Raw genomic sequence first — 131,375 nt, forward strand, 5'->3', positions numbered from 1 at the left:
TCTGAATTTCTACTGCTCTCTTTCTCACTTCACACCCTCCATATGCCACATTATGGGCTCCTCCACAATTACAACATTTTGCTTCCACATCTCTTCCACATTTACTCATGTTCTTCCCCACAATGTGCACATCTCTTTTTGGCTCTGCATACACTTGCAATATGACCATATCTCTGGCAGTTATAGCATCTCATCGGAGCACGCACATATTCTCTCACCCGAAAGCAAACATATCCAATCATCACTTTACTTGGTAGCACTCCACCACTTTCAAAACGCAACATTACAGAAAGACTTTCTTCCTTATTCCCTTCTCTATTCCTTTGCAGTCGTTTTGCTTCAATTACATTTCCTCCTTTAATATTTCTCTTCAACTCTATCATAGTGACCTCCAATGCTACCCCTGTAATTACTCCACATAACCATGATTTTCCACCTGTTTGATTACAACTTGAAATCACTTGTTTACACACAACCTTCATTTTCATCACCTTATCCCTCTGCTCCTCATTATCACAAATCACCAACAATGCTCCATCCTGAAGTATTCTTGCACCTCTAATCTCTCCTAACTGTTTCCTCAACTCATTTGTTAACTCAATTGGGTTTACCCCTTTTACTCCTTGTCCCTCTTTAAATCTTACAATCATTTTTATTTCCTCTCTCCTTTCACTTGTCACTTCCCTTTCGCTATCCTCATCTGTACCTATTGAATCCCCTTCATTATCTTTCTTCCTCTTATTATTTGCTTTTTCAACACTTTTTATTCTCCCTCCTTCCACTTGTGTCCAACCCATCTCATCATTTTCGTCTTCAATCTCTGATTCATCAATTCTAGATCTTGTTTCTGATCCAACCTCCTCTTTTTTCTTTTTCCTCGATTTCCCCATCGTACTCTTCTTATATCAACAACTTTTATACTTAATAAAATACAGTATACGTTATTTCAAAAAACTCACGACGGTTTCCAGCACGCCACCTTTCAAACACTTCCGGTTTCTATCCAAAACAACCTAGCTTGCAGACGCAACACCTCAAAATTCAACTACGCGCGCGCATTTTAATTTGGCGCCAAATAAACGTTCTCGAACAGAATTCGAAATCACCCGAAGAGGCAACCATAGCAGCTGAATAAGTTAAAATGATACTAAAAAGTTTTAATACTACATATATAGTGATTTCACACGGTACGTGCTATTCCGTAATAATTCGTAAATACTGTTATTTCATAATTTCTCATTATATTGTAGATTTAGGCTATCAGAAGTAGCTAAAGCCTTTATAAAAGTTTAATTGTTGCTGTTTGACACCCCAAGCACAATTTGCTTTCTTAAGGGCTTAAGAACTTGACGCTTAAGCATTCTGTAACATACTATTGTAAGTCTATAATCAAGAGATAGATCTTTCAATCCTGTTCCAGTTAATATATATTTTTAATATGGCACCATGTAAACTGTCACAAACTGAAATCAGATTTGCCTTAGTCTATATCAGCTGCATAAAGTATATATACAGTAGGCCTATGCTAACCATTTTAATTCTATATGTTTATACACTGATTCCATAACATACTGTTGGCTATGTTACTGTAAGTTGACTACTACTGTTATTTATTTCATATTTTGTACATTTATTCTAGATTTACATATCAGAAGTCGTCTAGTAAGTACAAACAAATATTTAATATCTTATTTGTCTGATAAACCGATTTTTTATTACATCTGAATTTTTTTGGAATATAGCTACTTTTACTACAATTTTTATTTTTTGATCCAACCATCAAGTAAGCTTTTTCTATTTGCATGAAAACCAGGCCCTGGACCTTCAGCAAAACATTCATGTTTGTGTTTCCCAAAAGAAGAACATGGAACCATGATGGTGATTAAACAATGACAGAATTTTCATGAGTGTAAGTTTGTCTGAGTGGTGCGTTCATGAAGAACTGCAATAATCTATTAAAGCATTATACCATTTGTTTATTATTTGTACGTATGTTTTAAATCCATTTAGGGACAGTTTGAAATGCACAAGTGCAGTCCGATCCCCAGAATAGAGTAAAAAAACACAAAGTAAATCTCACAAACTGTAACACAGAACCATTTTGATAAGGATGGAATACTCTCTGTATTCAGCGATAATGTCAACATTTTAATTCTCATGTACAAAAAAAAAAAAAAAAAAAAAAATCACAAAATGAACAACATACAGTATACTCTCAACATTTTGTTCAACATTTTTTTTTATTATTCCACATATTTATTCATTTACATACAAACATCTACTATCTTTACAGCACAGTACAATGATAAGGTGATAAACTCTCTGTAACATTGAAATTATGGCAAAACACTGAAACTGACAAAAGCATCAGAAGACCTATGGTATATTTGTAGAGTACACGGATGTTGGCCTGTTGTTTTCTTTCAGCTGCTGTTTCATCGAATATGGCCAGCAGATATTTTAGTGTGCTTTCATGCCCAATAGTTTTGGGGGCAAAGCGAACATGTTTACCACTTATTGCTTTAATTTCTCTTTGCACACAAGATTGATTGTTGCTAAGTGAACACGTTTAGAAATACAAAAGACCCTGTAACAAAACCCAAAAGTCTTACAGCCAGTAATACACAATCTTAAATGAGGACCAAATGAAGGACTGCATGTACACAGATAAGTCATAGCTTCACTGAGATTAGTTACTGTAATTCACAGCATACAACAGCAATTGTGACATACTCATCGTGATTCAATGAAGGGAACAACAGCTACACGTTAGAGATGTAAAGGGTTACAAACTGCAGAAATGTTTTCAAAAGTGACATCAAAGAAGTTCAAGATGATTGGTTGTGCGTCCAAACAATTATCTAGTTGCCTGCCCAACCAAATCTTTAATATTTATCGTTTTCAAGCCTTCCCTAAACTGTAACCAGCTTTCAGCTCGATTTAAATGTTTGTAAGACAAAGTGCATCCCATCTCAGTAAAACACCTGATTGAGAGATACTGTATGTCTATAGCTTCAAAACATTGTTATTCATATTGTTTTACCACATCCTTCTAGAACATCGATGTATTACAAATAACGTTTTTGTCTGTGCCCTGTGTGAGATCTGCCAGTACAAACCGAGGAAGTAGAAAATATTTGGCAATTAAAGATGCGCGCACATAAACATCTGTGACACTACCGGTGACCAAGGGTCACGGCAGGCATGGCAGTTTCTAGAATTGTATAACTATGTGGCAATGCGCAATGCCGCTTTCTCCAATTGAAATAGGCTGTAACATTTGAAGGGCTTGAAAATTACATCTGTCTAAAATGAATAGTTTGTGTTCGGTAACCACTTTGGTTGAAGTATTTTTAAGTCTAAAACTGGTTGGTTGTATTGTGTGTCTACTCTGAGCACATAATATGGCTGCTATCCTACAAAATGGCAGTAAAGAACATTGAGAATGACACCAAAAATGGACTTTGTGTAAGCAATGGCTGTGTTTACGAGCAACAGGGCTGAAATATAGCTTCCAGCCAGAGAGAGTTTTGTCTTCGCTGAATAACTTTTTTTCTTTGTCATTATCTGATTATTTAACCAGTTTTCCATTATTCTCTATGGAATTAGAATTAATTGTGCTTGGTAATATGTAGCAGAATTGGACACGTTGTTTGTCCTAATGGGATATCCTAGGTTTTTGCTTCCTATCAAATGTTGCTTTATTTTTAAAATCCTTTTTTTATGCTAGATCCAGTTACTGCTACCATGTCACCAAAGAATTGCACATCAGGTCAACAATGATACAGCAAAAACTTCCCCCTGCATGTGGCACTACATCTGTTTCTACAGATATTCAAAGTAAAAAATACTATAAAATCAAACTCTCATAAACAGTTATATAAATAAATACAAATATTCAGAGAACACTCAACATTTCACATGCAAGCACACACTGTACTTCCATACTTACACACACCCACACACAGACGGATACCTCTGTTTCTTTACAAGAACACAAGAGAAAACATGAAGGAGGGTTACTGTGTGTGCTGCAAATCAGTGTATTGACTTGTTCAGTCATTTTTTTTATATATTTTCTTTGATAAAAAATGAAATCCCTTAATGAACATAAAAACTGTATATACATACATCAAATGGAATCTATCTAAGACATATGTTGATTCTAGTTTAACATTTGAACATGTAAATATCTTTTCTTATATATATATGTTTATATATTTAATAATAGTTTAAGTGTTCAAACAGACAGACTTGAATTACAGCAAATTTGTATATATTTATATTCAATACATAATTTACATAATCATTAAAATAAAGATATTGTTTTGGACAGTTTAATCAAATCGCATTGTGCTTCATTTGTTCATTTTTTCCTTTCGTTTTTTTCTAATGTGTTCAATGGATTTTTTTATATGAAAACGGGGCGAATGTAACATTTGTCACATTCAAAAGCGACGCAATTGGATCTCAATAGGAACACAAACTCTAGGACAAAGAATGATAGTAGCATACATAATGATATACAACCCATCATGTCACTTTTCTCATATTTTACATAATGTCCAAATTATCAAAGGCAGAGAAGCGTAATACAGATCACTTTCATCAGTTATGTTCAATATCTTCAAGCATATTCTTATGAATCGACACGCTTCATTGCATGCACAACACCGTCAATAATCAGACATTTTGAAAGATCAACCAAATTTGAATTCCAAAAACCAGAAATGAGTGAACTACTGTCCATAATATAGTAATTTGACGTCAGTGTTAATGCATTAAAACATTTTAAAAGTGAGGAGTGCTTGAGCCGATATTGCAGGCAATTGCGGCATCCCACACTTTTTACATTTTTGGGACACAACAGACTAGAGTAAAGCAACAACATTAACCATCACCAGCACCACTAGACCAACACTGTCCATTCAAATATATCTACCTACTGATTTCACGGGTCCTCAGTGATGCTTTTCAAATTATCACGTGATGGCTCGGATGAAGGTTAAAGGGAAAGTCAAAATGAACATGTTAAATTTCACATTCAGTCCATAACGCAAAGCTGGAATGTGTTTAACATGGCAGTTTTTCTACACACACAAACACATTCGCACAGGTTTTCCAATATTTCTGTAAGACAGTGAGACATCAGCAGGGAACATATCTATACATGTAGATCAGAATGAAGTCAAATAAAATTGAATGAAATAATAATACGATTGCACATATTGAAGGAATGAAGAGATCTGTAAATGGTAGATTTGTGTCGGCTGCTTCCAGCTTTGCTCACTCACGGATAGGGTTCCTGTATGCTGGAACGCTGCACTATTGAAGCACCTGACCACGAGTCTCAGGGAGCTTGAGAGCCAAGAAGCTTCCCACTGCCAGAGCCCCTGATGCGAAGAGGATGGGCACCGCTTTAGTGATGCCCACGAACGACTGGAAGATGCTGATGCCCAGAACTGCAGCTAACTTACAGAGGGCGTTCAGAAAGCCAAAGGCTGTAGTTCTGTGGAAAAAAAGAAAAATATGTAAAATTTCATAAATTGGATCTGTCTGAAAAGAAATTCATCCTTCTTTTTCAAAGATATCTCTTATGCTCACCAAGGCTCCTTTAATTTGCTCTGAAAAACTGTAATATTGTGAAACATCATTACAATTTAAAATAACTGTTTTTACTGTTTTGAATATATTTTCAAATGTAATTTATTCCTGTGATGCAAAGATAACTTTTCCCCATCATTACTCCAGTCTTCAGTGTCACATGATCCTCATTCTACACTTTTAAAAAATTAAAGGTTCTTTATTGGTCACTGAAGGTTCCACAAAGAAGCTTTAACAACCATGGAAACTTTTCATTGCAGAAAAGCTTGTTTATAGCAGAAAAAAGGTTCTTTAGTCTAAGAAACACATGATTCTTATAAGAACTGTTCACTAGAAAGATCTTTGTGGAACTCAAAATGGTTCGAATGTTCTATGGCATCACTGACTGCACACAACAAAAAAAGGGTAATATGCTGAAGAAACATTTGGTATAATTATGAATGTTGAAAACAGTTGTCCTGCTTCATATTTTTGTGGAACCATTTTTTCAGGACTCTACTAAATAGAAAGTTATTTGGGATCTTTTATAATATTGTAAATGTCTCCGAATCGTTTCTGAAATCAGTTCTTCAGTGCTTGAACTCTTAGGGGTGCTAAAGAGCCCATTTTGTTAAGCAGGCACTGTCAACATATTTTCTTAGAAATAATGCATAGCATTTTATGTCAGAACTACTGAGACATCATTCATTTTGACTGAGAATTTTTAGATATGCCCTAAATTATGATCTATTTGATCTGCACTGCAGAGGCAATGCAGCACAGAATTACTGACATACATTTGATCTATTAATCTTTCTAAGCAATTCACACTGAAAAAATGTTCACACTGTGTGAAATGGAGAAGAGAAGTAGAAGAGAATCTTGCTTTACAAATATATGTTTTAAAATGTAGAGTAAGTGCCCAAAATTGTATTGAGATCACTGTTAAATACACATGCAGAGAGAAAAGAGAACAATTGTGATAGAATTGTGAGCTTGGCCCACCTCTTGTCTGAGGGGTACAGCTCCACTGTAAGCACATCCAGGGCATTCCACGACGCAATGCTGATGCCCCCAAATAGACAGAGCAAGGCGATCATAGCAGATTCACTGTTTCCAAATGACAGGAAGAAGCAGCTGACGCAGGAAATCACACTGGAGCCCGCTGCACCAGATGATAAGAGCGAGAACGAATGTTTATTATATTATCATATTATTCTGAGCTCCAAAAACTATTTAGCACTGATGCAACTCTTTTTTCTTACCCAGCATTCTTAGACGTCCGATCTTGTCCATGAGCAGAGCAGACACGATGTTCCCAGGAAGGACAGCAAGTGTGCCGAGGAAGCTGACGAAATAGATCATGTATGCGTTGTTCTCATCACTGAAATCCAGCATACAGCCCTCTTTGTTATGCAGAAAAGTGCTGTTGATGAGTTTGCTGTTGATCAGCCGGTACTTGAACAAGTCTAGAAGCAGATGAGGGCTCTTGTTAACCACTGCAGCAGCGATTCTTCCATTACACCAATTTAAATATGCAGGCATTTTAAGGTCAAACTGCTGAAAGAATCAATAGGGTGACCACACATTCTTTTTATTCTGGACATGTCCTTCCCGGGATTTCTAAATTGCCAAGCTTTGGCTTTGTTCTCCTATTGACAAGCTCTGTAGATCCCACCTTATTGCATCCTACGATTGGTTGATTATGTACAATGCCCGCATTCCATTGGTCAAACTACTTACTTACCTTCAGCAAGTATGAAAACAATAGCAAAGTAAAGGCAAAACCTGGATACTTTAGACAACTAAGAAATCCTAGCCAAGACTTGTCTGGGAAAAAGAGGACCTATGGTCACCCTAGAATTAATAGACAACTTTATGCAATGTGTTCTAATGCATTGAGCGACTTCAAGACGCAACTGAATTTTGGACATTTGCCTCAATACTAAAAGCTTATAAGCTGTCTACTGTCTTCAAATGGGCATTCACACAGGATATGGATATTAGAGTCATTGCCAACTTGGATTAATTTATTCACTAAACCTTTTGAAAAAAAGCATTTTGCATGCCTATAGTGCATGTCAGGGGATGCATGCATGCAGCCATACACCCAAAAAAAATTCAGGAACACAGAAGAAGATATATTGAAGAATGTTGGTAACCGAGTGGTTTTGGGTCCGGTTGACTTCTATAGTGTGGACAAAACAAAAAAAACAAGATGGAAATCAATGCGATGTGAAAAGGATTGGTTACTAATATCTTATTTTGTGTTTTACAGATGAAAGAAATGCATGCAGGTTTTGATGACTTGAGGATGAGTAAATTATGACAATCTAATGCTTTTGATAAAAGCATCTGCAAATGCATTCATGTAAACATTACAATGTTGTCTAGGTAGGCAGTGTACTAGGTTTTGGAACAGAGCCTAGTCTTTCTTAGCCTCATCATTTATTTGCCCAGGGAACTGCTCAGGGAAACGATTAAAAACGCCCAGCACGACTGAATCAGGAAAAGCAGATTGTCATTCCTTCACAGACAGGCGGAGGAAGAATCTGAGCTGGTGTTGCTAGGATACCTGAATCATTTTCAATGCATTCAGTAGCTCTAAAAACAGAAGCCATTTTAACCGAAGGAAAACATGTCATATGAGTGTCTTCTTATAAGGGATCAAATCTTCAAAATGACTATGGCTGGAATTCAAGTGTTTTTTTTTGTCTGAATGCTGTTGAATGCCAATACTATATATGTTTTATACCCAGAAGGGTGAAACCTGTGGTTCTCTCACCTGTGTTGTAAAAGAGGGTGGCGATGAAGGTGCAGTTTCTGAAGAAGGTGTTGCTTGACGTGATATCCTCAAAGTAGCATTCCTCAAACAGGGAGTCTTCAAATACCATAGACTTCATCTTCAGATTCAAGAACCTTTAATGACAAAAATAAAAGTTTCATTAAGAAAATTAGTATTGCTGCCTGAGAGGCATTCAGAATTCCTTTAGCTTCTACAAAGTGGCCCAAATACTAATGGATAACCTGGAAAGTCTCCATCTGGTCTCTGTGATTTTTTTATCATTCCTATTGGATTTGGTGTGCATGTTGAGACAAATCTGTATTTAGACTTTATTGAAGGTCATGAAATTAAATCTGCATTGTAACTATAAACTAAAATCGTTAGATGATAAGAGATTAGTTTATATATTTAACCACATTCCTGATTAGCTGAACATAAACTAGATTTGTGGGAAAGATTTTATCTATTTGAAGTGGAACAGCTGCTCATAATTGGGACACATTATTTGAATAAAACTGGAGGACACTGACTGATTAATGGTTTCAAAGAGCGGCTGGAGGGTGATCAGAGTATCACAGGCTTCACAGGAAAGCTTCTGAGGGACAGTTGCTCTGTTACAAACTCTACAGAGCTGCCTTACAGTCTACAGGCAGCCACCTATGTGACATGCATTTCTCTCAACTCGTCTGTATTCGCATGATTTTTAGCAACACACACTGGGATTGAAAATCTTGTCTTTCTAAAAAAAATATATACAAACTGTATGATCAAGGTTGTTAATGTAACAAAATCTAAAACTAATAAAAATCATTTTTGTTAAGTGAAATAAAGCTGAAATATAAATATTAGATGAAAAACCTCAATGTAAAGTTTAAGTTTGAAGTACTAAAATTACTCAAACTAAAATAAATAAATAAACCCTAAGCCACAGTACTGTATATTCAAATATTTAATAGTATTTGAAATAAAAATCACAAAAACATACAATTACTATAACTTCAAAGTAAATATATATATATATATATATATATATATATATATATATATATATGTGTGTGTGTGTGTGTGTGTATGTGTGTAGAGAGAGAGAGAGAATTTAAAGCTCATTTAAAATATTAATAAATACTGCATATGATGTTGCCTTAGATTTTGGCTCAAACTATTTGTATGCCATAAATGAAAAAAAAACAAAGGTGTGCTCAAAGGATAAGGTTGTTGTGCCATTCTCCCACACTTAAATTGCATTTAATCTGGAATATACCTTTAAAAAAAAAAACAAGCAAATGTCCCAACACAATTCACCTTTCATAGAAAGGTCAGGCCTATTTACAGAAATATGTCTGGCATACTGCCTGTGAGCAGCGCTTACTTGTTGTTGAAGTACTCTCCATTCCGGTGGATCTGGTTCTCCAGGGTGAAGTTAAAGGTCACATGCTCTACCTTTTCTTTGATGAAGACCTTTGTGCGAGAGGAGTACTCTTGTTTCTGCAGGTATTTGATCATGTCAGGGAACCAAACAGTCAGCCCATAGTAGCTGGAAACAGAGAGCAACAAGACATGAAACGATGCAGAGATGCATTCATAGGATGAGTTGGAAAATGCATGTGCTTCAGGGTAGTATACCTGAAGGACATGGAAAACCACACGGCCATCATCATGTAAGTGATCCTCCGGTACTCTGGGTTAAACACTGTCAGGAAGTTGCTCCACACCTGGAAAATAAAGCAGGATTTTATTTGAGTCCAATGTACTATACAGACTTTGGTCTTTGTAATTTATGGAAACTAAGCTGCAAATATGTGTCAATCAGAATCGCCACTAAAAACGTAAGAATGTTAAGATATGACCACCCACTCACTCGGTACTCAGCAAATTGTTGAGGGCATTATGATTTACTTCATGCAAAGAGGTTAGCCAATTATAATAACAACCATTTACACACTGTATATAAAATAACAAGATTTAACAAGATTTTTTTTTAATGTTTTTGAAGGAAGTCAAAAATACAGTAATCCTGTCACATGTGTCACTTGATCATACTAATATGCTGATTTGTATCTTAAGGTATATTTCAGTAACACTTTATTTTAATGTGTCCTTGTTACATGTTGCATGTATTTACTATTATAATAACAATACATTGTGCATAATGACATGCAAGTAACCCCAAACCAATAATCCTAACCATATAGTAAGTACACGTAGTTATAAAAAAAAGCATAATTATGCTGTAACAAAGACGCCTTAAAATAAAGTGTAACCAATATTTTGTATTATTATAAATGTTGAAAACAGTTGTGCTGCTTTGTGTTATTTCATTTTTATTATTATAAATTTACATTTTTATATTTTCAGTTTTTTATTTTAATTTGAGTTAGTTTTGATCTTTTGTAATATTTATTACTTTTTGTTCTTTTTAAATAGTATTTCAGTTTTAGTTCAGTTTTAACTTTTATTTATTTCCAGTTAGTAATTTTAGAGCTTCAACATAAAATATTTTTAGTTAGTTACCAAGAAGAGCTACCACTTAGATCTTCATCTAATATTTTATTATCAATTATTCTTTATTTTGGTTTTAGGTCAACAAAATAGTTTTTAATAGTTTTAGGCCAGGTTCTGCTTAATATTTAAAATGTGTTTGTTTTTTGTTTTTGTTTTTTCAGGATTCTTTGGTGCATAGAATTTTCAAACCGTATTTAAATATAAATATTTTGTAACATTATAAATTCTTTTCTGTCACTTTTTATAAATGTAATGCATGCTTGCTGAATAAAAGTGGAAAAACTACTTACTGACCCCAAACTTTTGAGCAGTAGTGTTCAATGAAATGACGACTTTTTGATGCAAGAAACTTTGACTGATATAAAACTAAATGTGTAGAAGAATACAATATGTCTTCTGTAGATCATGTGAAATTCAAATGTCATTTTTTTGAGTGATTTTTGCGGTGTTATCATACTCTACCTGATGGAAGAGGTTGGTCAGCTTGATCCTCCAGCGCTGATGCCAGGCTGTGGCCTCTCCACCCATGTCAACCAGCTCATCCATCTGTTTCACCGTCTTAATAGTGGTGACCTGAGGATTTCACAGCGTGCTTCAAAACGTGCCTCCATACTTCACTGATATTCTCAGTTTTGTGGTAGGAATATTAACTACAGTACTTGGCAAAGAGAGGTGAGCCGTGTCTAATTAACAAGATTAAGATTTACAATGCTAACCATTGCAGACTTTAAAAGGGTCCATAATACTTACAGAATGTTGTCTAAGTTCCCAAAATAAAAAAAATAACTTTAATTAAATGTGCATGAAGACCAATTCAACTACATTTCAGCCAGATAAATGTAAACTCATTAGCCTGGCTGCATAATTCATTTCTAATTCATACTGAGGAATGAATATTTCCACAATTCACTTGTTATTGTCTTTCTGATGGTGAATCTAGCAGTACTCACAGAGAAAACCCTCTCTGGATAGCCCTTGGCCCTCATGTTGGTGTCATGGACCTGCTTCAGAATCATCCAAGCTTCATCATGTTTTCCGTTCTGTTAAAACACACAGATAGGAGCAAAATCATCTTTCATTTAGGAGTGTATTCTGCACTTCTACCTCCAGCATGAACCAAAAAACAGATCCAAGCCGGGATGTGGGACGTCAATAACCTCCAGGTAGAAGCGTGGGCTCTCTGGCATGGTGGTCAGCGCAGCGATAGCGGCGACGGATGGGAAGGCACACACCAGCACAAACACTCTCCAGCTGTGAAACTGGTAGGCTGAGCCCATCTGGAAACTCCAGCCTGGTTAAAGGGAAGGGGCATATATTACAAGTTCCGAAGAATCAGGCTCAGAAACAAGCTTTTCCATTAATGGGCAACATTCCCGACTGGATAGACCGAATGCTTCAAGTCAAACGAAGGAACAAACACGTGAAAGCGATTTGAAAGCATAAGGAGCCGACTGCTCCGCTCTTTATAGCTCTCATGAATGTTACACAACGATCAACCTGCACAGTGCAAATAGCCAAAACCTGGATATTTTAGGAAATATTAAAATCCTGGCTAGGACGTGTTCCATATGAACGGCGCATATGGTCACCCTACAACTGGAACTGATGTCGAGTGGCATTTTTTTACCTTTGTTTTGGGTTCTTGTATTTATTCAATTAATCAGAATACCATAGATTTTAACCAACAAAATCGTATTAAAATCTAAAAAAGTCAAAGGTGGCACAGAAGCTGCATCTGACATGGCATTAAGAGCATGTTTAATAATGGTTTATTTTGTCTGTAAAAATGCTATGAGATTAATGTAATTTTAAATTGTAAAATGTAACATTTTAAATAGCCTCAAAAGTACATACAAATAAAAAACAGGAACTAAATTTAATTTCCTTTTATGCAATTTCAGATTTCAGATTTTGTTTCAGACTTTTTTTTTTGCCCCAGCATCTTGCATTTGGGTGATATTTTTATGAGTTTGGTTGCATTTTTGCCCTAATCCCTTAGATCTTCATTTATATTTTATTATCAATTATTCTTTATTTAGTTTTTTGTTTTTAGGTCAACAAAATTGTTTTTAATAGTTTTAGCCCTGGCTCTGTTTAATATTTTTGTGGAAAATGTATTTGTTTTTTGTTTTTGTTTTTTCAGGATTCTTTGGTGAATAGAATTTTCAAACCGTATTTAATTATAAATATTTATATATATATATATATATATATATATATATATATATATATATATATATATATATATATATATATATATATATAAATAATCCCTTTTTCAATTTCTGAGCCTTCCCTTAATGCGCATTTAAAAAGTCACAAAATATCGAAAATAATTAATGATGTCAAAATGTTTCCCTTTTTTCACCATAGACTTTTTAAAGTGTGAATGCTAAAAATACCACTTAATTAACAACTAATAAATTACATAGACTTCAGTGTTTCAGAGACAGAGAAACCACACTGAAAAAAAAGGTTATCTTAAAATGATTTTCATGTGGTAAAATTAATTTTGTTAAATTAATTGATTTGATAAAAAACTAAAACAAATTAAGGGTAAGATTGAGTATTACTAGAAATACAGTAGCTCTTTAATATAACAATTACAGGTTACCACTTTTAGTATTGGATTATAATTAACAGTCATCTCCCAAGCCATACCTAGAACAGTCTGTGTGTAAGCTTGTTTGGACAATGTTTTAGGATTAATTATGGCAAAACAACTCAAGTGACTGACATTGCTGGTATGTATGGCAAGTAGGCTTCTAAAATCATGTCATACTTTTGAAGCTAAGCTGATGAGATTTAGAACCACTTTTAACATTGTCCATGAATCATTTATTGATTATCACATGACACGATAACTGGTGGAATTACTTTCAGTGACATCTGGATCTTAAGTTACCGGTTCAGTCCCCTCTGGAGTGACCTGAGGTTAAGTGTCCTGCTCAAGGGCACAGTCAGTGGTGATAGTTAATGGAGCTACAACCTTTCAGCTACCAGCTGAGATCAATTAACCATTAAGCTACAGAACACCACCCAAACAATGTGAGCGTGATGGTTACCATAGTGGGGAATGATGGCCCAGGCCATGGCCGCAGCGTAGATGCCTCCAATCATCCAGAACATGCAGAGCCAGCTCAAGTGCTCCCCACGCTTCTCTTGAGCCAGAAACTCAGAGTAATAAGAGAACACGATGGGAATAGAGCCACCGATCCTACAGCACAAAACAGAGAGGGACTCTTATGTTAAAATTAAACATAACAGTGCATTTGTGCACCATTATAATTTTTTTGAATTTGAATTGAGCTGGTAAAAATACCAAGAAGTAGGTAAGTGCTGTTTTCATTACATTCATCACAAAAACACAAAAAACTATAACAATGACAAAAGCACATAAAATCACTAACTAAAATGAAAATGACAACTGATAAAAATAAAAGCTAATTCAAAATGGACAAAAAGTTAACTCTCTCTCTCTCGCTCTCTCTCTATATATACACATATTGTATATACATTTATACATATTTGCTTGCTCTCATTTATGTAAAATATTTTGTATTTTGATTCAAATTCTGTAGTCGTATTAATTTTATCTGAAAGGGAGCCAAATTCTCCCCTACCTTCATATCTATTTTTTTTATATATATATTTATAATAAATGTAAAAGAGACTGTAGGTGTTGTGAACTGTGCATTTACCCCACACCAGAGAGCAGACGACAGAACAGGAAAGAGCTGTATCCTTGGACAAAGGAGGAGAAGAAAGCAAAGACACTGTTGATGGAGAGAGAGATAAGAAGGGTCTGTCGACGGCCGATTCTGTCAGCCAGACCTCCCCACACAAAGGCACCCACCATCATACCCAGATACACAATTAGACCTGCGAGAGAAAGACACAGAGAGACAGGCCGATCAATACCTATACCAGCGTCCTGTCCCAATCAGGATACTCCAAACAGACAGTAAATCAAAGTGACATTTCTGGAACTGGAGCCAAAATACGATTAAAATGTCAAAGTTGTGCTTCTTTTATAGAAGGGAACATTTTCATTGTTTTGTTCCTGACAGCTCAAATTCATTTTGCATTGTGTGTGTGTGCGAGTGTATTGGTGTATTCACACTGACGGCTCTTTCACAGCTCCAGCACCAGCTGGTCATGTGACTGCCGGTGTGAACACAGACAGGCGTCACCCGGCAGACTGCTGGCACCGCTGGCATAGATGTGCTGCCACGGCAATCAGAAAGCAGGGACTCATCCATGGATACAATATAAATGACCCAAGGAAAATGATATTCCTCAGATGTTGCTCTTTCGCTTCTGATTAATGTCGTTTTAATCACATTAGGTCTTGTTAGCTAAGCTAGCTAAGCACACCAGCATCTGAAAACACAATGGCTCTGTTCCAAAACCTAATGAGCTGTCGTACTGTCTGCAGCCTGTATAGGCAACATCCTAACTCAAATGGAAATCACTACATTGACAATAACATAAATGTTCTACTCCTTATGTCATTTGCATGGGAGTTTCAAATCACCTAATATTTCCAGAAACACATATACATACATACATACACACACACACAAACACACACACACACACACACACACACACACATATTAGTGATACATTATGTATCCATTTAATCCTATATATATAGCCAAAAATATATTGTAAAATATACATTTTGCATTCAACCAAAAGCCAGAAAAGTATACTCTTGGCATTTTTTGGCATATGAAGGAATAGTCAGAATGTATTTTAAATTATTTAAAATATATTTTCTTGTGTATTTTGGCCAGAAATATCATGGCACTAATCATGTTTTGGCAATAACTATGGCATTAAAATAAATCACTTTAAATGTTATGATTACTAAATATATTTACTGCACGCACATGTTGGGTAAGACAGATTTGTAACTATATTGGAATACATTTAGTAATACCTTTCAGTATTTAATGAATTGCATTTATAAACACTTTTCTTCATTTCACCATCAGAACCAACAGTTAGACTCCGATGAGCATCTGTGCTGGTGTCTGGTGTTTCTGCAGGTGTTTGAGATGATGCTGCAAATGTTGAAGTAGCATTAAAGTTGACTTTGTGAGGCAGCTGTCAGCATTACTTTTCTCTCACCTTGGCCTCATAATGGGCCGCTATGGCTGACAGCCGTGATGATGAGCCTTGATAGGCATCACTGCAATGCAGCACAGGGGTCTGTTATCTCAAGCCCTCCTCTCCAGGGCCCTTCGGCTTCCACTGCACAAACCCTGCACAGCACATGCCCGCGGCTCTCAGCACCTCCTGACTGAAGCGCTGTGTCCACTGGGCAATGCATTAGCAGAGAGGAGCAGCGCTAAAATGGGATGGTGGGATTTAAATATGACAAGACTGCTCTCTTATTAGCAGTAGAAAGATGTGTCTGCAGTCTGAGTTGAATTCGATGGGATAACAAATTGGGTGATGAAAACAACACTAAGGTAATGGTGAATCGGTCAAAGCATTTGCTGAAAAAAAAGTGTCAAATTAAAAATATATGATCACACTGCAAGAAAAAAAACTAAAAAAATTTACTTTACTTGTGAATACATTTATAATTCATTACACAGTTTAAAATAGTTTTTTTTTATTAAAATATCTGAACATCCAAAAATAGAATAAATCTAAATAAAAATAATAATCATTTTAGTAATATTTTAAAAGATAATATATCTTTATATATATATATATATATATATATATATATATATATATATATATCTTTATATATATATCTTTATATATATATATCTTTATATATATATATCTTTATATATATCTTTATATATATATATCTTTATATATATATATCTTTATATATATATATATCTTTATATATATATATATCTTATATATATATATATATATATATATATATATATATATATATATATATATATATATATATATACAGTATTGTTCAAAATAATAGCAGTACAATGTGACTAACCAGAATAATCAAGGTTTTTAGTATATTTTTTATTGGTACGTGGCAAACAAGTTACCAGTAGGTTCAGTAGATTGTCAGAAAACAAACAAGACCCAGCATTCATGATATGCACGCTCTTAAGGCTGTGCAATTGGGCAATTAGTTGAAAGGGGTGTGTTCAAAAAAATAGCAGTGTCTACCTTTGACTGTACAAACTCAAAACTATTTTGTACAAACATTTTTTTTTTCTGGGATTTAGCAATCCTGTGAATCACTAAACTAATATTTAGTTGTATGACCACAGTTTTTTAAAACTGCTTGACATCTGTGTGGCATGGAGTCAACCAACTTGTGGCACCTCTCAGCTGTTATTCCACTCCATGATTCTTTAACAACATTCCACAATTCATTCACATTTCTTGGTTTTGCTTCAGAAAGAGCATTTTTGATATCACCCCACAAGTTCTCAATTGGATTAAGGTCTGGAGATTGGGCTGGCCACTCCATAACATTAATTTTGTTGGTTTGGAACCAAGACTTTGCCCGTTTACTAGTGTGTTTTGGGTCATTGTCTTGTTGAAACAACCATTTCAAGGGCATGTCCTCTTCAGCATAGGGCAACATGACCTCTTCAAGTATTTTAACATATGCAAACTGATCCATGATCCCTGGTATGCGATAAATAGGCCCAACACCACAGTAGGAGAAACATGCCCATATCATGATGCTTGCACCTCCATGCTTCACTGTCTTCACTGTGTACTGTGGCTTGAATTCAGTGTTTGGGGGTCGTCTCACAAACTGCCTGTGGCCCTTGGACCCAAAAAGAACAATTTTACTCTCATCAGTCCACAAAATGTTCCTCCATTTCTCTTTAGGCCAGTTGATGTGTTCTTTGGCAAATTGTAACCTCTTCTGCACATGCCTTTTTTTAACAGAGGGACTTTGCGGGGGATTCTTGAAAATAGATTAGCTTCACACAGACGTCTTCTAACTGTCACAGTACTTACAGGTAACTCCAGACTGTCTTTGATCATCCTGGAGGTGATCATTGGCTGAGCCTTTGCCATTCTGGTTATTCTTCTATCCATTTTGATGGTTGTCTTCCGTTTTCTTCCACGTCTCTCTGGTTTTGCTCTCCATTTTAAGGCATTGGAGATCATTTTAGCTGAACAGCCTATCATTTTTTGCACCTCTTTATAGGTTTTCCCCTCTCTAATCAACTTTTTAATCAAAGTACGCTGTTCTTCTGAACAATGTCTTGAACGACCCATTTTCCTCAGCTTTCAAATGCATGTTCAACAAGTGTTGGCTTCATCCTTAAATAGGGGCCAACTGATTCACACCTGTTTCTTCACAAAATTGATGACCTCAGTGATTGAATGCCACACTGCTATTTTTTTGAACACACCCCTTTCAACTAATTCAACTAATTGCCCAATTGCACAGCCTTAAGAGCGTGCATATCATGAATGCTGGGTCTTGTTTGTTTTCTGACAATCTACTGAACCTACTGGTAACTTGTTTGCCACGTAGCAATAAAAAAATATACGAAAAACCTTGATTATTCTGGTTAGTCACATTGTACTGCTATTATTTTGAACAATACTGTATATATATATATATATATATATATATATATATATATATATATAATAATATAATTATAATATATATTTATGTGTGTGTGTGAAATATTTCATATAACATTCACGTAAAATGTATATATATATATTGTGTGTATATATATATATATATATATATACACACACACATACACCTACACACACACATACATACATACATACATAAATACAGTATATACACACACTGAAATTATCTATACATATATAAATTAAAACTATAAATGTATATATCTTCAAATAAACAATAAAACCATATTTTTACTAGAAAATAAGACAAAATAATATTTGTGCATATTTTTCTTGTGTTAAAGAACAACTTCACATTATTCAAAAAAAAAAATTTTTGTTTAGTGTATACTATAGACTGGGTGAAAGCATGATCATAATCTCAATAATATTCCATAAACAATGTGTTGAGCATTTGCATTCTGTGAAACTCTGCGGTGCTTTCCGCTGAATTCAGCACTCATGCAGGCCTGTTTATGACCTTCAAAGGCAATGATGCAGTGCACATTTGCTAATGAGACCTGAACAATAGAGATGACAACACTGAACATGTGCTGTGTGATTTTACACAACTCGCTCACCTGACAGCATTAATAAACACGGCTGTGCTCGAAGTTTACCACGTGTCTTGAATTTAAAGGTTTTACACTGCCACTGCTACACTGATGCAACACGACCAAGCCAATAAAGGCTCTGGGATGGCTAAGTGGGCATGACATCACAGGGGTCTTAGAGATGAAGGAGAGACGAGGGGCGGGGCAAGAGCCTGGAGACAGTTGACCTCTGCCTCTTCTTCCTTCTCAGAGAGAGAGAGAGCAGAGGGGGAAGGGCGAGAGAGGATTCTCCAGCACAGTGACAGGAAAGTACACAGGCTCCAGGGCAGCGAAAGTGAGAGAAAAAGAGAGAGAAAGTGGGGGAGGGGACGAGAGACTATTTATAGAGCCTTTTTTTTTTTTCTGCGAGTGTGTCTATGCGTCACAGATGAGGGGAGCGCGATGGACTGTGGCGGGTTTGTGTATTGGGTTCTTCAGTTTCACCCGGACTAATGTGCCGTTTGGCACCCGGTGTTCAGGTGAGGAACAGGCTAAACGTGCGTAAATCTATCTATCTATCTATCTATCTATCTATCTATCTACCTGTCTTTTATTTTCTATCTCTGAGCCATGTAACATCCATCCATACATCCATCCATCCAAACAAACGTCCAATACAAATCCGTTAAGCCATAAAATCTCCCTGACAGGTGATTTGACATAACATTTAAAGTCCCCATGAAATCAAAAGTTAGTATCAATATGTTAGTCCTAAGGTTACTATATATAAGGCAGTGTGTTACAAAACAGTGACAAAATTCATAATTAGAAAATACAAGCATTCAAAGCTTACAGTTCGTAACTTGCACCAAAATAGTTCAACAAATTATTTTTTTGACGTCACATCAAACTTCATCTTCTCATCAAATCTTCTGATCAATCAAATGCCCTCTACAATCCGAAGTGCCCACCCCCCGCAGTATAGCCTCAGCCTCAGACGTCACGTCCACGGACCACTGGCTAAAAGTCTGATGCATATGGGACACAAAAGTGGAGACATTTCAGAAGTGTCAAAGTCATCATCAGATTGGATGAATTATACAGGATTTCAGGGAGACATGTGTCGTGTTCTTAAACGTTCCACCTGGAAATAAAATTGCTGTGGTACCAAACCCCCTCACGAAAAGAAGAAAGCCGCCGAGTTTACAACTGTGACGATTAGCGCTTATCAGGATCAACTAAACACTGGATATTCAAAAGTATGGATATTCACGGCATATAATCTTTAAAATATGTCCGAGAGTTTTACAGAGAGTCTGTTATTTTAGCGACATTTCCATGCCCCGAAATGTGATGCTGAACGAAACAAACTGTGATTGGTTGTTTGACATGTCAGTCGAACGGCCTCATGGGCGGGCCTTGGCCAATGAAAGCTGCCATGAGTTCCAGACCTTCAGCCATCAGTCTCCTTGCACTATAAATTGACACTGAAGCTGCGGCTGAGATTGGTCATTTGTTCACAGTGTATTATTTCCTGTACAGTGAATGGCTCGTACTGCACGAACCACGGCAACTTCACACGAACCACGGCAACGCGAACAGTCTGGTCCGGACTTTGGCTCTGGTCCTGGGATGCCATCGCACGGGGTGGATCATATGCACAAGACGGCACATATTAAAAACTTTTACAACTACTCAGCATGATTATGACAACTTTTTTTTTCTACTAAGTGTTTCATATTGAATCTAGGGGTAATCTATTAGACTGTGGCTGTCAAATGTGGCCTTACCGAGCTCAACTGCTATTTTAAAAAAGGGGGCAGGGCTGCTAGATATGTCCCGCCCTCTCTTCCTGTTTCTGTTGAAATTACGTCACCACATTAAATAATGCTGCATGTTTCAAGGCACTTCAGGGGACCTTTAATGAGACGATTTACTTTCAGTGTCTTGATAATAATAATCATAATAAAAGTGTCCATCTTATTTTCATATTACACACGAAAGAAATGCAGTTTCTTCTCATTAAGGCCTCATTCGTTGCATGTAAGCTCATTAGTAGAGAAACATGCAGGTTGACTGCTGGGTGCAGTGAGCAGAAACAAACCCACCGCGGGCCATTTCTTCCCACACATCCACGCGGTTGGATTTTATTGGAGAGTGTCATGTGACAGAGGCTGAAGCATTTCTGCTGCAGAGCTGCAGCTGCGTGTGCATTAAAACGTTTCAGCACTAGGACCCAGCAGAGATACAGATGGCACTCCTGCATGAGTCAGGGCTGTTTTGTAACAGGGGAGAGACCAAGGGCCCTGTTCCCCAATGGTACTCTCACACACACGCTCAGCTGAGATCCACGCCAAGTGAATATATCAATGAACAAGCACTGACATGAGCACACAAGCTCACATTATAAACCAGGGATGTGAACCTTACGACCAGGAAAACACATCAGTAATGTCCCAATAATCCCTTAAAAGATCATTTAGCAAACAGTTAACATAAGGAAATAATGAATATGGTTTAAGAGCAGCAACACCTGCGTGCATGCATGAGCAGAGCAGAGCAGTTAAGACTACCAAAATGTCTGTGTATATTATATAATGTAACATGATATTCAGGGACTCCATCCATGCAAACGGGCTAGTATAATATTCTATCACAGACCACAAGGAGACAAAACAAGCCATGAAAGCACACTGTGCTGTTCAGCATGTCTATTGTCAGTTAATTATAGCTCAAACTGCGTCAATGCTGCGTCGGGTTTGACCAGGATGGAGAATGGTGTGCTTGCTGTATGGACTGACAGATGGTGAAATGGGCACAAGATGACAGTGGGAACTGCCCTTAAGATTTTGTTTATGTTACAGAAAGTTTTTTTTCTGTGACCACTGACAGAGATTTGAAACATCTCTACTGAAAAAATAAACAACTTACATTAGCGTAATCTGGCTTGCTGGTCTTAGTTGGTTTTACAAGAGTTTTGGGCATTTTTTAGACCAGATTAGACTAGCAAACCAGCATAGTGAATATGTGAAACATGAATATCAGTGGTATCTTCTGTGCAACACAAAAGAAGATCTCAGGCAGAATATTTGAGGTTCTGTTTTCCATAATGCATTTCCAAAAATGCAGATACTGCCAAGCTTTAAAAAGGGCCATGAAATATCATCAACAAGTAAAATATCTTCAGCAAATTTCTTTGTAAGGAAGAGTGTAACTTGGACACTGTGCCTAACACTTCATTTTGTATTTCATAGAAAAAGATAATCATACATGGTTGAAAAATGTAGTATTTTTGAGTAAACTAATCCTGTATCATCCAGTTTCATTAAATGTATTTATCCAATTTTTCAATCCTACACATATTCCAAAAATAATCAGCTCTCTCTCTCTCTCTCTCTCTCTCTCTCTATATATATATATATATATATATATTGTTACGCCTGAGACTGTATTTTTTTTGTTGTTTCTTTTTCCCTTTCTCTCCTCTCTTGTCTTTTCGTGTGTGGAGGTAGGTTTACGAGGAGCACCGGCATCTTTCAAAAAGACGAGGGTAGAGCAACATCCTCAGAAAGAGAGGCGTGAGAGAGTGGAATGTTTGCTGTTCATCTTGTTGGACATTGTTGAGGCTGTTATCATATTTATTGCAAGAATTTGTTCAATTTTTGAGTGAACAATTGAAACGTTTATTGGTCTTTCCCTCACATTTTTCTCTTTCATTATTCTGAGTGTGAGAGACCATAAATCTGTCTAGCAAGTTGTTTGTGTCTTGTAAACGCTGTAGGGGCGTATATATACAATAAATGATAATCTCTTGTTCTTTGAAATCACAATAATGGGGAAGACTGGTGACTTGGCAGTGGTCCAGAAGACAATCACTGACACCCTCCACAAAGAGGGTAGATCACAGAAGGTCATTACTGAAAGGGCTGGCTGTTCACAGAGTGCTGTATCAAAGCATATTAAATGCAAAGTTGACTGGAAGGAAGAAAATGGTTAGGGAAAAGTGCACAAGCAACAGGGATGATTGCAAGCCTTAGAATACTGTTAAGAAAAGCTGATTCAAACACTAGGGAGATCTTCAAAAGGAGTTGAATGAAGCTGGAGTCAGTGCATCAAGAGTCACCACGCTCAGACGTCTACAGGAAAAGGACTACCAAGCCACTTCTTCAACAGAGCCATCAGAAGCATCTTACAAGAGCTAAGGAGAAAAAGAACTGGACTATTGCTCAGTGGTCCAAAGTCCTCTTTTCAGATAAAAGTAAATGTTGCATTTCATTTGGAAATCAAGGTCTGGAGTCTGGAGCAAGACTGGAGAGACACAGAATCCAAGCTGCTTGAAATCCAGTGTGAAGTCTGTGTCCGTTAGTGAATCGTTAGTGAAGTCAGTGATGATTTGGGGTGCCGTGACATCTGCTGGTGTTGGGCCATTGTGTTTTATCAAGTCCAAAGTCAATGCAGCTGTCTACCATAAGATTTTGGAGCACTTTATGCTTTTATCTGTTGACAAGCTTTACAGAGATGCTGATTTCCATTTCCAGGAGGATTTTAGCACCTGCCCTCAGAGCCAAAACCACTTCCAAGTGGTTTGCTGACCATGATATTACAGTGCTTGATTGACCACCAACATGCTTGAACTGAACCCCATATGAAATCTATGGAGTATTTTCAAGAGAAGACGAGAAACAGTTGATCCGAGCTGAAGGCTCAGTAGTGCCTCAGCAGTGCCACAGGCTGATCACTCCCATGCAACACCTCAGGAGCCCCGACTAATTATTGAGTGCATAAATGAACATACTTTAAAGAACTTGAGCTTTTTGACTTGAATTTTTTTTTGTATTAATCTTAGGAAATATTCTAATATTTTGAAATTGTGGATTTTTGTCTTTCATGAGCTGTAAGCTCTAATCATTCAAATTAAACCAAAAAACTTTTATAATGTTTTACTTTACATGTATTTAATCTAGAATATATTAGTAGTTTAAAATAAGTTACAAAAAAAAGAATTCTGCAGAAAAAAATAGTTTTTCATGATATTATAATATTTTGAGATGCACCTGTACACGCACGCACGCACGCACACAAACACACACACACACACACAAACACACACATAAATGAATTATATATATATATATATATATATATATATATATATATATATATATATATATATATATATATATATATATACTGCATATTTAAGCCTATAATTTTATATTTCTCCATTGTTTTTATTTTAGTTATGTCATTCACAAGTCTTTCTTGGATTGCAGTACTTTACCTTTATGAATTTAGCAAACATACAAAAGAGGACAAATACAAATAATTTGTCAAAGATCCAACAATAATCATAGTATTGTGATCTTTCCCTGATTAAATGTGTTAAGAACACAGCTTTGTCTTTTTTGTCTAATTAAAAAACATGTTTTACTTCAAATTAGTTCTTGCTAATAAACAACATTTTTTGCTCATAATTGCAAAAATAAATAAATAAAAGCTTATAAGCTGTTCTCGACTTACCCAGCATCCCTTTGTTGGGCTCAGACAAACACATGTCTTTCTCAGCACTAGGGAGTACGAATCCCACCACGAAGATCTCCACGCCATCAGCCATGAGGGCCAGACCCAGCACAAAGTACAGGGTCCACTGGAAACGGCCGTGGCCACACTCCTGGAGGATGGTCTCATACTGCTGGGCAAGCTCCTCCTGGTCCTTCCTCCTTTCGCCCTCATACTGCGACTTGTCCCGGAACTGAGATTGTCCCACTCCATCCACCTGTCTGTCGGCCTTCTCAACTGAGTCATTTCTGGGGATGCCCTGGTACTCGCCCTCGTAGATCTCATCATCCTCATCGTGGCCCTCTGTGGAGTCGCTGTGAGCCCCTTCGTCGTCGTTGGCCCGGCTGTTGCTGCGGTAGTAGCTGCCATCCTGGGCCTGCACGGGGTAATCGTCATCATCGTCTTCCTCTTCAAAGCGAGTGTAAGAGCGTTTGCTGTATTCGTCGCTCACCCTGTCCACATGTCGGCCCACCTTTTTACCTGCTTGCCTTTTGACTTCTTTGGCAATGTCCTTAGCCCCCTTAATGAAGGCCGAACGGTCTCTGTAACCCTCCTCCATGGTTCAAATTTGTGCGCTGATGTAAAGAGAATTAGAACTGGGTGTCAGGAGCTGCCTGTTTGCATGTAGTAGAGTGAAGCTGGGCTGAAGAAGTTCAGGACCCTGGACAGCAGCTTCTAGAGCAAAGAGCCCTGAAAATATACAAGAACACAAGCTGTTATTCAAGATGAAAGACTGAGGCATTAAAGCGAATTCTTTACAACATTAACACAATTTCCAATTAATTTCCAATTAAATCATACATCACATAAGGCACGCTATTATAAATTATATGTTATAAATGATGGTATATAAAATAAATTTAAATATTTTAAATATATCAAAAATACTTAAAAATGTACAAAGTATAAATAAAAAGTTAACGATTTTTAAGTATTTTTGCATAATGATTGTAATAGTTTATCTGCACAGCATGCAAGCACATATCAATAAAATAAATCACTGCATTTCAGTAACTATTTTTTGTGCTTAAGTTTTATTAAATAAATGTCATAATGCAAAAACTCTAAAAAATGTATATCTCACTGTTTAGTGAATACAGGTGGTCTGTAATCTGTATATTCTCAAAAACAGGTCCATCAGATGCTATTCTAGCTAATCAACCATAATTTCTAATATGGACTTGCAAAGCACATGATTTTAATTTCTTAAACAATGGCTTTTTGTTTTGTGCACAGTTTAACTGTTCATATCTATGCATTTTCCCCACAATATTTAATATATTAAATATCAGTTAGAAAGATAGTCTGCCAGGTCAAAATCCAGGCATCTGGCTTCTACTATTTTAGCTAATAGCAACCATCTATTCCATCTTAGTTCTGCTAAAGGGCATGCTTAGACCATATAGAAATCATATAAAACCAGCTATTACACTGAGCTTGGTTTCAGCAGGATTTTCAAGCATTGATATTACCTGAATAAACTTGATTATGTTTAATCAGCTTTGTGATAACAGCAAGAAATACACATGGAATTAAAATTATTGTAAGCTAAAAGCACAATTACAAATGACTACATGAATAACCCTGACAGCATGTAAATAGGTACAGCAGCTCAGTGACCTTGTTTCATCCAGTTTACATTCTGGAGGAAAACACTTTAAGAACCAATTGAGTCTCCCTGAAAAAAAGCGATCAAATTGTTCCCAAAGGAAATTCATAAAAACATCAGTCTGTGTTGCCTTCTACAATCTGTTGAAATTGGTCTGGATCCTGTTATTGCATTAATAATCTAATATACATAATTGAGCCACATTAATAATATCAGGGGTACTTAGGAGCTCTACAGCACAGATAAAAATCTTGCACAGATATAGATCAGATAAAGTTCAGAAATCTGAACAAACCTGAAAGGGATGAGATTTAGGGTTATGAAATAAAAACCAGAGATGGTGATGAACAACTACAGAACAACTGATGTAACATGATTTTTAAATGAATAACACCTATGAAATGGTTCTTGTTATCTAATGAGAATGAGTGAGTCAAAATAAAACTCACTACTAAATCCTTCACTGAGGATCCTGACATACATTTTATCATGTTCATTTCAATAATATAATATAACAATGATGCCTTTTGCCACAATGACTTTGAAGATCAAGGTAAACTTAATTTGTGTTTCCCGGGAAACATGCAAGTGTCTTCTGTTGCTTCCGAAGGGCAATATTAAATGGAAAAAAATATTCTATTTCAACAAAATAAGAAAGATTTGGGCATCTTCATCCTGTTCTTTTCTCTCTCTCTGATTGTGTATTCCTCTCTGAATAGAGCTCATCAGTGCTCAGCTCACTTCACCCCGAGTCTGTGAAGATAATGAGTGAATCTGGGATATCTGTCAGCACTGCTCTTCTCGAGTCCTATTACATTATCACGGCACTAATAAGTGAATACACAGAAACAGACCAGTCATGTGGACTGTAGAGCCAATAAAACAAATTGGCGTGCTTCTCGCAGTACTCCAAGTAAACACTCCGATGGTTGTAAAGCTATAAATGTCTGTAAAGGTGAATCTGGGGCGCTATGAGCTCACCAACAGATGCGATTGGTCCAAGGGAGAAATGGCCCAGTTGGCGGCAGCAGGCATGGATCTGCCTTATGCTGTCCTCTGTGGTGGTTTCATTCTCACTTGTACAATCCCTGCATGCTCTCTCAGCATGTGCACGCGTCTGCCAATAGAGGCCTGCGCTGCCATTGTGAAAATCATTTTAAGATTGATTGGTTTCAGCGCTGATTATTATACAAGAATTCATGCAAGTTTTTAATCGATACAGCACTGACACATGATGAAAATTCATCATCAGCACTGCGGCCACGCTCAGGGAACTAATTTTTCTTTCAAAACACATAAATAAGAATGATGGTTTGACTTATTTATCATTTACTCAACCTCATGTCATTCCAAACCTTTCTTCTGTGGTACACAAAGCATATTTTTGTCTTGTGTTTTTTTGTGTTTGTTTGTTTTTATTTATTTATTTTTTTTATATATTTTATTCATGAAAATTGGTGGGGTCCACACAAACATTGGACCCAACTATCACTTTAAAAGTTTGGAAAATCTTTTGGTTACTGCATTAAATGATACAGTTTACTCCAAATTTTTATTTTGAGATTATTTACCAGGGTTATAATCATTAACTTTATAACTGCTAAAAAAAATTGTTTTAAATAAAAAATAAAATAAAATGTAGCTTTGGAAACTAACTGAAATATGTTTAAGTTGAAGCACTAAATGTATTAAATATAATTAAATAAAACTAAAACCTAAGTAGTAAACCTAATAGTATAAATAATAATAAAAAAAAACTAATAAAAAGTACAAAAACACATTACATAAAAACCTATGATTTAAAAAGTAAATGATGAAAGAATTGTTCATTTATGCTTTAAGAGCTCTCAATGATATTCAGTGTCAAACCATTAAACATGTAAATAAGCCAGCGCAGGCAGAGCACATTATCATGCCATGGTAACCGTCTCCCCCACATTTCCCAAATCTGTCTCATCTCTATTGCGGTCTGCAGATGGGACAGCAATAGTGGTGTGCAGGAGCAGCGGTGTGTGTGAGATAGCTCTGCTGGGAACAACAGTCTTTCTCTTGGTGGAACGTGTGCGTTTCAATTAGACTGGTACAGGAACACATGTCAGCGCTACAGAACAGGGCCTAAAAGCTCTGTGAAGCAAAGCCTAGCCCAGAGCTGTCAAATCTACTCGCTAATGCAATATGAGATTACAGGCCTTTTAGATGTGATTTAGGACTGCGGTAGATCAAAACAGACAAGGAAGAGAGTGCCTTTCTTAAATGCAGTAATAAATGAGATTTCCTCTAGATCTGTTACAAATCAAGAGGGATGGTACACTGCAAAACTACTTGCCTTTTATGTTTCTTTTATTTATTTATACAGTATATGCACCATATATTACCGATTACAGATTGTTTCTGCAATGGAATAAAAAAAAAGATAAAAGATTGTAAAAGATTTAGAATTTTTATTACTATTTTCACAGAAATGTGAGATATAAATTTATTTATATTACAATTACAAGTTCTAAAGACCAGCTGAGTAAAAAAATCTGCTTTAAAAAAAAAAAAATCTGATTTGTGAGATGTAAACTTGCGATTGAGTTTTGTTATTTGGTTGCAGAAACAATTTTTTTATTATTTTTATTGAATTATTTAGGATACACAATTATGAAGCAGCGTGACTGTTTTAAAGTTGATTATAATAATAAATCTTTCTTGAGCATCAAATCAGTATATTGATGATTGATTTCTGTATATTAGAACGATGCTGAGAATTTAGCTTTGCATCCCTGGAAAGAAAATACATTTTAAAATATATTAAAAATACAATACACTTATTTTAAAAGACAATATTATTTCAGAATATTCATGTTTTTCCTGCATTTTAATCAAATAAATGCATCCTTGGTGAGCAAAATAAATATGAGAATAGATGTTGTTCTAACATGACAAACTGATCAAATAAATATAAATATTCTAACGTGTTTCTTCATTGTATTAATTTCTGTAAATTTCATCTGTGATTTTTATATTTTCCTCTTTGCCCTTAATTTAACTTTTGATAGTCTTTTTGTAAAATCATTTTACTTAACCTAAATCACATAATCCAATTAAGTTTAATTTAACAAATTCTGGTTTAGATTACAAAGAAAATGAGCATTAATAAAAACAGATTATATTCTGCACTACTTGTATAGTGATTTATGGATCTTTAAGAGAGCTCAAGCTGTGATCACTGTACAGTCCTGGTTAATCTGTTTGTCTGATAAACACACAGGGATCATAAAGTCATCTTGTTTGGGTGTGTTTTCTGGTGATCTGATATCGTGTTACAATAACTCCATCTAGTAGCTAATGTCAATGAAAATCCCTCATGCAGATGTTTAGGATCACATCAAATGGCTTTGACAAAATTATGATATTCAGAGATAAACAGGGTTGTCAACTGATTGTGAATGCAGAAATGTCTCTTTCTTTACCAAAACATGCAAATAAATAGTCACATTAAGGATCATCTGCATCCATGACTACATTCCCATAATTCATCAACCCACGGCATGTTCATCTCTGCAAAAAACATAAGCAGATGCCTCTTTAGCATTTAGAGGAAATTATAATGCTGCCTTGTAAAATACCTTATTTTGACCAAATTCTAAAACAGCATCTCATGCATCTTTCACAGAGACTTCAATCCCACAATGCTTTAGGAAGAGCTTAGTAAAACATCCAATATAGCAAAGTGTTGATTCTAAATATGATTCGATAGCTAAAATGATCATTTATTGAAAAGACACAAACTGATCCAATAGTTCTGTGTGCTGTGTATTTTTACACTCTTAAAAATAAAGGTTCTTCATTGGCATTCATGGTTCCATGAAGAACCTTAAACATCAATGGAACCTATCCAAGGTTCTTTATAACAGAAAATTTTTCTTTAGACTGTTAAAATAATAATAAAAAAGGGACTTTGTGGAACCCAGAATTGTTCACTGTGAAAACCCTCTTTTGGAACTTTTATTTTTAAGAGTGTAGCCTAGCAACAGAATCATGCCAAAGTCTATACTGAAGTCTGAACATTACTCAGGAATAGTACGTTTTATGTCTCTACTGCACAGTCCTTGTTCTAGAGAAGGACATTAAGCCGCCATGTGTTGCATTGAAGGGTCACTTTGGCCGAGCCAGTTAAATGCCAGCGGTCGAAGGTTGGCGATGAGCGAAGAGACCTGCTCAGCAACAGTGTCCTACAGAGCTGCAAAGCATGTGGAGAGAGAGAGAGAGAGAGAGGAGGAGCCTGTGCTCGCTGCCAGAGCAATGCAAACACACACAAGGCCAAAAACACTTAGACTTGGGACTGCTTAACTGAGCTGTTTCTTCATGGGAAATATCATTACATCACTTGCTCATTTTTCTGTCATTCAGTGGATCCCCTGAAGTGAATGGGTGCCATCAGAATGAAAGTCCAAACAGCTGCTAAGATGATCCACACCACTCAAGTGCATCAGTTAACATCCTGTGAAGTGAAAACCTGCATGTTTGTGAGAAAGATATCCATCATTTTTACATTTTTTATGTTAAACTGTTGCTTCCAAGTAAAAATGTAAGTCCTATTCATAATATTGCTTTCACTGGTGAAAGATGAGGTTAGTCATTTTGTCTAAATCAATAGAGAAATATGCAAAGATCAAACAGTACAAAACCGTTCTAATATGTTGGTAAATTTTGATGGGAGAAGACAACAGTTGATAGACATTTCACTAGAAGAAACGTTATTATTGATATGGACTCGTATTTGGCCAAAAGAAACGGTTTAAAGTTTAAAAACCTAAAAGATGGATTTGTTTCTTACAAACATGCAGCTTTTTGGTTCAAAATGAATTTATTGTGATTATTGTGATGTTTTCATCAGCTGTTTGGACTCTCATTCTGACGGCACCCATTCACTGCAAAGGATCCATTGGTGAACAAGTGATGTAATGCTAAATTTATCCAAATCTGTTCTGATGTCAACAGTCACAACATTGGGGTGTACATAATATTAGACAAGAAACAACTTTCACAGAAAAATAAAAGTCACACATGTTTGGATCCAAGGAAAATGATTTGTGTCCTTATTTGATAAAAACGAGGCAAACAATTACATACATAAAGATTTGAGAAGACAAGAAGCACTCAAAACTAATTTCAAACTTTCAAATTAATGCATACATTCCTATTCCTATTTCCTACAGTACCACTGCTGTAAACCAATACTTGTTATTATTCATTTTAAGTCTGTAATTTACATACAAGGCATTATAAATCCTATGTCATCCCATATAATAACCCTATTAATACACTTAATGTGATAATTAATTATTAATTTAAATAATCTGAAAAGCAATTTCAGCCTTAACAGTGTGCCCTTCAGGAACAATACACGTCTTACCGAGCAATTTTCCACATTGTGACCGATTATCTGAACAAAATTTGAAATAAAGCTATCCATTGTTCACCAGACATATGGAATATGTGTATGATGAAACAGCCCAGGGGCTTTCCACAGGACAAACATGAGTATACTAACATCCACGGCATAACAGCAACTAGAATGTAATGAAGCAGTAAGCCTGATACAAACAAGTGAATGTATCTATAGGTGAATCTCAACCAAACCTGTTGTTCAGAACATGTTCAGGGCATAAATTAGCCAATGGTGAAAGTTTGAGAAGGGACTATCTGTTTGTTAGAGGGAGTGTTTGGAATCAAGCAATATTGTTGCAAAATTTAATTAGCTTGTAATGGCTAAGAAATGACACATTTCAGCTGTAATTTAGGACCACTTTTAAGGATCACATTTTAATTTCCACTACCATTCAAAAACTTGGGGTCAGTAAGACTTTTGTTCGATTTAGGATGCATTACATTTTTACTCTTACAAAGGATTTCTATTAGAAATAACTCTTGCTCTTTTAAACTTTCTATTCAATAGAAAAATGATTGGGCAGCCAATCAGTATATCAGGATGACTTCTGAAAGATAATATGACTAGAATAATGGCTGCTGAAAATATAGCTTTGCCATCACCGAAATAAATTACATTTTACAATATTTTCAAGAAAACAGTTAATATAAATTTCTCTCAATATTATTTTACTGTAATTTTGATTTAATAAAAGGCGCAGGTGAGCATAAGAGACTTAACATAAAAACAACATAAAACATAAAAAATTTACTAAAAAATATTTTTATAATGTCTAAATAACTGTATTAATAATTCTATTATTAAAATATATTATTAAAATCGTATTCGTACCTTCAATTTCTGGTGATTGTAACTGAAAAATGATTGTATTATAACACTGTAACATTACATTATTTAATATATTATTTAATATTTAGCTTAATAATTTAAGGAAAGAATGCCCTAGCCACTTTAACCATTTTTTCTTCATCTTTTGCACATCATCTCTTTATTTGTTTTAAGTCTAAGCTCACCGAAAAGTAATCAGTTAAACACTATCTTTACGCTTAAGGACGAAAAAGTATTGCTAACAAGACCAAAGCTCAACGTATCTGGTGTATATCAACGAGCGAGAGTGACAGCAGAAGCCTGGAGTTAATGGATCTGGGAATGTGTGCGGAGGAATAGAGGGAGGAGACGAGGATGGTCAGAAGAGTCTCGACAGCGGTCTCAGGACAGAGCCGCTGTGAGTCACGTTAGCCCTGGAACAAATCTCTCAGTGTGCGCTGCTGTCACCATGGCCACAGTCACTCCTGCCCTCTGCTACATCAGCACCACCAGCATCCTCTGCCCTGCCTCCATTTTAGCCCAAAATATTCCAGCGCAAACACTGAGCCGCATTTAGACGGGTGTTGTCAATGCAATGTTTCACTAAAACCAGGAAACACTTCTATTCTATCATATTGCTGCTATAGTGCAAATGTGAATTAACACTGAAATGTGAAATATATATTCTGCAAAGATGATAACCATGAAATTTAAACTGACCTTATTGCATTCTTTATATGTTCCTGATCTGACGGTGCATGATTCATTAGCACACATTAGTCTACAGAAATGAAACATTTTATTATTCATTATTTCATTTTCATATTATAAAATATAGTATCTGAAAAAAAAAACACCAGAGTTTGTTTTTGTGTGTGTGTGTGTGTGTGTGTGTGTAAAAACACTGAATGTCATCCAAACATAAGAATGTCTTCTTTCTCTGTAACAAATTTCCTTTTTCCGCTGAGGTCACAATGATAACAGAGAGCCAAACCATCTTTCGATCTAGATCTATCCACTTTACACAATTCTCTCCATTCTAGTCTGATAAAACCAAGCTTCACTCCATTACTTCTTGATAAGTATCCAGTTTCACTCAGAAATGGGTTGCAAATGGCTTTAAATTCTGACTTAAATAATTGTGGGATGCGCAACTCAACCAGTTTAAATGACAAAAGAACAGTCATGGCACACACTATGTGTGGTGTATATCAGGGGCGTGCACAAACCTTTTGAGGGGCATGTGCTGAAACTGAAAAAGGGCACCCCCCTCCCTTTTTTATATCAAGATTATTTAGTAACCCTGCATAAAAGGAAGAAATGGTCACATCTTCATGACAAATTCAATAACACAAAATAATAGTCTCAAAAGCTTTAGATTTATTCACGATTAATAACAACCATAATAATAATATTAGATAATATAGATAAACAGGGTTTTAAGGGCTTCTTTAACCCTAATTACAACATCAACCTTCTGTGAGCCATGTACCTGGCAAAATTTGACACTGTGGTGGACCAGGGATGTTGGTCTCTTGAAGGTCTCTTATTCACTAAACTTTCCCTAAAATAAGCCAGCAATAAAAAAATAAATAAAAATAGTGTGAAAACTACAGTTGCAGTGAAGGATCACGTTACACTGAAGAGTACTGAACTGGAGTAAAGATGCTGAAAATTCAGCTTTGATCACAAAAATAAAATCACATTTTAAAATATTCAAATAGAAAACAGTTATTTAAAATTGTAAAAATATTACACAATATTACTGATTTTGCTGTATTTTGGATCAAATAAATGAACCCTTGGAATGAATCATGAATTACATTCTGTATGATAAAATATAACGATTTCACAGTGATCTTCTGTAAAAAAAATTTAGTTACTAACTTACTACATTACTGTAGTAAAACCATGTTTTACAACATTTTATACATGTGAGGACGAGCGGAGAGTATACCATCACGTGATTAGCCTAAATGTTAATAAATTAAGTGGATCAGCAATCATAAATCATAGAAGAAATTTCTTAGAAATATAGTTATGTAGGTGACGAGGATCACTCGTCGCTGTGTAAGTTCCAGTACGAAACAGCGCGGTGGCGCACCTGTTATGATTTTCCGATGGTACAAACAAATTATATGTTGTTGTATTACTTATCAATATATTGTTTTTGGCCAGCAAATGTGATTTTTATTTTTTTGTCCGTCATTAAAACGGCGACGGCGCCTGCCCCTGCCGGCATCACATTACATTTTCATCTACAGGTTACAAACTAGTTTTTGTAGCTATATAGACGGAGCGCTCAGTTTTTCCTGTGGTAAAATGCATTTGGCCAAAATAGCATTTTATAAAATAAGAAATGCAACTGTATGCACAGGCTATTTAAGTGTTGGCTATGACTAGATGGCAAATGCTAGCCCTCTCTCTCAGGCGACGTCCCACATCTCAGTCAGCGAGTCAGTCAGACATCAAATAAATAAATATGAGCCTTTATAGACAGTGTTTAGTAGTACTTATTCAAACAACAAGATATTTATTTACCCTTCGCAAAACTTTGTTCAGCTCAGCTGTTGTCTACTGTGCGGCTGCTGTGGAACTTCAGTTGATTTAATGAATATAGAGGGGGCGGAGTTATCAGCTTACTGACAGCTTGAGGATCGAATAAGATTTACACAAGCTCGTTTTAAGAACTTTCATTTGCTAAATATTTGTAAAACAGACAGACAGACGTAAAGGGTGACCAGTAGCATTGATAAAAAAAAAAAAAAAAAAAAAAAAAACACCACCAAACAAAAAGGGCACTTCGGGGTGTAAGGGCAAAAAGGGCATGTGCTCTGCAAAGGTTGAGCCCTACCTGTGCACGTGCCTGGTGTATATAAGTCCAGAGGAAAGGATAGGTCCCTCTATAAATGCTCATATTTTACCGCAGGGATTAATGGGTGAGAGATTAGCGTATGGTTCAGTTATATGCGGACTCATGCAGTATAAACCTAAGCATAATGCAGTTAAACTTCTCACTCTTCATGTGCATCACTTGTGAAACTGAGGACATTTGGATGTAGCCTTGAAAAAAAAATCTAAGTAAATCACACATCTATAGAGGAATGTGATGTCACTGTTATTTGTTACACTTCACAGAGGTTTTTGGCTTTTAACACATGCTGGGAGAGTAATGTACAGGTTTTTGTTCAAACACAAGCAAATAGGAAACATTTTTATATATAGCTCTACCTTGGTGTGTAAAGACACCTCTTCTGAGATTCTGCTTCAATTTGGCTGCCTTCAACAAAATCTGCATGCCTTTGATTTCACTCTGAACATTTACTCAGGCTTTGACCTGAATCATTGCTGTTATGCAAGTTTCTTTTGAACTTTTGTTCAAGTGATTTTGCAAAAGACTAACAGATGGAGAGTGGGTATTCAAATACACAGGAAAAACGTAGAACTAATCACCAATTACAGCAAGGAATAATCCCAAGAAAACATTTTATTTTAAATATTTTAATTAAAGAAATGGAAAGGGGGGGAGGGGCACCTGGAATATGATTTGACAGAGACATTTGGAGAAATTGACCATACATACACATTTTTTCAAAGCGTTGCTTCCAGACTAAAACTTAAGTCCATTATTCATAATATTGCATAGTGAAAAAGTTGTCTTGTCTGAATCAGGAGATAAATATGCACAGATCGAGCACTGTTTACAAGCCAAAACAGTTATAATCAAGTATGCCGGTGGATTTTGAAGTGAAAGGACAACAGTGGATGGAGTGTTATTATGAATTATGGACTTTTGGCCACAAGTGAAAGTTTAAAAATGAACACCCCTTAATGGTGGATTTGTTTCCTAAACATGATGTTAATTGGTGGACTGGAGTGTGGATTATTGTGATGTTTTTATCACATGTTTGGACTGGCGACACATATTCACTCCGATAAAGAAACAAACTCATCTACATCTTGGATGGTCTGAGGGTGAAGACATTTCCGGTAAATTCTAATTTGGGGGGAAACTACTCCTTGAATTGCTAAATTGCAATATTGTACTAAAAAATTTAGTTTATATATAAAAAAAAAATTCCAAATGTGGCATGGAAATGTACTGCACCAAACTCAAGTGGTAATCATATATTCCAGATCCCTGAATGAGTGAGTTACGAACTGCGGCCCAGTCAGAGAAGACATCAGCACCTGCACAGATCAATGATAAACACTCCTGCTGTTAAACCCTGTTCTCTCTCTTCCTCCTTTGCCACATCACTCCTTTGAGGATTCCTCACGAGGTTACTCTGAAAAGAGCACTGCAGCGCACAGAGCACACAATGATTGAGGAACAACTGCAATCCTGAGCAGCACCACCACTGACAGAGACACCAGAAGCTGTGTACCACAAACAGCCTGCAAATCAATTCACATTAGGAGAAACGGTCCTAGACAGGGTCCAGAAGTATGCAAACATAGTCACTCGTCCTACCAATGTCCTGATCAAAACTCAAAGACATTTGCATATCACATTATTTATTTTCTCTCTTTCAACTCTACCAACACTACTATAAGATATACAGCTTTACATACTTTCATTACTCTCTACATACTAACAATACAATCAGATACAAAACTCTAACATCAATCAAGATATGAATAGATATAGCAATCCTACCAACATTAAGGTCTACATACAGGCTATTATCATCAATGTTATACCATCGGAAATCTCTTCATATTAACAGTAGGCTATACTAACACCATACAGCTTTGCATATTTCATCAAAACTGCCAAATATCTAGCTCTACATAATCTACTCTTATATAAGAACTGATAAAGAGCACAGTTATCACCATTTGCATGCACTCAAGAGTAATGGTTGGTAATTTCCAGCTCAAAAATGCTATTTCACTTTCAAAGCAGCAGTGATATACAGACACATGTAGATGCACATAGAGCATCGCTGTGAATTCAGTCAAACCAAGTGACACTGCTGTCGTGACGAGACTGAATGCAGTCAGCAATGGAATAAAACATCGAGGAGATACACACGCGCACACATGGAGCAGGTTTCCATTCTTCATGTCTGCTGCAAGGTCATTTTGATGCTTCAAGATATAACGCGGTACAAATATCATTTTAATTTATATTTCTCTTGGTGGATCAATTATCGCAAATATGAAACTCGATACCAGTCCAAAATCATCCAGTGAAGAAAATGGAAAGCCCAATCAAGTCTTATTCTGATGGATATTTAGGTGAAGGGGCGAGGCTTAAGGTGCCGTATGTCTCTATGGGAATATGGCTTTTATCAATTACTCTTTTAATCTATGCTTTAACCCAATGGTAAATAAAGATTAATATACATACAAGCAATAAGTCACAATAGGCTACAACGTTCTGGGTGCAAAATACAGCGCGTTTCAACCAAAAAATTTAATAAAAAAATAAATAAAAAATAAAAAATTTTAATGTCTTGAGATGATGCATGTGCCGTGTAAAATGACAAAAGGTTGCCTTAAAAACAGATTTGATTTCATTTACGTAGGGTGCTATAATTATAAAGATTGTTGATGAAGACCACGTTTGCATCTATCATTGATGAGCACATATATAGCTCTACCTTGGTGTGTAAAGACACCTCTTCTGAGATTCTGCTTCAATTTGGCTGCCTTCAACAAAATCTGCATGCCTTTGATTTCACTCTGAACATTTACTCAGGCTTTGACCTGAATCATTGCTGTTATGCAAGTTTCTTTTGAACTTTTGTTCAAGTGATTTTGCAAAAGACTAACAGATGGAGAGTGGGTATTCAAATACACAGGAAAAACGTAGAACTAATCACCAATTACAGCAAGGAATAATCCCAAGAAAACATTTTATTTTAAATATTTTAATTAAAGAAATGGAAAGGGGGGGAGGGGCACCTGGAATATGATTTGACAGAGACATTTGGAGAAATTGACCATACATACACATTTTTTCAAAGCGTTGCTTCCAGACTAAAACTTAAGTCCATTATTCATAATATTGCATAGTGAAAAAGTTGTCTTGTCTGAATCAGGAGATAAATATGCACAGATCGAGCACTGTTTACAAGCCAAAACAGTTATAATCAAGTATGCCGGTGGATTTTGAAGTGAAAGGACAACAGTGGATGGAGTGTTATTATGAATTATGGACTTTTGGCCACAAGTGAAAGTTTAAAAATGAACACCCCTTAATGGTGGATTTGTTTCCTAAACATGATGTTAATTGGTGGACTGGAGTGTGGATTATTGTGATGTTTTTATCACATGTTTGGACTGGCGACACATATTCACTCCGATAAAGAAACAAACTCATCTACATCTTGGATGGTCTGAGGGTGAAGACATTTCCGGTAAATTCTAATTTGGGGGGAAACTACTCCTTGAATTGCTAAATTGCAATATTGTACTAAAAAATTTAGTTTATATATAAAAAAAAAATTCCAAATGTGGCATGGAAATGTACTGCACCAAACTCAAGTGGTAATCATATATTCCAGATCCCTGAATGAGTGAGTTACGAACTGCGGCCCAGTCAGAGAAGACATCAGCACCTGCACAGATCAATGATAAACACTCCTGCTGTTAAACCCTGTTCTCTCTCTTCCTCCTTTGCCACATCACTCCTTTGAGGATTCCTCACGAGGTTACTCTGAAAAGAGCACTGCAGCGCACAGAGCACACAATGATTGAGGAACAACTGCAATCCTGAGCAGCACCACCACTGACAGAGACACCAGAAGCTGTGTACCACAAACAGCCTGCAAATCAATTCACATTAGGAGAAACGGTCCTAGACAGGGTCCAGAAGTATGCAAACATAGTCACTCGTCCTACCAATGTCCTGATCAAAACTCATCAAAGACATTTGCATATCACATTATTTATTTTCTCTCTTTCAACTCTACCAACACTACTATAAGATATACAGCTTTACATACTTTCATTACTCTCTACATACTAACAATACAATCAGATACAAAACTCTAACATCAATCAAGATATGAATAGATATAGCAATCCTACCAACATTAAGGTCTACATACAGGCTATTATCATCAATGTTATACCATCGGAAATCTCTTCATATTAACAGTAGGCTATACTAACACCATACAGCTTTGCATATTTCATCAAAACTGCCAAATATCTAGCTCTACATAATCTACTCTTATATAAGAACTGATAAAGAGCACAGTTATCACCATTTGCATGCACTCAAGAGTAATGGTTGGTAATTTCCAGCTCAAAAATGCTATTTCACTTTCAAAGCAGCAGTGATATACAGACACATGTAGATGCACATAGAGCATCGCTGTGAATTCAGTCAAACCAAGTGACACTGCTGTCGTGACGAGACTGAATGCAGTCAGCAATGGAATAAAACATCGAGGAGATACACACGCGCACACATGGAGCAGGTTTCCATTCTTCATGTCTGCTGCAAGGTCATTTTGATGCTTCAAGATATAACGCGGTACAAATATCATTTTAATTTATATTTCTCTTGGTGGATCAATTATCGCAAATATGAAACTCGATACCAGTCCAAAATCATCCAGTGAAGAAAATGGAAAGCCCAATCAAGTCTTATTCTGATGGATATTTAGGTGAAGGGGCGAGGCTTAAGGTGCCGTATGTCTCTATGGGAATATGGCTTTTATCAATTACTCTTTTAATCTATGCTTTAACCCAATGGTAAATAAAGATTAATATACATACAAGCAATAAGTCACAATAGGCTACAACGTTCTGGGTGCAAAATACAGCGCGTTTCAACCAAAAAATTTAATAAAAAAAATAAATAAAAAATAAAAAATTTTAATGTCTTGAGATGATGCATGTGCCGTGTAAAATGACAAAAGGTTGCCTTAAAAACAGATTTGATTTCATTTACGTAGGGTGCTATAATTATAAAGATTGTTGATGAAGACCACGTTTGCATCTATCATTGATGAGCACATATTATTTTCCAATTGAATGAATCTGATACCTCAAATATAAAATTTAGCATTTAACTTTAAAACACACATTCAAACATAAATGTGGTATATTTAAAAAATTTACGAGCGCATTTAATCTATGTGCATGCTCATTATAAATTAGCTCCAAAAACACTCATTAATTAGCAAGGTCACTTACCAGAGCGATACGGTTATTATTTTCCCCAAAAGCTTTGTATGTATGATACAGTGAATTTTTAGTCGTGATGATGAGGAGGGCTGTGTGACATTGCCTGTATCTTCAACCCTGTAGCCGAAAGCGCGTGTGACGTGTAACGGGGCGCAACCCTACCACAAAGGCACAATGAACTATTCCTACTATGGCGAACGCTTGACTTATTAATATTAATCGGCACGCTGACGTTGCATGGTAACCTTCCTAGAGCGTCCAGTTACGTAATCTAGCTAGTATTCCTAGCCAAGCCTTCTCCGTACTAGAATTCGCTGATAGGACAACAGAATCACAAACTTCTGCTCTTCAGCCAAACAGTGGGGCGAACGTCACGCTGCGTCATTAATATTCATGAGACACGTAGAATTCCTTCGTTCGTCAGCTGACCTGCACTCTTTACGAACGTCTGCCTTTCAGCCAATCGTTTAGGTTTACTGACCTAACGTGTTGTTACGCAATTAATATTCATAAACCAAGCCGTGGCCATAGTACGATTCGCTAACTCGCATCCCTCATCTCGAGCGCACCGTTCTCCAATGTGCAAGACAGTGACCCTAAATGAATAGGCTATCAGCATCACCAAAGCTTTAAGAGAAACGCGTTTCATTATGATCAAAAGTATTAAATATGTCTAATCTAAACTGCCTACAAAAGGTTTCACGGAAACATGCGTGTTTTCCTCGAATAATCGATTGCGGCAATAGTCGCGTTTCTTTATAATTTAATTTCATATTGTGTGGTTAACATATAATCCTTTTAAAACATGTAGTGAGTCTGAAATCAATGGTCTGTGCATGAATGCACACGTGCTGTGTCTCGTGCACAAAAGCACGGAATGATGCGCTTTCCTGTCTTTCTCCATCGACTGTTATTAATGTAAAATTGACGCAGCCTGCTGCCTTTATCAAAGGTTAAAACACTGCCAATTAATAACTGTCTGCTAGAGGAAAGAAAGGACAAGGTTTTCAAACATTTAGATTCCACAGACCCCCAAATATGATTGTCATGATCCCTGTGCATCCAGGTGCTATGTGTGTTTCATGTAGCCTAAAGACGCAATTTATACTGAGAAAAATTAACAAATATTGGCCTACGTGAAACAAAAAAAAAAATTCTATAACGTAACATTACATTTTTTTCTCTTCTTGATGCACTGTAGCTTACATGTTTTACTGATTGATTGACTGATTTAAATCAAATTAATATATTTATATAGCTATGTTTAATTATGTTTTTTATACTGTTTTCCTGTGAACTTTTCCCCTGACACCAGTCTGAAAACTCCTGTGATAGTGAACTATCAAAACAGAATAATTTTCTCTTGAATAAAAATAAGCCAATATTTATGCTAATAACCTCTTAAATAAAGGCTGTAATTTGTCTACGCTGACACTTTTTTGCAATAACGAATCAGTCAGATATAAATTTTTGTTTTTAGGCTTAGCACGTCCAATGGAATAGCAGTATGATATAAGACACAAAGTAACAGTAACAATATGATTCAAATGCTAACAAATAATGTTCTGCCATATTTAATTTCCAGCAGTTTCCTAATTGCCATGGTTATGATGCTGATTCTGACATCATTTATAAAAGCTGTTGTTTTCAAAGATGGAACATTAGCATCACAAATCTGGAAAAATCTGCTTCCACATCATTTTGGGATATTTCTTATTTTGTCTCTTGTGGAATTGCAATGAAACCTGCACTGCAAAACCTGTGCCTGTCAGACAGGGATCCAGAAGTGCCAGTATTATTGGACATAATGGACTAATGCAGTGCTTAGCAACAGGCAGTATGATGATGTGACTGGTTTTCAAATAAGGCTGCAAGTCACCATTCTCCTGCTTACAACAGAAGCATCTGCTGATGGACAGGTCTCTGAAGAAGCTAATACACAACAGTACCTCAACACCAAAATGATGGGCAACTACTTAATCATGTAAACTTGAAATCTCTGTATAACCTGGATAAGCAATCATAACCACTAAAGCCTGACATATTAAGTTTAATAATTTGGAATAGACCCCTGAACCTTTAGAAAAAATAGTGTGTTTCTTGAGTATAATAATCAATAGAAATTTTATGGCTTACTGTACATTGTACGATATAATGAGAATACTTAGCTCACTTGAAGAGGGAAAACAGCTCCGTTTTATTCCAAACTGAGCAAAAACATGAAGTTTGGTGCAGTTGCTGATATTTATAGTATATGACCAAAAAGTAAGCTGAAATTCTGATAGCTTAAATGTAAGTCATTAAGATTTGTAACATACTACTTACATAAAAGGCTTATAAATATCAGTTGTCACTCTATATCTCGCAACAATATGTCTTTAGTATGATGATATGCAAATGCTTACTTTTATGATCAAAGCTGTATATTTGCAAAATACAAAACAATTATTGACCTTTCTGAAAATTATGTAAGGATGTTCAAGTAAAGTTGCTTCTTGAATCTTGAAATATTACTAACAAAATAAAAGTTATTTTTATGTTAACATCACAGAAATCGGTTAAGATTTTACAACAAAAAGACACATTAATGATGACCTGAAGTGGGTATAAAAACTCTTGTTCAATAGAATTGCTCAACAGATTTTTCAGCCATGTTTTGTTTATGTTTATAATTCGGAGGGCTTAGAAATTTGCATGTCGAATATAATACAGTAGTATCAATTGTAGTGCTTTTCAACCATCTGTGTTTCCTGTTAATTGCTAAAATCTACTAAAATCTTTAACATACTTATTTTTTTTTAGCAAAAACAAGCCAGACTTAATGGTGCACATTATTTCAAATAAAAAAATGGGTTAGAAACTGCATTTCATGATGACTTTTACAGTATGCAAAGCACTTGGTTATGTTGCAGTTCTTTAGAAGTCCCTAAAAGTTTGTGAGCAAGTAAACAATTTAATCAAGAACATTGTGTTTTATATGATGCCGTCTTATGGAAATGTTAGGAAAACTGCTACCTCCTTACAGGGTAATCATCATCAAGCTGTAATACGGCCATTAGAAGAGAACAACAAAATTATTAGCTCTATTTAATTCCCCAAAACCATGTCACAACAATGGATTACTTCATTAATGCTAAATTACACCTCTCTGCCTCATGAGGAGACGGCACCTAATAAAACAGAAAACCTCCAACTCCAGCAGATGCTTCTGAGTCATCTTAATTTGTGCTCAGGGCTTCATTAGTGGGAAGTGGGAAGTCGTGGCCTAATGGTTAGAGGGTTGGACTCCCAATCGAAGGGTTGTGAGTTCTAGTCTCGGGCCGGACGGAATTGTGGGTGGGGGTAATGCATGTACAGTTCTCTCTCCACCCTCAATACCATGACTTAGGTGCCCTTGAGCAAGGCATCGAACCCCCAACTGCTCCCCGGGCGCCGCAGCATGAATGGCTGCCCACTGCTCCGGGTGTGTGCTCACAGTGTGTGTGTGTGTTCACTGCTCTGTGTGTGTGCATTTCGGATGGGTTAAATGCAGAGTGCAAATTCTGAGTATGGGTCACCATACTTGGCTGAATGTCACTTCACTTCACTTCACTTCACTTCACTTCACTTCACTTCATTAGTGCTGCCGTTTCTAAAGAAATAAGATGTACTAAGTATTGTTAAGTGCCCTAAAAAGTGCCATGCTGCACTTGACATTAAAGCAAGCTAGATTTCTACTGTTCCAAATACATCCTCTGCTAATATATACATTATTATTAAGCAAAATGCATGGACTAAAATGTAGTAAAATCTCTTTGAAATCTCCAGTTTCTTTGATGACAGCTGTTGTGAGGCATGTTGGTACGAAACATCCTTAATATGATTATCCCAGTTTATATCAGTCTACTGATCAACAAAATACAGCATGTCTAAGTGAACACCTGTTAGGAAACAGACAGGCCATTTCAGAGCTGTTTGACTGTATACAGAAAGACAATTAATTGTTAATTGTTTATGTTAATTGTTAATAAATATTGCAGTGCCCAGCAAAAACTCAAGGCAGGTAAAAAAAAAAAAAAAAAAAAAAAGAAGAAGAAGAAAAAAAAAAAGATATATATGATATATACAGTATAAGTACACACACACACACACACACACACACACACACACATATATATATATATATATATATTTATATATATATATATGTGTGTGTGTGTGTGATATATGTGTGTGTGTGTGTGTGTGTACTTAAATATACTGTATACACACACATATATAATTATAAATTAGTTATATTTACTTATATAAGCTTTACAAAGTAAAATATACATAAAAAGACACACACAATGAGTCTAAATAGTGTGTGAATGTGAACATCCTATTTTAAATAATAATAATCTGGTCTCTAATTTACAGTTAGAAATTGAATGCCATATTTTCAGTGTGATCTGTTTTTGATGAGAAATAGTAGATTTTTCATTGAAACCTCTGAATTTTTTTTTTAAAGTACAAGCAACTGCTCTGACATTTACATTATAGAAATATATCAACTTCAAAAGCTATGCTATACAATTTATAAACACACAATTATAAATTATTTATATTGACTTATAAGTTATATATAGCTAGTCTAGAGAGAGAAAGAGAGAGAGAGACTGATAGATAGATAGATAGATAGATAGATAGATAGATAGATAGATAGATAGATAGATAGATAGATGTTATTACAATTAGAATGCACACTATAATAAATATTGAATCACTAGATCAATATGTAGTACTAAGTACAAGAATAGTTTATAGTAACTGGACAAAAAGTACTCGTTTCTTAAGGTCTAAGTAGAATAGGTATAAAACTGGAATAGACAACAACTTCTGGATACTTTGCTAGAACTAAATAATACAGAATAATAAATACATTTTAACGGTGAAATAAACAGGCTACATTGGAAAAATGCTTTCAATTTGAATACATATTTTAAAACCGTTTCCATAAAACATCTAAGTAAACTTAGGTCGAGTTATGCTTTAATTTGCGTCTTTTTTGACTGAAACTTTGTGAGGACGGCAAGGATCCTGTAGAGACGCTCGCGCACCGCTCGCTTCGCGCGTGATGAGCAGATTTCCATTTCTTTCTCTCGCTCTATCGTTTCTATCTGCATCTCATTGGCGCTGACCATCGAGAGCAATCTCCTCCTATTGATTTATCGACCTGCTCCCACCTCGAGAACGATAAACCGCCCATCGCGTCGTGAACTGCGTTTTAATGACCCATTTACTGTCCGCGCGCGTAAACATGCTTCGAAACTATGAGTCGCTCGCACAGATGTCACATCTCTCCAGTCGTGCACCATGAGAGAGCTGAACATGTGCTGGAAGATTATTGCGACATTGAGCTTGGACTGTTTTAAAGGCTCTCCGTCCTCTTCGCACAGGTACGTCATATTTTAATAACCGTGTCAGTGTCGCGCGTTATCTTTATGAAGATGTTTGCATGCACATGCAGGATTCGTGTTGGCGGACTGAACAATGGCAGATTATATATGGGTTGCTATGGCAATGCCTGCTCCGAACATCATCTTTTACAGAGATTGCGCGATGTCTCTAGAATCCATGGTGCATAATAATCTGATATACAGCACAAAATATAACAATAACGATGTGCTTCAATCATAGATAATATGGCTTGCTGATCTAGTCTAGTCTGGCTATTTTAAGGCTGTTTTCTTTTAGTCTGATCTTAGAGTTTAAACTGAGGCTGTTAGCCTATTGCATGCTGACTTTAACAGTAAAATGATGTAGTAGGCTAATTGGCAAACGTAAAATTCATCCTGGGGTAACACACTACCTTTCTTTGTAAGCATGTCATATTTCTACTAAATTGAGGGGAAGGAGTCTCAGATGTGTCTCCTAAAAGAATAGAAATATACAGTAAAAAATGGGTTGTGTTGTAGGTGAGCATCATAGTTTAGATAATAATTTGGTCTTTAAAGTATATTGAGGTTCTTGTGAAATTAAAACTTAAGATTTAAGAATTTATTTATTTATTTACATTTATTTTATTGAAATAAATACATGTATTCCAGATTTGAATTGGAATTTGATTGCCATTTTGTCACTGTGGTCTTAAACGTCTTATTATGTATTGAAAACACTGACGTAAAAAAAAAGCATTAGATTTGACTTGAAAATGTAAAAATTAAACAACTTTTCTTATTCTACAAAAAAAAAAAAAAATACTTATTCCAGATTTACATTGCAGTTTGAATTTAATAAATATATAGACAATATTTTAATTGAAAATGAAAACTGTTAGATATTTTACCTTTTTTTTAAAGATAGATTTAAATTTTTTTATTGAAATGAATTTAAAATTAGAAATTAAACGCCATATTTTCAGTGTGGTCTGTTGAATCATCTGACGTCTTTAAAAAATCCTTAAAAAATGCAAGCAATTGCTCTGGCACTTACATTTGAAAAATATATCAACTTATTAAACTAAGCTATACCAATGTGCATTTTTCTGGCATTTATCAGAGAAAACAAAATCTAAAGAGAATACTATTCCATTCAATACGAAAGAGATCTCATCTGTCTTTCCCATGCTCCTGCAGGTCATCCACAAAGTTGGGCTCGAGTCAGGCCGCCAGCATGGAGAGCAGTTCTCTGACCGGTAGTCTGTCTCTGAACTCTGATGTTCCTCACTGCCAGTGCTGCATCTCTTACGAGGCCCGGCTGAAGCGACTCTCCTGTGGCCATCTCTACTGCGACCCCTGCTCCGATCAGATCGTCAACCTGGCTTTTGAGGACATAGAAGGTCTGGCCGAATATCCCTGCCCAGTGTGCAAAACCCTCCGTCACCTTGGAGGCTTCGCTTCAGCCCACAGCTACCAAGTCATGACCCACTGTTCGCCCTTCGGAAGTCAAAAGCAGCAGCTGGTTGAAGAGAAAGGAGGCCTGTGGGAATGATTGTAGCAATTCATTTAAAGGAATTGCTCGCCCTAAAATGACAAAGAGCTGAAAATGTACTAACCCTCAGGCCATCCAAGATGAGTTTGTTTCTTCATCACAACAGATTTTGAGAAATTTAGTATTAAATCACTTGCTCACGAATCGATCCTCTACAGTGAATGGGTGCCGTCAGAATGAGAGTCCAAACAGTTGATAAAAACATCACAATAATCCACACCACTCCGGTTCATCAATTAATGTATTATGAAGTGAGTTGTAAGAAACAAGTCTATCATTAAGTGTTTTTTTTTTGTTACTTTAACCCTTTGTAAACCATTGTAAGGGAATCATTTGATAGGTTTCTTATGCTCTCCAGTGCCATAACTGAGGAAAAGTAAGATGATGTTAAAGAGTATTTTACTTCATTACTGGTGGAAGTGATGTAAACAAACTACTGACTTTCACAGAAAGTAGATTCAATTGGTATTTTGCTGTATTTGATGTTTTTAATGCCACATGATATCGAGTAGTAAAGCCTACCTGAGTGTGTATTTATTTTTGTAATGAGCGCTGTTGATGTGAACATTATTTTATTTGGTAACTTCTTGTAATGCTTCTTGTAAAAGTGCTCATGTTCTAAATATCTATATTTTGATAAGACTCAAGTATGTCAGAACTATTTGGCTCATTTGTCATATATTATTAATAAGCCGGAATAACAAATGTTAAGAAAACCATCAAACAGTTGTATTTACGAGCTATAATATGTATTTATTTATCTAAAATGTGCCAATCAAGGTTGTTACAAAAGAATAAGGGATGAAAAACATGAGAATAGGAAATGATTCGTCCCTGTGGCAGATGCAAGGATGAAAAATACAAAACAACTGGAATCAGTTTTAAGGCACAAGCATTGGGTCATTTCAAGACATGCAAGCAATTCTTGTGCCATCAAATAAACTTTTGCTTCAATTCAGTCTTGTGAAATATGTTGATGCAAGATATTTCAAGTCCATTTCTCCTGCTGATGTGAGAGCGAGACAATAGAATGAAATCTCAACACCGTACCGTATGTTAACGTTTTCAGCACCTTTTCCCCGTAGGGGAAATATAAGTAGGACAGAAACCTCTGGAGCTACTCTCTCAATTTTAGAACGTCACTGTTGTCAGACATTAGTGGCGCAATGCTTTTTTGAGGAAGAACGTCTCACAAGGACAGATCTGAAGCCGTCTTGTCTTGTAAGCCACATCACTAAGGAGCTTCAGAGCTTTCTATCAAACCTAAAAGGAATAGTTCACCTAAAAATTGAGAACGTCACATTTATGTTCTCCCAAATGCTGTTTTTTTTCTTGCTCAGAACATTAAAATAAATTTTTAAGAGGAAAAACAACAGCATTGGGATGAGTAAATAATGAGAGTTTTCCTTTTTGGGTCAACTGTTAACAGAATGAGCAGTTCTGAACACTTAATTTGTAGAAAATCGGTCAGTCTTACAAAAAACATCCACAGGAAAGAAAAAAAAAAAACATTTTGAAAGAAGTCCTGGAACTCAACTGATTGAAAACGAAGAGAGTAATGCGCAGAAGATACAAACATAACAATGACAATATAAAATGTCCTTCAACATGAGTGCTATTTTTTTTTGTCCTTCCTTATACATACATTGATTTTAAAAACACATCCCCGTTCATAAAGATGAATTAGTAAGACTTAAATATCCACTTAAACGGCAGAGGCAGCATATAAATAATTGTAATTTCACTGATGTTGCATCTAGTCTCCATTTCTCTTCTATTTTTGTATTAATACTTAATAGAATAAAAAAATGCATAACACACTTAACAGTATTGTGCCATTGCTTGTAAATATTAAGAGGCAAGACAGCATTTTGTATTATTTGCATTCAACAGGGAGGCTGAAGATTATTTTGTGTCCATCTTGTGGCCGTTCAACGAACTGCAAAACCTCGGTTGCGTGCTAGCAGCCATTTTCCCGCCTTTTTGGTTGAGGAAACACAAATCGCTATTTTACTAGCCTATGTACCATGAACTACTGCTACATGCACAAACTACATTAAGCTAAAACTGTTTCTTTATCAACACATTAAGTTATCAAATCAATATTTTGGCATGAACCTCAGACACATAACATTTCACATGCAGACAACATACATGTAGGCTACTAGCACTCTGCTTCGCTACAATTTTTATTTGAAATAATAGCAAATTCTGTTATTTAGTCACCCTCATGTTATACCAATGTCTTTTTAATTTTATTTTTTTCATGGAACACAAGATAAATAATCAGTTTTACATGCAAATTACGAGCTTTTAAACTTCAAAATTAACCATTTAGACTTAAATTTTGTTTTATTTTCACACAAAATCGTGACTTCAGAAGTAGTAGTATACATTTGGAACAACATGAGGATGAATAAATAAGATTCTTTATTTTTATTGAACTAGCTTTTGTAGTTAAATTATCTCATCAAAACACAACAGAGAAAGAATTGATGCTAGCTTTTTTGCTAGCCTATTTAATGCTAAACTTTACATAGCTACTTATACAAACAACGTCTATGTCAATCTGTGCTTTTTCAAGTGCACATAGATTTCTGTGCTATAGATTTCTAGGTTCTGCTTTGTACCGTATTTAATTGTTTTAGTAACACAAACACCAGAGGGGGGCATTTCTTTCCTTCCAAAAGATCAGTGTGAGTTTCCGGGGCGTTTGGGAAGTTTGGCACTAGGGGAGGGAATGTAATGCTGCCCTGATTGTGGCTCTTGGTGGCCAAACAGAAACGTGTGCTTGCCGTTATTCCTCTGCGCAGGCCTGGACGGATCAGATGCAGTCCGTTGGGCTCTGGGAGGGACGGAGGAGTGGGCTGCACCTCGGCTGGACGCCGGCGGCTGCTGTTGAGATGATCTAGAGGAAGAGGAGAAGAGGAAGGTCCCATTGTTGGCGTTCTGGTTGAGGTTGGACTCCAGCCGGCGGGGCTCCTGTCGTTTAGTCTGGTTCTCGGGGCGTCTGTGAGAAGCCTGAGCCAGTTTCTCTCGGAGCTGCTGCACTTCCCAGGCTAGCTGATCTAATGGATGCTGACTGCAGGAAGACGTGGGGTGGGAGAAAGCCTACAGGAAGTAGAGAGAGAGAGAGACCGATATTATACAATTGACTTGTTTATTACAAGCCATCAACAACGTGAGGATGTTAAACATCATGTATTCAATAATCAAATATCCATCCATCTTTTTTTCAGTTTACTCATTTATCTTTTTAGCCATCTATTTATCTGTTCAGCCATCCATCTATCCTTCCATCTTTTTAGCAATCAATCCATTCATCTATCTATCAGTTTAGCCATCCACCTGTCTGTCCATGCATCCATCCATCCATTTATCCTTTTAGCCATCCTTCCATACAGTACATTTAACTTTTTAGCCATCCATCTGTCTTGTCCATCCACTCATTTTTCCATCCATCCATTTAGGCATATGTCTATTCATCCATTCATCCATCCATTTTTTTAGCATCTATCTATCCTTTCATCCACCATCCATCCATCTATTTGTTTAGCTATCTATCTGTCCATCCATCCACCCATATATCAATCTGTTTAGTCATCCATCAGTCCGTCCATCTTTCCATCCATACAAAAATCCAAGTGGCTTTCACAGTACATACAATCTTAAATATGTTGCACTAATTCCCCTGAAAGTGGCGATTTCTTTACTTTTCAAGAAAACTTAGGATAAAAAACAAAGTTTAGCAATTTTTATTTACTGTATTTTGATGATTTGCATACATTAAATATGCAACCTAGTGGAAAGAACAAAACCCCAATCACAGTGTACCTGAGCGTGTAGTGCGCCCCGTAAATAGCAGCCCCTCCATACTCTGACGCAGGGTCCCAAGAGCAGGGGCAGCAGGGGCTCGTACGGGTCGTGGAGGATTGAGGGGTTCTCTGAGGGTTCAGAGAGTGAACAAGCTCGGATGAGACGCTCGAGTCCAGACAGACTCTCAGATGAAGGAGCCCTGCGGTGGCTCTTCCAGTATGAGCCAGAGTTTCCGCTCCTCCAGGGGAGCAGGTTGGAGGGATGGGAGAATGTGCTACGGGACAACAGGAACACAGAGCCTGGCAGTCCATCATTGTGCTGAGAGAGAGAATAAACAGTTTTAACACACTCAGGCTAATGAAGCGGTACAGTCAGTTGACAGCCCGATTAGAATAACGACCTAATTTTGGCAAAGGTTTATTAGTTGGCCTCATTTTTAAAGAACCTCCCTTTTAATTTCCAGCCATCTAGGGCAACCCAGAAAACATGAATCAATGATCATTAACTTGACACAAGCAATGCCTGTTAGCTGATAATTAATTTCTCTGTCCTGTACTATCAATTCCCTACTCAATATTGTTCCTCTCTGTTAGGGAAGAAGGAAATGAATAGTCATATCTGATGTTTTACTGCAGTTATTACAGGGACGATCCCTCAGGAGGAACCGGTTTCTCAGCTTCATGTCATTCTGAACCTGTTTTATGATCTATTATTGTCTTGGATGGTGACTTGTACACTACCACTCAAAAATTTGGGGTCAATAAGAAGTATTTATGTTTTTAGGCTGCATGTAATTGATAAAATATGGTAAAAACAGTAATATTTCATAATATTCTTCATAAAGTTTCCATTTAAATATGTTTTAGGATGTTATCTATTCCTTTGATGCAAAGCTGAATTTTCAGCATCGTTATTCCAGCTGCGCTGCATAATATTTCGTGGAAACATTGAGGGTTTTTGATTAATAGAAAGTTCAAAATAACAGCATTAATAGTAATATTGACTAACTTTTTGGTGCTTTTTGAAGCTTGTCTGCAACTTAAAAAAAAATGTTTCACAAAAGAAATAAAATAAAAACAGGATAAGAATGGCATGAGGGTGATTAAATTAAGTTCCATTTTTATTTTGGGGTCTCAGATTGCACTAGTAGGATTCAAACCTATAACCTTTTGATTAGCAGCCCAGATCTCCATTCCTACACAGGATGAATGTATCCTTGCTGAAGTGGGACCGTTAGTGTAGTCCTCTCAGTAGATCATTCTTACCCAGCTGCGCTCCAGGTTGGTGTTAAGGTTTCCGTTGAGGACGGGTGGAGGGCAGGCGGGTTGGGACACAGGTTGGGTGAAGCGGGCTCGTCTCTGAGCGCTGTACTGCAGGGCCCAGTCCCACACCGGAGGGAAAGGTGGGTCTACCGGCATCTCTGGGGAACCCATGGGCAACTCCCTCAGACCGTTCACTGGGGTGTAGCTCTGGGGAAGATGCTGCAGGGAAACACACTTCAGATCGGTTGTTTTGGCTGATAGATGAACACGTGAATCAGCAAAACTTCCAGACACACACACACACACACACACACACAAGCTTAAAGCTGAAGTAGGTAACTTTTGTAAAAATGTATTTGTGAAACCTGTCATTATGTCATGACATTAGAATATGAGATAGATAATCCTTTAAAAAAAAAATCAAGCTCCTCTGGCTCCTCCCAGTGGTCCTATTGCCATTTGCAGAAATTCATCGCTCCCGGTAAGAAACAACCAATCAGAGCTGCGGTCTGTAACTTTTTTTTGTGTTCAAGATTTACTAAATGTATATAAAAAGCGAGTACACCATGAATCCATTTTCCAAACCGTGTTTTTAGCCTGTCCTGAATCATTAGGGTACATTTCTGATAAGTGTTTATATTCGGTTTATATTTTAGATTGCTTCGGGGGTACCGCGGCGGAGTAACCCAGTACCTTTGTGATTCTTCATAGGAATAAACAGAGAGAAGTAGTTCCGGCTACAATGTTCTTCCGCAAGACACAAGCAGTTCTGTTTATTAACCGCTAGAGCGTCAAAAGTTACCGACTGCAGCTTTAACATTATAAGCTTGACATTCATTAAGCGTAACATTATAAATGTATTTTCTGTTATTTTTGCCCAATGTGATGCCTCCTTGCTTAATCTTACTGGTAGTTTATGTATCTAAGTAGCTATGCAAAAGGAAGATAATGTACAATTTTATGATAATATTGTCAAATTAACCCCTAAGGCAAAAACATTGCTGCATTAAATACTGTAGCTCTATTGTAGTTAGTGTTTTGTGTATACCTGTGAACGGCGACATCTCTCCCTCTGACTGTTGGCCAGGAAGCTGCTGAAGAGAGGAAGGTGCACACTGTCATGCAGAGCCAGCAGGTAGTCTTCAGTAAGCTGGAAGCGCGCGGGATACTGCGCCCACAGCTGCCATACGCAGTCGAGAAACAGCAGGAACACAGGGGCCTGCCGGAGAACAAGGTACATCACACAACTCATTTAGAACAATTCATATGGAAACTAAAGCTTCAAATTCAGCTTCAGCTAAAACAAATGCAGCTTTGCATCACAGAAATAAATTAGATCTTAAAAATAATTCAAATACAAAATGGTTATTTTAAATTGTAACAAATATTTCACAGTATTTACTGTTTTTACTGTATGTGCGATCAAATAAATGCATCCTTGAAATCATCAAAAAAAATCTTACCAACTGCAAATGTTTTGATGCATTTTATATGTGTGTGCGTTACAGAACAGAGCATTTTCTCACTCTTTTACCTCCTCTTTATCACTTTCTCTGTGATAGTTGATCCGGCTGAGGAATTTGTGTCCGGCCGTGATCCACTCTTTCTGAACCAGGCCCTGAAATCCAGCCACGGTCCTGCAGTGAGGGTCACACATCACCTGCACCAGACTGCAGACCACACAGTTCATGTCTCGATCCTCCGGCTCTGAGGAAACAGACCATAACACAACGCATGTGTAAATCAGTGGATCAGGGGATTTCATCGCCCTCTCGCGGTGCTTTCTCAGCGTCTCTGCTCAGAGCACATGTGGCAAACAGGTTTTACAGTGATAGATGGGTGCGTCAGCCTCATCTGAGAAACCCATTCCTGACGTTATTCACTGGTTGTCAAGAAACACAGAATATTGATGTATATGGCAGGGTAGCTGCGGGTTACGTGGAGGAAAACAAACGCTTTAGAGGACTGTAAAACGAAATAAGAATTTAAAGAATTGAAGGGCACTGCCAGATGTTTGTTGGTTTATGGGTTTGGAAAAACAATAAATCACAACTGTGTGGTACGTTTTAACTTCTGCTAAGAGTGTGTCATTAAAAAGAGATTAAATCCCATTGTTACAAACTGTAATCTTGTGTAGTTTGAAATGTGATCTCTAAAGATTTTTAGAAATGCACTTATGGGACAGATTTCAAGCAGTATCAAGATCGGCTTCGAAAAAGAATTTGCAATATGAAGAAAGCCTAAAACTCACAAATTTAAAATAGTAGTATATTTTCTTCCATACTGAAATAACTTGTGAGAATGGGAATACACTTAAAAGATTAGTATGAAAGTAAAAAATTCACATTTACACTACTGCTCAAAAGTTCAGCGTTGATGTTTTTTTTTAATGTTTATGAAGTCTCTTTTGTTTGTATTTGATACAGTAAAAACAGCAATATTGTGAAATAATATAATTTAAAAGAACTGTTGAATCTCCAGAAAAAATATTAAAATGTAGAAAACAGTTGCACTGCTTAATATCATTTGGTAGAAACTGTAAAACTTTTTTGTCACTATTCTTTGATGAATATTAAGTTTAAAAGAACAACATTAATATAAAATAGAAATCTTTTGGAGCATTATAAATGCCTTTACTTTAACTTTTAATCCATTTAATATATCCTTGCTAAATAAAATTATTATTATTAATAATAATAACAATAATAATAACAAAATCTTATTGACCCAGTATTGTACACGTAAAGGCCAAAGGTTATATTACCATCTGATTTTCTCACTGTATTCAGCACAGATTTGATGTGTTTAAACAGTAAAGACACACATGAATCATTGTGTGCTAGGAGGGTGCAAAGTTCAGAGTCGGGTCAGATGGCCGTTAATGATCAGTTTTGACTAACCTTGGAGAACAACAGTCATGTGACCTCCTCTGAGCAAACAAGCCACCTCTGCAGCTTTTCTCAGACAGCACCTGTGGAGACAATCACATCAAACACAGCAGGGCAAAGCACACACACACACACACACACACACACACACACACACACACAGCGGGATACAATGATGAAGGCAACATCAAATACACAATGCTAAAAATTTAGGTTAAAGTTTAGAGCATTGAATTGTGGGAGGCCGTATGCTCTTAAGTGTGGGTAAGATGCATTTCACAGTATACATACTACGGTGCAGAAAAAGTGGGAGTGGTATTTTGTCCAGAAAACAAATGTTGTCAAAAGAGAGAAAAGATTTCTACATGATGCATCCAAATATTGTTATATAGTTTAAAAGATCACTATTTGTATTCATGCACAAATATACCGTATATAGTCAAGCCAGTGGGTGCTTTCCAGAGTGGACAGCCACTTGTCATCAGGTACTGATACAGATGATGAAATATCTGTAGGGCAGAGAGACAAAAATACATTTTATTGATCAACACATTTGAAAACTTTACAACAACAATACTGGTCAATAGCTACATATAAGCATAATGCATAAACATAAATCTAAAATCATTTTACATAATACAATGTAATTACATCAAACTCCAATAAAAATAAATATTTATTTTCATAAATAATAAAATGCAACAAATGTGGCTAAAAAATAAATAGATATAAATAACTATAATAAAATTGTATTATGTGAAACAACACTAAGAAAACACACATGCAACAAATGTGGCAAATAAATAAATATTAATACATAACCTTTAATTATAGCAAACAACTCATGCATAAACTGTTGAAAAGAAACACTTGTATTAAATTTTACATATTAAAACGGTTCAAAAATTATTAATATTTTACTGCCATTTATTTTTATAATAAAGAATATTTTGATTTCATGATGGGCCCAATCTCATAATGGCTGAAATGTCATTCTGTTAATTCCTTATACTCAGAACCAGTTGCAATTTTCCAGTATTTATTAGCATCACACAACAGACAATAGAAAAATGCAGCACACTAAAGAAAAATGTGAGAGACAAAAATCTGGTCAGCCATAGTGGGACTAAGCGAGCTGCTCTTTGAACTCGCAGCACTATGAGGAATGCTTCTGGCCAGTGTGGCTTCAACCACAGGAGGAATGTGAAGCCAGACAAAACAACAAGTCTGTATCTCTGGGACTATGACTAAAATTTATCAGAAGCTCTTGACCTCTGCATACAAAATCTTTAAATCCACACCCAAGTCTCAAAACAGCTGTTGCACAAAAAAGGTCACAGCATTTAACCTCAAAAGAGAAAAGACATTGCTCCGATTCCAATCATTCCAATTGTTCAATTCAAAATGTTCAAATTTAAAGTACTAAACTCAAAAACGAAAAACATCCACACAAGTCATACAACAGGTTTGTGTGAAGAACAAACTAGTTTTATGAATATTTTATAGAGCCGTTTTGTTTTCTGTGAAAAAATGAATCCTTTAATATGCCCTGAAAAAGAGCTTTTTGGATGCTTATGTGCTGCTGTACCCATCAAGCTCGCCTGGCCACCATCTTCAGTCTGAGTTTGTTGGAACAGCAACAACATGTCTGCAAATTGAAGCTGGTTTTGGAACCAGGGTATCATCAGGCCATCAAAAATCAAGTAAAATGACCCACCGCCCAGACAAAGTGTCCGGAGTCTGGTGTGAGCCAGCTGGATGTCTGCAGGTGACGCCATTTCCTCTCCCAGATCCACAATCACACACAGCTGCTGTCCGCCGAAGAGCACCAACTCCAGATTCCTGTAGCTCACAGACGACAAGAGCTCCGTTCAGTAACGAATGCTCAACCGCTGCTAATGAACGTCTAATTTATCTAGAAAATAAGAAATGACAAACCTGATGTCGTCCTTCTCGTGGTAGATGTTATTTTGGAAGCTGGCCATTCGTAGTAAGTCACTGCCATGCGGATGCCGCCAGCACCAGCGCTGAGGAAAGTTAAATGACATATTATAAATCATAAAATATGCTTCCATATAAAAATGCTTTTTACATACAGTATTACAAGCAGTGCTGTGAAAAGGTATTTGCATCCTTCTTGACGTCTTCAGTTTTTGTGTCTAGTCCATACCAAATATGTTTAGATCTTCAAATGAAATGTAAAACACATGTTACTTATTGAAGAAAAAAACTGAAAATCGCTGAAACAATTTAGTATAAAATATACACAAAAACAGAAGAAATCAGGAATGAGCAAACACTTTTTCACAGCACTGGAATTTATCCAGAAGATGAACATTCATGCTCAAAGCTATTGAATTGCTTCAAAGTACTTAGTGCATCATATGAACTACTCTTATGGTGATTTTATGTATTTTTTTGCTGCATGAAAAAAAACAACAACATATACTTTGGGAACTATTACTAACTATTCATTTAAGGACATAAAAAGCATTCACGATATTTGACTTTGGTCAAGGGAATTTCAATGAAAATCATGTCATCCCAAACATGCATGACTTTTTCTTCTGTTGAACAAAGAAAGAGATTTCAAAGAAAGTCAAAACAGAAGTTCCACTGTAGAGAGAAAGTCTTTTAGAGGAGGTTTGGAATGATGAGTGTTGAACCGAATATTTTGTGGGAAATAATGTTGTGTAGGATCTGATTTTCTTCCTTAAGTGTTTGATTTGTGAGAAGAAGGTTTTGGGTCATTTTGGTAGCCTGGATTAAAAACTATTTACATTTAAATTATGGTAACATTATAAAATATTATGAAAACAAAATTTAGGAACATTCCATTATGGAACATTTATCTTAGTAGTAAATAATGTCATGTTTAAAAGTCTTGTTTTGTAGCGGGATGTCAGAATGAACTCACTGGGATGCGGCCCTCGTTAAAGTGGGCAAATGTTTTCTTGAGCTCGGTGTCCAGGACCCTCTGAGGAACCACATTGAATCTGGGCAGACTGGAAGAACACAGGAGGAAAAAACATGGGAATAGTTTCCACATAGAATAATATGATGTGCCTATGATTGGACACGCTTTGCAAACATGAGATCATGTGGAGAGCTCAAATAGATTCAGCCTTACATTTCTAAACTACCATTCAAAAGTTTGGGCTTATGTTTTGAAAGAAGACATTTGTGATTTATGACATTTATTATGAAATATTAATACAATTCCCAATGAGTATTGAGAATGAGAATATATTTTAAAATGTAATTTATTTAAAAAATATTCCTTAATATAATCAGTGTTTTACATTTTTGTGCTGTGCTTAATATTTTTGTGGAAGGCATGATGCTGTTTTAGGATGTGTTTTGATCATTTGAAAGTAAATTTTTTTTTTTTTATCTTGTGTAATATTATAAATGTCAATCTCAATCTCGCAATATGTAAAAATATACACTGTCCTATTACTAACTGTAACTGCAACATGAAAATCAGCAAGAGATGGCCAGTTATAATATTGAAATGTGGTTATTTTGGTACAATTTTGTTTAAAATGTCTTAAAAAAAATCACAGCTTATGTTACCTCCGTTCATTTTGTGTATTTGCATACTGCTAAAATGACATAATAGTATAGTAGTATGTTATTTTGGACACACAATATGTTATTCATCAGAATGTATGTGTGGGAAAAGCATTTAGAAAGCTGTCATGGGACAATGAATATCAGTCGTGTCTAAAAAGCAGAAAAACGTGTTCTAATGTCAAAGCTAAACTGAGCTCCGGAGGTCTGAAAGAGGAGCTCTACCTGGTGGACATCTCAAAGCGGTCATTGACAGAGCTGACCCTCCAGCCGCTGGCACCTGTCCTCTCCAGCTCCTGCTCCCATCCCATCGAACACTCGAACCAGTTCATGTTAGGGTCACGCCGCCTGTTGCTTAGGAACTGCTTCATTTCTATAGACAGCATAGGGAAGCATTGAAGGTTTGGATTGATTACAAGATCCGGTTTGTGTGCAAAACCTCCTGAGAGCTGCGAACTCAATTTGGACTGGTGCAATGAACATGCACAGACTACAAACAAACCTTGACAAGGTTGAAAAAGGGCTGGAAGGTGACTTGTTTCAGATTACTTTCCATTATTCATCTGGTTACCGGTCACTTTCCCTCTCAGAGACGTGACTTAGCTCACATTTCCTTCTATGATTCATTTGAATCTCTAATATGTGTGGACCACAAAGCTAGATGGGGGTAAAATAATAATATTCCAATATTCTTCAGCTTTTTGACAATATAAGTTAAAATATTTTGCTCTGAAATCACTTTAAAAAACAGGTTTTTTTAATATAATGTAACCATTTATTTTAGTAGATTCAATATGTTCAATGCAAAAAGTAAAGATTATTATCAAAAATAATAATGACCACAAGTAAAAAAAAAAAAAAAAAAAAAAACATTTACATTTATATTCATCCATGTAATTAAACATAAATATAATGTAACAAGTCCCAACTATTTACTAAATTTTAATTCATACATGTACTTTTAATAATACAATGTATTGCCCACCCCTACCTATAACTATATTACTGATCTAAAACTCATTCCTTCACTTACTGATGCTCAGAATCAACTGAATAAATCCCTGCTCGTTTGTGCACTTGTACTTGAAATGTATGTTCATACCAGTAGCAAACATAACATTATCACCAAGCTATCTAGTAAAAAGTGTGTCATCTGGAATATGTCACATTTTAATTACCATACGCTAATATAAGATAAACAACTTAAAAAAACAACAACAAAAAACAACAACCACATATTATTCAAAATTATAAATACTGCAAAAACATCTGCTGGCAACCCTCGAGGAATGTTGTGGAGTTACATTGCAGATGAGCAAAACTAAGATTCAAGAAAACCAAACAAACACATCAGACAGATGCCTGGGCGATGTATGTGTGCCATCTTCTCACTGTCATTATGGATTTTTGCATTGATTCTCAATTACTCACCAGTACTACCCAAAGCAGCATTTTGGAAGGAGAGGATGGTTCCAGGTTTCAGTGGTTGATAGGTCTTAGCAATGGTATATGTGATCTGAAAGCAAGTTGGAATAGAGTATGATGACCAAAAGCTTGAAACACACTCCACAATAATGTATTATAAAAGTAAATACTTCAAGCTCAAAGTCAGCAGTTTGGATGGTTAAGCATGACCTCACTGGGGACTCATGGTTAAAAAAAACATCTTTCTCCACTGATGGCCATTCATAAATAGCCATGTTTTCAGAATTATATATATATATATATATATATATATATATATATATATATATATATATATATATATATAATTAGTAGATAATTTGCCTGAATACAATTCAGTTTGGCTCTTAAAAGCATGAAATTAACTACTATTGTTCCGGTCTTATTTGCAAAAACTATACATCTGCATTTGCACACTTGCACAAGTACACTACCACACAAAAGTTTGGAGATTTTTTTCAAGGAATTAATTATTTTATTCAGCAAGGGTGCATTAAATTGAAAAGTGGAAGTAAAGATGTTTATAAAAGTTCCAAGAGATTCCTACTTCAAATAAAAGCTGTTCTTTTGAACTTTCTAGTCATCAAAAAATCCTCAAAAAAGGCATTAATCAGCACAGCTGTTTTTAACACTGAAATAGAGCAGAAATCAGAATGATCTCTGAAGGATCATGTGACACTGAAGACTTGCGTAAAGCTTTCCATTACAGGAATGGATTACATTTTAACTGTTGGAAACAGTTATTTTGAATTGCAATAATAGCTGACTGTTTTCACCATATACTGATCAAATAAATGCAGCTTTGCTGAGCATGAGAGACTTTCCTTATATTCTTATATTAAGACGAACCTCCACAGCTTGAGTATCAGGCGTGAGTCTGTCAAACAGGAAGCAGAGGACACGCATGTCTCGGCAGTACAACACCAGCTCCTCGGGGGTGAATTTAAGAGAGCAGGTAGGGGTCACTAGTTTGGTGCGAGACGGTCCCACTACAGCACACATTTATATGCATTAAAACATATAGTTAAAAAGTGACCTGGACATATTCTTTATAGGTTTCATAAAAATATGCATCTGTTTATCTGTCTGTAGAGATTGTCTCACCTGCCACAACTTTATCTATGGAGGCGAGAGCTACGTCATGATCTCCGAGCATCACAGGATCTGCGTTATCCTGAAGAAAGAGAAAAGAAGGCCATCCGGATAAATACGTCTGCAAAGAGTTACACTAGTCTGCCAGAGACTTTATGAACTTGAGCCGGCCAGAAGCGCTTCACGGTTCACAGTGAGGCTCAACTTTACCCGGAAAAAACAGTACTGGGATTCTCATTCCGGAAACATCTCAGCAATCTGTGGCACTCACGTCAGGTTTCTGGCTGTCCTGAGGCACGAAGGCAACTCTGAAATGAGTGCAGAACAGAGTCCCAGACAACCAGCCTCCTCCTTCCTTAGCAGACAGCTTCTTCCTCACCAGCACGGCTCGCTGGAGCACACACTCTCCTGCAAAAACAAATGACACATGATGAAAAACACGTGCCTTTAGTCCATGTCTGCTAGCTTGGAGGCCATCTATATGCTACTATTATGCTAAAAGTGTACTATAGCAATAGCAACATGTGTGATCTGTGGAAGGAATGACTCAAACATCTGGCTTTTAATTCAAAGGGAAACTTTAAAGTCTCTGTAGGCTATTATAGTCACATATATAAAGGATATGCGGTATTTTAAAAACAGACTGAGGGAAATTATGATTCTGTTGACACAGAACTCACACAATCATAAAAAGTGAAGGCAAATGTCAGAAGAGGCCCTTAAAGTCAGGCATGAACACTCTCTCAGTCTCACGTGGACTGAGTAAGGCTACTCTTATGGTCACTTTTCAAAGGCTGGTTTCTTCAATTTATGACTCTCAAGGGTGCACTGGATCTCAAAGCTCATTCCTGAGGCATCATGGGACGCAGATGTCAGAGAGAAGAGGACGGAAGCAGAGAGATTGGACCGTCACGGTGATTACTGTGCTATTAGAAAAACAGAGCTCACTGGACTGACTGGACACTTTCATGAACAGTGAATATACACTTCATTCCACAAGGTTTCTAGCCGTTTCAGTGTTCTTCTTTTTCATTAAAACTAAAACTATTCAAAATTGCCTTCAGTAGTCAGAATAAAGCTAAAATATAATAAAATTTAAAAATCCCCAAAAATGTGAAATGTTGCCAAGTTACTGAAATAACTACTACTTAATGAAATAAGTACTAAAATTGCTCAAATTAAAGCTACACAGAAACACACACACACACACCCACACACACACTCACACAAATGGCTAATAACAAAATAAAAAAAACAAAAACAAAAAATGATATTATATTATGATACATTATATTATAGTCAGTCAGAAAGTTAATTTTTATATATGTTAAATACTTAAATACTGAATTAATTTAGTTTGCCAAAATATTTTTTTTCTGAATTTATCTAAAAATAAAATGAAATAACCTGAATCTACTTCACCCAGCTTGTGTTGAGTTTCACTGAGTTGCTGCTTTGCTAATTTGAACCACATGTGCAGTTTGATTTGCTTTAGTCAGCATTTGGTTTCTATTAAACTTCACTTTCAGACGAGAGTAGCGTGCACTACCAGAGTTATTCCATGTTGGTCCAACCTCTCCGGGACACATCAGCCAGTTTGTTCCAGGTTTTATGCTACTGCATGACGTCATGTGAATAAGCAACCATGAAGAAGGGTCACATCGCACATTCCCAATGATAACGGAGCAAACACCAATCTTATTATTTCATAAACCTGCAGTTAAGACACTCCCAGCAAGGTTTTACTAGGTAACAGTGAACTTAAACCAGTGAGGCAAAGAAGGTCTAACAGCTTAAACCACTTCCTTTAAAATGTGCTGTCAGTGACACAGAAAATGTCTTTACTTTTTGATATTAGATAATTTGTTTTTTAGAGAAACTGGGACAGTCCTGGGTTTATAAACAGCAGATGTAATCCAATGCGATAAAAAAAAAGACTAAATCATTTTAAAATATGATTTATTATTATGCAATAAAAAATCAATAATTAAAAGTAATAAATATGTAATTAAAAGCAATACATTAATTCATTAAAATAAAACTAAAATAATAAATGAATAATAAATGAACACTAGCATACATACATGGTACGGTCATAAAAAGTATCTGCTGGTTGCTGATTTGCTGCTAGATCTCAAAATACATTATTTATATATTTTTTCTCTACACATCATTTCTCTTATTTGTCCCAGTTACAGGAATAAACTGCAAAATAAAAAATAAAAAAATCACTAACATTGCATAATACCACACTACTGTTGCAGTATGCATCATGCATAATGTCATTTTTCTATATGCATCCGACAAAAAATGAGCAGCATACAACCAAATCATGCCACAAAAATAATGCATCACACAATGCAAATGCAAACTGGTCTAAAAACTACAAAATTCCTCTGATTCTGTTTTTGAGAAGCTAACTGGATGCCATTCTGTCAATTCAACCTTGAAACATAATGAGGTCATGAGACAACAACGCAGTGTACTACACGTGTGAATAATTTATCATTGCATAATACATACATTCTTTTAAATAGCAGGCTGTCAGCAGTATATACAGTATAATCTACTCTTTCAATCTCCTCTGACCTGTTCACCTCCAGGGACCGATTCAGTTTCCGCTGCCCTGCGTCCGAGGGTTATCTGAGATTGTGCGGATGGAGGTAGAGTCATACACATGACTGTACTGACCATGAGAGCATGCGCGTCCCCACGGGTCACTGCAATGTGAGCCCTGTGACCCTGAATGGTTAAACAGAGTTTGTCGCTCCATATTCAAACCACTGTGAATGGATGAGACTGTGGCACGATACCTTAGACATCCAGGATTCAAATGAATGAAGATCCCATAACAGAAGAAGTCATGATGACATGTGCTGCCTCAGACTGCTATTCAGCCAGTAATATGTATGCTGTCTTGTCTAGACAGCCTATAAAATACTACTGTATTTATATCTATATTGTACTAGTGTGTACACTAGTGTACTACTAGTATAAAGATCTGTGAAAGAAGTCTCTTCCGCACAACAAGACTTTATTTAAAAGCAGTAAACATTAAAACATTTTAAAAACTGTTTAAACAACAACAACAACAAAAAACTTATTCTGACTTTTCAGCATCATTACTCCAGCCTTCATTCTATGCTGATTTGCTGCTCAAGAAACTCTTTTATTATCATCAATGTTGAAAACCGTAATGCTGCTCAATATTTTTCTGGAAACAATATTTTTTCAGGATTAAAAAAAAACTGCATTTATTTAAAACATTTTTTGTAGTTTTACTTCTATTCGAATTAATGCATCCTTGCAAAAAAAATTTAAAAATAAAAAAACCTTACTGACAACAAACTTTTGAACAATAGTGGATCCTGTTCAAAATGAATACAAAAGTAATTTGACACTTTCTGTCGTCAAGTTTATGTTTTTATCACAAACGGTAGCTTTGTGTGTGTGTGTGTATATATATATATATATATATATATATATATATATATATATATATAAAATCAAAAAATAGCTTTTACACAAAAAAAATAAATAAAAAAATAATCTAAGATGAAAAGATTGACATTTTACAGGATTAAAACATTTTGGGGAGCACTGTTTTAAGTGTCCTTGAGAATTTAATTGAATTCACAGATGTAAACAGTGAAAAGTGAAAATAGACAGGTGTGTGTGTTTGGTGTCCAAACAGAGACCATGCACACTGAACATCAACAAAGACCGAGCAGTGTGTGAGAAGCGTTGAGGTGAGCGGCTCTATTAAATGTTGATGCGGTGGGAAGCACTCAATGCTGTGTAAGTGCTGATATGAGGTCGGACTCATGGCCTGCCAACATTCCTGAGTAAAGCTGCTGCTTAAACACACTGCTGATGCTGAGATTGTGGCGAGGGGCTGCTGGGCTTCAACACACACACTCTGCACACTGAGCTGTTGTTTTCTGAGGACATTCACACCCACAGAGGCAGACGGACCACAAGCATCCAGACCAGACCAGGTCTTTTCCTGTCGGAGATCAACTACCTGAAAGCAGCGGTGCTATTAACGTGACTACTCATTTCAGAAGGTTTTCAAAACAGTGTAGCTTTTCCAAGAAAGAGCGGGGAGTCACATGACAAAACCCTACATCACCGTTTCTGTACGTCACACTGTACAAAACAAACACACTCTATTAGAACAGTCCCTGCTCTCAGATGGCATTAGGAAGAACGATTCATTTCAGGGAATCATTTGGTTCGGAAGCTTTGTTTGTGAATTAATTCAATTCATTAAACTGATTCAACAATACGATTAGATGATTAATGAATCATTCCATTTTCACACGTTAAAATGTCATTTTACTTATACTTTTTTTTTTTGTAGCAAAAATAAATTTTAGTCACTATGCTTTTAATGTTTTTTAGTTTAATAAAAGTATTTTAGTTCATAATTTAAATAAATTTGCATTTACTAACTATGAAACTGTAGTTTGACAAGCTCCAGACTATACATAATTAAAAGTAGTTGCATCTACACGGTTCCTGACAGAACTACTTCAACTTACACTACTGTTTTGTTTTGTCTTGTCTTTTGTAAAAATGAATACTTTTATTCATCGGGGATACATGAAATTGAGCAAAAGTGACAGAAACACACACACAAAAAAAATGCAATTTCAAATATATACGGTTCTTTTGGATTTATTATTCATCAAAGAATTCTGGATTTCCATGAAAATATTAAGCAGAACAACTGTTTTCATCATTGATAATAATCAGAAATGTTTCTTGAACAGCAAATCAGCATGTCAGAATGATTTTCTAAGGATCATGTGACACTGACGATTGGAGTAATGATGATATTTAGGAATAATTAACATTTCAAATAGAAAATGCCTTTTTGAAATTATAATAACATTTTACAATATTACTGTATTTTTGATCAAATAAATGCAGACTTGGTGAGCAGAAAAGCATTAAAAACATAATAAATGGGTGAATAAAAATTCCTCAAACTTTTGAATGGTAGCATAATTATGATAACAGGGTAAATCCTGTTATAAATGTTAATATATTATAAAAATAAGCTTGCATTGTGAGATTTACCTGGCAAACAGCAGAGGCCGAGTACATCTCTCCCGCGTGCATGAAGGCTACTGTGGCTCATCATCCTCTCCTGTAGAAACACAGAGAGATAATAAACAAATGAAGGTTGTCATATAGTATGATACAATTAATAGGGGTTATATGTGCAACAAACTTATACATTCTTTAAATCAGGTCACGTAATTTCCGGACCAGGTCTTTTCTATGTGCTTCATTAAATACAGTTGTTTTACTCAAGATGCCTTCAAAAGAGATACCAAAGCTTATCATAACTGATGCATATTGATATCTAAAAGATTATTTATTCTCCATAACATTGGGATATTAAAATTGAAAAGAATTCCAGCAGAAATAACGACCAGCCAATTTTGCAGATAAGTCCATAGATATCGCAATTAGTTCTTATTGCTGTTAATTCTTCAAAAAGCGGATGCAACGAGACTGGTTTTCCTGTTTGGTCAAGTGATGTTCAACATACGCATTATTATGCACAATTTATGCATTTCAAAAATAACTAAAAATATTTGAAAACAGGTAGTTCAGACTCATACTAACATAAATAAGAAGACACTGGTTAAAAATCTCAAAGCATTGAACAATTCATTAGTCTGGCTGATGCACGCTATGCAAACATACAGTTGTATTTTCTTTAACTTCTGATACAGTCACAGGAAACATGGCCTTCATTTATATGCAGCGATTAGAATAGTGCTTTGAAAGCAGCTCCTGGGACTATATTTAAATTGCATTAAACTCTCAATAGACTTTCAGGTTTCATTTCCCACTGAGCAACTGAACCACACAAGTAGGTTAAAATTAAACGCGCTGATATTATCAACTCACTTATAACAAAGCGTCTTTCATTAGCGAGTCACTCACTACTGGGTAGAACAGAAGTCGAACAGAGATTAGTACAGTTACATTAGTACCATTTGAGAACTTGTTAGCTGGTCACTAACATTAAACATCCGTGATATTGGATTATATTAATACAAATTATTTTTTTCAAATAAACAAACAAATAAGTAATTTGTTACGTTTCAGCCATGCTTAATAGAGAAAGGACAGGAAATGACTGGGAGAAGAAAAATTAAACAGGTTGCTTTGCCCACATAATGTTTTGGAAATACTGCATATTAACCATGTATAAAATTATTTATTGCTTGCTCATTAGTTTTAGTTGTGTGTACATTTAATCGCAAAATAGTAGACTCTAAAAGGTAGCCAGAATAAAATCCACCAGAACAATAAAAATACTGGACTGGACTGCTTAACATCTCTGAGGAAGTGAATACATGTGCAATAAGTGCAGGACAGATAAATGAAAGAAAAAGGAAAAAAAAAAACCTCAGTAGCACATTTTTGCTGAGGGTTCAGTTCTCCCAGTCACATGGTCGCCACCGCTATCGTGTAATCTCTCTTTCATTGCCTCTTTCTTCACCATTAAACACATCCCTCCCTCCTTCCCCTCAGCTTCTGAGGGTCGAGGCAGCCAAGACTCGTTTCAGTTCCCATTGCTTATGGCTTCCCCTGGTTTCTGTGGCCAGAGAATGCAGCTGAGGGAACATACAGGCCTCGTCTCCCACGAATCAGTCAGGCCAGACTCGCAGAAACAAGACGTCCAATGGGAATGTGGGAATGCACTGTGCCACCATATAAACCTCACACTGTTAAGTTTATTAGTCATTGCCTAGAGGCACAATAAGCCTTTGTGTGGAGCATCAATCTAGGGCTAAATGAGGCAACTAGAGGCCCGGTGGGACGCTTAAACCTATCGCTTTATAGAGCCGAGCTATTGTTCGGTGGCTCGTTATTTTCATGTGCTCTTCGCGTGCATCTCTCTGCCGCACAGAAATGTCAACAAACGGGAACAATGCATCTATTTGTATAAAACGTTGGAAGTATTTTCTCTGTATGTCAGTTGAGATGGTTAAATATAGCACCTTTGTTCTCAAAAAAAATCATTCTTGTCTAGCCATGACGCTGCCTTTTCTGAATTTAACAAAACATCTTGTATCATCATTCCTTAGTGCAAAAACGAGGAAATATCAATATTACAACAAGGGTCATTGTGGTTAGCTAAAACCAAAACAAATACAATTTTGGTTACTTGGAATTAAATAAGCATTTTCTGAAATAAAGTAGTAATAAACATCTAACTTATTTAAGCTAGTTTTCAAGGCAACATTTTTCATTTTCATTTAGATTAACTTGATGTACTAAAATAACTAAAAATGAAATAAATCTAAATAAATAAACTATAAAAATATACAGACATACTTAAAAATTAGAAAAACATACAAATAAGATTACAAAACAGTTAAATTAAAATGAAAATACAATTTTTTAAAAACTAATGTAAAATGTTAATGTTATTTTAATATCATTCATATACTATTATTGTTACTGTCAATATTTTGAATTCGATTTTTGTTTTCACTTTATTTATTTTTTGTATTTATAAACATATCTATTTATCACTTATTCATTTTTATTTGTTTTATTTTATTTGTTTATTTTTTAATACTTTAACGTAAACACTTTCAGTTTGTTTATTTCAAACAATTATTATTATTATTATTATTTTTTTACTTTTGGTTAAAATGCTAATCCTAATTGCAGTAATTAAAATAACACTGATTACTTCTGCTCATAAAGTTTTGGCGCGCTAAATAATACACATTGGCACATACCTCATCATGTAACACTAGTACTACAATTTTGATAAATCTCAAATAAATATTTTCACTTGAAGGTAATATCAATATCAAGTCCAAAACCAGACCTGAGCCACATCTAGAGACCTTGGGCCAGCAAGAAACCCAGAACACCCTAGCAACAGCATGTCAACACACTAAAAAGCGCACCGCCACACCACAACAGCCTAAAACTGCGACAGTGATTTAGGATTGGCAAGCATCACTCTCAACAAAGCTATTTTGCAAAACTAATCTAGTTTTACATAGAATCATAAACACACACCACCACTGTTCCAGCTGTTTTTGTCATATAAAATCTTCCTCGGTGTCGTCATTCTCTTTCTGCAGCTTATTAGGAAACCCACATCTAAAAAAAGCAGTGCAGGAAAAGCTCCAAGGTTAATTAGAGGGTGTGCCACAGCAGTGTTTATGTTATGCTTCATCTTTTAAAATAATTTAAAGTCAAAACAAACCTTCAGCAAATCTCTTATTTAAACAACCACTCATTTTGCACCGAATCCAGATGACGCCGTTCACTTCGATAACATAAACGCAAGTAATTACACACGCCACATGGCATATTCAACTCCAACCAAACAAGCAACAATGAATGGGATATCCCTGAGCTCTACAGCAGTATATCTGCATTCACAGTGTGAAGTTTGATCCATCGGGGAAGTTCTGAGTATTTCTGTATTTTTTAAACCATTGACATTCCAGAAGAGCTGATCCCAAGACGCCCAGTTGAAGAGTCTGAAGAGTCATGTCAGCTATGAAAATCTCTGTTATGACTGAGTTACTGCTTTGAACTGACTTAATGAGTTTTAAATGAAAAAGCCAATGTGGTGAAGTCTCGCCACAACTGCTACATTCACAATTCCTTCTCCATCTGTTCATTTACAGCACTGGAACAAAACATAGATTGCCCCAGTCTCAAATGCACCAACTTGGGAGGCCTCCATCCACACAATTTACACGATTAAAATTCATTTTCTAAGCAGGGAAGAGTCACGTCTGACACTTCAGCAATACCCATCCACCACCTCCACTCCTAGCGAGCTCTAGGTAGGCTGTTTCCATGGCAACAGCCAGATGTTGTGCACATTGGGGCCTCCACACTCTCCACGTTTCCCCCCGAGGCGGCTTAAAATAGCCAGGGAAGAAAAGTTATGCAGCAGAGGTGAGCAATAGCAGATAGAAAATAGATGGCTTGCTCTCCCATAAATAAAATTTGTCATCATTTACTCATGCTCTTGTCATTCAGACAAGTATGTTATATTATTTTGTGCATGAAACAGAAAGATGATGCTAGGAGGAATGTCCGATCAGCTCTTTAAAAAAATAAAAAATAATAGATTATTTGCTCTCCCATAAATACAATGTCATTATTTACTCATTCTCGTCATTCAAAAATATATATTATTTTCTTTCGTACATTAAACACGAAGATGATATTAGGAGGAATGTCCGATCAGCTCTTTTCAAAAGAAAAAAAAAAGTGAAAGGTAAATATGCTGTAAATATCCTAAACAAACAAAAAAATTATAATTTAAACATTTACATTTTTATAGCATTTTTAAAGTGTTCTTTTTTATACAACCAAAGATGATTGCAATTTATACTCAACCTTCATATTAAATTAACTAAATTAAAAGAAAAATTAAGTGTAATTTATATTAAATAATTATTTAATATCACAGTACATTAAAACATATTTATGTCTCCAAGCATGCTTTATGAATGACTAAAAAAAATCCATAAATAAAAATACATTCACCACACCCTATGAGATAAAAAATGAAACCGAATTCCCATCTGAGAGTCCAATTAAGGAGGCTCTGTTATTCCAACATATTTAGGCTTCATCATTTTAAAGTAACAAATACTAGCAGCCCGACATTCCTTGTCCACTGAAGCAGATTTATGTTTTCTTGTTCCTTTTATTATTATATATTTTTCCTAAATGGAAAAACTGACTCCTCAACCACAGATTGTGGACTATTCCATTTAAAGAGTTTCTGGTGAAATGAAATGATGTGAAGGTAGTTTCCAAATACAATATTATGGAGGATAGATTATAGAACAGAAAAGTATATTCCATCATTCTCACAGCATCTGAAAAATACTAAGCACCGATGTAGTTCAGGTCCCAAAACCAGCTAAGCTGAGCTCAGATTCTTTAGCAGGACAACATAAGTCATTCTTAGAAAAAGTTTGTAACTATTTTTTAATGGAAAACTGACTCCCACCAGATTGTGGTTACACCCATTAAACCTTTTTCTGGTAAAATGATGAATTTAATGGATTTAGTTTTTCTGGGAAAGTGACTAGCAACATTTGCATGAAAGTTGCACAAACATTTACTCATCTGTTATAAACTAACTGACAGATAAAATAAATAGAATCCACAAGGACGTGTTCGAAACCCTCCCAAAATCGTGCTTACTTTAATATGAATACAATGTTTATATTATAACGTTACTTAGACGACGCAGAAATTAGAAAACAATGACACACTTCTAAATAAATGATGGATATGTACATTAGTATTTAAGCTTACCTTCATGTCTGGAACCATCTGTCTCACTTTAAAGGTGGTTTTGGACCCTGTCAACATGATTTCAACCTAAACAGCTCCGGATTAACAGGATAAACGGTGTATTTGAAAGAGGTTTGACGGTTTGATCCTGTCCATGTTACTGAAATCGGATAGTCTGCGTCCAGTCGGCATCACTAAAGCGCGTACACACATTTCTCCATCCGTTCAATGTTAATACTCAACTAAATTCGAAATCATCCCTAACAGAAATCTGTTTTCTCAAAGAGGACGCGCTTTTTCCCACCGCGTTAGTTTACAGCCCCTACGCCATAGTGAAATGACACGGGTGTTACTGAGTAACAAAATCCAGGACCGAGTCTCTCTTAAAGGGCCAGTCCCGCCAAAAACTGAATGCGCTTCTGTGCTTATGAACTGCTTCCATCTGTCTCTCAGAACGAGCTGCAGCTCTTCTGGAAATCCGTGGTCATGTTCGATATATCATACTAGCGTACTATTTATACTTAATATAGCATGTATACTATAAACAGCATTCACATGTTCTGTTCGAATTACACACAAGATCTGACATTTTATTTACAAATAATTATAGGTCACTACAATGGGTTAAGGTTTGCCTAGTTAGCCCCTACTGGCAGATTTGCTGGTAAAGTCTCTTTTCCCATCGACGACCATTTAAAACGACAGACTCGGTTTTAAGTGCACGCTAAAAAATAAAAATAAAAAAGTAAATAATAAAATGTCACATTATTACTGTTATTTCTGTTTTTAGTTGGCCATATGAGACTTCTTTGACACATTTTATAAAGTTTATTATTTTTGCTGCTGCCGTTGTTGTTGTTAAGCTATTTTAAAACTGCTAAAATGCATTTCTACAAAACAGTCTTGAGGAATACAATGTAATTCATGTAAATGAATCGATAACATCAACAAGATAAATGTGTGTGTGTGTGTGTGTACTAATCTAATTCAATGCCGTGGACTAGTCACTGGTCCTATAGAGGGCGCAACAGGATAATAAATATTTTAAGGATTTCCATATTTACGCTCCATTTCCAAACAGTTAAAATTACAAAGAAATGTACTGTAAACAATGTACTTTGATTCCTCAATAAAATAGCTTAGAAACTGAAAAGTTCAAGCAAATATTTCTTAATAACTAAATCCCACAGCATCACTACTACTACAGAGATGCTGCAAGGTAGAATTAATTCACACATGCAATCGCTCTCACTAATGCATTCATATAAACATAATATTTACTGTGCTACTTTATCTATATGATTTAGATAGAAAATAAATCTGTGAGAAATAAACGACCCAAAGACAAAATAATGGATAAAAATGAGCTGTTATAGTAGAAATAGCCATGTGGGCAACACTGTGTCATATTGCCATAGCTGTGCACAAGGGGTTTGTCACAGCCACAGGCATATATATATATATATATAGAGAGAGAGAGAGAGAGAGAGAGAGAGAGAGAGAGAGAGATACTATATATACTAATGCAGCCTTCATTCATATAATCTCTCAATTCATCACTAATGTTAGCTAGCTTTAAACTCAGAGGTCTAATGTTAAACCAACTAACAGACCAGTTTAAATTGACATGGCACAAAGTAATTCTTGGAAAGGTTTTTCATGCTAAAAATAAATCTTCTGCCAATCCTATTAAAAGAACATGGTGTAGTTAAATCTGGTTTCTATTCAATGCTTTATCAGTGCATCTAAATGCGCAAGATACCAGTCAATATACATTGTTTACGAACAATTCAGACTGCTGCACCATAATGCTCTTCTGCTCAAACATAATGCACTTCACAGGTGAGCAAACACACTTGACATTCCCACAGATTTGGACACCCTAGTTACCTTGTCACTGCAGTATCAAAGAGCCATTTCACAGCAACATCCAAACAGGAGAGAGACTGAGACAGGCGTCTTTAGATAACGATGTGGGTCCAGCATCAGCGCTCAGGTGGATATGAACACGATGCAGTGTGCACTGTGTAAAAAAGGCTTTCATGAAATGGATACCTGCAAAGCAAAAACAAATGAAAACTGATCCTAAAGATATCAGTGTTGCTATTACTAATTCATCACTCTCACTTTGAATTTATTAGAGCAAAAGAACTTGAGTAATAGCCCGCAAAAATACCTCATAAATAATTCAAACATTCTGAGCACTAATCTGGCAATTTCTCACATAAGCAGCGAAATACGCCTGACATAAGAAAAAAAAAAAAAAAAAAAATTTACATGCTGTGGTAATTATCAGTCCAAAATTAAACGACTTTACCTTGCAGTAACTTAAGATATTTCTGAAACAATTTCAAGGATCAACTGTATTTTAGCATACGCTTGCTTACAACTATAGTTTTTGTTTTTCTTAATTTAGGTTTCCACACTTTCATACTGGAAAAATCACTGGAGATGGCAAAAGAGCAGCTTCTAACCAAAGAAGCCATTATTTTGAAGTGTTTTTTTATTTTTTTATTATTACTTATTTACTTTTTGCAAAATAATACCTTATTTAAAAGAACAGTTCAAGAAAAAAAAAAGTACTCACTGTCAGTTGTTTATTACAAACACATCTCTTTCACTTCACAAATCATTAATTTATGGATTTAAGATGTGTGGATTACTGTGATGTTTTTGTCAGCTGTTTGGACTCTCATTCTGATGGCACCCATTCACTGCACAGGATCCATTGGTGAGGAAGTGATGTAATGCTAAATTCCTCAAATCTGTTTTCATGAACAATCTACATCATGGATGGACTGAGGGTGAGCACATTTCCAACACATTTCCATATTTGGCTCAACTATTTTGACTAATTATTATTAGACTAACTATTAACTAATCACTGCTAAAATTGTAAAAAAAAAAAAAAAAAAATGTGGGAATAACGTTATATATGCAGCTGAAAGCGCTTGTGTCACTGTAAAAATACAAGATGTTTGTTATAATAAAGCCTCCACATAGTTAAATGTAGAGAATGAGGGTGCAAAATAAAATCAATACAAACAACTGTTTAAATACAATGAGAATTTTATTAAAATGGTGCAAAAAGAAAAGAAAAAAATAAAATAAAATAAAACTAACATAAAAATCAGATGTTCTTTCCACCTAGATTGCACTGTCACACAGCCTGGGGTCACCTCTCAAACAGAGAGAAAGGTAAAACGGCTGAAAACAAACACAAATTGCCCAATTAGCCAGAAGTAATGCACAAATATGATTAGATAAATTGCATCTGTCAGTTCTGTACATGCAACAGTTTCAGTCTCATGCAAATTGGAGAATGCTGATGACTGTAGCTCTGTCACATCCATGAAAACATACCATATAAAAATAGTAAACTACATCATAAAACAAAGCCCACTGTATTAAATAAGAGAATTTAGTGTGTGAAAACTGATGGTGGTGGACGCCACCACCATCGTTAAAAAATGTACTCAAAATTCGATTAAGTATCATAATTCGTTTTAAAATACAAATCAAAATTAGGAATCTTCAGGAGGCCTGTCTGTTTGACAACTAGCCACGTAAGAAAGAACATCTTAGTTTCAGAACTAAACATCCCAAACTATTTGAAAAATCTTACTACAAATATATATTTTCAAATCATACTTTGTCAGATCACTGATGGAGAAATGAGTTTGTTCACAAGAAACGCTCTGATTTAAGAGGCTTCTCTTGTCAGTCATTGCCGTACGCTCCAGAATACTGACTCCACCATCAATCAGGGTACGGTCCAACAGCATACATTCGTATCTTTAAAAAACACTGTAAAACTGCGTTTGATTTACAAAAATAACTTCAACGTATTTATACAACAGTTTTATTTCATAATACAAAAATGTTTGCACTCTTCTTGAAGTCCAACGCTCGGGGTGGCTGAAGGAGCTATCCAATCGTTAAATAACTGGATCCGTTAAACGCAAGCAATAAGTACACTGGAAGGAGAACAAATTCCTATGGAGAGTAGTTATCATTTTACTGACAATTTCCTCTTGTTTGTGCCTTGAGGCTGCAATAGGTTTGCCAAAGCACAATTCACCAAACGCGCACACACAAACTCACACGCTGAATTTCTTTTTGCAGTGTGGAAATCTGGGTAAATGGTGTATGCCTTACATAAGACTGATTTTTTTTTTTTATCAATTGCAATTTAAATCCAAAAGCAGTAGCAGCAGCAGCATACTCCTTGTCCCGTATTTACACTATGAAAACGTGAGCCATCAGTCACAGAGTCACTAGGGATGCACTGATTTAGACAAAGGTGATAGCCAAAATGTAACCTGAACAAGTGTGCCATCTATTGGTCATAAGAGGGACTAACATGTCAAATATATCATGCTGTCTTTGGGTGAAAAACTAAACTAACAAACCTTCAGGCTTTTATACTGTATGCTGTAAATCTTCACTCTGTCTGAGATAATAGACAATTTAGTGTTTTGAAATGTAAGTTAATCTATATTGAGAATTTAAAGCTTCAAATGCATGGGAGATACCAGATGAAGAGAAGTATGTTAAAATTTTGTTAGGATACTAACATAGCATATATTTAATTGTGCAAATCAGTAATGCAAATGTGGGAACATTGTGGAATTGAGCGGACACAGTTATACAATTATTTGCACACGACTGATTACATCTGCATTGAGTGTTTGAAAAGCGGAAGGGAGTTTGCTGCAACTACAACACCAACTCTACATCTACCATCAGTGCAGCACACTAACACTTACCCACATCAAACAAACATGATCACAGCAGCAACATCCTCTTACAGTACTATAGAGCCCATTTCACATGAGCAAAGACAAGGTAAAGGGTTATCCAGCCCAAAATGAAGTACCTGTCATCATCATTTCATTAACCCTCATGTCGTTCTGAACCTGTATGACTTACTTTCTGCTGTGTCCAGCAGAGCGTCCAGATTGCTCTTCTCTGTATAATGAAAATGAATGGGGACATGTGCTCCAAGTCAAAATGCAGTAACTAAATATTTTAACAGAGCAAAATTAATAGCAAGTAAATGACATGTAACAGGCTGGTTTGACTCAGATTCAGAGTGCATGTGTGCTATATTAGCAGTTTTGCCCTCCAACGTAGCTAGCAAAATTAATTTGCACATCCACATTGGCTTGTTGTGCTCCGTTAAGACACAAAAAACCAAATGGCGTTTGTCATCACTGGCGTCAGATTTGTCAGTAGGCGAGATGGAGCGGAAGACTTTCTGTGAGTAATGACTTCTGCTCCATTACTCACATTAAGTGATTGGTCCACATTTACTTCCAATGTACGGAAAAGAACAATCTACTTTTGTATTTGCCAATCGTACAGGTTTGGAACGGCATGTAAGACTGAATTAGTAACAGTATTTTATGTTTTGTCTGAATTGTACAACTGGCAGGCTTTATCGGAGGCTTTTATGTCTGTTAAACGTGTAATAGGATTTGATCTCGATGCACCATTCATAGTGTAGCTGAGATACAGAGAGATCTGCTAGCATCCCTCTGAGTCCATAAATATCGTCAACAATCAGCACTGCGAATTCAAAACCAAACAGAAGTAGATTCAGTTCAACGATCCCCCTGAACTAAGACTGAAAAGGCAACTAGGAAACAAGTGAGCTTGCACACAACAGTGGCACCTACAGCCGAACCCTGACATCCGCAGTCAACGCAAGTGGAACTGCAAGTTCTCCCTCCAGAACAAAGCGAAATTCCAGACTAGAAGCCCGGCATCATAACAGTCTATTCATTGTCACGTCTGAAACCCACGCGCACAACCTCTGGACATTAGAAAAGTGCTTGATTTGGTGCAGTGACTACTCTGGGGGCGATTGATCAATAACATTTAAGCCGGTAACATCTGAAGGGGTCAGAAATGGTTTCAACATCAGCCCCCTTTGACCCGCGAGTACCTAGAACTCATTAACATAACTCTTCTGCATGATGTACCATTTCTAAAAAATGACATCCCATTTCCTTTCTTTTTTGCACTAATTTTAAACGTCTTGCACTTTTAAATGTTGTAGAAACACTTAGTAGAACATAAACGACTGATTTTTTTATGTGGACATGTGAATACCCAAAGCGAAACCTTTGCCTATGAAAGTTTAGTTCCATAAGTTGAACATCTTAGACACGAGAAAGCACATTTTTAGCTAATTCAAGCCAGTCGGTATGGCTTCCAAAGAGGTGCAAGTTAAATTATTGTAGTGTTGGGCCAATGCAGATAACACTCATTTGAAGTTAACAGTGTGTTTTTTGCCTTGCAATCGCAATATGGCAAGTCTTACTTTGACTGCAGATGAAATCCTACATGTCTATTATTATGTATACAAACTCATATAAATACGTATACGTATTTTCTGGTTGTGCTTAACGTGTATTTTGGGGTACACAGCGTGTTCATGTGATGCAATTTAGCACATTGTGCTCCAATGTCAATTGCCTGTGCTCTACATTCTCGACACTAGGAGGAGACAAGGAGAAAGGAAAGAGGATGACCACGTCAAGCAAATGTGGGCGGAGCTTAAAGCTTCTGCCTATGAGCCACAGCAAATGTAACAACAGCAGTCCTATTCTCACAATGGCCATTCATTGTGGGCGCAGAGTCTCAGTAACCTGGTTCAGAAAGGCCGAACTTGTGTCTTAAAGCAAGTTCCACACAAACAGGATATGTTGTGGCTCACACGGTGGGTTCTAATGAATCCTATAGGAGAGAAACCTGACAGAGATTGTCCAATCAAAACCTATGGATAGCCGTCTCTGTTTCCCGTCTCTTCAGCTCCTCTCTGTAGCAGTACGAGCAGTAATTGCCCGTCTCGGGGTGGCCGTAGTAATTACACGTAGGCGTTCGGCATTTGCTGGACTGCAGGTTGGCGAGACCACCCGCACTGCCTAAAGAGTAATGCCTCATAGGCATCGGCCCATTGCGGCTGTCCAAAGTCAAATGTGAGTCCCGCAAGCCATTCGTGTAACCTCCAGCAGGTTCGGTTGGGTAATCAATTGGGTCATGATCTTGGGGAAAAGACATCAGGCAGGGGCTGATGATACGGGATGGACTTCCCAAGCTGGTGGAGGGAGGGTGGTACTGGGTATGGGGCGGGCCCTGTGCTAGGGGGCAGTGTCGGGGCAAGGTAGCATAGGATGGTAGGCCTGGGTAAGAAGACGGCGAACCTCCTGCCAGCTGCCGTCTTGTATCCAAATAACCATGCATATGGAGATGCTGTGTGAGTGGGGAAGGAGAGTGGTCAATAAAGGTGGCCCTAGGAATTGGGACCACGCCAGAGTACATCACCGGACTGAAAGACGACGACTTCAATGCGTTAAAAGTAGGAGGCGAGTTATCAGTGACTTCCTCTTTGCTTTCAAAACTTCTGTAACTTAGCTCAGGCCCGTCCTTTTTTAGTTGGGACCCAGCAGTTGTTGCGAGACCTCCAGCCGTTTTCCGCTCGGCTTCCCTTCTCTGTTCCTGTTCGGCATGGAAGCGCTCCTCGGCATCAAGCAGGTAGCGTTGTATCATTTCCTCCTGAAACGGCTGCCGGTTGCTTGTAGTGAGTAGCGCAGCGAAGATGTACTTCCTTTCACCTTGCATAGCGGATCGGAGGACGCTGAGACTCACTTTCACATCCGAGCTGTACTTAAAAGGGTCACCTTCAGAAGAGTAGCTTCCATTTTGTCGCTCGCTGGTTGAGGAGGGTGAACCTTTCCCAGAGTCCTCAGAGCCAGTTTGAATGGAGGGAGAGCTGTCCTTGCTGCCCTTACGACCTCTCAGAGAGCCTTTCTTCTTCTCTTGACCCTCCTGTTTGGATCCACTTCCACTTGCATTCTTTCCTGTCATCAGGCCTCCCACATTCTTTTTCAGCTTACTGCCCAAGCTCTTGCCAAAGCTACCCAGTTTGTTGGCAACAGAGTCTGCACGTTTCTTGTCCTTATCCTTTTCTTTGTCTTTCTTTCCCTTCTCCTTTCCAATTGTGCCAGTTGTCCCTGCTGAACTGTTACTAGATGAGCTAGAAGAGCTGGAAGATCCATTTGTCTTGCCTGTTGTGCCACTGGTTCCAGTTGTACTGCTGTCTCCATTTCCATTAGAACTGCTGCTGACGGACTCCTTATCAGACTCTCCAGAGTCTGGCGGGGTGCGAGCATCCTCTCCTGCAGATGCTGTAGGTGACTCTGGCTGAGCCAATGGGGCCTGCTGTGAATGCAAAAACAATATATAAAAAAAAATAATAATCATTTATAATTACTTTCTTAACGTCATACCCATATCCAAATTACTTTTTTGACTTTTACATTATATATATATATATATATATATAAAAATCTATATTTTAATTGTAATAATGTCTACATTTAGCATATTCATAAAAAAAATTTTTTTAAACGTAAACAATCAGGGAAAAAGATTTAACTCATCTTCAAATAAATGTGTTTGTACAATTGATCATTTATTTTCAAATAAAAAGTAATATTACATCATAGATTTTTTTCCAGACACGTTTCTATTAAGATGAATGAAAATGAGAAGTGACCAGAAAACACTCTGCCAGTTTGGCAGTGTAATTAGAATCATCACTTATTTTAAGACTTTCACATAATGAGAGTAGCTTTAAAACATTTTATATGTACTTTTTTTGTTGTTGTTGTCAGAGCAAATTTACCCAAGGTTTCTGCCTGATAGTTTACACTAAACCAGTTAAATTATTCTTAGCATGTCAAGGCAAGAAGCTCACCTGTACCTCACAGGGTAGAGGAAGCCAGGTGACAGTCATGTAGCTATGCAGCAGATGGAGCTTGGCCTCTAGAGATAAGGTTACACTGAAACCAAACAAGAGGAAGGTCAGCGTGCTAATATTCACTCATAAATAGCACTTTAAATACCTTTAAAAAAATGAAATGCAAAACAATGAGCATGTTTCATGAAAATACAAAATAACATTTGCTAAGTTGGGAAAAGTCACAAGAAATGTGTGCTGAGGTATTTCATATAGTGACACATGTGAAAGCTGTGGGAATAAAAGGAACTACAGATGCAGCCCTGAGCTATTTGAGAACTTCTCAGTGTTCCATTCATAGAAAGCATTTAGTGATAATCTGCATTAGAGAATGAGAGTTGCTAATTTTGAGTGGTGGCCAACAGTGCACAGTCCCAGCAGGCTCCACAGGGCTTATGTCGTCATTAAGGTCAGACATTACTAAACTCTGCTGTAAATAAGTCAGAGCTGAGTTATTTTGCACCACATCGCCAAAATAACCGGAATATTTTAAAAACATTTTTCAGAACAAATTTGGTATATGCACAACACATAGCAATTACAAGAATGTTCCAGGTTTAAAACAAGCGAAAATCTATGGATGGCATTTGTGACATGCTGTTGATTACCACAAGAAATAATTCTGACTCATCCCTCAGATTGTATAAACACATGTGGAGAAATTACTCATATAATTGTAACAAGAGTATGAGCCATGCATTTTAGCTTCAAAACTCTCCAGAATGTCTCGCTTCAGACATAACATGCAAGGTTATTACTGTAAACAATTTATGCTTCTTATTCTTTTTTCAATCCGAGTCTGAATTATTGTCTGTGGTAACTGACAGAATCTCAAAAATGCTGTCAATTGAGCTTATTTATATGAATGAGCCTGGGCCTTTTTTATTCATTAAACTACTGTATTTTTCGGACTATAAGTCGCATTTATTTAGAACCAAGAACTAAGAGAAAACATTACCATCTACAGCTGCGAGAGGGCGCTCTATGTTTTCAATGTAGGCTACAGGAACACTGAGCAGCATCTTTGGCAGCATAGAGCACCCTCTCGCAGCTGGAGACGGTAATGTTTTCTCTTGGTTCATTTCTCTCGGTTCATGTCAAATTAATTTTGATCAATAAGTCGCACCTGACTATAAGTCACAGGACCAGCCAAACTATTAAAAAAAAGTGTGAATTATAGTCCGGAAAATACGGTAGGTGGCACACTTGTACAGTGGATTGCACAGCTGAAACTGACAGTGGAGCAGAGAAAGTGATGAGCGCCTCAAAAAACTAGGAAATGTTGATGTTTATATAAAGATAAAATAAAATAAATCACATTGCTAAATTGAATTCAGATTGCAAATGCATACTGAAAATAGTTTCAAACCTAGAATACTCCTTAAACAGATGAATGCAAATGAAATCCTACCTTGCCAGCATCACATTATCGTTGTCATCTTTGCCCCATTCCCAGTCTTCTCCAGGATCCACAGCAAAGTGCAAAGGCAGCATCTTATGATCTGAGTCTGTCAGAGGGATCACCACTGTGGAGGTTTTTAACCAAACAAAAGGTAACAAATGGTTAGTATCATTCTGAATTTCACTACTTCCCTACTTATTTATATCAAACTTATTTACAAACACAATACAGTATTCAAATGAACTCCATGACTACAAGTCTCAAAGGACTCTGAAGAAATAAGATGGATTAAAGTGGATAAAGACTTTCTGGAAACAATAACTTATTTCAGATTTTGTTCCGTCTTGCTTTGAAAAACTGGTTTATCAGGCAAGAACAGCACACTGCATGAACCCTAAAAAAGCAAACCGATTTGCTACATATAAACCACTCCTCACCTTGTTCTTTGGAACTGTCTTTCTGCTCCATTGAGACCAGAGCAGAGAAATGGGCCTGGTCATATGCCAGGACGAGAGGGGAGCGGTGGCACTTATTGGCTGGTACTTCTAGGGGCAGGTAAATCCCTCCAAATGGGATAGGTGCAAAAGCTAAACAACAGACAAAAATGATAAGCTTTGCTTATGGAACATGAGAGGACAAATGGAAAATGCATTATTTACAGGGGACATAGTCAACATTTGTATGCCACTGCATTTTTCCGTTACAATCACAGTCATGCTAATGTGTTCTTGGTTACAATATAACTATTAAGATTTCGATTGAGCCATTTTTACAACTTGACTTCGATATACAAGGAAGGCCTTCTTTCAATTTTTGGAAGGCCTCCAAAATTGAACATTCGGTCTTTATTTACCTTCTCCCCCAGAGTCCCGCAGCATGGTGTCAGCCACAACCACTATCGGCCTGCGGAGCACGTGAGCAAGAACGAACACATGAAACTCCTCCAGGCTCTCGTACACCGGCTCCTCCTGTGACTCGGCACTGCGGGACACAGAACACACTAACAGCATGAGTAAAACACTCCAGAAACCTCTGTTTACAGCTTTCAAAGCAGAAAATAAAATCAGATGTAATAAACACACCCGTTGCTGCCATTAGTGCTGTAGTGTATCCTGGGTTCACTGGATGCCAGTTTCAATAACTCATTCCACTCTTTCTGCCACTCTTCCTCTGTGTAAACCAGTCCCGACTACACACAAATTCAAACACACAAATATAAGGCTGAAATAAAGACCAACTTGTGCATATTTTCAAATTTTCCCCTAATATATATATAAAAGAAGCTGCATTTATTCGATCAACAATTCAGTAAAAAAACGAATATTGTGAAATATTACAATCTGTAATAAATGTAATTTATTCCTGTGATCAAAGCTGAATTGTCAGCATCATTACTCCAGTCTTCAGTGTCACATGATCCTTCAGAAATCATTCTTATATGCTGATCAGTAGCTCAAGAAACATTCCTTATTAATATCAATGGAGAAATCAATTGAGCTGCTTATTTTTGTGGAAACTGATTATTTTTCAGAATTCTTTGATGAAAAGAAAGTTCAAAACGAAACAGTTTATTTAAAATAGAAATCATTTATACCACTACAAATGCCTTAGCTGTCTTTTTTTGTTTAGTTTGTAAATAAAGTATTAATTTCTTTAAGAAAATGTAAAAGAAAAGTACACACAACACTCTTTACAATGGTAATTTATACTAAATGGATCAGCATTATCTGTTGCCATCTGTTTGTAAAACACATAATTATAAAGTGCTCTAACCTCTTTGTTCTGCATGGTTTGTTGCCATCTCCACCTTCGCTTTAAAGCCTCCCTTTCCTGCCCATGATCAATCAGTGCATAGAGAGACTTCCGCAGCATTAGGTCTCGATCATGAAAGCCCCACATACCTGCATAATAATGTTTTAAACATAATTTTTGAATTAATATCTTAGGATTACACCTGGCAGTGGTTTTAATATTGCTTTGGACATAAGTTATATTTTTACACTATAAATCTAATACAGACAAAAAGCACTTATATAGAACTCTATGAAACTTCAAAAAGAATCTGTTTTTCAATAACACATTAATTCACAGGAAGAATACATTTTTAGCTTTAAATATTCAAGCTATGTGTAAGACCAACAAACTTTTACAAACATTTAAAGTGGAATGAATATGTATAAAAACTCTGTGCTGATAGCTTACATACTAAAAGTCAGTTTGAACACTTACCCAGTGACGCAGCGTGTAACAGACAGTTCCCATCACCACTAGTAGCCAGAGGTAATAAACTTTGACAGCCGGTCCCCAAATGAGTCCACCAGTTCAACCGTCCTGTTGAAGAAGAAGAAGAAGAAAAAAAAAAAACATTTATTTCTCAAATCTCAAAAATATTTATTCACATTCATAATTAATTAAATAGTTAAATCTACAAAAGAAGACTATTTTACTATTAAAATTGTGTGCTGTGTATCTTTAAGCTTATTAGACTATCACGCTAATGACAAAACTTCTGTGTGCGTCACATGAGAAGCACAATATGGTGCCTTATGTACTGCATTTCAAATCAGTCACTTATAATGTTACATTTTAGTCAGGATGCTTATGTAGACAGTAGAGATTAAAGCAGCTAACAGAAACAAGTTAGAAATATCTGACTATAAAACTCACAATATCAAAATATTTGGTTCAGCTGTCGGAGGAGAGATTCTTGAAATTAAATAACTAACCAGCTTGCTCCAAGGCCACCATCATGGACTGCTCAATGAGGTCTCTCTCGATGAAGCCGCGGAAGTCGTCCCTGTAGACGGTGAGGTCAGGCAACTGGAAGGTGCAGAGCGGAGTGTCCAGAAGTGGCTCGTTGCTGCCGCCTGTACTGGACACGTGTGAGCGGGCCAGAGAGACGATGGTGGAGCTGGCGTGAGAGATTCCCCTCGACAGTCGCTTCTCTGTGGCTGCTGCCATGATACATGTTCAGATTACTGCGTATACTAGAGAATATAAAACTAGACACTGGTAAGCTATTATCTGGTGGACCTATTCTTATCAGTCCTGTACTACCTTCAATTCGCAAAACAAGGTGAGTCAGGTGAGAGTGGGCAAGGCTTTGAAATGACATAAGCAACTAACTGTCATGATCAGGGTAAATCATTTACAAAAATGACAAACCACATTCGAGAATTAAAGTCAGGCCGTGCAGACAGACCTTCTAGTGCTTTCGTACCTTGAACAACCTCATCTTGGCGATGCAAGAGAGGCCGCCCCATCCGGGCCATCTCTTTTTCAAAGGAAGGATACTCTCTCTCTTCAGCAAAGGTGCATGAGAGGTTCCCAGCGTGCACTTGTCTCAGCTGTTCAAAGTCACTCAGCGCAGCCGAGAGGTTCCAGTTCTTTCCTGCGAAGAAAGCCACTTTCATGAAGCATGCAAAGAAAATAAGAGTTCATAGTTCCACTGCACCTCAGCTTAGGAGTTTAAATATTAACTCGATATCGCAGCAAAGTTCAATGACACATTCCGCTGCGGTTGCTTGTGCAAATACTGGTCAGTACAGACTGTCAAGCATGCATACTGCAGAATTATACATGTTTTAACTTATTCTCTTATCACCAGTGTTGCTAGGCAACATGTGATGGGTTTGTTAAGGCTTTACGGCACACATTTATACAGATGCGTTTTTGCTCTTCTGCAGACATTTAATCATAAAGACCTTAGTCAGGGAAGATACCATATTGAACGCTACATGGCTCATGTAGTTTTGTAGAGTATGTATAATCAAGAAAAGTAACATACGTACAATATCATAATGAAAATTGCATAAATATTATTTATGTCTGTATAGGTGATGAGGAAGAGGATGGTTTTGACTCACCCTCCAGCAGGTCCCTGGCCAGTCCGGGTTCAGCTCCAGTAGAACGGACAAAGTCGGACAGGACTGCGTCCATATCCAAAGTCATGTGATCATGAATTTACAATGCAGAAGGGGGCATCAGGAGAGAGAAAAGACAGGAGAGCAATTCTCCTTCACAGCAGAAGAACTGTTTTGGCCACACCTAAAGAGCAAGAGAAGAAAACAGACAGTGAGGCCATGTTTAAGCTTTGACTCTGTGCATCATATTGGTGCACATCACCAGAGATCTGTTGACTCCAGCAGTTACATGTCTTTCCTGTGACCTCTGCTGTGGAGCCTAGCAGTACGCTTCAGTTTCCATTACAGAGAATATGCAATTCATTAGAAAGATGGCTACTATGATAGCACTGTATCAGGCACATTTTAAAGTCCCAAATTATGTTATTACAACATATGGAGGGGAAAAACACCCACCCAAACACAAAACAGGGCTCATAAAAAAGGATTAATTTTTCTGCTGACCTCCAAAGTCATAATAAAACAATTGTAATGTTGTCACATACACATAAAAGTTTGGGGTGAGCAATTTTTTTTTATAAATGAACATTTGTTCAGCAAGGAAGCATTAAATTGATCAAAAGTGGTATTAAAGACATAATGTAACAAGTTTTCAATGCTGTTTGAGCTAACCTAACCAATCAGCATAGCATTAAAATTTGTTTTAGTTCTTAACTCTTGAAGTCCTCGTGAGAATATCTTACTTGTGGATTTGAAAGTCATAATTACAAACGTGCATTCAAATGATTTTAGTTCAAACTAGTCATTTAGTCTAAATAAATGGTTGAGTTAGCAGTTTTGTTTATGTCTCTCTTTTTTATTTTATGTAAGACAGGAAACTTTTTTTGTTCAAATGCAACACAAAGAAGAGCAAGTTGTGTGTGTAATTGATGCTTTCTCTGTGTCAGCACAAGAATGATGCATAGATAATGATGGAAAATTTAGTTTTGTCACGCAAGTCTGCCGGCTCAAAAACTGGCTAAATGAGTACTATTTCCTAGTTAGCTTTATAGTGATTCCTCATCAACAGCACAACACACAAAACACACACAGACTACAGTAAATATTCACAGAAAGTACCATTCATGTGCAAGTATCTCATACACTGTAAAAAAATGTAATGAGCTAATTACTTTAAAAAATTAAGGTAACAATATTACACACAATACTTCGGAGTAGTTTTTCAGGCTTGATTTTTTTTAAATGGAATCTACCTGAATAAATCATGTGAAATTTCCTAAATTAATTAATCTATGACACAATGAATTTAATATAATTAGGAAATGTGTTCATTTATTTTAAGTTGATTCTCAAAAGTCTGTGATTTTGAGTGAGGTCTGTTTGTATTTTGTTATTTTATATATTTAAAAGACTGTATACAGCCAAACAGCTCAAATAGGAAAATACTTGAGAAATGCTGGAAAGCACTGCACTAGCAAAGCTACTGCTCATTAAACAAGGCTTAATGCCTTCGCGAAGTGGTATCCATAACCATAAGCTCTACTCTTCTGCACAGTGGTAACGATTGCACTGTGCAATGGAAACTTCAATGTACCGGTAACAGAAACTCTTACAAATGTCAAACATAACTGAACATTAAACATTAGATGCTTCCCTTCATTCAAAAACATAAAGTATCATTTAATTTCAAAATGTACTCTCCATATCCAGCCATATGCAAAGCATGCTGGGAACGAACAATCACCTCTAGAATAAAACTAATTCTAATAAGAGCTAATTCTCTTAAAATAAATAGGCAGCCTTCTTTCCTTAACTATTTTAGTTTAATCAGTTCCCCAATTCAAGCACCAAAACTGCTTTAAAAAAAATGAGGAAAACACATCTCTTGGTTTTATTATACAACACTGAATCACAATTTATTTAATTAAATCCACACATTATTTTAAATTATCACCTTAATATTTTTTTATGAAAATTACAAGACCCATGATTAATTTTTTACAGTGTAGAATACATTCACTCCAACATGACTTGAAGGCTGCATAAAATCAAATGCACATAAAAGCTCTGATCCTTTATGCCTTAAACTGCACTGCCCGAAGTATCCTGACAGAAAGTGGCGGTCAGCTGAGAAGCAAGCACAGGAAAGCACTGGAGGAGCTGAACAATGCCACTGAACTATCAGTTACTTTTTTATTAAAATATTGACTTCAAGTCTATGCCTCACTTATCATAATTAAAACTACGACATATATATCGATTTGCCTATATTATTGGCCGATATGAGCATGTCGCCGATATATTGGTATTGGTTAATATGCCGCAGATATGCCGATTATATATTTTTTTTTAACAGATTCTATAATGCAGATAAAATGATTGAAATGGTGTAATTACTTAGTTTGTCCGTTGTTTGCTACTGGCGACCTGGATGAAATGCTTTAAAGCTTAAGTCTATGGAAAACCACTGAAACTTTGAACAGCCATATCTCCATAATGATGCAGATTCGCACCAAATTCAGGGGATCCCTTCAGCTTGAGGAACCCTCTCGAATGCAATCGAGTGTACGTCTAGAGGCGCTCTTTCGAATGAGACCACCCGTGCATTCGAGAGGGCTCCTCAAGCTGAAGGAATCCTTCGAATTTGGTGGAGATCCGCCAGCGCATTCCCGAGACAGTAAGGAGGTCTCTTGTTCAGGCAGCATTCAAGTACGGTCTTATTCGACTGTAAGTGCCCTGTGAAGTGGACTTCACATGAAATTCCACCATGATTCCAGTTCCAAGGGAACGTAAACGTTACATTCAAAGGGCATTAAAGTGTGCAAGATGTGAATTTATATTGTATTTCTTTACAGAGGTCTATTATGTCACACTTCACATTTTTCTAGTAAGTTTAGTCTGTGTGCAAATCTGTGAATGAATGTTCTGATGTGAAATAAACGCTGAAGAAGTCTCCATCCACAAACAGACGTACGTTGTCTGCAGATAGAAGGCATTTCATTGCACTTTAACAAGAAATCTGAACGGTTTAAATATGTGCAGTATTTTAAACGAGCCCTCTCTAACGGACTTTAATGCCACAGTTATGTTAGAATTAGGGCTGAACGATATATTGTTATTGTATCTATATCTAGATATGAACTTTCAAGATATTAATATCGAAAAAAGCAATGATATAGACGATATAGATTTCCCCTCTCCGCGCTCGCCCTGCATACAACTCTGGCAGTCACAACAAACATAAGTTTTACGAGTGCCCTTGACTGCACCGCTAAAGCCAGCGCGCACACACTAGGGACGTGGGAACTATATTGTGAGAGGGGGGGCGGCGTTTCCATGGTGACATGTCATTGCTTGTCACGTGACACACTGCAGCAGCAACAGCGCTGAATGAATGATGATCTGCTTTTATATCATTTTTCCTTTTTTATTCAGAATATTCACAAATGTGTTAGTTATGGCATGACATATCTGATATTCCGATTGTCAAATACATGCAAGTGGAAGTATATTGTTGTTTAAACACCTTTATAATGATCGCGTTAGTTGTTGTAGTTGTTGCGTTAGGTGTTAGCTGTATGCGCGATGGGTGCCGCCGGTTGTGCTGCAGACGCAGTTCAGAGAATCGGATCTGTTGGATTTACAACCTCTATGTTTACAACACATGAATTCCCGAAATACTTCAAAGTAAGTGGCTGGTGAACTGGGAATAGAATATGTAAACACTGAAGTTACTTACACAATGTGTATCTGATATGAATAAAACGTGTCGAATTATAATGGAAAGGATTATTATTACCTCTTCCATAGACATCAGTGTGTATTTTATAAAATGTATTTTTAGTACTTATGTGAATTTATTTGTATAAACAGTATGTGGTTGAAAACACTGAAAAGTTGCGACCTCTTCGTCTGGCGCGAATGATTTCAATGTAAAGACGCGTTTACGCACGTCTGGAGGTCTCGCGGCGCAGTAGACGAGTTATGAGTTATGAAAAGACCATTGTAAGCTGAAAGCGACTGGCTTTTGTGGTGGAAATTGGCAGTAATACCCCCACCTTGCGCAGCTGTACCTGAGTGTCCCTCAGTGCGGTCGGAGCGTGTCTTCTCAACAGCTGGACATATAGTGAATAAAAAACGCTCTGCTCTGGACTCCGAAAATGTTGATCGACTTGTTTTCCTGTCCAGTGAATTTGTAATGGCCTTATTTTGCGCCTTTTTGCGCATTACAATATGCCTACCTAGTGTCGGTTACGTTCAATAAAAAAAACACATATGGCCTGTTCTCAAGTCCATATAAAGTTTCATTTTTTGAACAGTTTTTTAAAATGGATTGAATCATGATTAAAAATAATCTTGGAGATTTTTAATTCCCTAAATCATAAATGAACCCTGAAGTGATGTTTTTCTTTTGTTATGGCAGCCGTCCCCTCTGCATATATATTTTTTCGAGAATGTTGTACTCCTGTTGCTGTTTGTTATTCCTCACTAAAGTTCATGCCAATAAATAAGAAATATTGCTGACTTTTGAATACTTTATATTTGACGTGTAAATAGTTATGCTATGACAAGAACAAAGCACGATAATATCGTCCATCATCGATCTCACAGGCTGACGATATGACGATTTGAAAAAAAGACCATATCGCTCAACACTAAGCCCTACCATAGTGTCTTATTCAAGCCCTGCTGCTCAGTTAAAAGCATTTCAAATGGCTGCTGAAACAAGATTAGACAACAAAGCTGGATGACAGATCAAATTAATGTGGCAATTACATCTTCCTCAACAGGAAAATGCAAATCAACTCAAACAAAGGCGTCAGTGTAAATGCTAACTAACAGAGTCATCACATAAAGATGATGACATTCTGCAGTCAAAAGTTCCCAGGTTTAAATCTCCCCTCCCTGCTGTAATGGTACATACTGTCAGCCCTGCCGTTGCCTCCCTGTAAGCTCTGACTCAAACTTTTCAACATAATGCCCATGACTCATGATTCCTTACTGGGCCCTCTCCACCCCTACGCCCAACAAAAAGGCAGGCGGCTCACAGTGCCACTGATGGACATAAAGAGCTTTTTCAGTGAGGGAGCTGCTCTCCCTCTCGTGTTGACTTTGTTTGGCAACTATAGAAGAGCAGCTAGAGAAAAACCAACAGCAAACATCTCTATCTGATGATTTCAAGACATGTTAAGAGCTCCTGCCCAGAGCCGCTAATCAGACTAATCCACTGGGTGGGTATAAGATTAGTGACTCAAAACAGTTCCTCTCAATGTTCAAAGGAAATATGAAGAGCTAAATAAAACCTTGAACGACTCAGCAGCATATAGCTTGCTTCACACTCATCTGACATCCTTCATAACATTAGCTAGAGTGAGTCAGCATCTTCTATAATACAAACAAACACAACAGGGCAGTAGTTCTAAAGGTCTGGGACCCACGGACAAGGTCATAAGTCCATCTCTCAGCAGGACCATCCAACAAACAAAACTGTAAAAGACAGAAGTCATGCATTTCTATAAAAAAATAAAATAAATTGTGGTACACCCAAAAATTTACATTTTCTGAAAATGTACTCGCGCTCAGGCCAAAGATTTAGGGGTGTTAACAGATTTGGAGAAATTTTGCATTACATCATTTTAGGGCTGTAGCTTTCGAATATTTTAGTAATCGAGTATTCTACCAAAAATTCCATCGATTAATCAGATAAAATGTGTTTTTCCTTAATTAAAGTGCAATATTAATTATGCAAGAGAAAATAAGACTCCTGGGTCCCTTAAAATGCAACAAATAAAGCCCTATTCGGACGGGACTAGTTTTACAGGGGGTCGTTAGAGAAATCTGCGTTTCACAGACGTACTTGGTGATTTTAATCCCGTCCGAATCTGCCACGTCTGTGTTTTTCCTCACACAACCTCTGTGATAATTCCAGAGCAAATTACCTACGTTTTTCAGCAAACTCAGTGATCCTCTGAGAAAACTAATCCCGGCCGAATGCGAATGTCTGTGATTGCCGGTGATATTTTATTTCACAACGCGTTTCCTTGTGTGTTTTGGCCAACGTGAATTACCCTAGATGCTCTTACCGCGCGGATGTTTGATATATTTGCTTAGCGGCAAATAAATAGTAATAAAAAAAAATACAAATAATAAAATCAAGAGCAAGATCGCGTAAACTGTTAATACCGACTATTGTAATATCAGCATCAGGTAAGAATACTCACGTTCATTTATGTACTCAGTTACATAATGTTTTAATTACATTTAATAAAAAAAAAATGAAACAAAATGAAAACAAGTTAAACTAAAGGAACCACACATTAACATGGTTTTGCTATACTAGCCATTTAGTATTTGTGTAATAATACTAAGCCAATCATTCTGAATGAATGCAATGCACGCATACAGAGCGCGTAATCTCTGTGACGCCCAGATGCACAAATCAGACCCTCCCACCTCTGTAATAAACAGGGAGATGTTAGTCCCATCCGAATTGGTACATGAAAATCACAGACGTCAGGTGGTAAGAATCGAAACTCAAACGTAGTTTAGAAAACTAGTCCCGTCCGAATAGTGCTTAAGTTTCCTTTTCCGTTATTTTTTAAATGCATAGAATGCAATGCATATATCAAAAATAAATATTTAATTATTACCCATTGTTTCTCTGTCTGTACTTGTACGGTGAACAATGACAATAAAGTTGACAGAAGAATTAAGTGCATTTAAGTGCCATTCAGTTTGGGTTTTAAATAAAGCATTTTCTGAGATGCACATTAAACATTAAACACATAAAACATTCATTTATCTTTTAATTACTGATTTACTATTAAAAATAAAACATGGAAGAAATGTGTGACTTATTTTGACGTACCTTTACAGTTCTGTGTATGTGATGTGACCCTAATTTTACTCAAACCAAATGGTCAACTGCTCATGAAGTGACTGTCAGAGCAGTTCTGGAGATGTTGTACATGTGTTCACGTCCTTATTTAGTGAGAGGAAAGACAGTGAAATCACCGGAGTGTCACGCGAGCTTCAGTGTGTGTGATAAACGAAAGTCGTGCTTCTGCGCCATTCATTAACAGAGATACGCAGAACATGCAGTATTCATATTTAAATACACTGTTCCTGCTTAATATTAATATTAGTCCATATCGTGATTTGATTTAAGTGCAATGACATATTTTTGGTTAATTCATTAAATTTTAGGCAAATTCCGTGCCATTCCGCGCTAAACTGTAAATTCCATTTTTATGACTGGATTCCGTGATTCCCTCCGTGTTTTCTGCATTGCGGCAATCATAGGGCCCTATGTGGTTGTGGTATGCCAGCTCTATCTTGCAATGGACACACACCACAATGTTCTCTTTAGGTTTGCCCGCGCCCTCAAATCAAAAGACTGCTGACTCCTTGCAGTATTTCGGACTCAGTGCTTGTGGGTGACGTGAACGCGTTGTGTCAAATTAAAAAATCATTGCGAAAGAACCTGACGTGAGATTTAAAATAAATTAAAAGAGGCTTTGAGGCAGATGAATTTGCCTCATTCATTTTTTGTAATCGAGTTACTCGATGAATTGTTTCAGCCCTACATCATTTGCTTACCAATGGATCCTCTGCAATGAATGGGTGCCGTCAGAATGAGAGTCCAAACTGATAAAGCTGATAAAAACATCACAGTAATCCACACTACTCCAATTAACATCTTATGAAATCAAAAGCTGCATGCAATAAACAAATCCATCATTAAAATTAATGAGTCCTCTATACATAATATTGCTTTCTCTGGTGAGAAATCTTTTCGTCTGAATTAGCAGAGAAAACCGCTTATGGAAAGGGGCGTTACATTTCTGATGAGTGCTTGCAGTGTTCGGCCAATCACAATTCACTGGTTCAGCTGGAAAATCAGAGAAGACTGCACTTGTCAGAAGGAGGGACTCTGTAGAAAATAACGCATTTGAGAGGGGCGGGACATAGACCTACATTAATGTACAGTATTTGAAAAATTTTGTTTTTTTTACATTAAAGCATGTCAACATATGTATACACCAAATACACAAAATAACGATCTTTAAAAAAAAGCATGTAAAAGCAGCCTTTAATAAACTGGGTAAATTAAAAATACAGTGGTTAAATTTAGAAAAAAAATAAATATATAATTCTCTTTGTTTTAAAAATGGTTATAAAAAAAAGGAAGTCATTATTGATATTGAACAATATTATATCGTTGATAAATTTTTTTGCTATATCGCCCAGTCCTACACTCAACATCATATCTGTAGCATCATTATGGTATTCTGGTATTGCCAGAGACACCTAGGTGATGGATTGTAAACAGACAGCACCCAACAGATTTTTTTCTGCATTGGCTAGCTGGGCTTTTGTCTGTTACATAACGTGCATTGCTGCCAACACGTGGGTGCTTTAAGATAGCAGGATCACTGAAACAAGAGACACACAAGCAGAGGTCAACACGGTTGTGTTTGCTCTGTGCACTGAACTCTAGCCCTCTAACCTATATGACTGATGACTGCGATTGTGTTTAGGTTAAACTAATAACAGAGATTTGCATCAGTTTATGGAAATAACACATTCACTTGCAACCATTGCACCCCTATAAAGATAAAGAGAATTTATACTTCCATAAAGATGACCCTGGGTCAGTGTTAGAGAGTTCTGGGCCATTTGAAGAAACTGTCACTCAGGTTAGTGCTGTGTTGTCAAACATGTTTTAATGACCATGTGCATATGTTTATACATTTGGAGATACACACACACACACACACACACACACACACACACACACACACACATTCATACTAGGAATCGCACGATTCACTGAAAAAAAAAGGAACTGTTCGGTTCACCACACATGATTTGGTACGCGCTGGGACCATGGTTCAATTTAAATCTGACAAAGCATCTGTAATATGGTTTGCCATAAATAACATGTAAAACAAACAGGGTTAAGCTAACATATTTTTCTGTTGATGGTTGTGCATTCTGACTTCCCAGACATTACAACAACAGCGATTGAAAAAAAAAAAAACTTGGACAATCCATTCACTCTTGTTCAATGCAAATGCGGCATGCAGGAATATGAGCAGTCATTTATTTCCGTCACCACCCGTGCTGATAGCGCCCGCTCACAAATGAGACCCGAATAGCACACGTTAATATGCGTTTAAACTAAACTCATTTAAGCTTTGCCAGTTTAAACATCTAAGAGACAAAGGACGCAAGCTTGCATGCGGTGAGAAGATTTGTGCGTACACTCACCGGTGAGAAGATTTGTGCGTACACTCACCCGAAGCACGCAAAAAGTGACAGTCTTTATATAAATCGAACAGCAACAACAAAGAAACCACTCACTGCCCTTGATTAAAAAGCTTTTGAAACTTTAATAAAAAATTATCTTTAATTTTTACAGTCCAATAAGCAGTGATGTTTTAAATAGGATAACTTAATTAAATTTCTGTATAAAACTAATGCTAGACGTACCTAAAAAAATAAATAAACAGAAACTCACTGTTTATTTTTTGTATCTTTACTCTAATGTATTTATTTGTGCTGTTGCTTGTAGTTGGACAGAATATTCTTATTTTTGTATTTTTATTAGAAAGTATAGTTTTTCCATAAACATAGCACATACCGAACTGTACCGAAACCGTGATTCTAAAACCGTGAAACAAACCGAACCTTGAAAAAGTTGAACTGTGTCACCCCTAGCATACACACACACACACACACACAAACACACGTAAAGCAATAACGTCATTGTTTTTTAGCCTTCATGGACCTGATAATAGCCTGAAATACTGACCAGGACAGCGGAAAAAAATCCCCAGTTGAGTTCAGATGCATGCAACAAGACTTGACATGCTTCTCCTGATTTGCTTGTCAGATCTCCTCAATATATCTTATGACAAGCATGGTAATATAAATATGACAATGGAGCACTGCTCGCATCTTAAATGTGAGTTTGAGTTAACAAAGTTTACTCTATGGCAACAATCTGCTTCTCCATGGTAGCTGATATCTGATTCAAAAACTGCTCATAGTACATTTGACTTCTTTTATCCCCAAAAGTAAGCTGACAAAAATACATGAGCGAGTTAGAAATTAGAATAATAGCTGCAGGTGCAATGACAGATAACACAAGTTAATAACACAAGAGTCAGTAACTAAAGAGGTTTGTTTGAATATGTTATAGACGTTGTTTCTTTTCAGGTGGTGTCTGCTCATGCAGACCAAATGACTAATAATGAACTCACTAGTGACAAACACCAGCATACATGAGCAAGATAAAACACTAACCAGCCATCTGCTGCTCATAATCCAAATTAGTAAAATAAAAATCTAAATTAAGGTGGCCAGACAATCATGATCTGAATATAAATGCAATACTGGGACTAGAAAGTCTGAGCTGAAATAATTTCTGAGGTTTGGAGCAGACCTCCTCGACAGATGTATCAGAAGTCACTGATGAAGGGTTATGGGATGAATGATCCCCGTGGTTTTAGAGCTGCATTAATGAGCCCAACTGGTATCAAGCAACCACCACTGCTGAGATTGAAAGCAGGAGAGGCTGCTTGTCAATCACAACTTGACTCATGCTTGTCACGCTCACACCATGTCCTGACCAGGTGCGACACGACCATTTGAGTGTCAAGTAATTTTTCTCACTGAATGCTGAGAGAAGCAACAAAATCACAGCCAACGGGAACATATTTGAAGTTTAAAGATTCTGCTCCATTAGCAAAATTGGAAAAAAATAATAATAATAAAAAAAAATAAAACAAATACATAAAAAAAACACATCCATGGCCCAAATAAAATGAAGTTTTCTTGCTAATAAAATGCACATTCTTGTGCATACAAATTACAGCAGTGCATTAAGTATAATTTCATGAGCAAAGTGAATTATTGTCCATGCATAAATCAAACAAAGTCCAAAGAAGTCTTGTAAGATCTGATGAGCCAAGCAAACTTGTTTCTGGTGTAATCCATTTGGACATGAGATGTGTAGTATTATTATGTAACATCACTGCTAGGGCTCTGTCATGTGGCAAAGAGGAGATAGAACCAGTTTGCTCTCAAAACCCAACTTGCACTCTCTCACTAATGCACCAAAACAGACCATTCAAAGATTAGACACTGAGGCCTGAAATCAAAGGCCGTCTCATGGGGCTGGGTGGGGATGTCTACACTCTTGGGAAATTCAAGGACTTCATCACAGATATATGCTCTTTAGCATCCTGTCCAGCCCCTCATTAAAAAGTAATTAGTGCAAAGCAAACCAATTGTTCAGCCAGAGCATGGAGTAACTGTTAATTTGTCCATTTGCAGTTAAGAAAATGTGCTAAACCGTCCAGATGCAGTCCTCTGTGACTCCTAATCAATATTTTCAAACTAGTGGTCACCAAGGCAGATATTTCAGCCAATATTTGGCATATTTTTTTTAAATATCGACATAAGACGATAAGTATTTTTGCTTGGCTGATGTGTTAGAGGCAGGACATTTTATTATGGTGGTGCTGAGAGCGGCACACTGTGCTCACATTCTATTAATAATAGGAAAAAGGAATCCATCTAATAAATTAATGGCAAAACGTTGATGACTAAACTTTTCTAATGTCAATTCTAATATTGGGAAATGGGTCAAAAGTCTGATGAGAGAGACGTCTTGCAAATGTAAATGTAACAAATATCTTTGGAGCACTCTGTGTGACTAGAGCTTCCAACTCGTGTTCACGCTCTTATCAGCAAAGCGCCAGGTTTAGAAAAGCCTGTTCTTGACTACTAAAAATAGCCATATATAATCATAGTCCAAAAAAAGCAACACAAAGTACAAAGTAAAGTCTGCAAAACAGACAGCAGTGAGAGAGGAATCAGGAGGGCAAGAAATCTGGAAAACCCCACGCTATGAATACCATGGAACACAATGAACTTTATTGATATGACGGAGAAGTTTTTTTTTTTTTTACAGCGAGACGAGCTTGCAGTAAATTATGCAATACTTTATTTCAGCTACAGTCCACTCTACCAAAGAATAAAGATAAAAGAATGATGTCACAGTCAACTTGTTTTTTTCTCTGAAAGGGTCACTGAGTTCAGGACAGGCACTGGAAACAGTGTGCATATACACTGTACGTTAGTAACAAATGCTGAGTTAGAAAATCTACAGAGTGCAGTGCCTTTTAAATAGCTTAAAGAAATTGTTTGGAAAATAGTTAAGAGTTTGCTAAAGTCTACTTACATCTAACAATACAAATTCTAAAAGATACGCCTATCAGCAAAGCCAAACAATATCTGCCTCAACAGATTCTTTCTTAGGAGTGCAGTACTCAATTTACTGCATTAAAACACATTCTTCCACAGACTCTAATAAAATAAAAAAAAATCAGTAAAGAAAAGGCAGAAAAAAAATCCACTGAGCCAGCCATCTTGGTAGCACAATGGCAATTCTGCTTCATTGCTACAACTACTGCTGAGCTGCAAAAAATAAGAGATAAAAATGCAAGATAACGACAGTTATGTTTTCATTGACCCTGGCAAACAATCCTACAAAGTTTTCACATTGCAGGGGAGTTTGCCAACCCAAACTAAACAAAGCTTAGGTCATACAACAAAGTCATACTGTACTGTGTACATGGTTTGGGTTTCCCCTCTCTCATCCACATCTGACTGTGTAACATTTATGTATTTTAATTTAACAAACACGCCTTAGAAAACCAGACATCTGAGCAGCAATAGTCTGAAGCGCATGATCACGTTTGGAATCTTCTGTCATTTGAAAAATGTGCAATGCTCACTGTGCCATAGTAAACTAGCTGCAGCTCCTACAAATACTATTGTTGCTTAAATGATTAATGAGTTGTTGCATTTACTCTAATGCTGTTATGCAATCCGTATTAATGTGGCCGGGTGTGGTTTGGGTTTTGATTCACACATCATTTTTAAAAGGCACATGTATTTAATGAGATTTTATCTAACGTTGCTGCTTCCTTTCATCAAGCAAAAGCAGTCTACCATGACCTTAAGTAAACTCAAAGAAACATATCTGGGCAAAACATTTAAGCAAGTCATGCTTAACTGCTTTGTTGTTCAAATAAGACACTTCAAACAAACCAATTCAAGGAGTGACTTTTCACCAGGGTAAACAGAAAAGTAATATTTCTTCCATAGCAAACTAATGTATTATCAAGAAGGACATTTGGACCACACAACAAACTATAGGCAGCTCAACATAAATTATCCACAGCCTAAGGCAGCTACTCCTCATGTGAATCCCCACGTGCTGCAAACTCGACAGCCAGGCATCTTTACGTCAATAATCCCTGTGATGTCATCCCAGGCGAAAGACTCCTCTTCGGCTTCTCTGTGATAGGATTACAGCTGCTCTGGATCGAGACTGATGTTCAGGGCATGAGGAAAGAGCCATGTGATCAACACACTTTCACATCAGGCACTGGGCCCAGTGACAGTCAGTGCTGGTGGCTTGGGTAAACTGACGGTTACATGGCGGATATTGTTTATTTGACTCACTGGCCACTGTTTAGGACTAGCGGTTCTGCTTTTGTTGCACAGTATAATCTGCGGTGCTCTGAAGAATAGCGGTTTGTTAAGGAACACTGTAAAGTTGACGCATAGGTCTGGGGCAGCGGGGTATGCTGCTAGCGGGACTCTCCAGAGTAATGAATCAAACCGTGGGCACTGGCTGTCATCACATGGCCTTTTGGAGAAACCAAAAGAAAAGTTATTTCCTAGGAAGCTCCGTGTTGTAGAAGAAACAACCTGCATTTTAAAGCTACATCTTAACATCTAGCCGTTAGAGACAATGCTCTTTGACTAGACATAATATGAGCAGTTAGTCACTTTTATTCAGGGTCAATTCACCTGGAGCAAACTGCTCGATCTAGTGCTTCGTTTAAGGACACAATGCTGATGGTGCATGTTGGCTCATATCAAATGGAAACATATTGTTCCTTTATATATAAAGAAGCAAGAAGTCTACAGCTGAGGGTCTCATATCAATTTAATATTGTAACATGTTTATCAGGGCAGATGATTGTTGTGGTAGCATTTTGGCTCAGTCCTAACACTGTAAGTGATATGAAGTCTCTGCCCCAACTGGTCTCATTGACCAGCTGTTCACAGGCCCACTGGTGAGGGGACACCTCTTAAATTTTCATAATTAACAAGTAGCACCTGCATGTTCTTACCTGACACCAAGCTCACAATTAGCTCTCAAAAATAAATAAACAAAACAAGGAATTACACATTAACAGACTGATGTGAAGCTCTGAATATAAGCATTGGTTTTCAGGTGTCTGAAACACATCAAATATTCTTACATGCCACGTTTGGTCAATTATGCACAATGCCTGTACACTATTTTTAAACTACTTTTCATTCATTACTGTTAGCATGTAAGAATGAAAAGGAAAACAAAGCCAAAACTACTTAAAAGTCCCAGACAGGATATGTCCAGGAAAAAAAGGATGCATGGTTACCTTACAGGTATCACTATTACTATTAAATAGTGATGATCATGTAGTCATGCACACTGCTGAAAACTGGACCAACTTCTCTAAACTATTTTACCAATCAAGTTAAGTTGCCAAAAAACATTAATAACATCATGTAGAGTAAGAAATGAGGGAGCAGGGACCTACAAAGCACAGTCCACTCTTGTTCTTTAGTTCCAGGTGTGCTGGAAATAGAGTATGACTCAGAGGAAAAAAAACCTCTAAGATCATGTAACTTTCAACCTGTTTACTGCAAACTGTAAAACAACACACTTTTCTGGGTATTACACAAGGTCTTTGTGCTTCTGAGTAAACTACAGAATGAAAAGAACATTAGTCTGAATTAAGGTTGGGCTGATAAATGATGCCATCACGATGTTGCACCAACATCGTACTCTGAACAAAAGTGAATGCCCATGTTCATTTGTCAACTATGCAGGAATAAAAACAAATAAAAATTCATAATGAGGCTGATATGTTGGTCTGTGTTTAAACTAGGATTACTTTCAAGGTCCACAAAAAAAAGAAAAGAAAAGAAGCCCAAATGATCTAAAACCCTAAAACGTTGTTTGCATGTCCTACTTTCATGTTTAGGGGTGGCTGCCTTCACTAAACAACAAGCTGACAAAAGAGCTTGTAAATACAGAGCTGAATAATTCAAGGCTGAGTGTAACCGTACCCACACATTGTAGGGATTCAAACCATGGCAGCAAGAGCCCAAAGCTTTCATTTTAAGCGGGGTTTGATAATTAGCGCCCCACACTCTGAGAACTCTGTCAAACTCCACCAGAAGAAAAGCAAAAAGGACAGTTGTGAAAAATTTTTTTGATTATTAACATATATTCCTTACAATTTCAAATTCAGAATTGGGTCACTGAAAAGCACTGCCATTCAACAGAATCTGAAATTGGCACAATCACAAAACAAAACATTTCACCTGTCCTTGGCTGGTTGCTGTATTATACAGTTAAAGATGCGATCAGTAAGACTTTGTTTGCGTTTAGCAAACTCTTATTATTTTATTAATTTTAACAACTGAAGTCCCACTGTTTATTCTCAACCTGTGTAAAACTGCTAATTGACAGATTTTATCAATAGCGCAACACATGATGTCGATATGGCAGTGCCCATACAAAGGCAATCAGTTCCACGTTGAATAAAATATAATTTTTTAGATGACTCAAGTGGTTGGCTGCCATTTACTTCTACATGAGTAAAACTTTTTAATTGTAAAAAATTACTGAGTGCTAAATATTAAATATTGCTACGTGTGTGTGTCAACATTATACATCTTGAATATTAATATTTATTGGTAAAAATTATTGAGTGCCCCTTAAACCTATATATGTATATTATAATCTTCTTCTGATTGAATGCATTTGCTATTCACAAGATCTTTAGTTGAATTGGCATATGAAGATAACGGAGGATATAGATCAGGTAATCATATAACACAATGGATATAATATGCACAATGAAACAGTATGAGATACACTGCACACAACATGATAAGCTACAGTAACGTTACATACAACAAATGGCAAACAAATGAGACACACATATAACGTTACCTATATATGACAACCAAATACCTGTGAAGTACGACGGGTCAGTGGGCTGAAAGGAGTGTCCACAACCATAGGCAGCCAGATGGTAGCTTCAAAAGTGTTCATTAATCTATAACACATTTTCACTTCTTACTAATTTAAAGCTTTGAAGCCCAACAATTTGTCCTTCTTGACCAGTTAGTTAGCAGCTCGGCTAGCGGACAGTGATTGACTCTCAAAGTTGCTGGGACACTATTATTGCTTTAGCCCACAAACTGAGGATCAAGTCTTGTTATATACAATTGAGAGCATTTATTAAGTCTTGTAATGAACTTTTATAGTCTATGACGGTTAACGTTAGTTAATTTAGTTTCGGCAGTTAAAGAAGGGTCAACCATACGCTCACCGTCCCTCTCAGAGTGTGTCCAGCCTAAAACATGACCTAACGGCCAACTTTCTCTTATTAACGTTCTACTTTCGCACAGTTTTTTCACATAAAGCATTTAATTTGGCGTCAAACTGTGGATAAAGCGGAAATAACGGACACTTTAGTTTTATCACCGACACTCGGCCGCTGAAGAATTCCGTTACAAAACGCTCGTGAGGGGTTTTCAGGCTCGCGCAGCTAAAGCTAATGTATTTGCGCGCTTACCTCGAGCGGCCTCACGGAATTTCTCTCTCATTTCCATCCACTCTGTCTTTCGTTCGCAGAAATTCACTTCCTCCGGGGGTAATGTGCTATTCAGGTTTGTGTGAACGTCAAAAATACGCCCTGCTTCTTGCCTTGAAAAGACTTGACGACTAAGTACATTCTTACTCCCACAACAACAACAATGTCAACCGAGGCGCTACAAATCCGCCCATCTAAGGAAACTCAACTGGCCGTTTGGGCCAATCAGAGAGAGAGTTGAGTTTGACAGGCACATGTGTGAGCCAATGGCGGTAGGAGTTTCCTTTTAAGCTCCGCCTGCGGGACAGAGAAAGGCTCATGTGAAGAGCAAGTGGGAGCTCAGTATTCCACGCTGGTTGGTTAACCGCATTGTACACGATGGGCATCGGTTCGAGTAACCTATGAAAAAAAATTTCCTTGAGTGACAAAGCCTAAGGAACAATTTTATTTAAGGGGGACCGTCTTAGTCATTTTACAAATTGCTGATGCTGGAAAAACGTCATCAGCATCTTGTCTGGTCAATTCCACCTTCTGTCAGCATGACCTCAGAAGTCATCTTTCCTTTGTGATAAGTTGACGCCTATCATGTCAGTGGAAAACTGGCCTAAAAACATTTCCTAATAGAGATATGACATTCCTATGTGGTGAACATTCCAGATCTGATGTAAAAATAAAAGCAAAGCAGATCAAATATTTGTGTAATTATCAATTCCGCTTAAAAGTTAGCAATTCAATATGCAACTCTCTCAACACAAAGTCATTGTGTGTCCTATTTTTAATTTGAAAATACTGGTAAAAAAGAACAATGTCAGTAAATACAAAACATAAGTTGGATAAAATAACATCTAATTAATAAACTATTTGTGGTCAACATTAGTCAATGGATTAAAATCATTGCAAAAATTTGCACATGACAAGCAGGTTTAAAAAAAAAATCTCAAAAGAAACACATGAATACCACACATATATTTGACTTCTGCATAATGCTATTTTTTATTTATACTATTTTGGTACTGCATTCATTTAGGTAAACTTGTAAATTCTTGGTAAAACTGTAATTGTAAAAAACAATGCACTCAAATGCAAAGCAAGGAAACAACAGATCTCAAACCAAAAGTAATTTATTGGAAATATACAAATCACTACTCATAAGTTAAGCAGTGAATTACATTTTAAAGTCTACTGCCACGTTTTACAAAAAAAAAAATTTTTTTTTAATTAAAACCATGGTGGAAATACAGACAGCTTCAACATATGTATGCTTCAGCAGCCTCTGTCATTCTTTAACAAAAGACCTACAGACAGTTGCAAATAACTAACAATTGAGACAAAAAAACCCCCCCTCAAAAACACTAAAAATCCTCAATTTAAAGAGATGCACGCACACTCCAATCTGACTCGTAACTATCTCGAAAAACAATGCCACCCTGACTGGGAAACAGAGACTGGAGTCAAAAACTTGGAAAATCAACGTCGCCTCCTGTCAGGGCTCCTGCTGCGTCTTCTTCCACCCCTAGAGAAAAGCACAGCGGTCCATTAGTCACGTTGTATTATGGCCTGCATCATTAACAAATTCAATAGGAGACAAATATCCACTACAAATTAAGTTTGTGTGAGCGAGTGAAACGAGTATATAAATGCAGTTTAACAGGGTCAGAAATGGACTCACCTCCTCTTGCTCTTAGGGGGTCCTCTTACAAAGCACCAGTCAACGCTGATTGGTTGCCCCATAAGGTCCTGGCCATTCAGCCCTTCCATTGCTGCCTGGGCTTCTTTGTAGGTCTCATACTCCACCAGTGCATAGCCCTATGAAAAACAAGTCTCATTATTTGCCAAGATAATGTTTCCAACAACACAACGCCCACAAAAGAGATGTTTTTCCATTGGGTTTCCTGGTTCTAGAACGGTCTGTCTTTCACTTTTTTGTCTTAAAAACAGGAAAAACTAAACATTTTATGTATTAACATGTGTCAGCTTCTCTTGAGAAAACAAAACTGCTAGCAAAAGCACGGTCTAATTTGATGATTTACCAAAGTGGGTTTCTCAATGGCAGACAGTGATATATAAAAAACAATTTGACGACAGAAAATTGATGTTTTCAAAAACAAGATCTGAGTGTTCAAATTCAAACTCACATGATCAAAAACAGCTAGAAAGAGCACAACTGAATGGACGAGGAAACCGGGGTTGAGTTTTCTTAGTTGAACTATTTTTAACATAACACTCCATATTTGATACATTGACCCAAGAACATCATCTGACATGTGCATATAATAAAATATCAAACTAAATTAGCTTTCTATCCCTCCCGACTGTTCAAGTTTTCTCAAAGTGCTTAAATAAGTCAAAATATTAAAGATGCACAACCCTAGTCAAATGCAAAGCTCCTACAACCATACCTTAACTATACCTCATTTCTCATACCATCATAAACATTGTCTTACAGACAAACATTCTCTTGAGAATGTGTTCCGTTTAAAACACTGCCATCTGGTGGACAAGGTCTAGCACATTCAGGTGCATCTATGTTGTATCAGATGTATATTTTGGTGTATATCTTTTTGTAGAAAAATCCCGGAAGCGAGTTAGCATTTTAGGACTTCCGGTTCCATCGTCCCAGAGTCAATGAGTTTTTTTTTAAATGGGATTTTGGTTAAATACCTAAATTTAAGTCCGTAGTTCACACAGACTCTATATGCTTTCACGTTTTATTCTATGACACAATATACACCAGTTACAACCCACTTATGATTCTTTTAAACTGTTAAGGCCTGGTTCACACGGGACGATTTAAAAATTGTCGGCCGATTTTCCAAACCTGAGAGACCCCACACACGGCGATAAAAAATCACGGGTCTATAGTTTTGGTCGTTCAGTGTGTGGTGTGTAGCCACACGGCAATATCAACACATCACACACGAACCGATTTGACTCCCGAGCATTCCCAGGTCAGACGGGAAATCTCGCGAAATCCCTCGAGATCAAACGTGACTTCAGAGTAAACAATCATGGCGGACAAAGAAGATGCAGTGGCCATAGTTTGTGCTTTGTTTTTAATGGGGAAAAAAACATAAGAAAAACAAGAAAAGGCGATGGTCAAAGAGGTGGAGACGACGCGAGCATGGACTATACTTGCTATATCATAATATTGAGATAAGTTGTTGTTTTATCTCATAGAAATGTTGTTACGTACTACACAGATTAAGAACCGTTGAAATAAACGTTCATATATTCGTTTCCATGTACTCTGGTGGACTGCAGTTGTGGATGTAATTATGCCCATTGACTTTATTTGTATTTGTTATATTATATACGCCGGCTGTTTTGATTTTGTTTGTCCTCGGGGGACACCACACACGAGAAGAAATCGGGCCAAATAAATCCAACATGTTGGATATCCCCGATTTGAGATCGGAGCGGTCCCGACATTCTTCCGAGCAGAGGAGAGCAGTCTTAACACACCCCACACGGCAGGAATATTTGATCAGATTATTTTACGATAATCGGAGCATCCTAAGATTGTCGGAAGGGGTGAATCGGGGCTAAAATCGGCCTAATTATCCTGCCGTGTGAAGCAGCCTTAAGTTTCTTAAAGATGGTTACTAACAAGTTGTTAGATGGGAGTACAGGCACTGTCGAAAACAGAACATCACGCCAAACAATTTATCAATTTATAGTATTTTCCAGTCGTGGTACAAGTCACTGTGAACGTGAAACTTTAAGGACGCATATTGCTTAAAGCCACGTTAAATGTAAATGTTTACGGTCATATTAAGCTATTAGAAAGCAGGAGGATTGTCTAGAAGCAAGGATAAAATAACATTGTGTGCCCTCCCTAACACAGCTGAAAAGTTTAATCTTACCATATCCAAAAACTCTCTCACTGTGCATTTATTTAATAGATTAAATGCACTAGAATTTTATTGAATAGTATGTGGAGATACATTTTTCATTAAAATATTCATGTTAATCAAGGACTTTTTGAATGAATTTAAGTGTAAAGAAATACATGCTTTCATATGTCCTTTAGTTAGGATTAATTTATTCACTATACTATTTATTAATGTACCATTTCAGTTTGGCTCTAGTTTTGGATTTTTTTCCAGTTTATATGAAAAGGTTCATGTAGTGTCGATTAAAATTAATATACAGAGTAAATCCTTTTCACTGAACATGTTAAAATAAGTTTGAAAAGGTTGTGTGAAGCTTTTAAGTTCTGGCACTTTTATTTAGGCTTCAAAACTTGTTGTATTATTTTATGAAGATCATCTTGATGGACAAAACGTGCAAGCTTCATGAACTATGGGTCAACACAGAGCTTATTTTTTTCGATAATCAAAAAGCCTACAGAAAAATCCTATAGGCTTTTTGTCATGCTAACAGCCGATCCGCCTACAAAGTGGTCATAGTTCCCCACTCTATTCGGAGAAAGATTAGCAAGCCTTTCAAAGCCAATACATAAAGAAGGGGGAAAAACATTCTTGAGCCAATACAACCATGACAACTTTGAACCCTCTATTGGAGAAACCGCCATCTCTCCAACTCTTAAAGCGCCTCCTGCTGGCAGAAAATGTATTTGCATATATCAGAATATACGGGGGCGGGGGAGTGCCACAACAAATAGTTTAAGGCTGTGGGAAACACTGTGTGTGCATATGTGTGTGTGATATATATATATATATATATATATATATATATTTATATGATGATTCAATAATGAAAGTTGGTTGCATAGCTTCTGAATTGCTCTGTGTTGTAAATACTGCTCCTTCTGAAAGCATGTGAAATTGCCACATTACGTCAATCGAGTGTTTGAAATAAATCCTTCTGTGAGATATGAGTTCTTAAAATGATACACGTAACATTTCATTGTATTCTAAGCGGAGACAAAGGCATTGCATTATTAAGAAAATTATAAGAAGAAAAGATTGTCGTAGTCGTGAGATTGCTAGTCAGGTTGAATTAATGAGAGCAGTTCAATCTTCGGTTTATTCAGCTGCAGTGATGGAAATTTCATCATAGACAGTAAAAGAAATGGACACAGCGACCCCACTGGATTCAACGGAGAAAAATGAAGTCAATTAGAAGCAAGCACTTCCCGGGGGTCGGGCGTACTGCGCAGACTCAAACTGAGCTTGATGACGTAAATGTCACGTGAGCAACCTGTACGTCTTCTAATCGCTGTGCCAAGAGAAATCCGGATCACCCACCGAATCTTGCAGAGAAGGAGAGCGTGATCAGGAGCACATTTTGGTAAGTATTCCGATTAATTATCTCCCTTGACTTCATGCCTCCACGTCCCCCCGACAGCCTCATAGACAGTAAAAGATTGCCTGCGAGCTTCTCCTACTGTCCATGGTTATGACGCAATCATTAGCCTATTTTTTTACAAAAACTGCTTCTACGGGAACATAACGTAAGATACAAGGTAATGGAGCTTTTATACATTTTCGTGTTTCTTTAGAAATAATTTAATGGACAAATGGAGTCTTTAAACGCTTCAGATGTAAAGTTACTCGCAGTCAAAGTGACGGCAAAATGAATGGGAGTCAATGGAATGCTAACAGCAGTTGGGGGTCCGCTAGCAAATGGCGGCACCCAGGGGTGCTTCAAAAAATATGAAACCCTGCCCCCCTGCATTTCATGGGTTTCTTCTGCAAGGCATATTTGGAGCTTCTGCCTGAGAGCGCCCTCTGGCCTCCAGATGGAGACTTACTACTGATCACAGAACCGTGCTTCACCGAAAGATATTTATTTTGCCTCATTGCGAGTGAGATATAATATCGAGATTTATCGCCCAGTCCTAGATGAAAGGTTTTGTTCCACTTCATATGTTGACTACTGTATTTTTGTTGTCATCTACAGACAAGTGGTTCGTCAAAAAAAAAAAAAAAAACAATTATGCAAACTTACAACAAAATTTTCTTTTACAGACATTTCACAGACCAAGAGGGGAAAAACTGTCAACCAACCTTAAGGTAACCGGTTCTTCTGTCCAAATTTAAATGCACGTTTTTAATCTCTCCGTATTCTGCAAACTTGTCATGGACATCCTCTTCGGTCGCCTCTTCATGCACACCAGTCACAAACAGAATCCATCCTTCCACAGCTGTAATGAAAACAAAAATGTAAAAAAAAAAAAAAAAAAATTCACTGCCACTTCTATCATAAGATCACAGAGGTCAGGTGAAAGAATGCAGATGCTATATGTAGTTCTGTGGGTTACACATACATCTCTGAGGCCCAGGCTCATCTCCATCCTGTTCTACTGTGTCATAGTCCTCTCTGACTCTAGATCTCGCTCCCTCCTCTGTCAAATAAAGAAGCAAACCACATTAGCACATGCTTTATTAGGACGACAAAGAAAAGATGGGAGAAGAGGTGACTTACCTGATCCAAACCCGCGACCCTTCCTCTTCTTGGCTTTCTCTTTTAACTTGTGAATGCTATCTGTAAAGTCAACAAAAGAAAATAATCACTCTTACGAAGCATTCGAAGGTAACGTTACTGAATGAACGTTTTTATAGACAACTTTATCAGAACATAAAAAATAAACTCCTTAATAATGAAGCACTAAACACGAATGCAATGAGCCTGTGTGCTTAACGATTACAAAATATTTATTTGTTTAATTATTTTTGGCCATGACAAACATGGAAAAAAGAAACACGTGTTAAAGCTAAAACCAAAGCACGGCAACAAAAGAAAGCATAAACACAACCGCGCGCAATTCATTTGAATTAGCTAACTATTAGCAGGCGCGCTAATCGGACTAGGCCCGTCGGACATAAACACGAGGATTTCATACATTCAACGCTAATAAACAGGTGAATTCTGGCTATGTGAAATAAATAAACTGTCTGTGCAACGTTTGAATACAAATAGCTACTGTACCATCACCATCCTCGTCCATAGGAAAGTCTTCACCTCCCGCTTCATGAAGATCCAGTACATCCGCCATGACTCCTGATTGTGAGTGAGCGTCTCGTGGCTGCGAGCATGCGCACAGAACACTCAATGCGGCGCTGCCATAGGGCGCTGCGTACTTTTCGAGTTGTGTGCGTCACATGCTGTTCGAGTACTGCGCCATCTGCTGTTGTGGAGGAGATTGTATCAACTGAATCGACTACACAACCCAATTTCTAAACAAGGAAAAATAGGACAGACTAAATATATCTTAAACAAGGCCTAAAACGATCTGAGTATAACGTGTTTGTTTCTAACGTTGTACTCAATGGAGTCAAATGGAGACAAGATAAGCAGGGATACGTGACTGTAGATATTCTCCCCACTCCACAGTCTTAGATAAACCCAATCAGTTTCTGATAGAATAACAGCTGAGCTGGACAGTGTGGATGTGTAAGTCAAAGCATATGAACTGATGTCTCATAACTGTTAGTCATTACTTTTTTCATTCAAAGTTGACTTAGCCTACTATGTCAATATGGCAGTTTTTTTTTACACATATTATAAATATGTGAAAAATATATTTGGAAAATATTTAGTTTTTATTATGTTAATTTTTTTCTCACTATTGTACTCTTAGATGTATGTAGGTGTGCATGTATGTTTTTAATTGAATGTTTTATGTATCTAACCAAATTTATTTAGTGCATCAAATTTATTTATTTGCCATAATTTTATCTTTATCACTTTTTTCTCACTAACTTCACTGACTTTACCACAGGCCCTCTGCACTCTCTGACCTCTGATCTATTACCCTAACCCAGACCCCAGTTTGAAAACCAATTATGTCTATTTAATTTATGAAATTACATCATAGATTTATTAAGGATTACTAGGATTGAGGTTCCAAGGACTTTTAAAAGGTAAGAACATCTAGTAAAATAAATAAAGAACTATTTACTTAGCTAAGACTTGCTGAGACGGTTAGTTAGGTTATATAAGTCAGACATAACCTAGATTCACCTTCCAGTGTGTTCTAGAGACAAAGATATTGAAATCTGCTTCATTAATGAATTTTAATATTAAATATTTAATATTCCACCAATATATCCTCACATAAAAGTAATCTCATGAGGTGATTTGAAACATCACAAAATGCATCATTAGAGCAGAAAGAGTAAAAGAGATTACTGCTGAACTTTGTTTCGATCACTTCAGTGTCAGGTAGAGCCTAAAGGTTCGTTGTGGGTGGATGATTTCATCAGCACAGGTCACCCTTTGAACTTGTCCCAGGACTATATAAACCCATGGCTCTTTGGAGAACACACCATCGGCTTTAAGAACCCCTGGAAGCAAGGTAAGATTTCTGCTATTATATGCATACTCATGTCTAACTTGAATTGTAGATTCTTAATGTACAATTATAATGATATGTCCAGAATCAAAATTAATTATTGTCTCTTTCTGTTCAGGAAAATCTCGCTCAACCTGCAACCATGAAATTCTCCCTCATCGCCGTTCTTGTTGTTGCTCTGGCCATCGGTGAGACTTTACACCATGTTAACTTGTGATGCTCTCAAGATATTTTGTTTTGTAATATGGTAACGGAGTTAGTTTGGGGGTTAAATTACATAAACTATAACAATGTGTGTGGTGGGTATTTTATTGGTTCTTAACATAACAGAGTCTTTCACCTGATTTACCTGATTTTGAGTGGCTGAGAGTAAAGATGCAAGACTGCATTGATCAAACATCTCTGTTCGTGTTCCAGGCTCTGAGTCAGCTTCTCTGGTCAAGAGAGAGGCTCCTGCTGAGCTGGATAAGATCGCCAAGTACTTCCAGGATCTTGTGGACAACCTGAAGAATGTAGAGGGTCCTGAGCTGGCCAACAAGGCCAGGTAAGTCTGTTATCGTCATCCATTTTGGGTGGAAACTTCTTCTCAACTGTGAACTTAAATGATTAATGAATTCTCTTTGGTTTGTGTTACAGTGCTTACTTTGAGGAGAGCAGAGCCCAGCTCCAGCCCATGGTTGAGAAGCTCCAGGAGCAGCTGAAGCCCCTCTCCAGCAACATTGAAGACCACCTCAAGCCTCTGGCCGCCTCCGTCCAGGCTCAGGTCGCCCCCCTGGCCGGCATGGTCCAGTCCCAGGTTGAAGATGTCCTCAAGTTTGTGGCTGACCAGACCAAAGCCATGCTGCCTCCCCAGTAAAACCATTCCTTAGTTCTTATCCCAATATGACACAGTCTCTTTGTATGTATGCTGGTATGTTAGAAATAATAAAAAGTATGATAAAAAAAAAACTGACCACTTTGTACTCACTGGTTATTTATGAAATTGAACAATATGATTATATATATACATATATATATATATATATATATATATATATATATATATATATATATATATATATATAGAGAGAGAGAGAGAGAGAGAGAGAGAGAGAGAGAGAGAGAGATAGAGAAAGAAAGAGAGAGAGAGAAACTATTCCCAACACTTATTGTGAGAAATAGTGTAAAACAAAATAGGGATTTTCAGTATGGCTGTAATTTTTAATACTATGTTAAGTTTTATTCTTATGTTAACAAATAAGATAACTCAGGGACCGGTTGCATAAACTGTTTAAACTCATTTCTTCAAGACTGGTCCTAACTTTCTGGTAATCAATATAATTATAATAAACAACAACAACAAAAACTTACACACACAGTTACTACACCTTTAGAAAAACCATGGTTAATTTTCATAAGGGACAAAATTGGTCTAATCTGAATCTGAAAGGTGTCAAATATATACTTGCTATTTTTATGCAATTAGTCCCAGGTTATTTATAAGTAGCTGTGGTAAGAGATAAGATCATTTACTTCTCGGCTGATATTTTTCCATTACATATGATTTAGTATTGATCATAATTATCGCCTGCCCTTTTGAGGTGTTGACACGAGCGAGCAGACAACAATAAATCACAAGTGTTCACCCACAAATTTAGAAGAACACTTGTTACATCGAACACATTCACTAATTAAAAAGTTTGACTTGTGTAAAGGGCTATTTTAGCACAGGCACCATCTGTGCTACAGACATAGATGATAGGCTACCTCAAATCATATGATCATATGACAATTAGCCTAAACAACCATCCAGAACACTATAGCAATCGCATCGCATCACCTGGGTGTTCCAGCTGATTCGAAATTGAGAACAGGCTTTTACAGTTCACATTTTAGAGCATTGTTAAACTATTTAGTAAAAACTTTAGTAAAAAACGTATTAAAATGCATTTAGCTATACTTACAATATAAAACAGGGAAAATGTTCTATTTATTATAGGCTATACAGTTAGACTAAATGCAACTAATTTAATAGAAAACAAATGTAATTAGGATTTTATTGGTCATTTTACATTACCTTCTCTAATCTTACTTTCATGTATTCGAATCCCAAATGACAAAGAATAAAAGCAATTACACAATTAAAACAAAACAGAATTTCATAGACCATGCTACCAGCGTCACACAGTCTGTTTTCATTTTAACTTTACTGCATTAAAATATTTTATGCATCCAAAATCAGACTCAAAGACAGTTATGTGACAGTTTAATACAATAAAAGAAAGAAAAAGAAAAGAAAAAAAAACCCAGAGGTATAAGGACGTTTAGGTAAAGTCTGTAATGAATAAAACAAAATATCAACACATTCACATCATTTCACTCTCACTAAAATCACAAGCAGTTTTGTGCATTATATTATTCATATCAGATTTCTAAACAGTATTTTCAGTTCTTAAACAGAAAAATAATAATTATCATTTCTGTGTACAAAAATAAACTATAGACAGTCTTCTGCAGCGTCGTCTTTAAAACTGCTGAAGTCATCAGGTGACACAGAAATGCACAAACACAGATTACTATTGAACTTTGATCCAATCACATAGTGTAAAGCCTAAAGGTTTAGTGTATATGGATGATTTCATCAGCACAGTGTGGGTGACCTGTGAATGGGTGCAATCCCATCCTGGGACTATAAAAACCCATGGATTCTTAGAGAACTCACCATCACAACATCAGACATAAGAAACCCTGGATATAAAGTAAGATTACAGCTACATTATAGCAATGGTCATGTCAAACTGTTGATTCTTAATATACATTAATTATGGTCTCTTTCTTTTCAGGCAAATCTCACTCAACCTGCAGTCATGAAATTCTCCCTCCTCGCCATTGTTCTTGTTGCTCTGGCCATTGGTGAGACTTTAAACCATGTTAACTTGTGATGTGCTCAAGATATTTGGTATTTTGTGTATGTAATATAGTAACACGAACAGAAACTAGAACAATGTGTGTTGTGGCTGTTTTATCTTCACTCTGTTAAGTACTTAACATAACAATGTGCCCTGTAGAAGCAGTCTTTCACCTCACTTAGCTTGAGTAATGCCATTTAAGATGTAAGACTGCATTGATCAAACATCTCTGTTCGTGTTCCAGGCTCTGAGTCAGCTTCTCTGGTCAAGAGAGAGGCTCCTGCTGAGCTGGAGAAGATCGCCAAGTACTTCCAGGATCTTGTGGACAAGCTGAAGAACGTCGAGGGCCCTGAGCTGGCCAACAAAGCCAGGTAAGTCCATGAGCTTTATCATCTTTGTGCAATGAATCTGCAACTTAAACAATGTTAGTGAAGATCACAATTGGTACTCAGCTGGTCTTTATTGATCATTACACTCTTTAAAAAAAAGAAGTTCTTTATTGACATCAATGTGTCCCATGAAGGGACTTTAAAATCCATGTGACCTTTCCATGCACAAAGTGGAAAAAGGATCTTCAGATTAGGAAAGGGTTCTTTTAGGAACTGTTCAGTGAAAGGTTCTTTAGACATTTTTACTTTACTGTCTCTGATTCATATAACAAATTATGATCTACAATAAGAAATGATTAGTATGTCCTTCATATATTTGTGTTTAGGCAGAAGAGCAGTACTTATTGTCTTGGTTTGTGTTACAGTGCTTACTTTGAGGAGAGCAGATCCCAGCTCCAGCCCATGGTTGAGAAGCTCCAGGAGCAGCTGAAGCCCCTCTCCAGCAACATTGAAGACCACCTCAAGCCTCTGGCCGCCTCCGTCCGGGCACAGGTCGCCCCCCTGGCCGGCATGGTCCAGTCCCAGGTTGAAGATGTCCTCAAGTTTGTGGCTGACCAGACCAAAGCCATGCTGCCTCCCCAGTAAAACCACTGGAATCCTTCTTATTTCACTTAAGTTTTGTTGTCTTTATGTATATTTAAAATAATAATAAAAGTGATTTAAAGGTCAATGTGAGATCTCCATATTTTTTTTCTCACAAACTGTACTTTTTCCTTGCACATCTCACATGTATTAAATGCAGTATCCATTAAAAAAAGAAAAAAAATATATATATTTGTCAACATTTTTCAGTCGACAAATCTAAAATTATTTAAATCAAACCCTCAGAAGGAACATTGTCTTTAATTTTCCTGATACTTTAAATGTATTCGAAAGTGAAACAGTGGAGAAACCTTATAAAAATTCCTATAAAAAATATTATATTAGTAAAGTTCCTTTTAAAAATATTATTATAATTTTTATGTTTTTGAATCCATATTTAATATATATGCTCTGAGGAAAGATGGTTTGGCGATGGGAGGACAACCAATGTCATACATTTTTTTTCAAATAAAGAAATAAAATGAAATTAAATACGTATTTGGAACTTTCTAGTCATTATCTCTAATTGAATTAAAAGTAGAAATGTTGCTATTTAAAAAAAAAGTGGGACATTTCAATTTCAGTGCCATATCTCAAGGACCAGTGATACATTAATATGACCAAGTTTGTTTTTAATTAAACAATTAAGATTGAATGATTTAAAGGCAATTTCACAAATATATTTTATACAACTTCTAAATTATTTATTTAATTTGTGTAGCAGAAATAACCTAAATTGGCCATATTGTGTCTGAAATGTTAAATGTTCACTTTTTATTATTATTATTATTATTATTATTATTATTACTATTATTGCAGAAATTGTGAAAAAATATCACCATCACTTTGTCATTTGAATTGATTTGGTTGAATCTCAATTTCACGTCCAATGCAAAAAAATGACAAAAAGATTTCGGAGGAGCCCAGGTCTGCCATTTTCTCTAACCAGCTCTCTTCTTAAATCAGAATAATATTTTGTGCCAAGAAACCGAGACAGCTGCATCACAAAAAAAATTCAAGAAACACTTACAGGTGTCAGTTAAACTATCCTAAATAAAACACCCATTCATAATAAAACTCACATGCATCTGAATAATCACACAAGCAAATTTAGGTCCATTTATTTCAGTTCATGTCAATCATTTCATTTGGCAGCAGAGGGCAGTGTAAATAAATAAACTCTGCTTATTTTCTCTCTGCATTGAAGGCATTCATCTCAGCGCTGTGAGGTAGACTATGATTTGTTGTCTTCTAAGATAATAAAAACAACAAAATCACTAGTCTTCCACACGGCAATGGACTTCTCTGACTAATCACAGAAAAAGCTGGTTTGATTTATTTATTTATTTTTAATAAAAAGTCAAAAATTTAAAATCTAATATTAATCAGCTAAAAGAGGCATGCATTACCACTGGAGACATCTGAGCTTAAGAGAAATTCACAAACAGACTCTCCAGTCATGATATTATTCCTCACTTCTTTCTGTCAATGCAACACCTGGCCTGCAGACTGCAGTCACTGTCCCATTTGAGCACGAATCAATGATTTATATACATCTGTCAGAGTTTTAACTCGTTATGAAGCAATAATTTGATCGTTTCTCAGCTCACATCCCCAGTACATGTAATAGCGGGTGTGAAGGTCACACAGGCGTGAGGGACACACTGTGAGTCCGCATGACCTTCTCCTTGTACAGCCAGCTTTTCATGCACGTCAGCCTTCATAAAGCACATTTTTGTATCTCTCTTTGAAATTCAATGCCATGTGTTAAGCATTTTGGGGCTGCATATCTGCAAAATGTTGTTTATTCCAAAGCAAAATTGCATCATAAAACAGTGTCGAATGTCTAAAAATATATACATATGTTGAATTTTCCTTCTTCCAAATTTATAAAAACTTACCAGAATCACAAAAAAGTCAAAAGTTGTCCTTTCTCTGTCTCATTAATCTACATTTTCTTGGTCCATATGTTCTGAAATATGCATTCAAAGTCCTTAATAGCTGGTGACCTATAAAGATGGATCAAAAAAATGGATAAATGACAATAAAGCTTATGATTCAAGGCAGCAGAATTAAAGTCAAATAAAGCATACATGAAGGTATCTCCTTCCCGACACAATAACTTCAAAATAAAATGAAACACTTGGTACTCACCACGAACAGCCATCGTGCGTCTCTCAAAGGGATCAGTTTATAGTCGAAAGGGCTTGCCTTTGACGAAAAAGAAAGAAAAATAGGCAAAGAAAAAGAGTAAAATAAGGCTCCCGCTGATAATTGGAGTCTCTGCAGCACTTGAAAATAAAACAGAGGCCAGATGAATGGAGTACTGATACAAACTCCAAGGTGCTTTAGCTGAAAATTGGGAACAAAACTACAGGTTCGCTCAAGAAAGAATGCAGGACCAATGCTTCCCGAGGAGTCTGCTCTCTTAAAAAACAGCCGGTCCTGAAGGGCCCCGGGTACGAGGAAAGCTCTGCGTCTCTGGTCAGTGGTGGAGACTAATGGGTAGGTTTTGCAGACATGGGTTATGTTTTTTACTCAAAGCTGACAGACAGACAACCCCCACTGCACACAGGTGCTATTCAAGGATATTGTGTAAAAATGACGTCAAGCAAATTTTACTTGTGTAAAAGTCCCGCCCTCTCTTTCCACTGTATATAAGTTCATCTGTTCTATAGACTGGCGTCTTCTTTAAAGCATCTTCTTTCACACCTATGCATTTGATCATTCATATGGCAAACTGTTTTTAATCATTATTATGCCATTTAGTGCATGTGTATGTTTCTAACATACCTGAATATCAGATGCATTTAATCTATAGAGTAATGCAAAGCATGCAGATGAATCTGAAGACGGACAGAGCAGCACGCAGAGCTTTGCCTCAGCAACAATGAAGCGCTGGCCTTGGTGATAGTTGCTAGGCGATGGAAGAAATACAATGGCCTCCTTAGAAAGCAAAGGCCGTTTTTGGGCTAAAAGGAGCAGTGCAAAGCAAATTAAACTTGATGTACAGAACTAAACACTGATGGAGATCATCGGACAGACAGATGATAGATAGATAGATAGATAGATAGATAGATAGATAGATAGATAGATAGATAGATAGATAGATAGATAGATAGATAGATAGATAGATAGATAGAACTTTTACTCATAATTATAAAGTAATTAATTCATTTTACATTGAAAAATAATAATATGGTAGTGCAATTTGCAATCTATTATTTTTTATGTATATTAAATCTCTATCTCTCTTTCTGTACAAACACACACACAGTGCTTTTTCAGAAACAGGTTCAAATTATATCTCCAAGCCCATTTCCTCTTCTTTTTTTCTCTCTTTTTTTTTTTTAGCCAAAGTTATTCAACTTAACTTATGCGGTAAAGACATGCAATTTTCTAAGGCAAACGTGTTGCAATTAGAAGACCATTCTTTCATTAAGTTGAGGTCAGCCCATTAACGGCGGGGAAAAAAGAAACGCATAAGGCAAGTTTGACGCACCCCAGTGAGTTTTAGACAGGTCTTCACAATGGGACCTGCAGCAAAATGTAAATTGCACTAAATTGCTCTAATACACATCCAGCGGTCCTGAGAGGCACAGTGGGTCTTTTATGCCCATGACTGATGGGTTCAGCTACAAAGTGGAGGTGAATTAGAGAACAGACTTGAAAACAGAGAGCCAGCGGTGGAGCAAGAGGCAGGCCAGTGAAGGATTGTTCTTTTGTACTGACAGAGGAGGCAGGTGCACTTCACGAGACGCAGAGAAAGACAACGGCTGGCTCGCTAGGATGCAGCGTTCCCAAGATTAAAAAGGACAATTAAATTAATTGTATTTTTCTGGAACCGCTCCCCCCTCCCTTCCGCATTTCCTTCTTAATTAGGAAATTAAAATGAGACTGAATTATTAAACGTGGCCACACCTTTTTATGAAGACTTTTCTTTGCCATACAGCTTTCTAAAATTAACCATCATTTAGAAATTAGCACAATGGGATTGTTATGGCTTTTTAGACATGCAAGTGCAAAATTGTGTCATGTTTTTTTTTTTTTTTTTGCAAATATCATGGATTATGAATATGGTTATTATAAGGTTCACACAAAATTCAGAACTGAAGAACTGAATTACATTTGAATGTGAATTAAATGGATGCTTTTCACACTTCCATCATCCCAGCTGCTTATGCCTCTTTTATACTTTGGTTTTACTTCTTCTGTAATTTTTGTGTTCCCATTTGCCCCACTAGCAAGCAATAAAAAAAAAAAACCCACAGTAGGTTGCTATGACTTTGCAAAAGAGGAAACATTGTTGCAATATTTCGATTATGCTGGTCAGGGAGAGAGAAAATTGTTATATTTGCAATCAGTCCCTCAGTATATTGTATTTGAAACAATCACGAAACAGTGTTAACTAGTTTTCTGTAATTTAATGCAAAGATACCATATATATATATTAACTACATAACTACAGCGCCCCGCACATGACAATAGCAGGCTAAATCATGTGCACAATTTACTAATTCATTCACTCAATGTACTAAAACGTGCACACGATTACTATTGCATTCCCTCAATTTACTATTTCATTCACTCAGTTTATAAATTGTGTGCACGATTTACTAATTTGTTCCCTTGATTTGCTAAATCATGCGTTTTAGTACACTGAGGCAAATAATTAGTAAATCACAATTTATTTTTATTTTTTTCTTGCATGTCATGTGCGAGGCTCGGTAATAAACAGTGTTAAATGTAAATCAAATGTTTTGAAAATGAAGATATAAAACATTTGCTATCACAGTACAATATATATATATATATATATATATATATATATATATATATTTTTTTTTTTTTTTCAATGTAAATGCACAATGTTAATGCTGTGTTTTATTTGTCATTGGAGGCAGGAAATTCAGAGCTCTATGTCAGGTTTTTCAAATGGAACGCTTACACAAGTAAGCGGAATTCAAGATGGCTGCTTCCTACGTGCACGTGAGCAAAAGTGAAAGCATTAAATACTCTATTTGTGAAGCTTCTGTTATATTCCCGTATCATTATTGTGTCATAAACTCATTAAGTCTCAACCTCTATCTGTGAACATATTGCTGTGCTGTATGTGAGTGTCTACAGTAAAATGAGTGAACTCCATTCAATTTTTTCCTGACTTCTCTCCACTTGGGTGGGACTTCATTCCCAGCTCTGACATCTTTTTTCCGAGGTAAATTGAACACATAATTTCTCTTGAAATGTGTCATCAGTTTGTGGCTCCACTGGCCACAACACAGGAAGTTGAAGTTGAATCAGCAAGAGAAGTTTACTGAACGGATGGTTTACTGATGGTGTGTTCCATTTCTACCAGTAGGAGCTTTTAACTGGAACACCAGTCAAGTTCAAGCTCTGATGCAGAAACTCAACAGTAAGTTGCTAAATTCATGATCACATAGCACACTACTCATCCTATTACTGCCATAGGAAAATGCATAAAAATAGAAAACTAGTTATAGAAAAATAACAAATAGCAAAAATACTAATATTTTAGACTCTCTCTCTCTCTCAAAAATTTCACCCTCATGTTGGTTTCAATCATGGCCACTTTGTACTGATTCGGTCCTCTCTTTTTAATTTACTTAAATTGTGATTTACCTGTGGAAACAAATTCATAAGTTTTCTGAACACATTCTTAATTCATGGTCACAAAATATTGATTTTGTTTCCTCTGCATGATGTCAAATTCTGAGCTTCTTTACATTTCAGTTCTTTTTAATTGAACATTCTTACATTCAAGCTGCAATTTCCCCCTAGACTCATATTCAATAAAGATTTCAGGACTGAAATGCAACTTAAATTCTATGGCTAATATGAATGATAGCTGTTTTTCAAATTGCATCGGAGTGCACACAGATAATATGCATATTTTTACAAATCTATAGTATATCGAGTTGTGCAACCTGCTAACAAAATGTCTTGTTTAATCATGCGGTGTCCGATTAGGACATATAATATTGCAACATAACATGAGCACATGTAAAATCCTTTATGTGTAACTCTGCTCTAATATTAAGTACAGCTAACCACGGTTGTTTGGCAAGACATATTTAATGGGCGCACAATGCTTCTCCATTAATGTACCTGCTGTTCCAATGCTGCAATTTCATTTTCATTTTCCCCAGCAGCCAGATGAGGAAATGGTGAAGCTCCACTAAAGGCCCCCCGCCCGCCCCCCTCAACCCCACAGACGGCCCAAACCAGAAGTGTTCCACTCCGTTAGGGCTCTTAATGTAAATTCCATTTCAGTGGCTATTATCCCTGCTTATTTTCCAGAGCTTTCCGTTAGTACTCCATGCATGGGCCCTGTGGCACTCACTGGTAGACGCGGCCCTCATCCAGCAGCAGCACCACCCCGGGGAGCCCAGCAAACTGCTTATTCAACAACTGCTCGCCATAAAGATGCCTAATGACATTTTAGAGGCAAAAAGGCCTGTGTGGTTTTTAATTCATATTTAATGGTCGTCAGGCTAAATAGGTCCACTGCCCTAAATGAAGACTCTCTCTCTATCACTTAGGGCTGATGCTGTGAAAAATGTATCCTTTTTTTTTCTAAATGAACTGCTGAACCCAGCTGCTCATGTCTTTTTTTATGTCATGGCAAAACAACATACATTTAAAACATGTATAATGATATTTAATATAACCACATTACAGTGCTTTTTGGAATCTTTGAATTATTAAATTAAGTTTTCCGTATTTTCCTTTTTCATTTAAAATGTAGTTTAGTGATTTTGTTGTTTTGTTGTTTTTTGTATGTGTGTGTGTGTGCGTTTAATGTTTATATAGTTTTAATTTATATATAGTTTATATAGTTTCATTTCAGGTAGTTTCAGTTATTTTGATACATCAAGTTAGACATTGCTTTGGCTTTTTTTTTGTTAACATTTATTGTGTTTAAATATTATATTATATTATTTTTATTATTTAAATAATTTTTAACAAAAATAATTGTAAAAAAGATTTTTTATTACAGTTTTAACAGCTTGAAGGTAAGTCTATAATAACTTATTAATAAGTCCCTATAAGGCTATATACTCTTAACAGTAAATCATATCTTTTGAACTTTCTCTTTATCTGAGAATCCTGAAAGAATGTATTTTCAAATGTAACTGTAAACATATTTCCACAAAAATTTAAGCAACTGTTTTCAGCAGAAATGTTTTTAGAGCAGTAAATCTGTATATCCCTCTCCATATTAAATTCAGCTTTCAGCACCACAGGAATAAATTACACTTAAAATATAATCAAATAGAAAACAACTATTTTAATTGTAATAATATTTCACAATTTTTTCTGGCTTTTACTGGCTTTTGTAATGATGTGAGACTACACACAGACACACACACACACACACACACACACACACACACACACACACACACACACACACATAATTTAATACAATATAATATATTTTCAAGTTCAAAACCTGAAACTTCAAACCTCAAAAACAGTTTTCTCTAGCAATGAGAGCCCATAAGAAAAAAAAAAGATGAATGGAAATGATAACAAATAACTTCTCAATAGTACTAGACCTACTAGAAACCCAATGTGGCAGGCAATAAACTTAATAAGAACACAAATGTTAATCAAGAAGATCAAATCATTGATTTCATATTGACATTAAATATTTGAAACTCATATGCAAATAAAATCAGTCCTACAAATAATTAGTGCGATTGTTCAAGAAGCACAAAGAAATTCAATCAAAACATGATCATCACTAAACAGCGATGCCTCCCCCCCGATCTCTCTCTCTCAGTCTCTCGCTCTCTCTTTCCAGACAGGGCTGAGGCACTGAATGTAAATAAATCTATCAGGGCAAGGAGCTTCAATATCAAGTTACCACTCCTTAAAATCAAGAGCCTTTTCATGCCACCCATGAGGCCCATTCTTGTAATGCTAGCACACAAGAGAGGCCCACAAATCATCTCTCTCTCTCTCTCTCTCTTTCTCTCACACACACACCTTATTATTTTTCCTCATAAATTCCCTTTCAATACCTCCCTGTTGTACCTAATCCTTCTTTCGTTCCATACGCTGACATCTTGTTAGTTTGATTGTGAAGAACAGAAGCAGAGGGATCTGAACGCTGGACGACCTGTGATTGATATCAGCTAGAATCTGCTTTGGGCTCATGTAGCCACTACACAAACATGTTGCGAGTACATCTGAACGATGAGACTATCTCTAGCCATGATCAATGTCAGACTCGGCCGCTATCGATCTGTCCCTGTTGGCACAGCCGTGCTCTGACCGAGAGCTGCAAATCTGCTTACAAGGGTCAGTGGAGTGTTTAGACAGACAATTGAAGAGGTCAGGAGCTACTAGTAAACACGGTGAAACGGATGCGCTGGAAATGTGCAGCATGTTATAGAACAGCATGGGCATTAAATGTGATAAAATACCTGTGCATCATCATTAGTCAAAGTTCCTTGTAAAAAAGACAATAATTTAGCCACTTTAATATAAATCATAAAGAAATGTGAATATACATACTGTTCAAAAACTTGGTAAAATCTCTTCTGCTCACCAAGACATTGCATTTATTTCATCCAAAATACAGCAATAACAGTAATATTGTGAAATATTGTTCAAAATAATATTTTAAAAAATACTGATTTAAAATAGCTGTTCTCAATTTAAAATCTAATTTATTCCTGTGATTCATAGCTGAATTCTTAGCATCATTATTCTAGTATTCAGTGTCACATGATCCTTCAGAAATCCTAATATAGGTTTTTATTCAAGCTTCATAGATTAATAGAAAGTTCCAAAAGAACAGCATTTATTTGAAATAAATCTTCTGACTCCAAAGGATTAAATAAGTAATTTAAATAAGTCAATACACCTCTAACCCATGAACTCAAACACTTCTTACTGAATCTTTTCAAGACCTGAAGCAAACATTGAACAGTTACTGATTATCCTGATGAGTGACGTAAAAGGCAAATATCTGCTAATTCATTCGATGACCAGCATGTCTTTTTGATCAGGATTAAAGCTTTTCAAAAAAGACAATTCAAGTGCATTCAGATCACATCCAACATGAACTCTTTCCTGAAACTGCTGTGATTCATTATCAACTCAGTGAGTCATATGATGAAATAACACATTTCTAGATTTGTTTTTCAGAAATACTGCTATCCAGAGTAAGCCTGTGAACCTGATCTCAAAAGTGAATGAGCATGGGCCACTTCTAAGAATGAACGAGTGAACAATGCTACCCATCTGTGTTCTATTCCCACAGGAGATGACATGCAGTGTCAGTGGCTGAGAGATCCTTTACACTTTAAACTTATCCTAAGCTTCACAAGTTTTTGCATAAAAATAAAACCAATCATATACTTCTGAAAGGTAGTTGTGCGTTTAAAATCAGCATGAAATGGCATTTGCAAATCATTCTGAAACGTGGAATATTATTCCCATATAAAACAAGAAATATTTAAAACATTGCTCTTACATCGGTATTGAGTCATGCCACACTTATGAGTGTTTTCCTGAAGGCTTTCGTTCGTATTCACACCACACAGCTTTTACTTCCTGTGAGAGAATGAATGAAGAGAGCACAACGTACAGCAGCATTCAAAACTGAAGGGCCATCAAGGACAATAAATATAACCATAATATGTCAAATTAATAATCGTTTTATTTGTATTAGAATAGGGAAGTCCACACCACAACCATAAAAATAATGGAGAAGACTCATATTGCTGAAATCACTTTCAGAACTATTTTCCCCCAGCTGATGAATTATACAAACATTAACAGCCAATCAGAATCCATCCTACAATAAAGAGCTTGAGCATTTATAGTGGCACTTGATTACACGCGCTTATAATAAACGCTAGTGTTTAGAATTATTTGTATACTTTTATCATATTTTGATAATAAATATTTAACTTTCATTTTAGTTGAAGTTTAATCATCTTTTAGCATTTTCAAATATTTCTATTTCAATTTAATCTATTCGTATTTTAGTTTTAGTGATTTTAGTCTGATTGAATTATTAGATCCCATCATTTTCCGTTCTGCTCAGATGACCACTTCCTGTTGAAGTGTTCTTCCTGTCCAGTTCTTGGTTCAGTCAGATTACTGCTGCTATGGCACTTGTCTAAAGATCATTTTAATGCACAGGATAGTCTACCTCTTTCACTGGAACAAAACTTCCCCAATAAGCTTCCAATAACGACAGAAAAGGCAACGTTCCACTGTTGTGTTTAGGAATAGCTTGTATTTACTGCAAAATCATTGTGGACTTATGAATAAATCATTATGCATAAGATAATCTAATGCATCAAGCCATATTGCCCACAGACCTTTAACCCTTGGGTAGGTTATGAGATTAATCAAAGAAAATGCACTCACTCAGATATTTAGTTAATGTTTGGCCTCAAATGCCAAACTCCCCGAGCGAATGATCTCCACCAAACACTTAAAAGATGAAAAAGGATTGTTTTAGCAGCTGTCACTCTTAATATGCAGTATATTTTGTGTAAATGTTTGAATAAAATATTACATCATATTAAATATTACATTTCGGTACAATTAGCATATGGTTGTTCATGAATAAGAAGCTTTTATTACATTGACTATTAAACTTAGATATAAACTTAAAATTCTCAGATATAAATTTAGAACTCTGACTTTTTTGGAACTCTTAATTTCTTAATCTCAGTTTACATCTTTCAATTATTATAATTTTTTAAATAGTTATTATCAATAATTTCTTATTCTTATCTCACAATATAATTGTGAGTGTATAGACTTTCTTCTTAAATTGCAAGATATACATTTGGGAAATGGGAGATATAGTGTCGTAATTCTGACTTTATACCAAATAATGGATAAAAAAATGAATGTATAAATAAAAATGACAGAACTGTGTGATAAAAACTCACAATTGTGAGAAAAAAGCTTGAATTATGAGATAAAAAATAATAATACTTTTATTTTAGAATTGCGAGATGCAAACTCCCAGAATTCTGAGGAAAAAAAGATAGAATGAACTCATTCGAGTCACTTGAATAACAAGATAAAGTCTGAATTGTGAGAAAAAAGTAGCAATTTCCTTTAATTTATTTTTTATATCCCGGTGGCCGAAACAAGCCTCCATAGATAAAAACATCTGCACAGCTGAAAACTTTCTGAAAAATAAAGTTGCTATTCTCCTAACCAGTTATTATTGAAGCAGAAATGGACAGATGAAAAGACATGTTTTTGTTTTTTTGTAGTTTCTTCAAGGATCAGAGATGCTGGACATTTCATGTCTTCTTGTGAATGGAAATCGACCCTGAGCGCCCTGAAGCTGTGTTCAGATCCACCAAACAGCCTTGGGTGTTTTTGGAGCTTTTCATTTAAAGAAATTAAATGCTATTTTTGCATTGAGGTCAGTCGTGTAATTGGCCTATTTCATAATGATGCATTATAGTAATTGAATGGATCCGGACCAAGACCAAACCTGATGAGATACATAGGATCAGTCGATAAAGAGCGAAGCGCTTCTGATTCCCCTCTTGCCTCTGCACTTTTTAATACTGCTTTTATTAGAATATTTACAAAGAGGGGGTGCAGATGATGACAGAGCGCTCTTGAAAAAAGAAAAAAAAAACACATAATGAAATCATTACGCTTTAATTTCAGCTAAGAGGTGCAGTGGAGATTAGATGGTATGAGTGAACTAATGTGCACGAAAGAGGTAGAAATGGAGACAACTACTGTAAGAGCGAGTCAGAATGGAGAGTAGGAGAGGAGATGCTGCATGTTCATTAGTCTTTGGCGAAGCGCTCCTCGAGTTTCGGCTCATCTGCATGAAGACAGGCTTCTCGTGTCCCTAATGAGAGAACCTAGATACAGTTACATTACCAAAACCCCCAGCAGCACGAGCCAATCGATCCCAGGTTTACCCCAGCGAGTCTCACTAACACTGTGATTCGGGTGTTGATAGGGTATGCTTACTGGTAGAGAAATGATGTGAGGGGAAGATGAGGCAGAGATGGCCACACCCTGCAATAGAAAAACACCTTTGAATTGGTTGTTTTATTGGCATAAAAACAACACTGTGAACTGGTCATCTGAAAGCTCTGTTAACTGAAAGCAAAGGTTCATTGCTTTCTTTGATTTGCACCCTAGAAACAACCCAGAACAGCCAAGCAATCACCCACCGATGCCTTAGCAAACACTTAGAACACCCTAGAACCCATATATCATGGCCCTAACTACCAACCAGAACACCCAAGCAAATACATAAGACTTAAAAACAACTTAAACATCACAGAACCTGCTAAAAACATCTTAGATCACCAAATCATCACCCTCAAAAACAACCAAAACAGCAGAGGCTGCTAAAGACGTCTTAGATCACCAGAGCAGCACCCTAGAAAACAACCAAAACACAAGAGCCTGCTAAAATGTCTTAGATCCCCATAGAAAAGACATAGGAACACCCTAGAAAAACACCCAAAAAACCATACAACCTGCTAAACCCTAACCTAACCCTAACCCTAACCTAACCCAAATCACCGTAGCAACTCACTAGACAACAACTAATACAGCAAACTTCTCAGATCACCATAGAAAACATAGAAAACAAATTAAACACCACAGAGCCTGCTGAAAAAACAACATACCAAAAAAAAAAAACTCTATAATTACATGAAAAACTTTGTTTAAAAAAAAAAGAAGAAGAGAGCTTTGGCGAGCTTAAGAACCACCAAACAATCTTTTTCAGACTGAGGGTGAAGGGTCACATTTTAGGAGCTGCAATAGATTCAGAAAGGTTACGGTGTTATTTTAATTCAACATTACTCATCATTTAACCAAATATGCAAATGAAGGTGAATGGTTTTCTTTATCATGTGTGTCAGTGTGGAGATGCATATATTAACCACTGCAGGTGTAAAAGCTTTTCCTTGTAGCAGTTCCAGAAGTGCTTTTACTCTGGTGCACTTCGCACTGGTCTCTCTCTCTGTGGCAGGACATTAGTTTGATGTGGATTGAGTAACCTGCCGTCCGGTCACTACTCTCTCCTTCGGTCATCATACCTCTTTCATCATCACTGCTGCTCAGGAAAAACTGTGAGGAAAAGAAAGACAATCATTTGCTAAAATGATTCAAATATATTAAAATGTATAACACTGAATGAAAAAAAGTATTTTAGAATAAATAAAGACATTTCTTTAATATTTTAGAATACATAAATAATTGTATCAGAGACAGCACTTATTATAAAATTGTATTTTAAATAATAGAAAAAATAAAAATAAAGTACACCATAAAATCAAGACATTTTTAAATAAATAAAATGAATAAATGAATGAATACATAAATGTATGTTTATTTCAGAGATGAAAAAATTGGTGTAAAAAAAAAATAGACAAAATGTATATTTTTGAATAAAATGACCACTTTTTAAAATGCTATTTGAAACATGTTTCAGTGTATATTGCATTTTGTTTCATATTATTTAATTTTGAACACTGTCTCCGAGAAAGGTCCATAATTTCCTTCTTATTGGGAAGCTGCAGCCATTAGCAGTAGTTTTGTTGTGTGGGAGTGGTGAATTTGGGCTGTAATTGAATTATTCTCTGCTCTGATTGGCTTGACAGACTTGATCAGCATATCCTGTTTAAAATCACTGATACTTCCTACGCCTAACTTTAATGGACTGTGAGGGCTCACCAGAAAATAATGGCAGTCATTTTTACAGAAAAAACAGCAAGTCTGTTTAAAAAAATGACAAAAAAGCACCATACATCATCCTGATTCATGAATGAATATACTGACTCTTCTGAGTCGGTTCTTATTGATTCAGTTCACAAATTCATCCAAATAATTTGTTCATGAATCAGTCCTTACTGAATGCTTTGACATGGCTTCTGCATATTCTCATGAACTACAATTATGATTCTTCGTGGTCATTTTTGAAGCCTGAATACAAAAGAGGAAATTAAAAAGAGGCCAAATATGTGATTCAAAATCTCTCTTTTTGAAATGTTTGGATGGATTAATACAAAGGAGAAGAATTTTGCCAGAATCTGAAGTTATTCGTCTGACTGTTCCCTAAATTCACAAGAACTGTGAGGTGTGTCAGCACAGAGGTGTGTTTCTGTAGTTCTTTAAAGCACACCGAGGGAGTATTAACAGCCAGCCGCTCCTCATGCTGACGGTTTTGACCATTTCAAAAAAGAGTGAGAACGCACTGAAATAAATCAATGGATTGTGGAAGCACACATGTACACTGCTAGATGTAAAGAGGTAAACAACTGAGTCAACAATAGAGTCCGGAATCTGCCAAATGGTCTTAAAAGCCTCTTCACGAGCTGAGCTTTTAAAGAGCACGAGAGAACCGTCCAAACTCTCCGGTTGCCATTTTAGGGCCATGGGATAGAAAACCACCATAGATGGATTTTTCACTCGCTCCCTCCCTATCTCCAGCTATATTTCTATCTTTGCTGATTCTGATGAAGAGGGAAAGAGAGGAGGAAGTCTGGAGCCATCACTATGTCCTTATTGCTGCAGAAAAAGGGTCTGCTCAGGTCCTGCCAGTAATTGTGGTCAGGGCACTATGACCTTACTGCTGCGTACATGGAGACTCTCTGAGAGGAAGGCGGGACACAATCTTTATCTCTTACGGGAGGATGAGACTCTGCAATCACAGCAGTCGGCCAAAAACATCCATCCTCCTCTTGTACCCTTTCAGTACCAGAAAGCCTTGAGTGGCTCCAAGTCCGAGCTCTGGGTAGAAAACACATGGAAAATTACAACAAGCACAGCTGGATCTGTAACCCCCCCCCCAAAAAAAAAAAATTAAATAAAAATAAATAAATAATAATAAAAAAATAATAATAATTATAATTATAATAATTCATAATAATTATAAAATCATATATGTATATATATTTTCCAGAAACAAATATCTCTTTCAATTTATAGCTCTATATTCATACTGTAATGTAATTAAATTAATGTATTTTCATGTTTATATTGTCTATTAAATATTAAGAGAGATGGATATAACTTTTACAATAAACTTTAATTAACTTCAGTTAACCTCATTAGTTTATGAACTAACAATGAAAAATTATTCTAAAGCATTAATGTTTTTTAAGGGGTTCATTTCAACATTTTTAAAAACAAAACAAATCTATTTAACGAAACTGAGCTAACAAACGAACAATGAACAGGTGAATTCTTTTTACTAACATTAATAAAAATTCATAAACACTGATCTGGCTTTTGTTCACACAGCGCTCGTCCCGGGTCGAACCCCGCAATGTAACTAGGTCCCCGACCCGGGTTCAATTCGGTAATCAATCCCGGGACGTGGTTGCTTTCACAACAAAATCACCTTTTAACATCTCACTTGTTAAACAAATACATAAATAGCAAATGCAAACATTTGCAGTGGGTCCTCAGATTTATTCTCATCAGAAAAAGACACAGTAATATCACATGGCTCAAACTGAGCTCAGATTTACCAAATTCTCCTATCAAATGTCACAGATTTATCTTTTACTCCTCAGTAATATCAATGGAGAGCAATTGGAGACTGTTGCTAAAGCCTACTGCTTCTCAGATTTATTCACCTGAGAAAAAGATGCAGAAATCTCACATTTATGTAATCTAGAGTTTCAGAAGACATCTCAAAATGTTTCAAACTGTCCTTAGATTTCCCAGGATCCGAAAGTCTGCCATCAAAAGTCGGAGATCTCAAAGAGAAGTCAAACATTTCTCATCACATTCCTCAACAATATCATGTCCTCTTGATCATAGGCAGGAAAGAAGACAAAATCACTCAACATCTCTTAATATCATTCACAATATATTTTAAAGGGAGAGAAATTTTTTGCTTGAGTATCCTACCTTTCAGATTTATTCTCAAGATAAATTAATAAAATTAATGCATTTAGCAGATTTTATCCAAAGCAACTTACAGGAACACCAGTAATGTCTGATAAAGACATTATTACAATGATAAAGACCCCAATAATGCCTAACTGCCTCCAGAACAGTTTAGAAAAGATTTCAAAATATTTCAAACTGCACTCAGATTTTCCAAGAATCTAAATTCTGAAATCAAACGTCAAAGCTCAAATATTTGTTATCAAATGATCTGAGTTATGCTACTCACATTCATTTTATAACTCTACATATTTGCTGTAAAATATGTTTATTTTTAATGAACCCAAGGAATTTTGGGTGAAGATGAATTTTTCTGACATCTGAGATCTCCAGAGCTATGAAAAAATATCCAATGAGCAATATCATCTTCCTCTAATACTTGCTCAAAGGTAGGAAAGAAAACATAATTGACATCTCATATTACTCTGCTACACCGCATGTGTCTCAAGAGTTTCAGAAAAAAATCTCAAAATGTCTGCTCAGATTTTTTACCTTAATCCTACAATCTGAAATCAAATGTCAGAGATATAACAGAAA

General features: G+C 36.5%; 6 protein-coding genes across 10 annotated transcripts; 2 read left to right on the forward strand and 4 right to left on the reverse strand.

The window, feature by feature from the left end:
- Positions 1–3,551: 3,551 nt before the first annotated feature.
- On the reverse strand, positions 3,552–40,733 carry sv2a (synaptic vesicle glycoprotein 2A). The gene is made up of 13 exons (XM_026283281.1): positions 40,596–40,733; positions 24,547–25,275; positions 14,572–14,752; positions 13,936–14,087; positions 12,028–12,161; positions 11,821–11,910; positions 11,333–11,443; positions 9,992–10,080; positions 9,738–9,902; positions 8,369–8,502; positions 6,849–7,052; positions 6,589–6,748; positions 3,552–5,509 (listed from the first exon to the last, which is right to left on the reverse strand). The coding sequence occupies exons 2-13, from the start codon at positions 25,142–25,144 to the stop codon at positions 5,326–5,328; spliced, it is 2,202 nt and encodes a 733-aa protein (XP_026139066.1). The 5' UTR covers positions 25,145–25,275; positions 40,596–40,733; the 3' UTR covers positions 3,552–5,325.
- A 7,541-nt stretch (positions 40,734–48,274) lies between these two features.
- On the reverse strand, positions 48,275–72,325 carry mtmr11 (myotubularin related protein 11). Its single transcript, XM_026283283.1, has 17 exons — positions 71,977–72,325; positions 66,718–66,787; positions 61,904–62,040; positions 61,645–61,714; positions 61,390–61,529; positions 60,508–60,592; positions 59,302–59,449; positions 58,421–58,508; positions 57,442–57,530; positions 57,221–57,345; positions 55,934–56,012; positions 55,516–55,586; positions 54,150–54,322; positions 53,664–53,834; positions 52,619–52,834; positions 51,372–51,671; positions 48,275–50,648 (listed from the first exon to the last, which is right to left on the reverse strand). The coding sequence occupies exons 1-17, from the start codon at positions 72,031–72,033 to the stop codon at positions 50,229–50,231; spliced, it is 2,439 nt and encodes an 812-aa protein (XP_026139068.1). The 5' UTR covers positions 72,034–72,325; the 3' UTR covers positions 48,275–50,228.
- A 2,747-nt stretch (positions 72,326–75,072) lies between these two features.
- otud7b (OTU deubiquitinase 7B) lies at positions 75,073–102,978 on the reverse strand. 5 transcript variants are annotated; one of them, XM_026283286.1, is made up of 13 exons: positions 102,754–102,978; positions 102,147–102,231; positions 86,033–86,213; positions 85,387–85,557; positions 84,893–85,120; positions 84,396–84,497; positions 83,940–84,067; positions 83,249–83,355; positions 83,020–83,147; positions 82,604–82,753; positions 82,176–82,290; positions 80,723–80,807; positions 75,073–80,184 (listed from the first exon to the last, which is right to left on the reverse strand). In XM_026283286.1, the coding sequence occupies exons 3-13, from the start codon at positions 86,115–86,117 to the stop codon at positions 78,733–78,735; spliced, it is 2,751 nt and encodes a 916-aa protein (XP_026139071.1). In that variant the 5' UTR covers positions 86,118–86,213; positions 102,147–102,231; positions 102,754–102,978; the 3' UTR covers positions 75,073–78,732. The 5 variants fall into 5 exon arrangements, with proteins under 5 accessions (XP_026139071.1, XP_026139074.1, XP_026139072.1 ...); XM_026283289.1 differs by lacking the exon at positions 102,147–102,231 and having other exon boundaries at positions 80,729–80,807; positions 84,893–85,117; XM_026283287.1 differs by lacking the exon at positions 102,147–102,231 and having other exon boundaries at positions 84,893–85,117.
- Positions 102,979–103,876: 898 nt separating this feature from the next.
- rbm8a (RNA binding motif protein 8A) lies at positions 103,877–109,818 on the reverse strand. Its single transcript, XM_026283290.1, has 6 exons — positions 109,666–109,818; positions 109,162–109,221; positions 109,004–109,081; positions 108,744–108,880; positions 104,441–104,577; positions 103,877–104,284 (listed from the first exon to the last, which is right to left on the reverse strand). Exons 1-6 carry the CDS (start codon positions 109,730–109,732, stop codon positions 104,239–104,241), a joined length of 525 nt encoding a protein of 174 aa, XP_026139075.1. The 5' UTR covers positions 109,733–109,818; the 3' UTR covers positions 103,877–104,238.
- Positions 109,819–110,949: 1,131 nt separating this feature from the next.
- afp4 (antifreeze protein type IV) lies at positions 110,950–111,968 on the forward strand. The gene is made up of 4 exons (XM_026285119.1): positions 110,950–111,034; positions 111,150–111,219; positions 111,449–111,575; positions 111,668–111,968. Exons 2-4 carry the CDS (start codon positions 111,174–111,176, stop codon positions 111,885–111,887), a joined length of 393 nt encoding a protein of 130 aa, XP_026140904.1. The 5' UTR covers positions 110,950–111,034; positions 111,150–111,173; the 3' UTR covers positions 111,888–111,968.
- A 1,693-nt stretch (positions 111,969–113,661) lies between these two features.
- Positions 113,662–114,978, forward strand: LOC113115731 (type-4 ice-structuring protein LS-12-like). Its single transcript, XM_026283291.1, has 4 exons — positions 113,662–113,769; positions 113,854–113,923; positions 114,164–114,290; positions 114,674–114,978. Exons 1-4 carry the CDS (start codon positions 113,677–113,679, stop codon positions 114,891–114,893), a joined length of 510 nt encoding a protein of 169 aa, XP_026139076.1. The 5' UTR covers positions 113,662–113,676; the 3' UTR covers positions 114,894–114,978.
- Positions 114,979–131,375: the final 16,397 nt, after the last annotated feature.

Source organism: Carassius auratus, chromosome 16 (genome assembly GCF_003368295.1).
Source record: "Carassius auratus strain Wakin chromosome 16, ASM336829v1, whole genome shotgun sequence".
NCBI lineage: Eukaryota > Metazoa > Chordata > Actinopteri > Cypriniformes > Cyprinidae > Carassius > Carassius auratus.

Bases quoted from the DNA above. Each gene is read 5' to 3' on its own strand.
- rbm8a (XM_026283290.1), bottom strand. From the start codon at position 109,732: ATGGCGGATGTACTGGATCTTCATGAAGCGGGAGGTGAAGACTTTCCT. The intron at 109,082-109,161 runs GTAAGTCACCTC...TTTATTTGACAG, and splicing joins GGGTCGCGGGTTTGGATCAG to AGGAGGGAGCGAGATCTAGA. The intron at 108,881-109,003 runs GTATGTGTAACC...TTTTCATTACAG, and splicing joins TGAGCCTGGGCCTCAGAGAT to CTGTGGAAGGATGGATTCTG.
- mtmr11 (XM_026283283.1), bottom strand. From the start codon at position 72,033: ATGTTGACAGGGTCCAAAACCACCTTTAAAGTGAGACAGATGGTTCCA. The intron at 61,715-61,903 runs GTGAGTGCCACA...CTCTTTCTTCAG, and splicing joins AGGACAGCCAGAAACCTGAC to GATAACGCAGATCCTGTGAT. The intron at 56,013-57,220 runs GTGGGTCATTTT...TCTGCCCTACAG, and splicing joins CCGGACACTTTGTCTGGGCG to ATATTTCATCATCTGTATCA.
- otud7b (XM_026283285.1), bottom strand. From the start codon at position 86,117: ATGACTTTGGATATGGACGCAGTCCTGTCCGACTTTGTCCGTTCTACT. The intron at 83,356-83,939 runs GTTAGAGCACTT...ATTTGTGTGTAG, and splicing joins AAACCATGCAGAACAAAGAG to TCGGGACTGGTTTACACAGA. The intron at 80,808-82,175 runs GTAGGATTTCAT...GTTTGGTTTCAG, and splicing joins GATAATGTGATGCTGGCAAG to TGTAACCTTATCTCTAGAGG.
- LOC113115731 (XM_026283291.1), top strand. From the start codon at position 113,677: ATGGGTGCAATCCCATCCTGGGACTATAAAAACCCATGGATTCTTAGA. The intron at 113,770-113,853 runs GTAAGATTACAG...CTTTCTTTTCAG, and splicing joins TAAGAAACCCTGGATATAAA to GCAAATCTCACTCAACCTGC. The intron at 114,291-114,673 runs GTAAGTCCATGA...TTTGTGTTACAG, and splicing joins GAGCTGGCCAACAAAGCCAG to TGCTTACTTTGAGGAGAGCA.
- afp4 (XM_026285119.1), top strand. From the start codon at position 111,174: ATGAAATTCTCCCTCATCGCCGTTCTTGTTGTTGCTCTGGCCATCG. The intron at 111,220-111,448 runs GTGAGACTTTAC...TTCGTGTTCCAG, and splicing joins TGTTGTTGCTCTGGCCATCG to GCTCTGAGTCAGCTTCTCTG. The intron at 111,576-111,667 runs GTAAGTCTGTTA...TTTGTGTTACAG, and splicing joins GAGCTGGCCAACAAGGCCAG to TGCTTACTTTGAGGAGAGCA.
- sv2a (XM_026283281.1), bottom strand. From the start codon at position 25,144: ATGGAGGAGGGTTACAGAGACCGTTCGGCCTTCATTAAGGGGGCTAAG. The intron at 9,903-9,991 runs GTATACTACCCT...CTCTGTTTCCAG, and splicing joins TGGTTTTCCATGTCCTTCAG to CTACTATGGGCTGACTGTTT. The intron at 8,503-9,737 runs GTAAGCGCTGCT...TTGTCATTAAAG, and splicing joins GGAGAGTACTTCAACAACAA to GTTCTTGAATCTGAAGATGA.